The following is a 144179-nucleotide window of genomic DNA, read 5'->3' on the forward strand; positions in this document are numbered from 1 at the left end:
TTCTGTTCATATTTTAGAAATTAAAGTATTTTAATTTAATTATATTTAAAAACTAGTTCATATCTAATGCTTTAGCTGTTTGAAATTGTTGAATTAACTAGGCAGTAATTATTTATTTAAATTTAAAATAGCTAATAGAACTCATTAATTATTAATTAAAACTTTTTGTTCAGAACCTGATTGAAAATGTGGAAGAAGAAAGTGTTCGCCAGGAACACGCCTTGTCTATGGTACAGTGTAAGGTAACGGCTGGCACAGTGAAAATTATATTAGAAAAAGATTGCACTGATTTTCTAAATCATGATTTTCTTCATATTAGTATTATATTTCTTTATATTTCCATTATGGTGAAACTCCTTTGACTTTGGTTTTTCTTAAACAAAAATACTTGTATTCTTAAAACAAAAAAATTAAACATAGGTTGTTTTAATGTTAGATTATTAAATTTTTTTAGTTAAGTATCAATCTCTAAATTAACAGTTAAATGTCAATTTATAAAAAACATAGTCAGGTTTCTGAAGTTGGCTATGCATTGAGAAATTTTTTTTTTGCAGGTACTAAAACATCTAGAACTTTTAGATGGCCGCCAACACCAGGATGAAGATGTGATTGCTGACTTGAAGTATTTGATTGAGAAGTTGAATGAGTCTGTGCGCAACTTGAGGTCAGTTACGTTAGCTTGTACACATTTTCTTTACTGTTTTCATAGTAGACATCCCATAGTTTCAGTTATTTGAATAAAATTCACCATTGAAGCTGCTTTGAATTTTGAATAAAATATATTGCCAGGATTTTTATTGATAAAGGAGAACAATCATAGGCAGGCAGAGAAGACAAGTTTTCTTTTTCCCCATTAAAGAGCATAAGTCGCATGATGCTGGTGGATGCAGAATACATGACAATCTTTAAAAAAAATCTATTTAAGCAAAAGTTATTATAAACTTTTATGCTAGTATAATCTGATTTGAAAATGTATAATAAAAATCCAAATATAAGAAAAGGGCACATTCAGATATAGGCAAATAGAGGCATTGTTTGTTGATAAATTATTAGCCTTGATTTTTATCTTATGTCACCTGCGCTTACAAAATTGTCACTGTTAGAAAACCGTAAGGTATTTAGGAGCTTTATTCAAGAAATATATTTTTTATTCATAGAGTTAAACTTGAAATAATTTTTTTCCCCTAAAAAAGTTTTTTTGCTATGCTTTTATTGTAAAATTTAACCATGAGATTTACATAACTTAACCTTTTTTGTTTTGAATGATTCATTATCATTTGTTTTAAATTGACTATTGAAAAATACAATTCTCAGCTATTAGAACTTATATTGATATGATATTTTCTTCAGCTCTTTGGATGAGTATGTCACAGAAGTCAAATCTGGTAGGCTAGAGTGGAGCCCAGTCCACCGATCAGATCGCTTTTGGCATGAAAATGCAGCACAGCTAAACGAAAACAATTATGAGTTGCTCAAGTAATTATTCAGTCCTTTTTTTTTAATTTCACAGCTTATTTAGATGAAGACAGAAGAGGAGTTCATGAGTGCTCATGCAACTGTTATATGCAAATTATTGTTAAATTATTTCAGGATTCTTGTACGCTTACTAGACACCAGCAAAGATCCTTTAGTGCTGTCAGTGGCGGCACATGATATTGGAGAGTATGTTCGTCATTATCCTCGTGGGAAAAAGTAAGTATTTGTATGAGAAAGCAAGCATTAAAATGAAAAAGGATTTTAAAAAACTTAAAATTATTAGCGAGTAAGATACATTTTATTAATTTATTAAAATTATTTTATTAAAACATCAACCTTAAAGTAATTATTTTGACTTTATTACGAGTGAATCAAAAAATAATTTAGCTGTGTGTACACATTTTTGCATTATATTCAAATATTGTTTTAGATAATATTTTTGTATCACAATAGTCTCACCATCTTTTGACAAAGTGTGATTTTAATTTTAGTTATTTTTAGAGAGAGGCCGGTAAGGCCGAAGGATTTATCTCCTTCTGTTCAGTGAAATTGAAAACACTTTATTTATATTCTGTCAGTGTGGTTGAGCAGCTTGGGGGGAAACAACTGGTTATGCAGTACATGATGCACACAGATCCCAATGTCAAATATGAGGCTTTGATTGCAGTCCAAAAACTTATGGTCCATAATTGGTAAGCTATTTTACAGCTATTATGTTATACAAATTAAAGTGCAATGAACAGTTTTGTATATATATTTAGGTTTATTTTAAACTTAATTTCTCTGAATAATATAGTTCTGAAATATTGTTTCCTGTTTTGATTTCACTCATTTAATTTTAAAAATCAATTAGGCAATGGTAATCATAAGAGTATGAACATGAATAGGGATAAATAGCTGTGTATATAAGATATGCATTAATTCAATAATAGCATATCAATCAAAAAGTAAAAAGAGTGGCCCAAATTTTAAACAAACAGTACAGGTTCTCCTATATTACAATTATATCTTCATGGCACAAAAAGTATTTTGTTTCCTTATTGATATATCTTAAAAATACCTCTGAAGTCTTGAACTAGAAAAATGTGTTCTAATTTTATACCAACATTGTTTACATGTGCTAGGGAAAAAATAAAAATAAGTTTTCTTGAAACATGATATACAATTTAAATTTATAGGCCCTATAACTTTTAATAAAAGCATATTAAAACTTTTATTAAAAGCATATTCATTTAAAAGTAATACTGGCTGCTAAGTGCATACTCTTATCATAATATTATTTTTTATATTAATGTCTATATATTTATATACAGAGGGAAGTATAGAAATGTCACTAAATTATATTACTACTATTTATTATATTACTTATGCTAGTAAATGTAAAGAATAGAATTCACTGTGCCATCATCTGTTTGTGGAATTTTCATTAAAAAATAAAATAAATTTAATGTTACTTATTCTCGCCTCTAAAGGGAATACATTGGAAAGACAGTGGACATGAAACAGCCAGGTTTTGCTGCAGGTCCTCGACGAGCCTAAGCTGTAGGCCCGATGTGATACTCACCACCTGCCGAAGCTGTCAGACTTTGGCCCTGTCACTCTATGATCTTTTCATTCCTATGTGATAGAAACCTAGAATGTAACCATCTGTGTTTGCTGTTTCATCCTGTCTAATTATGCAAGAAACATTAGATTTTAATTAATTATTTATTAAAATTATTTTATTTTTTTGCAATATATTATTTAGATTTATATGTATAATAATATACATCATAAGTCAGATATTCATTACATTTTATTTAATTAGTCGTTTTTCCAGTTAAGCTCAAAACCATTTCTTCCCTAGTTCATTTATATAATTTATAGCAAGCAATTTTAGGCATTTATTTAATTAATTTAAAAAATATAGATATATATGTATAATATATATTAATATAAATTATGGTGTCATTTATGATACATCATTCTCAAAACCCTTGTTCTTTAAGAAAAACCCCCTCAATAGTTTCTAGTTTATGACTTAACAAAAGTATTTAATAAAATTGCTTCTATAAACTGAACTAAAAATTTCATTAAAAAATATGAAGAAACTGTAAATGATTGTTTAAATTTTAAACAGATGTTCACTCGTTTTAAGAACCTATTTAAAAAAAAAATGAAGTTAGTTGGAAATCAAATAACAAAATTGAATTTAAATTTGAATTGCTTTTTAACAAAATTTACTTTGATTTAAAACAAAAACTTATAGAAATATATATTAAAAAACATTCAGCCCTTACGACAGTGAACTAGATACATTGCTATCATATTTCATCTCTTGTGGTGAGATTTGAGGGACCAAAATTTCCAGTGTGCAAACCATGACTATTTCATGTATTGATTCACTTTGGTTTTAACAAACTAATTTTTGTTACACATGTTCTTTTTCTGTGTCTATATAGTAGAAAGAAAATTTCAGAAATTTTAAAATTAAGTACTGTATTAAAAACTTGATTTTGTTGTAGTTCTTGTCGTAGCATATAAGCAAATCTAAATTTATTAAAAATCTGGCATGTTCATTACCAGATAAATGTTTTGATTGTGATGGTGTAAAACCCAACTTTAAATATTTTTTTGGGTATATAATAGTTATATGTAAATAAAAGAATTCTTGTAAAAAATGCTTTTTAAAATATTTTGTTGCATATAATTTATGTCAGTACACTGTAAGCGGAGTATAATATTTTTTGTTTTAGCAAATGATAAATGGAAATGTATTATTGGAGTTTTGTTTGTAGTTTTGACAGAATACATGTTGATAAGACTTAAATAAATGTATTTATTATTCAAACTTTGTTTACCTTATAAAAATACAATGTGGATGAATGTTTAAATGACTGTGTTGTAAAATATAAATTAGCATTTACCACTTATATACTGCAAGATATTTGAGGATTAAAGCCTTGAAAAACTTTTTTTTTTCTTACTTATTTTTTGTTGAGTCTGTATAACAGGTTTGGTGTTGATGCCATCTCACAAACTGTTCTAGATTAATGTAGATTAACATAGGTTATTGTATAGGAGGCTAAAATTTGTATAACTAATGTGATGTTTTCAGGACATCTTACAAACTAGACTGATGTCCTGTACAATAAAAGGAAATAAAACTACTGTAAAATATCATTCATTTGTTTATGTTTATTGGGTTGGAATGACAAATAAGTTTGGTTAGAGTCACTAGATAGAACATAAAGTTACTCTCTTAGTCCTGGGGTCCATGGAGAAAGTGAAGTAAATTTCACATTGGCTTATGAAAGATTAGTGTGACCAGTTTTATTCCCAGTCACCGTTACTTTGCCTAACCTGTGTCAGGTAGGTACCTATCAGAGTCGAGAATCATAACTTTTGACTTTGGTAGCGGTCGTGTGCCCTATGGTTCAACAGAGTTTCTTCTACTTCTAAGCATCTATTTGAAAAAAGCCCCCCCCCCCCCGAAAATTTCAAGTGCCCCACTCTCTCTGCCCCCCCCCCCCCCCGGGGAAAAAAGTCTAGAAGAGACACTGCTGTTCAATTTTACAGCATAGAACATCCCAAAGTATCCAGGGTAGCTGATGGAATGACTAATGCTAGTGCTAATAAATAATAATCCCTTCACATGCTGAGGACAAGGTAAGAGATAAATATAATTATCTGTACCTTCAAATGTGAAACTGGTATTTTACTATTTTTAATCGGAGTTTCTTCCAGGCATCTCTCACAAAGAACGTCTACCGACCCCCCCTCCCCCCTCATTCGAAATAGAATTTATATAGAAACTATACATTTACCAGTGTCCGCCTCCCTCCTCCCCCCGGAAATTTTAGTCCGCCCTTCTCCCCGGAGAAACTTTAGCTTACCCCCACCCCAAAACGCATTTTATTTAATGTTCAAAAATGCGATATCTTTCTAAAATATTAAATCATTAATAAGTATAATCCTCCATTGATCAACCTTTGTACCATTTTACAAACAAATTAGAAATAGCGCTAAGTCAAAATCCCTCGGTTCCTCCCCACACCCCTTGTATTGTAGGCCTACTAGCCGCTAGCTCTAGACCAGTGGTTCTTAAGCTATTGGATGTACCGAACCTCCAAGTTTCAAAGGCGCATTCACCGAACCCTTTTTTATACTTATTACTTTAGTTCTATCATCCGCACTGACAAAATCCAATCAGAAATCAAGTGAGTCGGGTGTATGTCTTGACAGCAGCCGAACCCATGAGATCAACTCTTTGAACCCTTGGGGTTCGACCGAACTCAGGTTAAGAACCTTTGCTCTAGGTTAAGTTAAAAAAAAAAGAAAAAAAAAACACCGCAGGGTATTAAACCGGCAAACAGTGTTTCTTCCAGACTTTTTTCTCCGGGGGGGGGGGGCACTTGAAATCTTCGGGGGGGGGGGGGGCGGTAAACTTTCTTCGGGGGGGGGGCGGACACTGTTAAAAGTATATATTTTCTATATAAATTATATAAATTTCATTTCGTTCGGGGGGGGGGGGGCGGTACAAAATTTTCGGGGGGGGGGGGGGGGCTTCGCCCCCCCGAAGAGATGCCTGGAAGAAACTCTGCCGGCAAATCGTTGTAAAATTAAGCATGCAAGTGTAATTAAAATTAGGTCAAAGGTTTAATTGAAATATTATCCAGACGACAAGATCTAGATCTATATTTCAGCAGAACTTTTCTTTAGTAGATATAGATCTAGATCTATTAATTAATTAACCATCAATGAACAGCGCGGGTATGAGAAAGAAAAACATTGTAAAACGCAACCCCCCTTTCAGCATTTTCAACCAATTAGAAATCAGCAAATACCCAGTGCGGAACTTGACGTTTCAATAACAAGATGCGAGGATAAACTGTGTCTGCATGGAGTGTTGGAAAGTGAAGGAACGTTCCGATTTTTAACAGTGACGTGATAAATTGTTATCAACATTTTTGAACTGTTGGAATTTTTTCAGGAATATGGGAATACTCTTTAACTAGGGTAAGTTAAACATTATTGATAATTGCTTATTTCATACCGTTATTTATTATTTTAGGTTTTTAATAGACTGATGAACCCGCCCATTTATTGATCGTGGCAAGGAGAAAGAAAAAAAAATTGTATGAAGAAATGCGACTGATCTATCGGCATTCAAACAAGAAGATTTATAGTTTTATAATTTGCGCTGTTAATATGTATGAGCAAAAATAATGTGAATACATATTTTCAGCTGAGTAACACTATTCTAGAAAATCTTTTACATAGGCTTAATTTTTATCTTTTTTGCGCAGACGTTCACCTAATTTCATTGTTCTGTTCAGATCTGGGTCAAAAATAACTCGATCAGCTGTTTTCCATCTCCTTTACACAGGTTCTAGAAATCTAGATCTAGGTCTAGACTAGATAAGAAGTAACTATTGTAGTAGACCTACAGTAGTCTATAGTCTATAGGCCTAGAGCCTTTTTGTACCCAATGTGAAATTTCCCTAACTTACTAAAGTTGCATTTAATCTAGATTCTAGATGACAATAAATTATGTGCATAATCAGATTTAGAGCTGATGAATGGAAACTAAATTTGACATCGTTGTGATCTTCTTGGTGAGTAATAATAACTGAGGCATTAATCACTGAATAAGTAATGAGTAGGCCTTTATTTTATTACAGATGGATCTAGGTCTACATGGTAATAGTAAAAAACTATGCATTATTACATTCCTATAATTTAAATTTAAGTGCTGGACAAAAAAGGTACTAGATCTATAACTAATCTACCTACTTTTTAACTAAATACTCACAGGCCTCCTTAATCACTATTAAAATTTGTGTTATTTGCACCTATGATGAGTAAAATATTTATAACAATGGCATTATTAGACTGAACTTGACTTTTGTTTGTTCTTTAGGCTTATGTTTAATTTTTCATGGGCCTAGTTCTAGTATTTGCGGTTTGGTTTTTTTTTTTTACCAATAAGGCCTACAGTTTTCTTTATGTTAAGCAACATTCTTTGCTTTATCTCCATCTTAAGTAAAGATTCCTCTTCAGACCTAGTGATACATTGGGCAGATGAAGTAGAGCTCATATGTTTCTTGACCATGGCATATGAAGGGATACTGTGGTCAGCACTATGCCTAGCTGCCTTTACTTTCTTTAACATGAGTTAGTATACCCATCAGTGCTAGGTGGACTCAGGGATGTTCCACTGACTTGAACCCTGATTAGAACTCGACTTTCAGATTAACTAACATTCTAGTGCTCAACTGTTAGGCCATGCTGTCCCTCTAATCTCCATCTTAAGCAGGTTTATTTATTTCAGTAATATAGACTGTTTAGGTGTGATACACAGTATCTCTTTAGTGTACTATGAAATAAAATGACTTTTGACATTGTTAGCTTTTTGAGAGGACAGTGTGGTTAGAAAGTAGAACATACAACTGCTAACCAAAAAGTTTTGAGTTTGTGTCAACAGAACTTGCCTGAGCCTACCTGAGATGGGTATCTGACTGATGTTCGGTAAAGTAAAGGTGGCTGGGCATAGAGTGTTGACCACTTTTTCTTTCCTATGCATAGACCACTGAAACAGGTGAACTCTACTTCACCTGCACCATGTATGTTCAGGTCCAAAAGGGTCCTTTACTTACTTGGCTTTATTTTACTAACTTGGCTTTATATGTTGACCACTTGGTACCCTTTTCAGATCTGATGGGCAATATGGAATGTGTGTAGTAAACTTGTTTGTGTGACTTAATGGTCATCCAGTGGACTCAGGCTTGTGTTCACAAGCCAATTCTTTCTGGTTGGAAGTCATGACCTTTATTGTTCTACCATGTTTACATTACCTTTACTCCAATTCTTTATATTGTTCAGATTGTATGCAACCTCACAAACCACTAAACCTTACAATGCAGAGTGTATCTCAGCTATAGAGCAGTGCATTGTCTTATAATAGACAACATATTTATTTTCTAGACCTATACACCATTGTGTAGAAGAATACATTTTAAATTCTTTTTATATTATTTCCTCTCAGGGATAACTTTAAAACCTGTTTGTTGTCCTCACAGTTTGTAAGGAATTAAATATCTATATATATAAAGCAAAGTGGTCGGGTGCCCGATAGGGCACTTCCCGGCGCCGCAGGCGCGTCAAATTTGGCACGAAGGTGCCTTATGGCGATAGAACACGAGGGCCGGTGACGGTTCGGCAAAAAGTCTACGGAGCGGGGGTCAAAACTGACCTCGACTGACCGGCGCCTTATATGGGCTATATTACGAAAAAAAAATTCCTCCGACGACCCCCCTTGATATTTTGTGAGGTAGTAGAAGAACACCTTGGGGTGTCACAAAAAACTCGCCATGTCCGGGAAAAATCGGGAAATGGGTCAAAACTGACCAGTTGTATTTCCCTATATAATCTTTGTATTTTATGGCGAAAACAGAGGGTCATTTCAAAACGGATTTTATGGCACTTACGCTCTTTACATCTGGCTCAGTTTTGGCATGCTTATAGGTAAATGGCTTGACCTTTAGGGAAATCTGTCGGTTACACTCAAAGCCCTCGACGAGGGCTAAAAAGTGACCGCGAGTGAAATTCTCTTTATATGAGCTCTATTACGAAAAAAAAATTCCTCCGACGACCCCCCTTGATATTTTGTGAGGTGGTAGGAGAACGCCTTGGGGTGTCACAAAAAACTCGCCATGTCCGGGAAAAATCGGGAAATGGGTCAAAACTGACCAGTCGTATTTCCCTATATAATCTTTGTATTTTATGGGGAAAACAGAGGGTCATTTCAAAACGGATTTTATGGCACTTACTCTCATTACATGTGGCTCAGTTTTGGCATGCTTATAGGTAAATGGCTTGACCTTTAGGGAAATCTGTCGGTTACACTCAAAGCACTCGACGAGGGCTAAAAAGTGACCGCGAGTGAAATTCTCTTTATATGAGCTCTATTACGAAAAAAAATTTCCTCCGACGACCCCCCTTGATATTTTGTGAGGTGGTAGGAGAACACCTTGGGGTGTTACAAAAAACTCGGCATATCTGGGAAAACTTCGTAAAGGGGTCAAAACTGACCAGTTGTATTTCCCTATATAATCTTTGTATTTTATGGGAAAAACAGAGGGTCATTTCAACAAAGACTTTAGGGTACTTAAGCTCAGTATATCTGGCTAATTTTTTGCATGCTCCTAGGTCAATGGCTTGACCTTTAGGGAAAACTGTCGGTTACACTCAAAGCCCTCGACGAGGGCTAAAAAGCGACCGCGAGTGAAATTCTCTTTATATGAGCTCTATTACGAAAAAAAAATTCCTCCGACGACCCCCCTTGATATTTTGTGAGGTGGTAGAAGAACACCTAGGGGTGTCACAAAAAACTCGGCATATCTGGGAAAACTTCGTAAAGCGGTCAAAACTGACCAGTTGTATTTCCCTATATAATCTTTGTATTTTATGGGAAAAACAGAGGGTCATTTCAACGCAGACTTTAGGGTACTTAAGCTCAGTATATCTGGCTAATGTTTTGCATGCTCCTAGGTCAATGGCTTGACCTTTAGGGAAAACTGTCGGTTACACTCAAAGCCCTCGACGAGGGCTAAAATGTGACCGCGAGTGAAATTCTCTTTATATGAGCTCTATTACGAAAAAAAATTTCCTCCGACGACCCCCCATGATATTTTGTGAGGTGGTAGAAGAACACCTAGGGGTGTCACAAAAAACTCGGCATATCTGGGAAAACTTCGTAAAGGGGTCAAAACTGACCAGTTGTATTTCCCTATATAATCTTTGTATTTTATGGGAAAAACAGAGGGTCATTTCAACGCAGACTTTAGGGTACTTAAGCTCAGTATATCTGGCTAATTTTTTGCATGCTCCTAGGTCAATGGGTTGTCCTTTAGGGAAAACTGTCGGTTTCACTCAAAGCCCTCGACGAGGGCTAAAAAGTGACCGCGAGTGAAATTCTCATTATATGAGCTTTATTACGAAAAAAAATTTCCTCCGACGACCCCCCTTGATATTTTGTGAGGTGGTAGAAGAACACCTAGGGGTGTCACAAAAAACTCGGCATATCTGGGAAAACTTCGTAAAGCGGTCAAAACTGACCAGTTGTATTTCCCTATATAATCTTTGTATTTTATGGGAAAAACAGAGGGTCATTTCAACGCAGACTTTAGGGTACTTAAGCTCAGTATATCTGGCTAATTTTTTTGCATGCTCCTAGGTCTATGGGTTGACCTTTAGGGAAAACTGTCGGTTTCACTCAAAGCCCTCGACGAGGGCTAAAAAGTGACCGCGAGTGAAATTCTCATTATATGAGCTCTATTACGAAAAAAAATTTCCTCCGACGACCCCCCTTGATATTTTGTGAGGTGGTAGAAGAACACCTAGGGGTGTCACAAAAAACTCGGCATATCTGGGAAAACTTCGTAAAGCGGTCAAAACTGACCAGTTGTATTTCCCTATATAATCTATGTATTTTATGGGAAAAACAGGGAAATTTTAACACAATTTTTAGGTTACTTAATGTCTGTACATCATGCTACGTTTTTGCATACACTACTAAAGATGACTAGGCCGTATGGAAAAACTGTTGGTCAGACTCAAAGCCCTCGACGAGGGCTAAAAGATGATCTTGAGTGAAATTCTCCTTATACGAGATATATATATATATATATAAATAAATTGACGAACGATCCCCTTAATATTATGTGACGTCGTAGACCGACCATGGAGGGTAACAAAAAAACTTTATTCCCGTCATAAACAGCCATTATAGTCGTTAAATATGTTCATATAACGTAATTTCTTATATAAGCAAACAATATAAGTAAACAATGACATACGTCATACGTTCAGTTTTCAAGGGAGGTAACGTTTTTAAAATTATTTTTTTTCAAATAATTGTATACTATTTTAAACAGAAACAGAAAATGACGAAGTATAGCATTTGTTTTAGTACAAAATTAAGTTGTTAATTTAGTTAAGTAACCTAATTAAATAAATTAATTAATTTCAAAAGGCAGTGTAATATAAACTATGAGATATACTGTTCATGAAACCTGTGTAGTTCTAATTCCATTTTAGTTATACATTGCATACTTTCCAGAAATTCTCCAGGAACGAAGTGTAAATGACGAACAAAAACATTATTTTCTAAAATTAGCATTACTGTTTAAATTAAACTTATTAAAGCACTCCACACCCAATCCATCGCTAAATAATTAAGTATTCAAATTCTCAAATGTTTTTTAAAAACCTAAGCGAAGCTAGGCAGTATGCCTAGTATATCATTAAATATGATTACGTTGGAACCTTTTGATGAATATCTTCAAAATTATATTAAGTATTTTTTCAGCAGTTGTTATATTTTTTCAGTGGAAGATTCTTCAAAAAATTGTTGATTATATAAGGGAAAAACTGTAAAATTTCATATTGATAAAAAAAAATATAACATTTACATTAAACTTTAAATAATAGTAAATGGTTGTTTAAGATGATCTTTTCTAGCAATATTTAAGAGTATATTATGTGTATTTTTCTCATTAAACTATTGCATTATTTTTATGTTAAGAATGTGTTTTGTAATCTAATTACAAACTTTATATAATAATAAAATAAGTTCTAAACTGATCAATAGTGTCCGGCCATTAGAAGATTAAAGCAATTGATCTTTTCCACAATAATCTAAAAGCCAACATATGTTCACATGTTAAAAGACTGATGTAACCGATCTGTTTCCTAATACTACAAATAAAACTAGCATGTGTGACCCATTGATTTCCACCTGTTGTGTTGTGTGCCATGACAGTGAAGCAGCTGTGCATCAGTGTCACAGTGTAGCTACCTTCAGTTATGGTCCACTGACCCTGCACTGTTATCCAGTTGTGGTGGAATATGACTGGTGTATGCTCTGTTGAACATCTAGTCTTGAAGCTGTTCGTTTATTTAGTCCACCAGTCCTGAGAGAAGTTGATTCACCTATCTAGTTATATAAAGTTAGTTCAGCTTGTGGACAATTGGTTGTCTAGCCAGATCTACTTATTCAAATAAAAACTGTATTGCTTTTAATGATGGTGTATAGAAATATAAGGGTTAAAGTATCATAATCTAAGATTTAAATATGTTAGTAGGCTATTTCCCCCACCCCACCCATTCTTTGAGGTGTTATTTATGAACACCCCCCCCCCCCCTCCGCAGCCCACCAATTTGGGTAAGATTTATAATCGTTATTGGCGATATTAACTAAATAAGGCGGGCATTTATTTTATTTGACTTTGTCGTGTTTAATTTTTAAAGCGTATTCTTGGCATAGTAATCGATTTCCGAAAATAGGCGTGACACACTGGCAAGTCATATTTGTATTTAGTTAACTTCCCTTCTAAAGAAGATTCCATTATTCTGGCTTTATCAACTTTGGCATAATCGAGAGGAATAGGTGCGTTAGGTTGTTATTCGTATTGTAATCCCTCATCCCTGGTTTAGTGATATGATTAGAAGTCAGGGTTACGGCTTTTGTAGGACTTTGGATAAGATTAGCCTTGACATTAGCAAGACCTATTCGTATCTAGTTATCTACCCTTGTATAAGAAGTTTTCATTCTTCTGGAATATTCGGTCACTGTTATAACACACACCCATTAAGAACTAAAAAAATAAAATAATAGACCCTTGAATTAGAAGTCAAGGTTACGGCTTTTGTAGGACTTGGAATCGGATTAGTCTTGTCGTTAGCAAGACTTATTGGTATCTAATTATCCACCCTTTTATAAAAGTTTCCATTCTTCTGGAATATTCGGTCACTGTTATAACACACACCCATTAGAAGCTACACAAAAATAAAAAAAAATAAATAAATAAAAATAATAGACCCTTGTTGGGCCTCAAATACCACGAACCAGTACTCTTGTTAGCGAGAGACAACTGTGCAGATGTTGGAGGCGGAAGTTGTGATCACCCGTGTGTGTAGTCGTCACGATTTCTTTGTGTCGCTTCTAACTGACGTAACGTTCGGTCACGTGCCGCTATTTACATTCACATCACGTGTTGCTTAAGTAAGGCACCAGGAATATTAACATTATAGTTAAAGAATTTACGAGGCTTCCCAAACTATAGGCCTGCTGATCCGCAACGTTGGTCAGCATTTCTATAGAGATTCGGGGAAGGGCTTGACTGTAACGATCAAGTTTAAAAAAGGAATTAAAGACAATCTAAGAAAAGAAAATTGTAAGCAGTTTCCAGCCCGATATACTAAGCTGATGTTATTGTAACAGTTTACCATATTGCTATGTTAACCTCTTTGGTATAGTGGTTAAGGGGTTTGAGTATATGGTTATAATGAAATGCTGATTAAAAATATCAAATTATGCTGGTTTAAAGAATATCTGAGCACTGAGAAACCCCCACTAAAGTTAGGGTTTGAATCTTGGGTTTATGTTTGTAGGTTGTCACCGTGGCAACCCAGCTCTTGGAACCTTTACAAGACGGGGGTCACCAACTCACGGGGCCTTGTTTAAGTCAGGGATCACCAATCCCTGGCCTGGTACCTTTGTTGATTCGGGGATCGCTAACTCTTTGGACCTTGTTTGAGTCGGGGACCTCGTGGGACCGTTTTGGAGTCTCACCATGTCTTGGGACCTTGTTTGAGTCAGGGATCACCAACCCCTGGTCGGTACCTTTGTTGATTCGGGGATCGCTAATTCATGGGACTTAGTTTGAGTCGGGGATCACGCGCTCGTGGGACCTTTTTTGAGTCTCACCATATCTTGGGATCTTGTTTGAAATGGGGATCAACAGCTCTTGGGACATTGCTTAAGTCGGGGATCATGAACGAGGCTAGACATATTGCTGGCTTGTACTAGATGAACGGATGTCAGAGATACTAACGAACTATATCCATCTTCACTATTTAAGATTATGCGTAAGTTAGTATTTTACTTTTACCTTGTTCTTTTAGCTTCTTTTTTTTCACTGTTTCAGTTTGAATAGAAAAATGTCGTTCAATCGTTTCATTACTAAATGCTTCGAGTTCCATTTTCTGAAAACAAGAAAGAAAAATGTGACCAACGCGTTGATCACTGTGTTGACAAACTTATTGGAGCCTGTTGTTCCCAGTGGGGCAGGTGACACTTGTTGCTAATTATAGCTCACAGAATTCGCGAGCTACAGATGGCGCCACCTGCTCACACGTGGGAGACGTCGTTGTCAGTTATACACAGGCGCGCCGTGGGCTGTACACCAGTCACGGATCCTGGCGAATGGCATCTGGTTCTGGCAGTGTCGTGTCATCTGGTATTGGCAGTGTCATGTCATTTGATATTGACACCGGTACTGGCACTGTCAAGTCATCTGTTACTGGCAGTGTCATGTCATATGATACAGGCAGTGTCATTTCATTTGATATTAACACTGTCATGTCATATGATATTGACAGTGTCATGGGCATTTGTATACTGGCATTCTCATGTCACTATCATGCCATCTGATACTGTCACGTTATCTAATATTGACTTGTTTTTAGTAAGACACTTTTAAAATCTCATGTCATCTGATACTAAGATTGTCATGCCATTTGCTACTGACTCTAACATGCCATCTCCTGCTGACATTATCATGTCATCTGCTATATACACGTTCTGTCTCACTGTCCAACATAATCTTCTATCGACACCGTCATCTGCTACTTTTAGTCACCGTGTCATCTTATACTTCCACTACATTCTGAAACAGACACTGATTTCCCCATCTTATAATGATTTAACCAGACTAAGCTAGTGATCAGTTTGTCGAGTATTAAAATGCTCCATGTCCTACTTCTGTGGGCGTGGCACGTCTTTAGCTGAACCTACCATGGGGAATCAAAGGAAGGGAAATAACAAACCCACTCACACGATTTTCATTATCAGCCATCACACAACAAGGCGGGATCCCGGAAGTCGACCACATGAGCCGTCGTCACAAAAGGAACGGGATTTGTGGGATAGAAATTAATTAGGGTAAAATGTTATGGTGGGCTGTTACTAATTTATCTTCAGTGGCTGTTGAATGCGGTTATTTTTGGGCGTATTGTGCAAGAGATATCCACCTACTCAAAATGATATCACTGTCGTTAGTTCTGTCATTTAGCTTTCTTGCTAGGTTTTAAATTGATTGAGTTTATTAATGTGTGCAAGAGATGACCACCTACTCAAAATGATCGAGCATCAACTTGAGATGCTCGACTTCACCCACTTCATTGCTTTGGTGGAGGCGTTCGTGTGTGGATTACATCTTTGTGCTACGCCAGTGAGGTGTCACAAGGTCTAGGGGCCACTGATCCCCATTGTGTAGTGTAGACCGTCTCTCAGTTTTAGGACCATTGCCCCCCCCCCCCCCCCCAACCCCCATTGTCCTAGTGTTGAGCGTCGTATGTGGAGGTATCTCCCAATTTTAGGACCACTGATCCTCACTATCCTAGTGTTGAATGTCGTGTAGTTGCGAGGTCTCCCAATTTTAGGACCACTGATCCTCACTATCCTAGTGTTGAATGTCGTGTAGTTGCGAGGTCTCCCAATTTTAGGACCACTGATCCTCACTATCCTAGTGTTGAACTTCATGTGTGGACCGTCTTCCAGTTTTAGGACAATTGACCCCCATTGTCCTAATGTTGAAGGTGTGAGTGGACGCCCCCCCCCCATGTGAGAGCATCTGATCCCCATTGTCTGATTGTTGAAGGTCGTGAACTGTCTCTCCACTATCCGTGACTTTGGTTAGATCTGGCCCTACCTATTTCTTCTGATGTCACATGTCTTATGCTAATTAATTTTCACCTCAGTTTGTTCTTTTACAATACCCTTGAATCTGTTTATTATTGTAGAGCAACTAGGGAAACGGGTCGCAGTAGAGAGAGGGCGAGAGACTGAATACTTAATCTGTACACACTACAGTCTGAATACTTTTCTTATTCACTCATCTCACAAAGCAGTATGGATCTTGTGTATTGACATTTTGGGTTCCTTTTTGTATGAAGACATTTATGAAACGTGCTGTCTATGGAAATTCGATCTGTTTTACTAAGACATTTTTTTAACATCGCATGTCTAATCATGTTTTCACACCTGTTGAACCAGCAGACGGACAAAAAAGACCCCTCCCTCCACACATTTATTCACTAGTACCGCTGCAATCATTAGAGTCTTAATGCACTTCTTTGTCTGGTAGTCACCAACACGAAATCGTCATTTCGTTTAGGGCCTTTATGTGCCTGTGTGGCGAAAAACAATCGCAGCGTCGTGTCAAACCTGTTCTGCCACTTGAAAATGGGGTTATTGCAAGGCCAAAACGTCTTGTTTTAACTGCCTTGTGAACAATACATAACACCTTGTACACACTCATTGCAATGTTTGCCACTATGTAAGGGAATCCATATATATATATATATATATATATATATTCTCCTATAGAATCACAGAGTAATAAATTAATCATGCGGCACAAGCTGGTCATCAAAAACCCTTTTGATGGTGCTAAAAATCGATGCTGACACTTTCCTAGTCATGTACTTCTAACAGTGGTGGCAGAACACTCCCTTTAATTTACCCACTAATTGGTTCTGTAATTACGTGATGACGTTTTAGTGCATCCGTCCCCCCCCCCTCTTTCCCCCGTTCCGTTTACCTGATAGTGCCGCCGCATCGCTGCATTGTCCCGGGGATAGCGTGTCACGCTTGGTTGATCTCACCGTGTCCAGCTTGATTTCCATAAGTTGATTGGGGGACTGATCAGCGGTTGTTGTTGCGTGTCTGCCTGCTGGCGTCGCATCTGCTGTCATGATGATTACACCGCGTCACGGCCAGTTTGTGACGCCCGCGTCACTGCGGGCTTTACCCGAACGCCGGCCTGGTTAAGTTAATGAATACAATGATGAATAATTTGTTCCGGCGTCGTTAAAGGATGATGTATTGGAAGAAATTGATTGACGTTGGAAATAGATTTATTTCAAACAAATTGCTGAATTGCTCTTAGCAAAGTACAAATGAGATAAAATAAAAAAAAATCTTCTACATTTATTACACTGAGTTCCAGATTATATATATATATATATATATATATATATATATATATATATATATATATATATATATATATATATATATATAAAATATATATATATATATAATATATATATATATATATATATATAATATATATATAGGCTATATATATATATATATATATATATATATATATATATATATATATAAAATATATATATATATAATATATATATATATAATATATATATATATATATATATAATATATATATAGGCTATATATATAATATATATATAGGCTATATATAATATATATATATATATATATATATATATATATATATATATATATATATATATATATATATATATAATGTGTGTGTGTGTGTTTGTGCGTGTATGTATATGTATTGGTGGGTAATGCGAGGGAGGAATGAGGCAAATTAGATGCAATGAGTTAAAAACAACAACCTTTGTGCTTAAGTTAAAAAATATTTCAGAAAATTCTGTAGACCTCTATTGACTCCTTTCAATTGCTTGTTGATACTCGCTGACCTTTGAACCCTCAGAGTCTTAGATCCCGTGTAGGGTGAACCCTGTCACTAAAGAAATAAAGGTCATTGCCTGATTGACAGCTTGTTGTTTCCTGTCCAGCATCACGCGCGGTTAGGTAACCTAAGCCTTAAGACATCACTCGGTTCTTCCCAGTCCTGTATCTAACGTTGTGTATGTAGAAATAACAATTCTGTGTTACCCCATACACACTATCTGTTATACCGGATGCTCCTCGAATGTTTTGCTCCCTGTGTTTTGTTTTATTGATTCATTTTAGTCACTAATTTGGCTTAACTAACGTACTTTAAATTTATATAATTTGTATATAATGGATCTAGGACGTCACCCCCCCCCCCCGTCTTTAACTCCGTGGTCAGTCCCTTCACCTTAGAGTACATATTATACCTATCCGTACACATCACTATATCAATCCTCCTAACCCTGTCCTTATCCCTTCTCATTATTCCAGACATCTGTTTTAACCTGTCTGTATCTCTCTCCAAATGATCTAGGGGGTGGAATTGGGGGTCAGAGTTTCTTTCAGGCATATCTTCGGCATGGTGGGGGGGGGGGGGGGGTTGCTGTTCGCCTCATAAACAGAAGCAAGTCCACTGCCTCTCCTCCTCCAAACCACAATGTAATGTATTTAAAAAAATATTTGCTTGTATCAGTCTCCCCCCCCCCCCCCCTGAGAATTTACTTCCCCTCTCGAATGTTTTAAGTGCCCAACCCTCCCCAACCTCCCTAGAGAACAAAATAAAAATGTCCGAAAGAAACATTTGGAGGGGTGAACATCATACTTAGGTGGAGGCGGTGCGATGCATGAAGAACCTGCGCCTTAATGTGTAGGTAGTGCAATAGGTTATATCTGTTGCATACGTCTCACAAAATATGTCACTGTTATTGTCACTGTTATAGTCACTGGTGTTTATGTAGGTAGTGTTTTCACTCAGGTCAAACAGCCTTAGTATGTCTGAACCTGGTGTATACCGCACTTTAGTTAGTCCGTATGATTTTGTGTGTTTGTGCGTGTGTTTATTATTGGAACGACTAGCCGTCACGCACTAGTGGATGTGTGCTGGGGTCATCCTGACTTCGCGTGCAAGCAACTGCCATAATAAATGTTCGATCGTTGCATTAAAGCGGTCAATTATTTAAAGGCTATGCTATACTTAGTGATTTCGTCGGTTGCGTGATCAAAGGGAGGTTACACGTTGTACGCCAAATGTCAATGCTGTCCCCTCGTCTCAACATATCTAGCTGTCACCCCCCACCCTTAAAACTTGAGATTAGTTTTGATTTCTGAAGTGGAAGCACTTACATTTTAACGCGTGGCTTGAACGTGCTTACTAAAATTTTTGTTTTGCAATGGCTACTGTTATTTATTGCTCTGGCTTCGTTGTTTTCACATTGGCCCTACATTTAGGTTTTAATTGAATCCTTCTAATACAATGGCGATTATCTTAATGTTATAGGAGCTAAAACATTTTTGTATGGTTTACAATAAAAAAAAAAAGAATCCTGTATAGACCTAGCGATCCATTGGGCAGATGAAGTAGAGTTCATATGTTCCTTGTCCACGGCATATGAAAGGAAGGTGTGGTGAACACTTTGCCCAGCAGCCTTTACTTTCCCTAACATGAGTTAGGTACCCATTAGAGCTGGGTAGACTCGGGGACGTTCTACTGGCTTCGACCCGGGTTCAAACTCGAGACTTCAGGTTAGCAGCCTAGCCTAAACCTAGACGTCCCACATATAGTTCACCATGCGAGTGTATTATTACTTAAGTCAACTATACTTTGCTGAATTGGTTTAGATAATTTTTAATATAACACAAGCCAGAACAGTGGATCTTTAAAAAAAAATAAAGCTTTTAATATCCAGCCCTAATCCACTGGATTACATTGATCCATACACTCTGTTGATATTCAAAGATCGTTAAAACAGATTGCTGGTTTTATTACACGTAGTGCTAGTACTCTAGTCTCTTATCATAGACTTACAACCTTTAGTGCTGCGGGCGCCCTAGAGGTTCTGTGTTTTTGGTAGGTTGATTGTGTATGTACGCTAGCTGTAAACTTGGGCTATGGGTGAAGTATGGCCGTAATAAACTTTGATGTCTTTCAAGTGGTGGATACTGTCAGTGTTTGTTTTAATCCTGGGCGGAATCATGCCAGGCAGGTTTTGTTTTAGAATCGATTCCTTGTTAGCTTGCTGTCGTTGTAGCAGTACATTCAATGTTTTGACGTAATGTATAGAATTTAATATAAAGTAGATCCGTTATTATTGGTGGCATTAGTTCGGTTGTACCACAATTTTTGTGTGTATTAAAACTTTACCTAGCCTTTAAAACTAAATCCTGCTTTAACCCAAGATTTCATAACATCCACCGTCTACATTACAAGAGTAGATGTTATTGAAGCCAAAAGTACCAAGCCAAATACATAATAAATATTGATAAGTAACAGAAAGAACATGAAAAAGCTGCTTTCAAGACATTTTTGTTCTTACCACAACCATTTATTTTAACCATGTCTTTTCACTGAGAAAATAACACCATGTTCAAAATATTATGTTGTGATATACTGTATCTGTTTCATACAATTGAAAACTCGAATACTTTATGCAATAAAAACTGAACATAATTTAAACACAAAAATCCAACGCTAATTGTGTGCCAAGTTTGTTAAATCGATATCTATATCTGATACACTTGTTTATCTGTACTGTTAATATGTAAACTACGTTCAGTCTGATATGACTATCTTCTTTACGGGAAATACTTTTTACATGTCTATTTGGTGGGCGTTGTGTTAGCCCAGTTCCTGGTTGAATTATTCTTAGTTGATAATACAACACACAGCAGACGATTAATGTATGCCCAGTCCATAAGATTTCAGCGACCACTTGTCATGTTGAAGAGGTTGCATGAAGTACTTTCTTTATGTAACAACCGTATTGGATAGTTGGAAGGTTGTGTTGTCTATTTGAACGCGTCTAATAAAGTACTTTGCACTTACAACGACGTAAACATGAAAGGGGGGGGGTGTTCAGGTCTTTTAATATCAATTTTATGTATTTTCGACTTCATATGTTGGTGATAGTCTGTGTGAGGGGGGGGGGGGGGGAATAGAAATCGATGTAAAGGCTAAGATTTGTGATTTTTAGACAGTTTAAAAAAGTGCTTTCCCCCATGTCATAGTTAAAGATAAATTACTGTAAATTATGATTTTTAACACAAAGCTCGACTCAATTCAAGACATGATGGAATATGATTGGAGCACTTTTGCTGTTTAAAATCCCTAAAGTTGAAGTGCTGTTTAGATCAATGAAGTATGATTGTAGTACTTTTGGTATTTATAATCCCTATAGTTAAAGTGCTGTTTACACAAATGAATTCAGCCACAATGAAGTATGATTGTTGCACTTTTGCTGTTTACAATCCCTAAAGTTGAAGAGCTCTTATTATTTCTCACGCCGTTTATAATTTTAAACGTGAAGTTTACCCCGAGTCAATGCACGGGGAGCTATAAATAGACCTTTGAATTCCGATGCTTCCTGCCGCTGATTTTTGTTGATGTGCACTTTTGCCGCTGGTCGTTATTGGCGTTCTTTGTTTCCCATATGACGATCGATTTCATTAGTCAGCGGAGACAATGGTACAGGATTAGGCTTTACTCTTGGCGTTTCGGGTATTTCCGTTTTATTGGAGAGTTGTGCCGTGTTGTCATTTAGTTTTTGTGTGCTGCGAGTGAGAGCTGAGTTATTTAAATCTGTGCAATGTTAGCTAGTGGTGTACCGGACCCAAGGCTTACTTCATACAGGTAATTATAGGACAGTTTTATGAACGTTGTTTACGTGTTGTGTAGCCATTACTGACATTTTTTTTTCTCATGCGAAAATAGTGTTTGTGAACAAAAAGTGGTAGTTTCATTAAAGAATTACAGTGGTTAACGGATGGTTCATGCGTTTGTGATGTATTCTGTTTCCAACTGTTGTGATACCGTCACATATGGTATTTACTTTTGGTCATAAGTTCTTCAGTGTCTCATATTTCTTGTGACGCTTTCCATTATATATTTTTGTGACACATTCTCTTTTACAATGTTTTTGCGGTAAATTCACTGTTCTCTATGATATAATATATGTGATCTATCATAAAGTGTTTCTTGTATGTTGATAGTTGATAGTTCTGTAATATTATACAAATAACTTACACTTGATAAGGAAAAAAAAACACGCCATATCAAACTAAATGGATACGGAGTTAAAAGATATATAATTTCCTTTTTAGAAAAACAAATGTTTGAATCGAACGTGTTTATTCATCTAATGTAAAACGGACGTTCATAATCAGAACGTTCTTGAACACCCCATCCCCTTGTTCCCGAATTCAAAGAGCTATACAATGTATTTCCGCTAACGTTGCCGACCTAGAGCACGCACCAATGGAAGCACAATATGAAAGGGAGTTAACAATCCTTTATCGTTGTCCAATCTACCCCCAACCTCCTCTCCATATCAGCACCATCTGGTCATTAGTAAAGAACAACGCACATCTTCCTTTAGCCCCCCCCCCCCCCTCCCTGCCAACCATACCGCCGGCTATGTACACAGACTCAGTAGCTTCTGTCGAACCGTTCGCTAAAAGGCTGAAATAGTCAAGTGAAGAATATCTGCGTCGTGTTGTTATGTAGAAAATGGCGTTGTTTACATTAAAATAAATTATAATAGAATTTTTGACGTTTTCGTTTTTAAAGGATTTTCGTAATATATAAGTCTGTACGTTTGGATTTCAGCTCAGTTTGAAGTCCAACTCAATCCTGACGATCTTTCTCCCATGTTATTTTTCTTCAATTATCTGCCTCCTCATCCTCTTAATTAAGTCATACAAAAAAGTATAGAATAGATCTTTGTTCAGCAGTGTTACTTATTACAACTAGATATTATTAGTGATGTCGCGTAGATGTATGTGCATTGCCTACAAGGACATCAGCATGATTTACTGTTTCATAATGTTCTACCTTTAGTAAGCCCTTAAGTAAATTATATCTTTTTTACAGAAAATGTTTCTACCTACATAAAAAAAGCACTAGCCAACACACTTCATCTCCTATGTCACAGGATTACAGCTTCCGAAGTATTTTTGCTATAGACAAAAAGGCCCCTTTAAACAGTCCTCACTATAAACATGACAAAACCGAACAACTTCAAACGTTGAAGGGGAACCCCCTGAGAAAACCTTAAAATTTGTACGGTAAAGCTATGCACACATTTCCCCGACATGGTTAGTTAAACACGGACCCTTGCATACCGAACTCGAGCCCTCGCGTTTTGTAACGTTCGGTTAGTGACCTTGTCTAATCTCACTCCCCCCCCTCTCCAAATCACATAGGTACCTATGTTCCCGTATCGAGTTTCCGATAACCTCGGATATTCACCCTAAACACGTAACCGCCCAATCTGAGCTCGTCTCGTGTTAATTAACTCTATCCTTACAACTCTCGCACGGCTCTCGTGTTCGTGAGGATTCAACCACGTTCCCTTCTCTTTTATCACCCCCGTGTTACTGCCTGACATGAGTGCCGTTTCTACAAGGCGCTAACAAATTCTATCATGTTCTGGACATTCAATTCTGGCAGGTTCTCTCTCTCTTGAGACTTTCCCGTCCTGCAAATTTTGACGTGTGCTTCATCGATTTGGGTGGGAAAATAAAAAACCCAGACCTATTTGACCGCCCGTCAAAACGCGTTTTCAGATAATCAAATGATCTTATCTTACATAGGATTTATTTTTTGTATTCAATTTTTTTCGTTTTACAATGAATTTAAAGGAGTTACTTATAAAATTAAGTAATTAATAATGATGCTTAAAACAATATATAACGGCGTGGTCGAACGGTTGAGCGTATAATTGCTAACCTGAAGTCTCGATTTCGGATCCCGTACTCGAGTCCGTAGGAGGCCACCCAGCCTTGATGGGTACCTGACTCCCTTCATATTCCGAGGTAACAGAATCATGTAAACTCTTCTCCACATACCCAAGAAATTGTCGGTTTCGAAAGAGTAAATTTTTACTTTTCTAGTGGCCGTAATTTCTGAACATGTTAGAATATTTAGTAGCTATTTCATAGTGGCCCAGACAACAACTGTTTCGGCTTGGAGCCACCCACAAAATCGGTGACCTTTAAAGCTGGTTTCCTGCGGCAGGTAGTGAGCCAACAGTCTACACCTCCGCCCTTTCACGGGTGGTAGATGTGGACATCTAAATATAGCACACGCGTGGTATCTAATCCCCGTGACACGAGCTAACGCTGTACTGCATTGTGTACACCTACTTTTCTTGTACGAGAAATGGCGTTTCTTAATCTGTGCTATACGAGTATGTTCATCTCAGTTTCTTTCTGCTGGCATATTACGTTATGTATGACTATGAAATAGATATATGTAGTCGTTGGTAAGAAACAGGTAAAGTTACACCTAATATTCCATTACACGTTTTTGAAATAAATAAATAAAACAGTTAAGGACCATTCTGAATTAATGGTTTTTGTTAAAACTGTATGGTGTTTGTTAGATTACGTTTGTATACTGTTTCGAGGTGTCTTAAAGGCAAAACCTAGATAACGCAGTTGGATACACGATCCCCCTTACTTCAATTTAAACCTCTTACAGCAGGTGGCTATTGTTGAGACTAGGCTCTCCTTCCCTTGCTTTTGAACGCTGTGAAATGAAAAACCTACTTTCTAAATATATTCCACCACTATTTCCTGTTTACATTTTGAGCTAGTGCTTTCTCGAAATATGGAATACTGTGGAAGAAAACAAATGTGTAATGTAACCCACCCAACTTTATAATATCAGTTTTCTTTAATGGAACTTTTAGGTATTCAAAAACAGGTGTATTATTGCCCCCTCTCCTTTTTTTTCCCGAGACAGTTTTCGTGGTATTCATAACCGTCAAAAACAAAATCTTTAGCGTTACTACTTTTCCTCTACTCACTATATCCAACTTTTCGTGGTAGTTGGTGTCTGATTAAAAATAATTACTTGACTCTTATGTATCCTCATATCCTGTCACATGCACCGAACCCAGTGAGTTAACATCCCACACCTGTATTCCAGGTACATCCCCCCCCCACAACCATCATCACGTCACCTGTATCGTGTTGCACCGGCTACAACGGTCTCCGAGACTACCTGTAAATTTGGCATTGTGTAAGCCTCGGTGCATGGGCCTGCACTGTACGAGAAAAATAAGCCAGGGGCGAGCACTATGTGAGCTCGTCCATCATCCGCCTGTCAGACGAGTGCTTTGTTTTTCCATCAGCGGAGGAATGTCTCGTTCTATTTCACAACAGCCCTTCCGGTTTGATCCGTTACTATGGTGATTTCGTTGTTTTGAGATACACGTATGATTGACGTTGTTAGGGAGAAGGGCGCTTTACACACTTCGTTGTCATCTTTTCCCGTTCGTGCCCAAGACGCATGAAGCAGATAAAGTAGAGTTGATGTTTCAATGATCTCGGCATACAAGGGGATAATGTGGTCAACACTATGCCCATCTGTGAGTCAGGAACTCACCAGAGCTGGGTGGATTCAGAGACGTCCTACAGACTCGAGCCCGGGATCCGAGCTCGATATTTTTCGCTTACTAAGATTTAAAATGAAATTACCTTTTGTAATTCAAAGAAAATTACCTTTGTATTTTGAATATAATTACCTTTTATACTTCAAATAAAATTACCCTTTTGATTATAATAAATTCAAATAAGATTACCTTTTGTTGAGCTGTGAAAATATAAATATATGTGTGATTTTTCGAAGTGGGGTTGAATAGTGCACCGAAAACATAATTATAGTTTCTTGAATTGAGTAAGGCTATATATTTGACTTACGCTATTATTTTTCTGAAAGATGAATGCTATGATAGTGAGCCACTTAATGTAGAATAGCGGGTTGAGTGACGTTAAAAAATGATGGAAAGCGTGAAGCCACTTTAGTGTCCACAAGCGGGCAACGCCCTGTATGATCAACACCAGTTGTCCTCCCCTCTCCCTGTGTTGATTCGTTGAATTTTTTTTAAGCCGGATATGGCGTGAATGTGTGAGAATTTAAAACCAAATCTAATCAGAGGAAATGTAATTAGGAGGATCACTGAATTTTTATTTTCTTTTAAGCTGACAGCGGGTGTTAGATCAAAAATTCATAAAAAACGTTTTAATAACAAGCTTTTATGTAATGATGCACTAAAAAGTAGAAAATAAATTATAGACTACTATTTAAATAACTATAAAGAAAAGCGTGGGTCACTTTAGTATCTATTGGATACCTTTACTAATGTTAAGGAAGACACCCACGCTTTTCTTTATAGTTATTTAAATAGTAGTCTATAATTTATTTTCTACTTTTTAGTGCATCATTACATAAAAGCTTGTTATTAAAACGTTTTTTATGAATTTTTTTTTCAGTACTTTACATGTTTTATCTACAATAGAGTTACATGACTAAAAACCATTGCGCGCCTACTGAATATCACGTTCAGTAGGCGCGCAATTGTTTTTGAACGCAGCCATTACGTGGTCGTGATGGCGCAGCTATTGATGACGCGTGTGGTGTGGTTGGCTAGACATGCCTACTAATTCGGTACAAATTTTAATTAATTCATAAAAAATCAATTAGGCATCCAATTAAGTCAAATTTAGTTTCAGATTGCATTGTCTTCATGTCTTGACCCACGTGCCAACTGTGAATCGTGTCGGTCAAGTAGAACTGTCCGAATTTTCACTCCTGCGTTTCCGTCTAGACAGACTGACGACTGACGACTGACGACTGACGAGGAAGTGAGTTAAATAAAAGCTTGTAATAAAATAGCGGGGATTCGGTGAGCTAAACTGGGTGGAGGGGGTGGGGGGGGGGGGGGAAATCAGACATACATTACAAAATCTGAAATGCTATTTATTGTATAACGACAGATATATATTTAGAAAATACTACGTTCTCCGATAGTAATTGTTATTTTTCATGGTTTTGTGTGTCGGTATCGCTGTTAGTTCAAAGCATCTAATTAGGAAAGCGATACCAACTAAAATAACGTCGATACTGCCCTGTTTCAGAGCGCGTACGTACCAAATTTAAACAAAATAATTTAAATATTTGTATTGTATTATATTAGTACTGTATTATTGTTTCCTTTCTGCGTAGAACTTCTTTTCGTCTCCATTAATAACATTTCACAACACATGTGATTGATCTGTCTAACAATCCTAACCACAGAAACTTGAACGGCCTATTAAGGTCTACTTCAGGAATACATACAACTATTTTTCTTCTGTCGAATAGACGGTTTAGTCCGTGCATTTTTAAATTGAAGCCTTTAAAAAAAATCCAGGTGTCGTATAGTTTCTGAGTAGCTGAGGTATTATGTTACACGATCTCAGTTCGTTGTCGGTAGAGCATACTTGTTTAAAAAAAAAAAACATAGTTTTCTTTCTGACTCCATGATTAAAGCAACTGTCATGTTTATGTTTCTAAATATATTCCCGAGATTATATTTCGGAAAGGTTTTAAAAGTTCAGAAAGATCAATCATTTGGTAACACGATAGCTGACTTATTTCGAGTAAAATTCTGTAACAAGGAAATTAGGTACATTTAGAAAAATCCATTAGAAAGAATATACGACTCTAATACCAACCAAATACTACAAAGATAATGAAGACAGATTTTAGTTATCGATATTTAATGTTCAGTAGAGTTTAAAACCCTAAATCTGTGATACTTGTTACATAAATGATACATATGATAAACGTGTTGTTAAACAATTCATACTCAACACTACAAATTAAGTGCGTTACTTTCTAAGCTTTCTAAGATCTATTTCTTTATGGCTGTTTTAATGACGTACATCAATATGACAGTGATTTTCAAATTATGCAATTTTTGTGTGGGTTTAGTTAGCTAAATATAGCTTGATCCACCTATGCAGTAAACAGGTTAATTTCATTGTATAGGATTAGCCTCAAAGCCGTTGTTGAAAGGAATGTTTTTTTTTATGCCGTTAGATATAGTTACACAACTTTCGTATACAACATTCCCCCTTATGTGTATGTTAAAAGCTGTATACGTGTAGCGTTGATTAGGGCACGGCAGTGGCGTAGCAAGGATCGTCTCAAGGGGGGGGTTCCAATTTTTACCCGGGGACAAACTTTCGATTTGCACCCCCGCCCCCCTTATACTTTTTATATATACCGAGGGGTCTATGGGGGGGGGGGGGGGGTTATGACCCCCCCTAACCCCCCCCCCCCTGCCTACGCCACTGGGGCACGGTAACACACCTGAGTTGTCCACAGTCCAGGAATATCACTGGAGGCTGCTAGCCTACACCACTACCAGCACCGTAGGTAGATGATCCCAGATCCCAAACACACTGAGCTGTGCAAATATCTTAGCTCCTAACCTCAATACCTTAGCTCCTAACCTCAAACACACTGAGCTGTGCAAATATCTTAGCTCCTAACCTCAACCACACTGAGCTGTACACATATCTTAGCTCCTAACCTCAATACCTTAGCTCCTAACCTCAATACCTTAGCTCCTAACCTCAAACACACTGAGCTGTGCAAATATCTTAGCTCCTAACCTCAAACACACTGAGCTGTACAAATACCTTAGCTCCTAACCTCAAACACACTGAGCTGTACAAATACCTTAGCTCCTAACCTCAAACACACTGAGCTGTACAAATACCTTAGCTCCTAACCTTTCCCCCTTTTATAAACACCTCAGCTCACAGGTGAATAACGAACTCTATCCCCCTCCCCCCCAAACTTACCGTTCTCGTTTGAACGTTCCCCATCACCCTCTCCACGCTCTTGAACTTTTCAACCCCCCCCATCCCCTTTTGTTTTTCTTCTTGATCTTTCAGCTCCCCCCCCCCTTCCACGTTCTTGATCCGTTCACCCCCCCCCCCCCCCCCCCCTCTTCTTGATCTCTCAGCTGGTCCCCCTGGTCATTCACAGTGTTGTTTATGAACGTGGAGCCATCTTAGCGCCACATAATTAAACACGGGAGTTGACATAAGGCCTTTTTTTTTTATTTGCGCCCTGACAGACGGGCTTCTGGTGTGAATGGCCACGACTGTTGAAGCTAGACTCAAACGAGGCTGCTCAGCTGTTGGTTGGTTTTTTTATACTGCTGGTTAATGTTCTCCGTGGTTTTGTCCCCTTAACCTCCCAGACTCAAGCTCACACTCCTGAGGTTTTTTATGAAACAAAACCTCATTGTGTTAAGCATTGATTAAGTTAAAAAACAAAACAAAACAACCAACAACAGCTCAACAAAAACTAATTTGTATATAGATCTAATCTAATTCTGGTTTGGACAGTTATTGTGTTTTAAGAAAATTTAATTCTATCTTAGATTAGAATATAAAATACTCTTCTTAAAAATTTAATCCTATCTTAGAATAAAAATATTCTTCTTAAAAATATTTTTTTTTCTAGTTCACTATGTGTTTATTGCGTATTATAAAATGAAACAAAAATAAACCGGGAGTGATCTCCCCTAAACTTTCTCGGATATTCTTATATAAAACAACAGGGGTGGGAACTCCATTTCAAATACTTAAAGTTTTTAAAATAGAATAAAATCTCGTAGAAAAAAAGAATTGCACACCAGGTGAACGCCAAATGAAATGTGCATAATAGTGCGCAATATTATTAGTACTTTATAAAAATCTCGATTTTTTTTTTTTGCACGATTCCAAGACTTTCTCTATACTTCGTATATACGAGAAAGTAAAAAGTGCATTAAAAGTTCTTTTATTTTAAACAGATATTCCGTTTCTGGCTAATTTCATATATTGTTTAAATGGGAAAAAATGGCTAGAAACAACCTTGACCTAAATTTGTTTCCAGAAAAGGCTACATTTGTCTGAAACCTTGAAAGGTTAACAAGCTTTGATACAGCGAGCTTTCGGTGTTGAGAAGAGCGGACCAGGAATTTTAAGTCTAAAATTGACATTAATCGATCGAGGCACATCCGTCATCGTTTTAAAGTCCATTTGTCCCTTTCTTCTAGGGGGTTCAGTAAATAGAATTGTCACTTTTAGAGGCGCACTCTTGGAACTACAGGCAATCTTTACAGCATTGGGTTATTTGGTTAAACTCGAGGATAACACATTTAAAGTACAGGAGGGAAGGGTGCGAGTTTCTTCCATGCATCTCTTCGGAATTTATATATGAAATATGTAACAGTTTCCGCCCCCCCCCCCCGAAATTTTAGGCCCCCTTGTCAAATATTTCAAGTGCCCCCCCCCCCTCCGGTGAAAAAAGTCTGGAAGAAACACTGGTGGCTTGAAAGGGTATGTGGGTGTTAGTTGTTCTTTTAAAAAAATTCATTTCTGCGTTAATTATACATGATAAATCACATACTCAACTAATAAACATAGGTCTGGTCTAACTCATGCTATCAGTTCTAATGCTTGTCATTCGGGTATTGTGTTCAGTTCCGGGAGTAATCCCAAGTTTTATTGCAATTATACAGCCTAGTGATAAAGGAAAACACATCATGATTTACACCTAAACCATGTTATGTAAATATTTGTAAACCGCCGTATGCTCAAGTAATGATTCGTTTATTCTCATCACGTGACTTAACCGTGTAGTTTTGCTGTCACTTTATTTTGCACGTTGGCGATATCTATAAATATCTGTATTAAAGTAGTATTAAGACAATCTTCCTCTACGCTATGTCATTATTTGACTGGAGCCAACAGCTGGCTTATTTAGCTGACGTTAGCTTAACGGTTCATGATGTCGACTCTTCCCTCCCCCCCCCCCCCCCCCGTTAACCAGGTGAATTGTTTTTTTTTTCCTTTAAAAATAATGATATCTTTAGGCATTGAAGACACTGAATCCTCTAACATTATAAGACTATTGATTTTGTATTGTACAATACCAGGAAGACAAACCTGTCTGGTAATGCGTAATGACTACTTTTTTTCCCCAGAAAGTTGCAGGGGGGGGGGGGAGGGGGGGGGATGCAAATAAAGGTCATGAACGCGAAAGTAGAGCCAGGTTCGTCATGCACGAATGCTTTAGATTGGAGCAGGTGGGAGAAAATAGGACGAGGTTGGCGCGAAATGTTGACGTCATTGACACAGATACATTGCAGTAGCTTTGCGGGAAAATTATTTGTCGAGTTATTTAAACACACGAAAATACAAAACTAACGTCATTCTCTAGATTGATATGACGAAGGATGAATGTATCGGTAGTGACAAAATGTTACATGCAATAGAGCATCTGTTATAGTTTTGAGGTGAAAACGTGTGAGCGAATTATGTTGCATGACAAAGTTGTTCTTTAATTTTGATGTCGGTTATTGATAAAATCTAGTGTTTTTAGGTTATACTACCAGTGAGGTTTCGTGTAAGATGTTTAGTTTAACTTTTAAAAAAATACAGAGTGCTGTATATTCTGATTGATTGATTTGTTGTGTTGTCAATGGTCTTTTATCCCCTGAACTGTTCTGCTTTTATTGTTAAAATACACTGAGGTGATGGCGGGGGCAGGCGAGACTGACTGAGCAGGAAGTTATTTTTAATGTCGACTTCAAGGGGTTTTTCTCTGGCGCCGAGGTCGAGAGGTAGGCCGTGCTGTTGCTTAACAGAATTACGTAATTTAGCCAGATTTTTTATGTGAATTATTGATGTCAGCTTTTATGGTTGAAAAGTACAAGTCCGGGGAAAGAAAAAGACAACTGTGCTTAGTGTTGATAGAGTTCATTCAAATTTCGAGGTCCCAGAAACTTCATCTAGAATCTAGTTGCTTCTTTAACTTAACTTCTTTATCTTTAAACTCTTCATAAATAATAAACTGGAGCGCGCTTAAGCTAGGCAATTCTAATTTTATGCCTAACAATTTCACTGAACCGCTTATAGTAAAACCCGGTAGTAAAAGGAAAAAAAAAACCCACATCTCCAAATTTTATGAATGCAGTTTGTACTGTTTTTTTTTTCTTTTATAGTTGTTTAGTTCTAAACGTATATACTGTACGTATTTACTTTAAAACATTAATTAACCTGTACTTAAACAATGTTAACAGGGCTGCCGACAATAATTTAAAATTAATCAATACTGAAGTGCTTCTTGAAATTTAAAACGTTAAGTATTTTCTGTGTTATTGTTCAGTCTGAGCAACGCCTAGCCAGAACCGCTTGTAAATTTATGACCCGAGCTTTGTTTAGATTTCTACAGCTAGGCCCTAGCTGGCTTCATACAGGACGTTACACCATTTAAACGAGGGTTGTTCTTTTATTTGTAGCAAGCTACACGAAGACAGACATTTTATATTTGTATAGAAAAAAAACTGCACCATGATTGTTGTTACACACCTAAGTGCTTGTTCTCGTGTACACATATACATATAGTGCTTTAGTTCTTGATCTTACACTACACGCTTCTTGTATCTCTCACCTCCAGTAAAAACTGTTCTTCTTCATGGTACATCGCATCGCTTTTTTATGTATGACATTTCTATTTCCATTTGTTTGTGCTTCACAATTTGTTTTAGTTTTGTAAAAACGCGTGATCTTTTTGGAAGTTAAAATTGTTTTTTTTTCTCTAAACGTTTTAATTGGTTCATTCATGTTCGCCGTGTATAATCAAACATTATTAGCAAACTTAAACGTATTTGGTAATAGTATGCATCATGAATGAAGTTCACTATACGTTTTCATGTTTGGTTTTTCGTTCAAAGTAGAAATCGTTACGAATCCCCTGTCCTCACCCTCCCCCCCCCCCCCTTTGCTCCAACATCGACTCTGTTTTTTCTGTGTGTTTGCCTGTGGCTGAAATGTGGTCACCGCCACAGACAGGTAATCAGTTAAGTAGTGTTCGTGTTATCGATGTCTCTGGCCGAGAGTAAAGTGCGCTGCAGCGGAAAGTAGACAGACGCCCTGACATTTCAGGGCGATCATTAGATCTACAAGTAAGTACAGGGCCAGCATTAGAAATCAAACGAGTGGTTGAAAATGTACCGTTGCTTTCTAAGTCTGTTCATACTAACGCCGAGGGTACGGAAAAAACATAGCTCCACGTCTTTCCTATCGATTGTCAGGTGTGAGAGGGTACTTTGCTCCATAATGTAATTTCGCCGGTTGTAATTAGTAGCTAGCCTGTGGTCACACTGGGTCATAGGTTGACTTTTACACGGTTCTCCCAAGCAACACGATCCGTAGCTAGTTTCCTTAACCCCCCCCCCCCCCCCCCCCACTCCACAGTGTTCTTGGCTCACCTCTTTTTTTTGTTGCTCCGGTGTTGGTAGTACGATGCACAAATCCAACACACGACCATAACACTAGCCTTTTCTCTAAACCCTTAGTTAACCATTTCTTCCGTAGTTAATGCTTATTCCGACGTATACGTAGGCCTACACTACTCACGCACTCTAGCAAACAAGAGAACAAACATTTCTAACAAACGAGATTGATGGGATATTTCCCGTTTGAAAAACAGAACAAAACTTGTATTGAATTATTTTTTGTGTTTCTGCATTAAATAATCATTGAATAAAAATAAATCAGATAATTGACATTTTATTTTTGACACCAATCGAGTGCACAGAATCTAATTGATGTGAATATCAATGATTCAATCAAGTTTTCTGTTTCATTCAATGCTACAACTCATTAATTTATTTGTTTAAAAAAAAAAAAAAAATTTTTTTCCACTGGCCAGGCAGTCGCGTGAGATGACCGTAGATAATGTATCTAGACACTTAGTGAAGTGTATCACATTAGTTCAGTATTGGCTATTGATCGGTAGCTGGCATTGTATGACATCAGTGTTAAAACGGCGTAGTTTTAGACATGGAGTGAGAGAAAAAACTTGTGTAAACGGAAGGAGGTGGTGAGGCAGACCAAAGCATTCGATGAGCTGTGGCGATTTCTGGGGTGGATGACTACTGGTCATATGAGACTACAGTAGATACATTATCTAGACACTTAACAAGGTGAAACACATTGGTTCATTATTGCTGATTGACCGGTAATTGACATCCGTTTTTTTAAACGTCGTAATTCCCAGACATGGAGGAAGAAAAGAGCAAACATGTTTAAGTGAGGTGGCGAAGCTGGCCGAAGATTTCGATGGGCTGTGGAGTCATAGGGATGGAGGGATGGGATGTATGAGTGGATAGATGGATGCGTAGGTTGGTGGATAGATGGGTGGGTGGATGGATGGGTGGGTGGGTGGATGGATGGGAGGGATGGGTGGGTGGTTGGATAGATGGATGGATGGAAGGGTTGGTGGATGGATGGGTGGTTGGATAGATGGATGGGTGAGTGGGTGGATTGAAGAGTGGGTGGATGGATTGGTGTTTGGATGGATGGGTGGTTGGATAGATGGATGGGTGAGTGGGTGGATTGAAGAGTGGGTGGATTGAAGAGTGGGTGGATGGATGGGTGGTTGGATGGATGGGTGGTTGGATGGATGGGTGGTTGGATAGTGGATGGATGGATAGTGGATGGATGGATGGGTGGGTGTATTGATAGATGAGCGGATGGATGGGTGGGTGGATGGATGGATGGTATGAGATGTCTACTAGTCATGCGAGACGGGCGGAAATACTGAATCCCTACACTTGGCCAAATGGTTACAAATTGGTTCATCATTGCCGATTGATCGGTGGCTGTCGTCTGTGTTTAAACGGCGTAATTGTCCTCACACACGGGGGCGATTTAACGGTCGCTCACGGAGGACCTGTTGCACGCATGTCTAAACGTGGTCACGTGCTTTGTCTCACTACCGCTGGCATCTAGAGGTCAATAAACTGCGTTTTTAAACTGATGTCTCCTACTCTACTACCGGCTGTGTGCAGTATCACATAGCTGATGTACAGGGGGCATACGTATCATATTTAAAACGAGATCAGGTGTACAGTGTTTTTTTTCCAATTTTGTATTATAATAGTAAAAAGTCAAATGATTACTTGTAAACAATATTTGCATTCTATTGTTTGGATACTTAACAACTCCCTAAAAGTGTGGAGTTGCCTGTAAAAGAACATACATTTAACACATAATTATGCATACTGCATTTGTTTTTACAGCAAATATCCATTTTCCTAATGTGTGACATGTTGATCACTTAGTACTATTTTAAAAACTTTTGCTGTAATATAAAGGTTTGTGTTAGTTATGCCACTATTGATAATACACTGCTGTTTTCTGTCTCTATTGTGTTATCTTTCTAACAATACATATAAAAACAACTGGCATATATAGAACCAAGAACGTCAACCCTGAATTGGACAGCCATCAATACGATACACATGATGATATAGACATGGACCGTGTCATTGTTTATCTCCCCTTGCACTGGGTGTGTGACAAATAAGACACTCGGAAGATGTCGTTTGGATAATTTTATCTGATAAACAGCGTACATGTATGCTTGCTATCGATTAGCTTGTTCTGTAAAGGTTGCTGTTGGAGGTAGTAGTTCGGCTTTCTTCTCTGACTAATCACAGCGCAACGGATATATATATATATATATATATATATATATATATATATATATATATATATATATATATATATATATATATATATATATATATATATATATATGCAAACATAAATATGCAAACATATATATGCAAACATATATATGCAAACATATATATGCCTATAAATGGGCATATATATGCGTTTACATATATGCCTATATATGGCCCTATATATATATATATATATATATATATATATATATATATATATATATATATATATATATATATATATATATATATATATATATATATATATATATATATATATATATATATACTAGCCGTCCCGGCCAGGCCCTGCTCTGGCTTCTGTGAAAAACCTTTCTGTTAAAGATCATTACCTGTGTGTTTAGTAATCATCATAAACCCGGCATTGCACACCCAAACCAAAACCAAAACAACAAAACGCAAACATAACGCTAACACAATTACAAATACAAACGAAAACAAAAACCTAACAACTAACCCAACCACAACCACAAACACCAATACGAACACAAAGAAAAAAACAAACGAAAAAGCAAACGAAAACAAACCAAATCCAAATGCAAAACCAACCACAAACCCAAAGAAAAAAACACAAACGAAAAAACAAACGAAAACAAATCAAATACAAACGCAAAACCAACCACAAACACAAATACAAACACAAACGCAAAGAAAATAAAACACAAACGAAAACGAAAAAAGAAAGAACAAAAACGCACCATGACGTCACCGCCTGATTGAACTTAGTAAACGACTATAGTACATAACTTATTCATAGTGTTTTGAACTCACGCGAACGTATATACCATAGCGTACACCGGAAGGCCCGGGGCGCCAAATAGCACCCTGTCGGGGTGCCGGAGGACGCCCGGATTTGATTCACTTAAAGACTATAGTAACCTTTCTTACCCATAGTCTATCGCACTGTTAAAAACAAAATTATGCAGCATAGCGCTCACATGATAGCCCAGGGTGCCAAATCGAACCGTGCAAGGGCGCCGGCGGACGCGCCTGTTTCAATTTAGTGAACAAAAATGATAATACTCCAAGCTTATCCGTAAATGGAAAGAAATAAACATATAGGATTTGTAGGACCTGGCTTATTAAATGTTATTGATTTAAAAAAAAATATTGAACAGTATGTTCAGTGTATAGAATAAATAAAAGGCAGTGTTAAAAATACCTAACGACATTGCACTTAATCAATCCCCGCTAATTATGTAATTTTTTTTTTTCTTAACACCAAAAACAAAGTAATAAAATGTAAATTCTTTCTTCTTAAGAATTTTTTTTTTATTAAAGGGAAGTAACTGTGCAGTCAATACATTTCCGACACAATTTTAGAAATTTTATAAACGTCGATACACTTTTTAAAAATTTTATGTCGCGTTCATAATTGAAAATTATTCTTCTAAGTAAATAGAATGAAAATTGTTTTTAAAGACTTTCAATGGTAATTTTTTGACTCGTAAATTTAGACTATGAGCACAATAAAAAATCTAACACTTAAATCCATAGAAGTGTCAACGACAAACTTTTTTGCCACACGTTACAGAACTGAGCTTTATATATTAGATATATATATATACTAGCCGTCCCGGCCAGGCCCTGCTCTGGCTTCTGTGAAAAAACTTTCTGTTAAAGACCATTACCTGTGTGTTTAGTAATCATCATAAACCCGGCATTGCACACCCAAACCAAAACCAAAACAACAAAACGCAAACATAACGCTAACACAATTACAAATACAAACGAAAACAAAAACCTAACAACTAACCCAACCACAACCACAAACACCAATACGAACACAAAGAAAAAAACAAACGAAAAAGCAAACGAAAACAAACCAAATCCAAATGCAAAACCAACCACAAACCCAAAGAAAAAAACACAAACGAAAAAACAAACGAAAACAAACCAAATACAAACGCAAAACCAACCACAAACACAAATACAAACACAAACGCAAAGAAAATAAAACACAAACGAAAACGAAAAAAGAACGAACAAAAACGAACCAAATCAAAACGCAACCACTAACGCAAACCCAACCTAAACACAAAGAAAACACTAACGCGAACATGAACGCACAGTGCTCAGAGTCTAGCCCGGGGCGGAATCGCCTGTTTCAGCTTAATAAACGACTATAGTACCCCAACTTATTCATAGTCTTTTGCACTCACTTTAATGAACGTAGGCGCGAAACCGAACACGGGAGGCCCGGGACCCCAAATAGCACCCTGTCTGGGCGCCAGAGGACGCACCATGACGTCACCGCCTGATTGAACTTAGTAAATGACTATAGTACATAACTTATTCATAGTCTTTTGAACTCACGCGAACGTAGATACCATAGCGTACACCGGAAGGCCCGGGGCGCCAAATAGCACCCTGTCGGGGTGCCGGAGGACGCCCGGATTTGATTCACTTAAAGACTATAGTAACCTTTCGTACCCATAGTCTATCGCACTGTTAAAAACAAAACTATGCAGCATAGCGCTCACATGATAGCCCAGGGTGCCAAATCGAACCGTGCAAGGGCGCCGGCGGACGCGCCTGTTTCAATTTAGTGAACAAAAACGATAATACTCCAAGCTTATCCGTAAATGGAAAGAAATAAACATATAGGATTTGTAGGACCTGGCTTATTAAATGTTATTGATTTAAAAAAAAATATTGAACAGTATGTTCAGTGTATAGAATAAATAAAAGGCAGTGTTAAAAATACCTAACGACATTGCACTTAATCAATCCCCGCTAATTATGTAATTATTTTTTTTTCTTAAGGGGTCATCCATAAATGACGTCACGCTTTTTTTGACGATTTTTACCTCCCCCCTCCCCTCCGTCACACGTCGTCACAAAAAGCCAGACCCCCCCCCTAAAATGACGTCACACCTCAACCTACAACCCCCCTCAAAATTGCAGTTGAATTTTTTTTTAAACATCGATATTTTTCCAAAATCTTGTCTAAACTTTTACAATTTATTAAAACAGTTATCTAAATCGCGAAATAACGTCTAAAATTCGTTTTCTAACATTGCTTTTTTATAATGCAAAAATGTGACGTCGCAACATCTGACCCCCCCTCCCCCTCATCACACATCGTCACAAAATTACGGACCCCCCCTCCCCCCTACGAGTGTGACGTCATTTATGGATGACCCCTAACACCAAAAACAAAGTAATAAAATGTAAATTCTTTCTTCTTAAGAATTTTTTTTATTAAATGGAAGTAACTGTGCAGTCAATACATTTCCGACACAATTTTAGAAATTTTATAAACGTCGATACACTTTTTAAAAATTTTATGTCGCGTTGATAATTGAAAATTATTCTTCTAAGTAAATAGAATGAAAATTGTTTTTAAAGACTTTCAATGGTAATTTTTTGACTCGTAAATTTAGACTGTGAGCACGATAAAAAATCTAACACTTAAATCCATAGAACTGTCAACGACAAACTTTTTTGCGACACGTTACAGAACTGAGCTTTATATATTAGATATATATATATATATATATATATATATATATATATATATATATATATATATATATATATATATATATATATATATATATATATATATGCTACCTTCATTACCATCATCTTCGCCGATCTCATCATTAAAACTGTAACGTTTTATGAACATCGCAGGCTGTACTTAAAAACTACGCCATATTTTCCCCATTATTATGCTATATTGTACCACGCCGTTGTCATTTTCTGAACACTACCTCTAATCCTGTTGCTTGATGCATTAGGTCAGCTGTACTACTTGACTCCCGCCGTCATTGATGTTATACTGTAGTTTATCATAATACTATACCATTCTATGTATAGATAAAGGGTACAGAAACCCGGCTAATTCAACACCTAGTGTCATAACGATTCATGTAAACAAAACCCAAACACAACGAGCTGACATTCACGATAGACCGTTTTTAATATACGATTTTATTTTTAACTTTTCTGCACCATGTTAACCCTTGTCACTTTTTGCTCTCTTCATCAACTTCAAAACATAATTAGCTTCATTTAAAAACTTCAGGTCGCGTGCTATAGGCGTGTTAACAAAATGCTTCGTTGATCCCAGATTAAGAACCCTTGTCTCGTAATGCTAGTCTTTTGTTAACGAGGTATACGGCTCGTGTTATTAATCCTACGAACTGGATATGGCAGCGGGATAGAAATAGGTGGACATTGTTGTCTAGTGTTTTGGTGCAGTGGGGGATAAAGGGGAGGGCGGTGCTACGTGGCTTGTTTCGTTCGTCGTCATTACTCTCTGTTGAACTGGGTTCTTATTTGTTTCATTCTTTCTGTTTCTACAGGTCAACTCGAGGCACGTGCATTGGATATAAACTCCAGGCAGTTCAAGTTGACAACAGGTGAGTGTCCACTCTTTGGAGTTCAATTTATAAACTGATTTCTTTCTTTGACGTTAATCCATTGCTCGATTTGGAGTTCAATTTATAAACTGATTTCTTTCTTAGACTTTAATCCATTGTCCGAAAGCTAAGTTTAATCTCGGTGTGGATATTATATATACGTATGCATTTATATGATGTATGCATATATATGATGTATGTAAATGTATATTTATATATACAATATATAGATTCTATGCTGTATATATGTATGATGTATATATATATATATATATATATATATATATGTGTGTGTGTGTGTGTGTGTATTTCTGTGTATTTTTATTCTAATTCAATCTATTTATATTCTTGACATCTGTCTGTGTTAAAAGTCCCAAGAGAAACTAATCTTTTCAAAGCTAGAGATGGATTGTTGGAGATTTTCTTTAGCCTCTGCATTCATTCAAATCCTCTTCATTTAAATTCCCTATCCTTTAGACGTGGGTGTTGCCACGTGTATGCCTGGCGAATCTGCTATTGTTGTAGCATTAATTTCAGCTTAGGTTGCACGACAGACTAAAATTGAGCACATATGTTTCGAAAATAGCATTATTTACTTCAATGTTTTAGCGATATAACATGTGGCATTTGTACTAACGCGTGTTTTGATTCGTACTCTTGGCATGTTCTTTGTTTCATAGACTGTGTTCTTACGGATTATCTAAGGCGCTGGTATTTCTTGTAGACTAATCATTCTCAATTTTTGTCTGTTTCATTATCGTTTTCCCCCACTCGCGCCCTAGCTACATTGATCAGATCAAGTAGAGTTCATCTGTTTCAATGACCTCGATTTTGTGGTCAGCATTATGTCCCGCCACCGAGGTCACCTTAACGTGAATCAGGTACCCATCAGCTAGGTGATGTACTTAGGGACGTCCTACAGACTATAGCTCCTGTTAGCAAACATGAGCTCTATCATCCGACCAAATTGTTTATGTATGGGTTTTGAGTATATTTTCGTAATTATGGCAACTTCAGGTAATCTCATCTATATACTACTAAAAGTCAAGTTTGTTTACATGTTTGAATATTTATTTGTTTGTTTTTTTGTTTGTTTTTTTGTTTGCCTGATTGACTATTGCTCATGGTTGCACTCATCGTGGAAAGCTGTAAAATAGTATGTAGGTAGAGAAAAATTTTTGTTTTAAGACAGACTGTTAATCACAAATTTATTTAAAGACGTTAATTAATTTATTGATTTATTCATACGCAGAGTAACCCATTTTTTTTAAAAAGATTAAAACGACCACTACACTTGGCGGGACCGTGACGTCACAGGTTTTTGTTTACTCTTTAGTAGAATAAAATGGCGGCGTCTATCGAAGAAAATTGTGTTCCCATTCACAAGTTTAACGCGTTCTAAATCTAATTTTCTGTCGGTCATAACTTTAACAATACGTCCGTTTGCTGTATTTATTACGTTCCAACACTTATATCAATTTTCAACTGTCTTTTTCATTTAGTTTTACAATAAATTTCTCTAGATCTAAAGATCAGCTGTCGAAGGAAAGTTATTAAGTTATGAATCTAGAATCTAGCCTAGGGCCTAGATCTAGATCTAGGTCACTAGACTCAATGTAAATTCTAGATCTAGACTTAATGTAAATTCTACATCTAGAATCTATTTCGGGCCTTAATTATTTTATATAAATCTTTGTTTAGCTTCAATGATCATCTAATTCGAGAATACATGGGATTTTTTTGTTATCTAGGTTCTATATCTAGATATAGTAGGATTACTCACTAACTTGGAGGCGTGGTCGGCTGCTAACAACAATATGGCGTACGGACCGGACGCATGTCTGCCGACCATTTTTAGGCCATGTTTACCACGAGCAAAATGGCGGGTGTTCACATTATTTAAACATGGTATAGGTGGCCAGGGCTAGATATGCCAGAAAAGCATTTTAAAATTTGCTTTGGAGAATGAAGGCTAAATTTTAAAGTCAGTGTCATAAACATTAATAGAACTTTTTTTTTTTTTACGTTTTCAATTATTTTTTCTTAAGCCCTATATGTGAATGATAAGGTTGACTATCAGGACCTCGCGGGGCACAGGGCAGGTGAAGTAGGGTTCATCTGTTTCTTTGTCCTAAGCAAATGAAGGGATAGTGTGGTCAGAGACATGCTCGGCTGGAATCGTTTTTGTTGTCTGAGACTTGGCGGGACACTGGGCAGGTGAAGTAGAGTTTAGTAGGTCACCTGTGACGTCAGTATATGAAGGGATAGTCCGAAATCGTTGTTTTCGGTGTTTTTAAAAGATAAAAAAACATATTTTTGAATGTGGGGTCTGTTTTTTGTGACGATAAGTGACACTGCAGTAGCGTAGCGAGGAGGGGGGGGGGGCGGGAGGGGAGGGGAGTCGGGGGGGGGGGGGAAGGGGGGCGGGGGGGGGGGGGACATGTTGGGGCGGCAAAATGGTTTGGAAAAATAAATTGAAAGGTTGAGGGGGGTTCAAATGGAAAGTTTGAGTGGGGGGGGGGGGGGGGTTGAAAATCGAAATCTTGGGGGGGGGGGGGGGGGTTCAAATCGAAAAGTTTGTCCCCGGGCGCCGGGAAGGGTCGCTATGCCTCTGAGTGACAGACGTGATGTTTTTTGATGGATGACCCCCGAAGCCCACAGTTATCCAACGGATGACGGGTAGTCTAGTTTGTACTGAAAGTCGCCAGTGCTCGCCACGATTCCTGCGCTGAATAGTTTCTTGTATTACTATAAGAGTTTGGCAAACTTGAGGTTGTATTGATTTATACCATGGGCTGTGGTTTTTATGCTTTGTCGTATATTTTTTATTAGTGTCCCTTTCCTGGGTTTTATAGGCAAGAAAGTGGGTGCGTTACTATCAGTGTGTCTGTTTATTTGAGGAAGAGTATTCCCCAAGGTGGTAGAGCACTCGAATGCTAACCTGAAAGTTTCGTGTTGGGGTCCCGGGTACGAGTCCATAAGACTTCTCAGAGTCCACCCAGCTGTGATGGGTACCTGACTTACATAAAGGCAAGTAAAGACGACTGGGCACGGTGTTGAACATACTATGCTTTTATGCCAAAGTCAGTAAACACATGACCTCTGCTTAACCTGCCCCTGTCAGATCCAAAATGGTACTTTGCTGTATTGGTTGTTGACACGCTGCATGTCTTCATAGAAACTACCATAGGGTTTTCACTGTTACACATTAAGGAAAGCATGTTCCCATTTAAACTTAACCATCCATTTGGTAGGTAAGTAGGGTTCATGTTTCTTGACCTCGGCATATGAAGGGATGGTGTTGTCAGCTCTATGCCTAGCCGTCTTTATGCTAACAAAATATTAATTAGCAATATATATATGCTAGCAATATATTAATATAATATATTTTCAAAACTGATGCCACTACTTTTAAAGATATCCTCTGTTCTAGCACCAAAGGCTTTGATCTTTACACTACTTTAATATACTCTAGCTCCAAATATAACAAACATGACCTCTTTTACTCGACTATCTTCTTTAGATTTTTCAATCACGGGAAGCTTTTAAGTAAAAAGAACCACATCTCGCTGTAATTTGCCGTGTTTCTTTTCCCCCAAGTTTTGATGTTAATTTACTTTTTTAATAAAAACGCCTCGATAATTGAATGTTTATTTTTAGATCCATCCCAGATTATCTAGAAATAGGCGTCTGTTGATGGAGGCCGATAACAGACTAAACTGTTTACAGCTTGTTAGCTTGTTTATGAATATATTTTACTTAAGGTTGCTTTAATGGCAACTCCAGGACAGGAAGACAGACATTTGTTGTTTTGTTTCTGTGATTGACTTCATCATCGTCTAGCGTTTAGATCTTGAGTGATTCTCCAGAGCTTGATATCAGTACTATTATTATTCATAAATAGAACGACCGTTTTTTTTTTAAATTTATGATTTTCATTGATTTAAAGCTGTCATTAACTCGCCTCACAGCTTCCCTAGTTAGCTCATCTTTCTGTCTGTTAAATATCGATCTCATTTAGTGACTTCTTAATACTACTGTTTCATTTCATCAAAGTAACCGATCTCCATGTCTTCCATAGTACTTCATCTCTCTGTCTTATAGCAGTCTATCAAATACCCATAACCGTCTACCAAATACCCCAAACGGTCTACCAAATATCCCTAACAGTTTTCTCAATACCATTAGTAGTCTGGAAAATACCCCTGACCATCTACCCTTTAGCCATCGCGGTCTACCCAGTACCCCAATGAAAATCTACCCAGTACCCCAATGAAAATCTACCCAGTACCCCGCTGAAACTCTACCAGTACCCCACTGTAAATCTACCCAGTACCCCAATGAAAATCTACCCAGTACCCCGCTGAAACTTTACCAGTACCCCACTGTAAATCTACCCAGTATAGTCGTCCCATAACCCCAATATTCCAAGATGTTTCCATGTTGCACACCCACCCACCTCCACCACTATCGACATAAAATTGTAAGGCTCACATTACTTTTAACCGGCTAGAATTTTCGCGTTTCCTGCGATTTTTGTTTCCACGCTTGTCGATTTTTATCTCCGCGTCAACCCCTACCACCAGGGTCCTCATTCACCCAACAATAACGTGGGGCAGGGAAATGTAAAAATGTGGCGTGAAGCGTGAGACCGTTATGTGTGTGAGTGTGGGGGGGGGGGGGGGGGGGGGGCGTGTGAACCAATTTGAGATCGCTGCGAGGGGAGGAATTATTGAACAAGGCCGGGAGAGAATCCTTCCACTTGGGATGTAACGGGGAGATAATCGATGATGTGATTTCTGGCGTTTATTGTCTTTATCAAAGGGGGTGTGTTTTTACGGCTGGGCACCCCCTGATCAATCTGAGCCCCGTACGCTGTGGTTTTAGAAAAGACAATTTGAGTGTTGGATACTAGGGACAAGTTCATTGCTTTTTTGTACCCACATTCGTGCATTGAACATTTTATTTTTTTCAATTATAGACACATCTTCCACTTCTCTTTGTACGTGCTGTCTTCAAGGTTTGCTCTCGTGGAACCTGATCTACAAGGGCACGATATTTGGACGTTTCCTGCAGACACTCACCCAGGCTCTCGGCGAGCACTTGTGAATCTCAGACACTCATGTTAGTCGTTAAGCATACCCGCTTTATCAGATCAATACTTGCTGAACTCATCGCTTCCTGAGCTCAATACTTGCTGAGTTTAACGCTTTCTTCTCAATACTTGCTCAAGTTAACGCTTCCTGAGCTCAATACTTGCTCAAGTTAACGCTTTCTTCTCAATACTTGCTCAAGTTAACGCTTCCTTCTCAATACTTGCTCAGGTTAACGCTTCCTGAGCTCAATACTTGCTCAAGTTAACGCTTCCTTCTCAATACTTGCGTAAGTTAACGCTTCCTTCTCAATACTTGCTCAAGTTAACGCTTCCTGAGCTCAATACTTGCTCAAGTTAACGCTTTCTTCTCAATACTTGCTCAAGTTAACGCTTCCTGAGCTCAATACTTGCTCAAGTTAACGCTTCCTGAGCTCAATACTTGCTCAAGTTAACGCTTCCTGAGCTCAATACTTGCTCAAGTTAACGCTTCCTGATCTCAATACTTGCTCAAGTTAACGCTTCCTGAGCTCAATACTTGCTCAAGTTAACGCTTCCTGAGCTCAATACTTGCTCAAGTTAACGCTTCCTTCTCAATACTTGCTCAAGTTAACGCTTCCTGAGCTCAATACTTGCTCAAGTTAACGCTTCCTGAGCTCAATACTTGCTCAAGTTAACGCTTCCTTCTCAATACTTGCTCACGTTAACGCTTCCTTCTCAATACTTGCTCAAGTTAACGCTTCCTTCTCAATACTTGCTGAGCTTAACGCTTCCTTCTCGCATTCATTGCTAAGCTTAAAGCTTCCTTCTATCAATGCTTGCTTTGCTTAATGCTTCCTTCTATCAATACTTGCTTAGCTTAACGCCTACTCTCAATACACGGTGAGCTTAATGCTTCCTTCTATTAATACCTGCTTAACTTAAAGCTTCCTTCTATTAATACTTGCTTAACTTAACACTTACGGAGCTCAATACTTTCTGTGCTCAAAACATTTTGAATTCGAAATTTGACAAGCTTACAATTTCTAACTCCTATCACTAATTACCACGATCACTGTGTTACATGAGATGTGTGTGTTAAAGCCCCACTCTTCTCACAATAACACATTGTTCTATTCGATAGTAACCTCAGTACTGAACCAGATCTGAGTGTTTGTTTTGTTCATTCTGTGAATACATTTCTACATTACATTTGTTTTAGCTTACGATGTGGCCATCAGACCTGTAACAATAGTAATAATTACCGTCCTGATTAGTGTCTACATGTAGATACACGAGCAGTCAGGCGCAGACCTCGTTATTTACATAGATTGAATAACCGTCTGGTAAAATGAGAAGATCCTAATTCAAAGAAATAAAATAAAAAAATGAAAACCGCCCTGTTTAGTCCAATCGATACACTGATAGAAATTAAAATACAATTCTAGTTAATTTAAACAAAAAAAAAATGAAAAATAAAAAAAACCCACCTTTTCATTTCACTAGTGCACTTGAAATGTTGTATGGTAATTGATTTTTAAATTTAAAAAAATATTATTGCGTTGGTTTTATCTTAATGATATAATTAACGCAAATGTCACAACAGTTGGAACGCCGTCTTTATGATCGATTTTTACTTCGTTTTTTTTTCCATCTTTATATAATTCTCCTCTCGTTATATCACGTTTGTTTCCCGCTACCCTTTTTTGTATGCTTTTTAAATATATTTTGGATAAGTCAAAGGTTTAACCTTATTGTTCAATTCAGTGTTAGGCTAAAGGATATATCTTGAGTTTTGGAAAGAGCAGGATAACTGTTTGTTTCTGTGGTTAGCAAAGTTTATAGAGCTGAAGTACATCTAGAGATATCTAGCAAGTAGCTTAGTTTTGGTATGACTGAGACACGTTAGACTATTAATCCCTTCAGTCTAGAGTTCAGATCATATACTCGCATCCTAGGACGTCCCTGAGTCCACTCAGTTCTAATGGGTACCTGATGCTCGTTAGGGAAGGTAAAGACGGTGGACCATAGAGCACTATCCCGTCATCTACTTCCTTTGCCCAGCTAACTTTTGAGGTCAGAAATGGTAGCTTTAGTTTTACGACCAAGACAAAAGTTCAAAGTTTCGCTTAAAGTCACAACTTTATATTTACGCCCAAGACAAAAGTTCAAAGGTTAGCTTTAAGTCACAACTTTATATTTACGTCCAAAACAAAAGTTCAAGGTTTCGCTTTACGAATAGAACTTTGAGCTTTACAGAAGCGGCGATATTGTTTCTTAAATCGGAAGCCATTTCATAAATTATTTCTGCTGGGGAACTTTAATGAAACTGAGATTGAAGCTATTTTATGCTTTTAAAATAACTGCCCGAGCTATAGATTAAAACAGTTAATTAACGTACTTTAAAATCCACATTTCGAGTGACTCTTTTTTATAGCCAATAAACGTGTCGTGGGCAAGTCCCTAGTGTAACGACCCAATCGCCCCCCCCCTACCCCCAGGCCAGTTTGATCCTGCAATTTGCTGGAATGTTCCAACTTTTACGCAGCTGTGACCTAACTGGCAAGATAGCATTGTGCACGGTGAGGGGAATGTTTATTTATCAGAGCAGTTTCAATTTTCTTTTAAAAGGTTTTGTCATGCATTGAGGCCTGAAGCCCCTTGCTCCTGGAGGTATTCGGGGATTGTAAACACAAAAAAATAAATAAATTAGCAGATGGTTTGTGTCAAGCCGGAGAATGGCGAAAAGCTGTTTACAAAAAATAAAAAAATAAAAAAAGCAAAACCCATTTTCGTGTGTGTGTATTTTGGTTTAAATCCAATTTGTAATTTTCACAAAGTTTATTTAACGTTAAAAAAACAACAACACAAGCCATAGACTCGCATAGACTGATCATTTTTCTTAAACAAATCTCCAAAATTTCACTTCGCAATGTATAAATTATCATAATATCGAACGTACAGCTTTATCAAGATTTAAAGCTGTTAGATTATTTTTTTGCTAGAAATTGCCTTGAAATCTTCAAGCGATGTTTAATTCCAAAGGGATATTTTTTTGTGTCTTTGTTTTTGTGTTAATGCGTTTCTTTTTATTCTATTTAAATAATATTGCTCCTACAAACTAAATTTAAAAAAAAAAATTAACGTAGCAGCTTAAAAAATATTTGCCATTAAAGTATTTAAAAAATTGATTCTTTAATGAATAATGTAATATTTTTAACCAAATGACATTGTACTGATGAAAATTGTATTTGATGTGGCTTTGCTTAGAGAAGGGTTTGCTCAGCGAGAACTATGGGTAAATACAACTTGTCTGAATTGTAGAATAATAGAACTTAGGGTTATTTTGTACAAGTTAAAGTTTCATTTTTAAGTATACATATATAAAGTCAATAAGCTACCCTTGTTTATGTGGAATGGATTCAGTAATGCATTTTAGTTGAGAAATTCACAATTTATAAAATCGCGCGCTTAGGATGTTAACAACGTAGATTAGCAACTGCTGATTGTTATAATTAAGCTGATTAAGCATTTTTCTATAGGGATCTTTACCCATATGTCGTCAGTTGTAGAAAGAGCTGTAAGTGTGTCATCATCATGATTCCTGTGGACCACACCTTTCCATAAAACTCGGTTTTGGGCAATTCCTTCAAATTGGGTCCACGACATTCCGGCTGCTTCTGCTTCACTGACACCTGATTTTTTTCCACGTTTGTTTTGTCCTGCCTGCCTTGGGGATTCCAATCTAGTGCCTGTCTGGTGATGTTGGTTATGTAAGTTAGCAAGGATCGTATATAAATGCATTATTACTTTACCGTAGCACTTTCGTATCCAAAGAGTCATTTGTCTTCACCCACACGTTAAAGACATCCACAGAAGGCTTCCTACAGTTAAAACATTTGCAGCACTACTCATCATAGTCGGATCTCGTTCTAGGTCAGGGGCTGTACTCTGAATCAGGCACCATAACAATGGTTTAAACAAGAGATAAGTCTGCGTCACCAATGTGATACACATTCTATAACATTGGGACGTGGCACTGAATTTTTAGACTGTCGCGCGTACATCGATTTAGTTTTTTTATCAACTCTGAAGGCTAGAGAACGCTTTCCTCAGGATGTTTTTCCCAGTTTCTTTATCGGCGTTTTCTGCTATGTTTATGCTTCGCCGTGTTTGATATTTACTCGTCAATAAATAATTCAGTTTTTAGATTATTTAACGTTTCATCTCTTTAAATTCTGTTATTTGCTGTGTTTACGTTTTATCTCTGTAAATTTTATTTGCTATGTTTACGTTTTATTTGTGTAAATTCTGTTATTTTCTATGTTTGTTATATCTTGTGTAAATTCTGTTATTTACTATGTTTGTCTAGTTCAATGTTGGGTTAACCTTAGCACATCAAAGCGGGTTTCGTTATTTATTTCTGCATCAATCCGTGTAGAATGATTGAAGTGAAAATGTGTGCTCTCTAAACGATTCAAACAATTTTTAAAAATATGCTAATGATGCAATATTTTATGTTCTGTAAACCTATACTTCAATTTTTTTTATTTTTTACTTCAAATTTTTGGTCATTTTTTCTTTTCTTTTTCGAATGTCTTTACTTTAAACATTAACTTTAGTTTTTTTCGTGCGCTAGAATATATTGTGATACAATCGAATCCCAAAGCTTTCTCGCCCTGTACAATTCAATCTATCGTTTGGTACCAATCTCCTTCAAGTCTGCCTTATAAAACTCTGGAACATTTCGTGCCGTTTACTCGCGGCCTCACAGCTATTAAATCAACCGTCTTGGCGTGCCGAGACCAACCCGAGTGCAATATGTCGCATCGGATCTGGGCATGGGTGAGCATACATTTTGGATGGCATGGGCTAAAAATAGAACGGCAATCAGGACTTTAAGCCTAAGTTAAGATTTGGATGACGTCATCGGGTTCGGGCCTGAATCGACAGGGTGATAGGTAATTCATTAACTTTGTGAGTTTTAGTATGGCAGAGTTGGGGTTTTATTACTAATTAACGGTCATGGATTACCTTTAGTTTATTACTAATTAACGGCCATAGATTACCTTAAATCTTACCTTAGCCTCTGAATAAAATAGAATCGTATTTCATTAACAGTTCACAATGGTTAATTCAATGGATATTATTTTGCAGTAAATGTTTTTGTTACCGATGTCCAGTATCATTTTGTTTTATTACCTGTATTTTGTGTCCATTTAATAAGGTAGTTTTAGGACATTATTCCACTATTGCAGCTACTAATTGCACCAAGATCTTCCCAGTGTTATGTAACATGTATAAATTACATGATAATGCTTATATAACATAGTCGGATCAAATAGCCTGATCACCTGTAGCGCTACAACAAGGCGGGGGCGTGGAGTAAATCCAGACTGAAATCTGAGTTAACGGTCTTAATGGCGCATAACATTTTGACACGTAAAACTTCATTGTGTTAGAGGAAATCCCGTTCAACCATACAACTAAGAACAAAGAAGAAAAATCAGCTCCAATAGGGTAACTTCCCCCTCCCCCTTCCATAAGTCACCTGTGATAGTAAAACCTATTATATAGACCACTTCTCCGCAGGAGTACATTGACCCAGCCTCAGGTAAAGAAACCCACTCTACCCTGTTTACATGAGCACCACAAACATTCGTTCTGCATCCTATCTGACGTTATCTAACTAGTTCACTCTATCGCTTACACTCTGCTAGATTTTACAGCGCTAACCCTAATATGGTTGTTGTTATGTAGTTGAGTACTTTCAGTGAATATTTGTGTTCCCTCAGTATAGTTTAGACCGTACCAGATTTGAAAGCGTTATCTGAATATAATTTGTTTTTGTGTACTTGAGTACTTTCATTGAATATTAGTGTTGTGTAGTTGGGTACTTTCAGTGAACATTAGTGTTGTGTAGTTGAGTACATCTTAGTGAACATTAGTGTTGTGTAGTTGGGTACATCCTATGGAACATTTGTGTTGTGTAGTTGAGCACTTTCAGTGAATATTTGTGTTGTGTAGTTGAGTACTTTCAGTGAACATTAGTGTTGTGTAGTTGAGTACATCTTAGTGAACATTTGTGTTGTGTAGTTGAGCACTTTCAGTGAATATTTGTGTTGTGTAGTTGAGTACATCTTAGTGAACATTAGTGTTGTGTAGTTGGGTACATCCTATGGAACATTTGTGTTGTGTAGTTGAGTACCTTTAGTGAATATTTGTGTCGCCTCCGTATAATTTACAACCAGACTTCAAGGCACTATCCTAATGTGGTTGTAGTTGTGTAGTTGAGTACAATATGAGATAACACACTGTAGTGTTTACTATATCGCTTACACCGAGCTAGACTTAATAAATCTATTGGTTGTTGTTGTGTAATTGAGCACTTGAGTTTACACACTGTAAGGTTGACGGTATCACCTACGCCCCATATGACTTTTTAGCGCCAACTTAATATATCTATTAGTTGTTGTTGTTGTGTAGTTGAGTACTTTCGTAGTTAATCCACAGTCAGGTCCACTGTATCCCACCTGCCTTACACGTGTATTGCTATATTGTTCAGTACCTTCCTTACTATGACACTGAGTAACACACACTGTGTCGACACGCCCATTCAGTGAGTATATGTGTACTTTACTTTTGATCTAATAATACACCAAGCGCACTCTCCCTGCCTTGTGTGTTGTAGTAACTCATCCCATTTGCTATGAATGTAAATGTTGGCCGAGGTAATGGGAAGAAAGCGATGAACTTGGCCTAATTTGGACACTTGACCCAACCTGGTCTTAGAATGTCAACTATATTTAGACCAGCATATAAACATTTACTGATTGTTTGCTATTCCAGTTATTTATTCATAATATATATATATATATATATATATATATATATATATATATATATATATATATATATATATATGGTTAAGTGTGCAATTTGTAGCTGCGAAATGTTATAATGTGATCATCTGTCTCCACGAACACTTGTTTAAAAAAAATGTCCCGTTGATGGCACGCCTTAATTACTCACCGTCGACTCAGAGCGTAGATCGATTCGAGTGCTGAACTGGAGAACGACGCTGAACCTGAATCTATTTTTACGTTGACACTACGGCGGTAGTCATGTTAATTCTGGGTGTATGAATTACTACCAAATGATGTGTAGATTATGGACCAGGTGTATGTAAAGTATGAATTGGTAAGATAGGTTTCGTTTAAGCTTTTAAAGATGATGTGAATAGTCGAGTTGGTTTCCAGAAGACAGTTACTTACTTAATCCTCGTCACTCCCTGTGGACTATAGGACAGCCACAAATCTTCGCCATTCCACTCTGTCTTGGGCGAGCCACTTTAATTCATGCCAGGTCTTGCCAGTAGCCTGCACGTCTTCTTCCATCTCCCCCCTCCATGTTCCAGAAGACAAAGCCACCTTTATTTTAACCATATGATATGATGCTCATCACAGTCAAGTAACCAACTAGTTACTCTTTTTAAATGCTTATCCTGGGTCTTTATAAAAGAAAATGTTATAAAAGAATACCATTGTTTTCGTAAACGCTGGGAAAGTAATCTCAATAGTTATTTATGTATTAAAGTTTGCTTTATATATTTAATTTGTGTCAAAGCAATTATTAGACAAACAATATAAAAAATAACGGGCAATTTTTTTTTTATTTTAATGTATTTTCTTTTGTTACGCACACCGTTAGCTGTTAAGAAGAACGGAAACAAGGGGACATAATTCATAATGAATTGCTAACTATAAATAATCAGCGTCACTATAAAGAAGGCGGTATCGTATTTCGAGATGATGCGTGTAGGCTAGGTTTTTGCGTGATACACCTTTACACTATCTACGTTGCCTGGAGGTGGGAATGGGGAGTCATGTCTCGTTGGATTGGCTAGTTTACACAGTGTCTAAACAAGCCTTGACATTGTCCTAAATTCAGTCCTCGTTTAACGACTTTACTTGTTTATTTAAAATGCCGCGCATTATGTAAGGTTGTAAACCTATCCCGTGTTGGATAATGATTTGTTGATGTTGTAGCATGCCGGGATAAGGTAGACAGAGTAAACAGATGGAGGTTTTGGGGTGATGTGGTCATGTTATATCTGGGCGGCTGTTGTAAATCTACCGCAGTTTGCGTCCACGTTTTGGGTCGCTTTAAATATTGGTCTTAATGTAAAGTAAATTACAATTTCGCTTTGACGATAAGTAGTTGACATGGGGTTTATATTTCCTTTAGAGAACGGAGATTGTAAAGTACTATATCGGCCGCTGACACTTGTTACAGAAATCCGATAGAACAAGAGGTCGGCGGTTGCTAAACCGAAAAGTCTCGAGTTCGAACCCTCGGGCAGATGAGGCTCGAAAGCTGGGGAGACAACTCTTCTAGGAGAGACAACTCCAAAATCAAACAACTGCTGGCTTGTAGTTTGTTCTTTGTTGGCCAAAGGCTATGGAAGCAAATACAAAAAGAAAAGCAGGCTGAAATCGGAGTCAATGGCCTATATGGCGCATAACAAGTTGACACGTAATACTTAATTGTGTTGGAGGGAATCTCTTCCAACACTAAAATTAAGAACCAAAAGCACCAAAAACAGGACAGATGGATCTAGTGGTAGAGCGTGCTTTTACTCGCTCACGATTTGCTGGCTGCGGTCAGTAAACTCGCCTAGAACTAACCACCTTAAGTGGACGAGTAGAATACACTGTCACGAATTCCCTTGTTGTACTTATTTGCTCTCTTAACATTCCAGACTTTATAAAAAGAAACAGTTAAATATAATGTAACTCATCATAGCAATACTAGTGTTGATACCAACATACAACTCACTAAAGAATGACCAGTGTTCAAACTACTTTGTATGGTAGAATTTATGTTTGTTCTTTTTCACGAAGGATACACTGAATGACGTGCCATTTAACCCATTTAAAGGCCCCACGGGCTAGCGATGTTTGGACGATGTTCTAATTACGGGAACATCCGATTAAACCACGGACGTTTGTCCGGCACATGCGCAGTTCCATGCACGATCATGGCAACACAATGAGTAAACAAATTAGACACGTTGATGCGATTTCCGGGAGTAACATAGCGCTCATGCATTTTTGTCTGTGGTATCTGTTACATGATTCTTGACTTTTGTGTCAGCCATATCTGGTATCTGTTACATGATTCTTGACTTTTGTGTCAGTCAAAATGTCTGGTATCTGTTACATGATTCTTGACTTTTGTGTCAGCCATATCTGGTATCTGTTACATGATTCTTGACTTTTGTGTCAGCCATATCTGGTATCTGTTACATGATTCTTGACTTTTGTGTCAGCCATATCTGGTATCTGTTACATGATTCTTGACTTTTGTGTCAGCCATATCTGGTATCTGTTACATGATTCTTGACTTTTGTGTCAGTCAAAATGTCTGGTATCTGTTACATGATTCTTGACTTTTGTGTCAGTCAAAATGTCTGGTATCTGTTACATGATTCTTGACTTTTGTGTCAGTCAAAATGTCTGGTATCTGTTACATGATTCCTGACTTTTGTGTCAGCCTTCATGTCTGTATCTGTTACATGATTCCTGACTTTTGTGTCGGCCTTCATGACTGGTATCTGTTACATGATTCTTGACTTATTTGTCAGTCCACATGTCTGACATCGGTTACATGATAGGCTGACTGAAATTTTTTTTTCTCTAATTTCGATGGAATAAACTCTACCAAATCTCGTTGTAATATCTGTGGATTATTATCACAATAAATCTATTGACACTTGTAATTTATCCATACGGAATACCTGTAAGCATATTAGACCGGCTGGTTTATGTATACATTTTCTATAAAAGTTATATATTTTTCCACTCTATGTAATGCATGAAACTTTTCACACTGCTAGAAATGCTCATGCTTTCTTGCGGTCAATTACTAACAAGATGTCTGGATCCAGTACCATTGAATACACATTATGGGACTTAAAACAACATTTATTTACATATAGAGTAAAACAGTTCTTCTGTATAGAACAGAGACATCGAGAAACTTTTTTTTTAGCAAATCAAGTACACATACGGGGACTTTTAACACATGCATTAGCAGTTTGCCTCGCATCTCATTTCCTCAACGCCATTACCAACGAAGAAGTATTGCAGCGAATATATTCGATCCTGCAGAAGACAATAGCTTCTAAAAAGAACGGTGACTGATTGGCTACACATTACGGAAGCAGGAGACGAGCATATCGAGACGAGCCCACAGCCTGGATCTCCAGTACAGATCATGAAAAATGTGTCTTGATAACACAAGAAAGATTGGTTACAACTGGGGGTAGTTTGGAAAACAAGCCGATGGTCTAGTGGTCTGGGGATCTCTTAAAAGTTGTGTGGAAAATATTGTTCGCGGCTATGTCGCGTATAAGAACAATACAATCCTTTCTCACGTTTATTTCTTTCCTAGTTCACTAGACTTAGAACACGTACACTAATTATATACTACAGTCAAGCAATCTCCCGTTTATTCAAGTCTTGGTATCCTAGTTGGGTACACATACACTCAGAGGAGTAGCGAGGGGGGACTGGGGGGGGGGGGGCGACGACATATGTCCCCGGGCGCCGACCTTATGGGGCGCCAAAATGGGTTGGAAAAAAAATTGAAAGTTTAAGGGGGGTGCAAATCGAAAATATGAGGGGGGGGGGGGTGGGGTGTGGGTACAAATCGAAAGTTTTAAGGGGGGTGCAAATCGAAAGTTTGTCCCCGGGGCCAGGTAGGGTCGCTACGCCTCTTCGTACACTAATACTACATTCAAGCAATCTTCCGTTTATTTCAGCCTTGTTTTACTAGACTGGGTACACGTATACTTATACTAGTCTAGTAATCTCCCGTTTATTCCAGCCTTGGTTCTCTGTACTGGGTATGGGTACATTTATTTATACGATAGTCGAGTTATCTTCCCGCATCCAATCACGTAACAAATATCGTATATTTTCTTCCTTTGATATGATATTTAAAAAAAAACTCCCCATACCCATAATGGGATTTTATTGAAGGTCTTCCTTCGCAATACAAAGCTTAATCCCTTTCTTGACACTTTAAGGTATCCCTTCAGATTCTTTGAACATTATCATAAGAGGATTGTATTATAAAATATCTCCACGGATACTCATCTTCAAACTATCATCTGTAGGCTCCTTTCTTGTAACAGTTAAAAAGAAAAATCAATAACTTTAACTGGTTAGATATTCCAGTTCTGCCATATGTTCAGCACAATTACTGTCATCCAATGGCGTAGGCAGGGGGGGGGGTGTTAGGGGGGGTCATAACCCCCCATAGACCCCTCGGTATATATATATATAAAGTATGAGGGGGTGTGCAAATCGAAAGTTTGAGGGGGGGGGTGCAAATCGAAAGTTTGTCCCCGGGTAAAAATTGGAAACCCCCCCCCCCCCCTCTTGAGACGATCCTGGCTACGCCACTGCTGTCATCTCCTTGTTCAAAAAATAAATAAATAACCCGTATTTTATATTTGATTTGTCTGGTTTGTTTGAAATGATACGTCTGGAAGAAAAGAGATGATGTGGTGTTTTTGTGTGTGTGTGTTGAGCTTTGAAATCGAGATCTTCAGTCACGACACTTGTGAAATCCAGTCATGCAAAAAGTCGTGTGTTAGGTGAGTCATCTCCCTTTATGTGCCGGTCGGATGGTACTTTCACCGGAAGTTCTTTCGTGACGGGGTCGTTTAGCACAGAAGATGGTGTATTGTGTGATGGCGGGTATGAAGGGAGTGGGGGCGGCTGGTGGGATGTTGGTTGAGACTGTTTTATTATGAATTTTAACAGGCTATTGATGCGTGTGGTAATAGTAAAGAGCTAAGTAGCCAGCTCGCACAAGAGTTGCTAAAAAGCCATTATCAAAAGGGTTGCTAAGTAGCCTATTGCCAATGGTTGCTAAGTAGCAGGTTGCACAAGGGTTGCTAAGTAGCCATTATAAGAAGGGTTGCTAAGTAGCCGATTGCACAAAGGCTGCTAAGTAGCCGTCATAAGAGCGGTTGCTAAGTAGCCATTATACCAAGGGTTGCTGAGTAGCCATTGCTAAGTGACCTATCGCTCAATGGCTGCTAAGTATCCAATAGCACAAGGGTTGTTAAATATGCATTACAACAAAAGGCTGCAACAAGGGCTGCTTACTAGCTTTATAAGACGGATTGCTAAGAGCCCACCAATATTGCTATTGTGCCCAAAATGCCCGTATAATCATGTACTATCTAACAAAAGAACGCCTCATGTAGTCATCAGCTCCGATTCTCTCGTACAACGCCCCCAAATCTTGGGTAGGACATTATCTGTATATTAGCAATCCTTGCGTATCTGAAGAGTCCTTTTGTCAGATTCCTCGCAGACACGCTTCCATCGGACATCACCATCACGCCCATTACCCCGAGCTTACAAGTGAACACGGACTGAATAAGTAAGCACTCGTCCCCCCTCCCCCTCACGTCATCAGTATATTTAGCATGGCCGAGGCAGATGAGCAATCGATGCCGGAGCGCTGGCCGTGCGGAAGATAATCAGCTGGCACGACGAGTCTAAGGGCGCACTTAGTGGGACTTGCTGATTTCCGCGGCTGCCAGATAAATGCGAGGAAGACTAGCTCGGGAAATTATTTTGTCAGTCTTGACTTGCCGGCTAAGAATATTTTTTTTTTATTCGGCTAAAGATTATGCAGTGAACTTAAGCTGAATTTCGACCCCCAGGCTTATATAATTAGTAATTTATTACCATTTGTAATAAACTCAGTAGCAATGTAAACGATGTTTGAATAGAATAAACATAATAAGGTTTGCAAATTTCTAATTTTGATTTTAAAATACCATAAATACCATTGTGTCACATACTCACTGTGTAAATAGCAAACTTTTTATAAAACAAGGTTGTGGTCTTGTGATTTGTCTAACTTAATTTAACGTTGGTTAGGTTAATTAATTGTTTCATTATTGGCTTTTGTATCGGCTGGAAACTAAAGCGCTATCACACGATTACAACCTTCATTAGGGGACCGCGCGACTCCAAAGTGTGGGGTGTGTGTAGTGTGAGAGGGCAGGGGGGGGGTACCACTCCTTACAGCCTGGTCAAACACCTCTTGACCTTTATTGTCTGTTTGTTGTGACAGCTTTCTTGTGCTAATGAAGGCATAATATTTGTATAGATTTATTTTTTTCTGGCATATTTCATGCTATGCCGGCGATTTTTTATTTACTAAAATGAATATTGATTGTCAAAATACTCAATGGGTTTATAGAAAGAATTGAAATTCTATTTTACTGTTTTCTATATTTCAGGTTCGCAAAAATGGTCTCTTAAAAGTCAGTATTCTACTCAAACAATTCTTTGAATCTGACAGATAACCATTTTTCTAGTTTCCCCAAAAAGAAGATGGTAGCTGACATGTTGATACCAAGGAAGATGTTTGTCAGAAGAACGTGTGTATTACAGCTAGCATTTTCTCTCTAGTCATGTGGATTTCTGTGATTGTAAACCTTAAGGTCAATTGATTACTAGCAGCATTGCTGGACGATTCAGTTTACGTCATCAAATCAAGATGGAGCATCAAAATAACACGGAGTTCGTCTCCATGTTGCCCTCGCCTGCTTATAGCGACACACCCGAAAGATACGCCTCATCCAAGGATACACGAAACCGGGTTATCCCGAACAGCTCCGGGGATTCCCGAGACGACGCGGAATACTTCGAGAGTCCGTCCGACCTTGAATCTCCGGGGAACATCAGCCAGGGTCAAGTCTCTTTAGGCGTGGTCAGCACCATCAGCGGTCAGTCCGACCACAGCCGGACCGCGCTGCTGAAGAAGGATCAGAAGGAGGTGGTGGTGGAGCAGCGGATGGGCATGTTCGAGGACGATGAGGAGGCGAACCAGTGCCGGTTGGGCAGCTTCAGTCCGCAGTGCTTTCAGGCCTGCGCCAACGTCAAGATGTTCGTCTTCTTCATGTGCGTGCTGCTCATTGTCGCCTCCGCCCTGACCACTGGCTATTTGAACAGTGTTATAACGACTATAGAGAAAAGGTAAACAGTTTTTTTTCTCATAAAAATCTATTTAAGTACCTGACAGTCATAGTGAAAAGGTACAAGTCTTTTGTCATTTAGTTTAATTCTCACAAAAATCTAGTTAAGTAGGCTTTCATAACAAGCATAGAAAAAAAGGTAAGCATTTTTTTTTATTCCAATAATAATATTATTCATTTCATAAAAACCATAAAGAAAAAGTTATCATTTTTTGTCTTTTAGTTTTATTCTCTAATTTTATTCTCAACAAAAATGGAGACAAGTTTAACATCTTCGTCTTTTTGTTTTATCTTGAAAATATGGTTCAAAAGTATTTTCATTACCGAGCAATTTCTAGAAACTTAAGAATTAATTGGAATAGTATAAAAAAATCAGGCTTCTTTTTAATGCTTAATACTCATAAAACAAGAAATGGAAACTGTGAGGGTGGGGGTGTTTTGATGATGGAATCACCCATCAGTTGTGATGGTACGAATGTTTTACGATGAATGAATGATGATGACAGAAATATCCAACACAGGTTCCAAGTTGAAAATCAAAATGTTCTTTATTCAAATGTATATAATCAATTTTCTACCTAACTAATCTACACTGTACTACTTCTATCTGACTGTCCATACCACATGCTACCTACTACTACGCACTCCCATGACCAATCCTAACACTAACTGTTCTCTACATTCTACGTCAGCTCCATTCTACAACCTAACACCTTCTGTCCTCTTCGCTAGCTACCTATCAACTGCCCTCCTATCTCTCTACTACTGACCCACGCCTCAGTGGTCAGCTGACCGTCCCACGTGACCGGTCAGTCCTGTGCGCCCATTGGCCTCTCTAACCAACCAACTAGGCCTATAGTCTGTTTCTGCTAACCTATATCTGCTAAACATGTCTGACGTAATCTTGCGTCATCACAGAAACCTTGACCATGGTTTGCTAAGAAAGTCATTTTACTTGTTAGTAAACTAACACGGTGTTTGAATCAGTTAATTTAATACAGGCAGTTCAGTATTTTGTGGTCACGTAACTACACAAAGTGGTTCCACTATGATAGTATTTTGGTTAAAGCCCCATATATCTTTGAATGAATTAGATTAAAATGGTTAAAATACATTATCAAATTTAGTAAGGTTTGTTATCTTTATGTTGATATTGAGATTTTACTCTGTCTGATTACCGATGTTATTTAAGAGTTAGTGTTCCTATTTAAATATTAGGCTGTCGGCATCATTATCAACATCTTTCCCGTTTGGCGCTCAAGACACATGGGGAAGATGAAGTAGAGTTCTCTTGTTTCTGCGACCTCGGCACGTAAGGGGATAGTGTAGTCAGCACTATGCCCAGCCGCATTTATTTCCCTAACTCGAGTCAGGTACCCATCAGAGCTTAAGTCCTATATACTCGAGTCCGAGATCCGAACTCGAGACTTTCAGTATATCAGTCGTGAACTTTATCATTCGACCACTTTGTCTCACAGACTGTTGCATACCGCTTAAATATTTCAATAATTATATTAAAAATTGCCAGGTGTTTGACCAATGTTAGGTTGGCCTCATAGTACATTGCCAAGTTGAATGAGTATAGCTTGTATGTTCATATTCATGATTAGTTTATATAAAAAGCTTTGATGTAAAAATTGTGTTAAATATAGTCTACATGTATTTAAACTTTTATTTAAAGCAATGTTTCTGAACTCTCTTTTCAGGTTTGAAATCGGCAGCTCTATATCCGGACTGATCGCCGCAGCGTACGAGTTCGGCAACTTGGTCGCGGTGATATTTGTGTCGTACCTAGGGGCGTCCCGGCACATTCCAAAGTGGATCGGGTTCGGGGTGCTCATCATGGGCACCGGCTCCCTTCTGTTCTCCCTGCCGCACATCCTCGCACCAAAGTACACCGTGAATTCGGGAATGTCCGAAAACCAAACAGAGGACGCCAATATTTGCCGCGCGCCCGGCGTGCAGGCGTACGACTCTGGGCTGTGTATACGGGAGAACTCTGGGAACTGGGGGTACGTCCTGGTGCTGGTGGCCGCACAGATCATGATCGGCACCGGGGGGACGCCCATCATGACGCTGGGGGTCACCTACGTGGACAACCATGTGGCGAAAGAAAAGTCTCCGGCGTATTTAGGTAGGGGCTGATTAATTCTTCATTTACATGTAATTTTATTTTTACGTTTTATGTCGTCATTGTTAAAAATAACTTTGTATTACTTTGTCTTTATCGGATGTCTTATACTGCTTTTAAAATAACCTTTTTGTTAATCGTAAAATGTTTCGGTTGGAGTTATATTAAAAATAATTATGTTCCCGTAATGGTTGATTGTTTTGAAGAAATTTTTAAATATTATAATTCCCCCCCCCCCCCCCCCCCACTCCCCCGCATTCTTTCAATAGTTATTTTTAATAGTTTCTTTCACTATCGATTTGCTGAATTTTATTGCTTGTAATAAACTAACTTATTATTTCCTTTTAATTCATCGCCTATCGATTATTTTGTGTGAGCACAGGCTTATAACCCTTAAACTATTTAGCTAAAGATGTTATTGGTAGCTTTGTTTTGTTTCAAAACCCTTTTAAAAATTTTACTTGCCCTGTGCAATTACTGTTAAATTTCGTAAAAAAAGAAAAAAAAACAAGAGCGAAAATGCGTAGCAACACGATAGTTAAGGTAATAAATTTTAGCAAACACATTAGTTCACAGTACGAGCAAAGATGTTTTACGGAACCTCCAATTACAAACTAGTTTTAATTTCATTCAGTTTTGTCGATGTCGGTAAACAAGCTGGTGCAATACAGCACGAAACCGCGACACCGCACCAAACCACGACACCGCACCAAACGACGACACATCACCAAACCACGACACATCACCAAACCACGACACATCACCAAACCACGACACATCACCAAACCACGATACACTATCACACCATGATACGCCATGATACACCATCACACCACGATACACCATGATACACCATCACACCATGATACACCATCACACCATGATACACCATTACACCATGAAACACCACTTCACAATACACCATCACACCATGATACACCATCACACCATGATACACAATCACACCATGATACACCATCACACCATGATACACCATTACACCACGATACACCATCACACCACAATACACCATCACACCATGAAACACCATCACACCTTGAAAGACCACTTCACAATACACCATCACACGATAATACACCATCACACCAAGATACACCATCACACCCTAATACACCATCACACCACGATACACCATCACACCAAGATACACCATCACACCCTAATACACCATCTTACCATAATGCACCATCACACCATGAAACCCCAGCGTATAATACACCAAAACTTAACTACATTGTATCACACATTTCCCCCACAACTTTCCCCCACTAGTCTGTATGTGTTACACATTGCTACACATGTGCTAGTTTTCTGCCAGCGGGTGTTTCTTTCTAGAACAGCTGACGTAAAGATCACGTGATGAAATACGTTGAAAATAAGGAAACAATACACGCTGGTTTTAGCTTACTAATGTAAATAAAACAGAAACATTTTTAACTCGGCAGAGGAAAATGTATAGTAATGCTACCTGAACATGTTTTAACGTTTGAGTGTTGCTGTGTGTAGAATATTGGAAGAACATAACGTGTTCGAGCTATTAAGTTTAAACATCTGTTTTTAGTACATTTACATTCTATTGTTATTTTAAGGGTTTGTTTTTGTTTATAATGGAAATTAATTAGAAGTTCAGAATTTGCCACCCACAAACCATTTTACACCATTTAATTTATTTGTCCCTTGCTATTTCAACTTGCATCCATTCCTCTAATTACATCATTTAATTTGTCCCTGACTATTTCAGCTTGTAATCACGCCCCTGTTTACGCTGTTTAACGCTGTTTAATTTATCTCTATTTCAGCATGTATCTACGCCCCTGTTTACACCATTTAATTTATCTCTATTTCAGCTAGTATCCACGCCCCTGTTTACTCTAATTTATCTCTCTTTCAGCATGTATCCACGACTCTGTTTACGCCGTGTATTTATCTCTACTTCAGCTTGTATTCACGCCCCTGTTTACACCATTTAATTTATCTCTATTTCAGCATGTATCCACGCCTCTGGAGCCCTGGGTCCCGTCCTGGGCTACGCCCTGGGCGCCCTGCTCCTGCAGTACTACGTGGACACGTTCTCCCACGACGTGCTCATCACCACCTCCAGCCCGCGGTGGATAGGGGCGTGGTGGGGCGGCTTCATCATTTGCGGCGTCCTGCTGCTCCTGCTGTCCCTGCCCTTCCTGGCCTACCCCCGGGTCCTGGTCAGGGAGAGGAGGAAGGTTCTGGAGACGAAGACCAAAGAGGCGCTGTTACAGAAGGCGGATGATGACGATATCAAAGCTAGCCAGTACGGCCGCTCTATCAAAGGTAGTAGCCCTATCCTTTTTATTTGAGAGTTTCCCTATTCGGACCTGGCTTTACATGGTTCAAAGGTAGTTGCCCTATCCTTTTTTTTGACGAGTTTCCCTATTTGGACCTGGCTTTACATCGTTCAAAGGTAGTAGCCCTAACCTTTCTTGATTCCTTTTTTATTTGACGAGTTTCCCTATTCGGACCTGGCTTTACATGGTTCAAAGGTAGTTGCCCTAACCTTTCTTGATTCCCGTTTTATTTGACGAGTTTCCCTTTTTGGACCTGGCTTCACATGGTGAAGTAGTGTTCACCTGGTTCTGTCACCTTGTCATGTGCCAAGCTGCCTTTAATTTCCTAACGAGAGTCAGGTACCCGTGAGGGCTGGATGGACTCAGAGACTTTTATTCCTACATCACATATAGCAGTAGCTTGTAATCTCTGTACAGCACAGGACCCCACACCTTGTGTTTACTGTGTTACACACATACAAGAAAGAGGATCACACTCGTGTATTGCAATAATCTGTGGTTCTCACACGTTTTACAGCACAGGACCTCTTACCTTGTGTTTACTGTATTACACACATAAAAGAAAGAGTTTTGCTCTCATTGTATTGCAACAACAGTGGTTCTCAAACTTTGTACAGCACAGGACCTCATACCTTGTGTTAAGTGTATTACATACATGAACTAATGAGGATCACACTCAGTGTATTGCAACAATCAGAGGTTCCCACACTTTGTACAGCACAGAACCTCATTCTTTGTGTTTTCGGGTGGTTCATAAATAACAGAAAGAGGACACCCTATATTGCTTCTACCAACGGTTATCACCCTTTGTACAGTAAATAACCTTATTTTTTAACCAGTGGTTTGGACCCTTATTCCGTATTAAACCAGTGGTTTACATCAAAACTCCCCATGTCTAGAATCCATCAACCAATGTCTGGTAAACATAACAAGAAATAAAATCCTTTAATTAGCTCAAATGCTGCTCAAAATTATTACTGAAATAAAAAGCTCTATTTCCGGCTACTTGTAAGATTCAGAATACTCATATTTGCTTGAAAAGAAAATATCTCTTGTTATTTTTTCATTTACCCTTCCTGTCTCAGGGTTAAACCACTGTCAAGTTAAAAGCAACACAAAATATTCGATTATTGGCGCCTTACAAGGATTGTAGAGATTGGTTCTGTAACGATTATTCGAATATCGTTTTGTTAAATAACAAAAAGTCCTATACCTCGCAGCTTGTATTCCATTAAAAACAGCCAAGTTTTTCTCTGTTTGAATGGCCGGTGGAGTTAACCCTTGGAGAGATCGATGTCAACAATCTTAAGTCGTCTTCAGACAAGAGAAAAAACCCTCATCTTTACATACTTTCATCCTGCCGTCTCGTCTTCATTTTTTTTTTTTCCTTTCCTCCTCTGGCATTTTTTTCTCTTACATGCAGCCTCTGGTCGTCTATTCCTGATTATCTCTATTCTCATCTTCCTCTTTGTTTTAACCGTCTAAAGCTTACATCTCTTATTTCTTCTGCCTTCTCTTCAAGTTTCTCCTTCCCCCCTTTTGATGCCTCATCCTCCCTCTTCTCCGGGGCCTTCTCTTCCTCACATCTCCTCCCTTCCCCAGGATACCTCCCTCCTCGCCTCTCTTTTCTTTTTCCCGACCGACTCATCCTTACATCTCTCCTCCTCTCCCAGGATGTCTCCCTCCTACTAACCCCTCCCTCCTTTCTCCCGGGCGTCTCATCCTTTCATTCCTCTTACCACCTTCCCTCCCCTGGTTATCTCAGTCATCTTCCTACTTTATTCATGCCGTCTCATCCTCTTATTCGTTTCTCCTTACCACCTTTACTCCTCCCTCCTTTCTCCGGGCGTCTTCCTCTCATCCTGATTCCTCTCTCCTTCCCTCCTCTACTGCCTCCCTCCTCACTCCCCGCCCTCCGTCGTCCGTCTGAAAAGATAAGTTTGATTAGTTTGGTACCACTCCAATTTCTCCATCTCCAAAAGGCCGCTAGCTTGTTTGTACTCCCCCCCTCCCCTCCCCTAAAGTTATTTTTTCCCCTCGCTGCTGGGCAAGGTTTGTTTACATGAAAGAACTACTTGAGACCGGTCTCACGTGCCGTCTTTAATTCTGGTCTAATGAAGAAAAGACATTCCTCAAGAGTCGGGCCTCAAGAAGATGTCATTTAAGTGGAAATGGGGATTTACATTTATTTTTAGTCCGCTGTTTTCGGGTGATTTCGAGAAGTTTAATGTGGAGATGTCTTGGTAGCTGTTGTAAAAAAACAACTTTGAAATTAGATTGTTTTTAAACTGTTTTATTTGTTTGTTTTTCTTGTACGTGATGATTGAGCATTGATTGTTTCGGTAGTTTTTTTTTTTTAAATTGTTGTTAAACGAAAATAAAGTGTTGTCTAATATATATTTAAAAAATCTTTTTCTAGTAAGTGTGCGAGATCAAAAGAGGTTTCCTAAAAGAAATAATTTTCGTGCGTATGAACAATTAAAAACAAACAAACATCACAAAACAAAAAAACCAACATCAAATGAGTTTCGATGGCAATAAACATAAAAAGCCGAACCTTCTTATATTATGTTCTATGAAAGTTTTGTTTGATACTTACACTGGCCATGTATTTTTTTTTTAATTTTACTTCAAAGCATTTTCCGACGTGTTCTTATTGATTACAGTAGCAAAATAAATTGGTTGTGTCATTGGCTGATGTGCTGGCTGGATTAGGCCAGTGTGTGAGGTCGATGGGTTGGAAAGGGTTGAAAAGGATTGGGTTGTTGGTTTATGGAGGAGCGTTAGATGGTTTCTCGAGGCATGGGTTGGATAGGGTTGGGTTGTGGTTGCAAGTATGGACTGGATATGATTAAATAGGTGGTTCATGTCGGGGGGTTGGGAGGTTGTTTTAGACGTGTGTTGTACAGGGTTGGGTGTTTGTTGCGTTTATGGGTTGGATAGGGTTGGGTTGATATTGTATGTATGGGTTGGATAAGATATGGTGGATGTTGCATGTATGGATTAGATTGGGTTCGATGGTTGTTTCATGTATGCATCTAATGAGGATAGACGGCGACTTAATGTGTTTTTTTCTTTTCGTGAAACATACAACACCGTCTTTGTTATAAGGCAACATATTTTATGAGTTGTCTTAGGTTCTTGCCTAAGCCACAAGAGTTTAACTAGGACTAACCACTTACCTGAACAACATTTCCCTAGCTGCCGTTTTCAAGGTGATGCTGACATTTGTAACTTCTAGAAAGACAGGTAAAAAAAAAAGGAAGGAAAGCATTTCTTGAATGGGAGGAGAGAAAAAATATATTCTTATCTGCCACATGCGATAGGGAAAACCCGGTTAAATCTAAACAAGTTTTTGTGAAGTTTTTTTTTTTCTGTTAGCCAGACATGAATAGCCTATAGCCGCGTCATCCCGTCCCTAACATGTTCATTTCCTCTGATGGCCAATAAATGCCGGTCTGATCTTCGTCTCCCGAGCTGCCTTTAATTAATCCCAGCTCAGTAAAATTAAACGATCTTTTGCATGTCCGTGTTGATGTTAATCCAGGGCTGATCCTCACGTTGCCTCACCCCCCCCCCTTCAGCTTCACACGCCGTTAATGAGCGGCTGGGTCGTGAGACCCCCCCCCCCCCCCAGCACAGCCGCACCCAGCAGCGAGATACACATTGATCCCCGGGGACACGTTAGGTCTAGGGCGGTTCCAGTTCAATTTCAAGTGATGGACGACACAAGACGACCGAGGTATCGGTGGACGCTCGGCCGTCAGTCCCTCGTTACTCGTTAGCGGTATAGGGGTTGTCGAGTTCCACGCATTAGAGGTCTCGGGCCGAGGGCTTCTCCAGTTCCATTCGTTTAGAACTTTAGGTCACGGGCTTTAGGCTAACTCGATTCGAGCCATGGGCTCCTGAAGTTCAAATCGTTAGCGGATTTGATACATGGGTAGCTAGAGATCCAATCTTGGCCATGGGTTGCCAAAGTTCTAACCGTTAGCGGTCTTGGGCCATGGGCTTTTATACTATAATTCTAATCGTTAGAGGTCTTGGGCCATGGATTGCTAGAGATCCAATCTTTAGCGGTCTTAGGCCATGGGCTTTTATACTATAATTCTAATCGTTAGAGGTCTTGGGTCATGGGCTCCTTCTCACTTAACACGGTCTTGTGCCACGGGCATCATGTTTCACATGATAGCTATCTCGGAATTCACACGTCATTTTACACAAACATGTCTGGATTTCAAAAATAGTTTTATTCCTTATTCAATTTAACACAGAAGTATTTTATTCAACTAACTGCGTATTGGGGTTTTACAGATGTAAATTATGATGACAGCTCGCCCGATGCTGTGCATATAAAGGTGCGGTGTGTTTTGAAACGTCAACAGTTTGTGTGTAGAATTCTTCTAGAGAATTCGATAATTCCAATGTGTTGAATAAATAAACAGCTCGGGTCATTGAGATGTATGCGTGACTGGCAAGCCGGAGAATTAATTACCACTTGGTGTGGTCAAGATGATTAGCATTAGAGATTTGATTTAAGAGATTTGTGTGGGTTGATAGGTGTGTAATGTATTTGTGTGGCTAGATCGATGAGTGGTGTAGATGTGTGTCTAGATAGTGTGTAATATATATGTGTTGGTAATCAGATTTGTGATATATTTGTGTGATTTGTGTGCGTAAATATGTTTGGGTTTTATTTGTGTGAGTAAATAGATTGGTGAGATGTTTTGTGTGGGAAGATTCAAATCGTATCCCCATTTAACCCTAACCATTCCATTAACGTGCCGACCTAGCCATCTTATTGATGTTTCTGCACGAACAAGTACTCGCTGATCAAGACACCCCCACCCCCTCTCCATCATCCACACCACCCCCTGCCACCTCACCCCTACCTATAATGTCAGCAGAAATCTTCATCATCCCGCCCATTCATCCTGTCGGCCAATAATTATTGGTCCATTATCGACCTCTAGTCCTCTCTCAACGTTTCATGACACCCAGCAACTTAATCACCACTTATCCTACTAATGTTGTCAAGAATGATCAACCACGTTCAACTAAGGAACAGTTATAACATACAGTAATCAACGTCATTTGTCTATAGAAGCAATAATCAACATTATTCAACTACAGAACAACCTTGACCAACTATTTTCAATATGAGTGATCTATCGAACCGTTCTAACATAATAAACACCATTGATCAATAGGTACCAATCAACATCATTGATCGATGGATACTACAATCATCATTCATCGATAGATACTACCTTCAACATCATTGATCAATAGATACTTCAATCATCATTCATCAATACTACAATCAACATCATACATCAGTAGATACTGCAAACAACATCATTGATCAATAGATACTATAATCATCATTCATCAATACTACAATCAACATCATACATCAATGGATACTACAATCAACATCATTCAACAACTAAAGAACTGTTCTAGCAACAATCATTATCATTGATCTATCGAACTGTCCTAACATACAATTTTCGTTATCATTCAACTACAGAACCGTCCTCAGCTACAGTTTGTAACACCATCTACAACAACGATATCTCATACAGTTGTACACATCCTACTACTTACACTTACTCCTCAACCTAGCAACTATGTTGGTCACTCTACAACCAACAATCTCATGTCACTGTAAGGGATGTGTTTAGTCGTAACCCAAGCCACGAGAGAGAGGAACACTCCCTAATTGTCTAGCACCCCACCCCCATAGATCGAGAGAAAACCTGATTGAAAATCGATGGGGTTGTTCCAATGTAGTGGAGGGTTCTCTAAGCTAAGATAAACAGCAATCGCTTCGTCATCGTGTCTCCTTTCACTCATCTTTATCAGCTGAGAGGATTAGAGAGGATGTTCTGATGATGTCTGCATATAGGGGGCCTTTTTATCTGGGGCCCTGATATCTGTATTACCCGGATATCATGACTAGTTATAACATTTTTTTAAATTCCTGAATAAACTTGGGTTTACATATGTGTTATAGTTATAGACAAATTTGATTTTTTTAAATTGAAAAATTGTTTTCTGTTTATTTTTAAATCCCTCTAATGATAGATTGCTTGTCCTGATTATCCATTGTAATAAAAAAACAAAAACAATTACATTGCTACATTGAACCTACACAGTTTGAGAGCCATTGATTTATACGATGTTTTTTTTTTCCTCTCACGAAGAACAATGTCATCATGTGTTATTGGATATCAGCAGCTTAGTAAAAGTGCACTCCGCTCACTTGGCAACAGTGAGTCGAGTAACTGGGACGTCTTTAAGCTTGCTGTGTTTGCTGTCTGTGTGTGTGTGACCTATATTCTCCTAATTTGACAGTTGCCATAACCTGGCATTAGCGGGTCATCATATGCCGTTAATTAGGTCACCGCCAAAAGCGCGGGTTCAGCGTATTCAAGAGCTGGTTTTTTTTTAAAGCGTTTAGTCAATGCTAATCCGCTTAGTGCGTTGTTTGTTGAAAATAGATACTGGGAGGGGGGTGAGGGGGGGGGGGGGGGTTCTAGGGCTGATGTGGTGGACACGAGATTTAAATTTAGAGTGTTACGTTTGTTGGTTAGCATTAAGACAAATGAGATGGCATATCCGTAGAATGTCAAATACAGATGTCTGACGAGTTTACGGGTTAAGTCGTCTGCTGAGTGTGGTCTGATCGTCTGCTGAGTGTGGGATGGTCGTCTGCTGAGTGTGGGATGGTCTGATCGTCTGCTGAATGTGGTCTGATCGTCTGCTGAATGTGGTCTGATCGTCTGCTGAATGTGGTCTGATCGTCTGCTGAATGTGGGATGGTCGTCTGCTGAGTGTGGGATGGTCGTCTGCTGAGTGTGGGATGGTCTGATCGTCTGCTGAGTGTGGGATGGTCTGATCGTCTGCTGAGTGTGGGATGGTCTGATCGTCTGCTGAGTGTGGTCTGATCATCTGCTGAGTGTGGGATGGTCTGATCGTCTGCTGAGTGTGGTCTGATCATCTGCTGAGTGTGGGATGGTCGTCTGCTGAGTGTGGGATGATCGTCTGCTGAGTGTGGGATGGTCTGATCGTCTGATCGTCTGCTGAGTGTGGGATGGTCTGATCGTCTACTGAGTGTAAAATGATCATCTGCTTAGCGTGAGATGATCGTCTGCTGTCTATAGAACGCCCATGTGTTCATCTAGCCCCAATGACCAGCTCCCATAATCTCTCTTCTGTACATGTAGCTTCTAATAGATTCTTAATGGACCACGTCCTTACACCAGCTATTACGTGCGGTGTCAGCTCTCTTCTCTACATGTAGCTTCTAATAGATCCTTAATGGACCCCGTCCTTACACCAGCTATTACGTGCGGTGTCAGCTCTCTTCTGTACATGTAGCTTCTAATAGATTCTTAATGGACCACGTCCTTACACCAGATATTACGTGCGGTGTCAGCTAACTTCTTTACATGTAGCTTCATCTCTCTTCTGTACATGTAGCTTCTAATAGATCCTTAATGGACCACGTCCTTACACCAGCTATTACGTGCGGTGTCAGCTCTCTTCTCTACATGTAGCTTCTAATAGATCCTTAATGGACCACGTCCTTACACCAGCTATTACGTGCGGTGTCAGCTCTCTTCTGTACATGTAGCTTCTAATAGATCCTTAATGGACCACGTCCTTACACCAGATATTACGTGCGGTGTCAGCTAACTTCTTTACATGTAGCTTCATCTCTCTTCTGTACATGTAGCTTCTAATAGATTCTTAATGGACCACGTCCTTACACCAGCTATTACGTGCGGTGTCAGCTCTCTTCTGTACATGTAGCTTCTAATAGATCCTTAATGGACCACGTCCTTACACCAGATATTACGTGCGGTGTCAGCTAACTTCTTTACATGTAGCTTCATCTCTCTTCTGTACATGTAGCTTCTAATAGATTCTTAATGGACCACGTCCTTACACCAGCTATTACGTGCGGTGTCAGCTCTCTTCTGTACATGTAGCTTCTAATAGATCCTTAATGGACCACGTCCTTACACCAGATATTACGTGCGGTGTCAGCTAACTTCTTTACATGTAGCTTCATCTCTCTTCTGTACATGTAGCTTCTAATAGATTCTTAATGGACCACGTCCTTACACCAGCTATTACGTGCGGTGTCAGCTCTCTTCTGTACATGTAGCTTCTAATAGATTCTTAATGAACCACGTCCTTACACCAGCTATTACGTGCGGTGTCAGCTCTCTTCTGTACATGTAGCTTCTAATAGATTCTTAATGGACCGCGTCCTTACACCAGCTATTACGTGCGGTGTCAGACCCCTAACACGAGCAAGCATGTCGTCTCACCCAACGTGTCATTGATTGATGAGCGATGATCGTCTCTTCGTTTCCTGAGCAGACCTTGTTGCTCGCTCGCCATCGGCAGTCGAGAAACTCCGCTGAAATCTGATAAATATTTTTTAGCGCTTCATCTGACACGTACACATTCATGCTTCTCCTTTAGAGTCAGCTTTTTTTGTACTCTTGGTGTACCTCGCTACTGAAAGAGCACACATAGCAGAATACTACTTGACTTGAACCTGTTATTGTCTTGAAATTGCGAGGATACTCACTGTTTTATTAGTATTTACTTGACTTGCAATTTTTCTGTTTAGGTTATTTAAAAGAACCAACCATTGAGATTTCAATATCTGAGTAATCATCTCTGCCCTTCATTAAAAACAAAGGCCTAGCTGTGTTTCCTAATAAAAAAAAATAAATAATTTGTGATGAGTTAAAAATAGATTAGTGTACTCCAACAGCCATTAGGGATCGTCCGTAAATGACGTCACGTTTTTTTTCCCCTAAGATTTTTGCCGGCTTCCTTACCATCAATACACATTATCCGTCACATTTCAGCTTACCCCCCCCCCCCCCCCCCCCCCTTCAATTGTTTTAAACATGTTTCCATCTAAAGTATTTACTGAGCTATGTCCATGACAGGTGTATTTATCTATTTCTGTTACAAGTTACAAAATTAAATCTTTAAAAAAAATTGAAACTATTGCTAAAAAAAGTTAAAATAATAATTTTTTTACTGTTAAATGCCGCAATGAAAATTGGCTCTTACCCTGGTTATACTTTCTCCCCCACCCCCCCCCCCCCCCCCCCCATGGGGTAGTGACATAATTTATGAGCGACCCTTGAACTAGGGTATTGTTGCGAGCACTCTTACATAGATGGAAAGTAAATGTAGGCGAGCTTTAATTAACTTCTCCTTTTTGTTCCTATCAGCTGTTGTTCGCATGTAAACACATTCCCCATCTCGTTTAGTTTCAAGTGGATCCCTCTCTCATACATCACGGCATAAACAGATCACTTCCGCCAGCCCGTTATTTACCTTCGTAAAGTGGAGAGCTACCTTTTGTTTTGTTCAGTAGACATACTACTATACCCTACCTACCCTGCCTACAGTTAGACCCGGTGGTTTCTTGTTGATTTTTTTTTCTCTTTGCTGCAGATTTGAAAATAAACAGAGCTGTTTGTTTTTAAAGTTTATCTATTCCACCCCAAACCCTCCTGCAAAATGTGATAGAAAGAAGAAGGCTGGTTTTATTTCATTTTATCTGCAGATAGCTAGCTTAACGTGAGTAGCTAGTCTCGACTGAAAGTTTCTACTGACTCTCTACCTTTTATGCCACCTTTATATACACTGAATACACACTTTTATGTGGAGCAGTTTTAGACCAAGTTACTCATTACATGTACTATTGTATGTTATCAACACCGACTTTTGTGTCTAAGTTGTGTCTTTAAACACTGACCCATGTGACTATGTGATGTGTTTAAAGTTTAAACACTGATCCATGTATCTATGTAATGAGTAATGTGTTTAATTAAACACTGACACAGGTGTCTATGTAGTGTCTTTAAACACCGACCCATGCCATATATCCATTTTGAGCTTTCATACACCGACTCAACCCAACCTCTCTTATGTTCCCACCCCATTTCCCAGCCTCGCCTATGTTCCCACCCCATTTCCCAACCTCTCCTATGTCCCCACCTCCATCTCCCAACCTCTCTTATGTTCCCACCCCATTTCCCAACCTCTCTTATGTTCCCACCCCATTTCCCAACCTCTCCTATGTTCCCACCCTATCTTCCAACCTCTCCTGTATGTTCCCACCCCATTTCCCAACCTCGCATATGTTCCCACCCCATCTTCCAACCTCTCCTGTATGTTCCCACCCCATTTCCCAACATCTCTTATGTTCCCACCACCATCTCCCAACCTCTCCTGTATGTTCCCACCCCATCTTCCAACCTCTCCTATGTTCCCACCCCCATCTCCCCATCTATTTTCTATGTTCCAACTTCCTCTTCCAATACCTTCCACAAACCCACCCCCACTTCCATTATCATTTCCCGCTCTGTAAATCAGTGCCTCCCAGTGGGATTGATTAACCCCCATTAATCATACATGACCAAACAGAAAGAAAACAATCCACCCACTCAATGAACCCATCGGCTTCCCTCAAGCCCTGTCATCCCAGCACTACAGCCCACATTAACCCTTTTCTCACCAGTCAAACCAGGCTGCTGGCCAAACTTTGCTGTATTTACCAGGACCACACTAAAGGGTTAATGGTTATTGCATTGTTCCACAGCATCACTAGTTCTCTGTACCCAGCTATGAGTCCACTATGTCTCACAATTTATTGTATTAGGTGCTGGACTAAATCGTATCTAATTTACTGCAGTAATCACTTCAGCTGTTAATTTCATCTCTAAAACAAAAACCCATAGCAGCTTGCTTATCTCATCAAAAGCTCTATCCAAATGTGATTCATTAATTGGATTTAATTACTTCCATTTATATTTTTAAGTAGCGTAAAAAGAATAAAATAATGGCGAGGGTATTAGCAGATGATGGATCTCTATTTCTTTGATTGTTAAGCTCTGGGTGTGTGCCAGGCTGTTAGTAAATAAACCAATGTTTACCATTATCACCAGATGTGTTCAAAGATACATTTCCACAACAGTACTATAAACCAATGTTTACCATTATCACCAGATGTATTCATAGATACATTTCCACAACAGTACTATAAACCAATGTTTACCATTATCACCAGATGTATTCAAAGATACATTTCCACAACAGTACTATAAACCAATGTTTACCATTATCACCAGATGTATTCAAAGATACATTTCCACAACAGTACTATAAACCAATGTTTACCATTATCACCAGATGTATTCAAAGATACATTTCCACAACAGTACTATAAACCAATGTTTACCATTATCACCAGATGTATTCAAAGATACATTTCCACATCAGTACTTAACAAGCTGCACACCTAATGGACTCACACAAATAAATAAATTAGTTTTTGTTTTCCCCTCTGTACATTTGGTACTGACCTGATTAAGTGTCACATATTCTGATCCGCTTAGTTGAAGATTCTGACCCACTAAGTGGAAGATTCTGGCCCACTAGGTTGAAGATTCTGACCCATTTAAGTTGAAGATTCTGACCCATTTAAGTTGAAGATTCAGACCCACAAAGTTGAAGATTCTGACCCATTTATGTTGAAGATTCTGACCCATTTATGTTGAAGATTCTGACCTATTTATGTTGAAGATTCTGACCCACTTACGTAAAGATTCTGACCCACAATTTTTTTTTTATACTAGTTAATGAATTATTTAGACCCACACAACAATTATACTGACCCCCACGTTCAATTTGTCAATCCTACTTAAAAACATCTTAGCCTCACCTACATTTAGTCAAGGTAAAAAAATGTTCTTCATATCACCTTACTGTAAACAAATCTCACATTATTCCTGATTAGCATACTCACTTAATTCACACAATCTGGTTTTAGATGGCAGTAAACCAGAGAAATGAAGAATTAATGAGATGATAAATTATGCATGAGCTGACAGATGTCCTGTTTTGGTGGTCTTGTTATTCCCAGTCATGTTGTGGACTGTTTTAAGTGGGAGGGGAAAACTAGGTTCAACTTAACTATTGCATCAAAGTAATGGGTAGATTTCTGAAGTGCATTATAAAATAAACCATATACAGTACTTGTGTGTATGCTGACATACATATATATAAATATACATATATATATAAATACACACACACACACACACACACATATATATATATATATATATATATATATATATATATATATATATATATATATATATAAAATATACAAATACTTATTTATATACACATACTTACACATTTATATACATACAGACTTATATACATGCACACATACTTATATACATACACACATACATATATACATACACACTTAAATACATACACTCATACATAAATGGATTCACACATACAAGATGCTTTCACCCACATACATCTATACATAAACACATACATATATACATTCACACATACACACATACACACATACATACTTGTATACCTGCACACACACACACATATACACATACATACTTGTATACCTGCACACACACACATATACACATTCATACATGCACAAAGGGCAGCATCATGGTTTTTTGAGTATGATGCAAGTCTTCAAAATGCCACCCTTTTTTTTTCTTCTTCTCCTTCTTTAAAAGAATCCTTGTTGTTATTTTGCTGGTTCCCCCAGCCCCTCCACTATGTGTGATAGTTACTGTGACTGTTGAGTGTAATATCAAGAAGTAAAACTTACAGAGTGTTGTAGCTGATAAGTTTAGTAAATAAAACCCCTGACCTTATCTCCTGTATACATTAGCCTTGTTTCATGGTGTTGACACATAGCCCTTGTCTCTGTCCTTACATTATGCCTGGTTTCCTCTGTGAAAGAATCCCATTAAATTTGTATGGTGTCCTTGTGAAGCTCAAGTGTCCTTGACACCCTTTCAACTGCTGTGGTTACGTCTTTACCTCATTTTATCACCTGAAGGTCACATGTTTTATTGCTATTGTATTTTGTTGTGACATAAAAACTTGTCATAAAATTTTTTTTAAAATTGATTTTATAAAAAATATCTGCTGATTGGGTCTTGTCTTAGAGTAGAGACTTGTTAAATGGATTTTGGAGTTGAGTTAAGATCTTGTCAAAAGAATCTTTTCTTATAGATCATGTCATATAAAGCTTGTCTTATATCTGTAAAAAAAGTAAGTAAAAGTTCCCTTTCAAACGTGACGGTATACGGGGCAAGTGAAGAAGAATTCACTTGTTTCTGTGACGTCGGCATATGAAGGGGTAATGTGATATCTGTAGAAAGAGTTAAATGTTTTAATAAGATTAATTGAAAAACACAATGAGTTTTGTTTAAACTAAGAAATGCATTTATTCTATTTTTTTTTTATACAAACAATAAAGCAAATACTATATCAAACTCAATTACCTAGGGAATTAATTGTGTGAACAGATACTGACCAGCTTCATTTACTTCCCCATTAATTTTTTGCCTGGAACCAAACTGGATATTCTAAGGCCAGAAGGTACCTGCTCTACCACTTAACCCACTTTGACCAATAAATATATTTTGTGTAAAGATGTTCTGGCAGCTCAAATATTTATCTCTCTGAAAGTTAACCAGACAACTATCTTGTTTTGACAATAGTTTTTGTCTGTAATTTGAAAGAAAATCAATTGCTATTGTTTAAAAATGGTCTTAGAAAAAGTGTGCTGAAGCATCTTCACTAGTCTGCAATTGAAATTGAATATATGACAAACTCAATGGTTTAAGTGATGTGTCTATTCATGAAGTACATTCATAAGCTCTTAATTAATTATGTATGACTGAAGTTGTCAGTAAATGTTAGGGGTTAATGTAATTGAAACTGTTCATTGTCCACTTCTTGTTCTTTGTTCTTAATTGTAATGTTGGACAAATTTTCAACACCACAATTAGGTATCACATGTTATGTGCTATATAGGCCATTGAGTCCAATTTCAACCTGTTTTTCTTTTAAAGGATTTGCTTTTATAGCCTTTATCTATCCAAGAACAAACTACAAAGCAGCAGTTGTTCAATTTTGTAAATGTCTCTCCTAGATGGGCTGCTGTCCCCATCTATCTAGCCTCATCTGAATGGGGTTTTGAGCTTGGGACTTCTTAGTTTAGTAACCATGAGCTTTACACATTAGACTATGTAAACCTTTGATGGTCCACAGAAACGGTGTTGTTGTTGACAGATGTGACTGAGACCTTTGATTGTAATCTAATTATGACCTTTGATTGTAATATGATTGAGACCTTTATATTATTGAGACCTTTTAATGTTCCCAGAAATCCCCAAGGCTATGTAACATATAAACTGTGTTGTTATTGACAGATATGATTGAGACCTTTGATTGTAATATAATTGTGACCTTTGATTGTAATATGATTGAGACCTTTATATTATTGAGACCTTTTAATGTTCCCAGAAATCCCCAAGGCTATGTAACATATAAACTGTGTTGTTATTGACAGATATGATTGAGACCTTTGATTGTAATATAATTGTGACCTTTGATTGTAATATGATTTAAACCTTTTAATGTCCCCAGAAATCCCCAAAGCTGTGCTGCATCTGTTGAAGAACCCAGTGTATGCCGTCATGTTGCCAGCCATTTGCTGTGAGATCTGTATAGTCAGTGGGTTTGTGGTCTTTCTACCCAAGTATCTGGAATCTCAGTTTGGTACTTCAACATCACTGGCTAATCTTTTCACAGGTAAGTTTTATTAACTCTAATACTGTACTTACTTAAACAGGAAAAAATGTGTTTTGTAAATCGGAATACTGGTTTATACAGAGATGTAACTTCCCCTTTTTGTAAGGAAATCATATTTTTCTCTTTGTAAATAATTTAAAAGAAATATACAGCTGTGACATTAAAAAAAATTGCATTTAGGCCTAAATTTTATTTACAATAATAATTTTTAAATTAATCATTTTACCCTGGAGAAACCGAAATTGTTGTTAGAAAAAGGGGTCGGCTTGGTCAAGTCTGTAAAGCTCAAGGTTGCTAAACCGAAAAGTCTCGAGTTCGATTCCTCACGTAGATGAGGTTCGTTAACTGGGGGCAGCCACTCTTCTAGAAGAGGCAACTCCAAAATCAAACAACTGCTGCCTTGTAGTATGTTCTTGGTTGGATAAAGGCTATGGAAGCAAACCCAAAAAGAAAAGCAGGCTGAAATTGGAGTCTATGGCCTCAATGGCGCATAACCAGTTGACGCGTATCCTTAATTGTGTTGGAGGGGGATCCTTTCCAACACTAAAATTAAGAACGAAGAAGAAAAAGAAGTTGTTAGAAACATTGTTTTGTATCCTGTTTCCGGCATGCGAATTTTTTGTTTTTAAATTAGATTTTATTTTGCTGTTGGTAACATTGTATCTTATACACATAGACACGTACATAAACTTCCTTTAAAAAAAAACACGAATACAGAACTATCACATACACAGAAAGAAAAGCATCATTTGTTGTTGATCTGTTCACTATCTAATAAACTGATCTGATTTTATTTTGTTGTTCCAATGTTTGTCTGAGCTATTCTGTTTGTATTGATCCTGCACAGCGCCTAATCTTTTGCCTGTCTGTCTTGTCACTTGAATTCTTTTTCTCACAGCAGGATGGGAACCTCCCAAAGGTCAGACAACTCCAGCAATAAAGCAGACATTTGTTGTTTTTATTTTGCTTTGGTAAACATCGAATAGCTCATTATTATCTTCCCTTGGATCATTCAGATTTTTTTTTCTTCTGTGTAAATGTCATGTTGGTTATTGTTAAGGGATTGTTTTAAATTATCCTTTTGTTGAGTGTCTAGTATTACCGAACAAAAACATATCTGTCTTTGATTGTTTCTGTTATATAGTTTGACTTACCAAAGGATCTAAGTGAAAAATCTTCAAAGACTTACCAACATATATGAAATGTAGGTCTAGAAATCCTGAATTAATCTTGTTTAGTTTTCTTTTGCGTTAGAGAGCTAGACTGCTAACTCAAAACGTCTCGAGTTCAAATCAGGGTTAAAGTCATTATATGTTCCTGAGTCTACCCAGCTCTGATAGGTACCTAACTCAGGTTGGTGAAAAAAAGGCATAGTGCAGACCACACTATCTCTTCATATGCCGAGGTCACAAAACAGTTGAACTCTACATCACTTGCCCCATAGACTACCATGCTTGAAAAAGAAGCTTAACTTTATTTACTAGTTTTCTTTTAGTGTTCATGAAATTGTCTATGTAAAAATAGGGGTGTGTTATAGCCAGAGTGGATTCAAATCCACTATTCCATATAGCAAAACTACATCGTCTACTTGGGACATTGAAATAACATTAAATAACTTTTATGACATTTACTAAAGGAGAAAAGAATTGGGCTATCTAAAAGCAACAACAATATTAATTAAAACCAAAGGAGTTAAGGTTTTATTTGGTTAATCTTGCAATAATTTTGTTTGTTTATTATCATCTTATGGAAAATGTGTTTTTTTTACAACAAAATTTTTGGCTGTTAGGATATTTTTTCCCTTCTCACCTGTATCAATCATGTCTCAGGTGGCATTGGCATTCCTGGTGCAGTCATTGGCATCCTCATAGGTGGTTATATTCTAAAGAGATTGGCACTGTCCCCAAAAGGTATTTTTTTTGTCCTTGTAATGTAATGTAGTGGTTTTTGTTTTGTTTTCCATGTTTTTTGTGTGTTGTGATGGATCAGCTGTTCCATTGTTGAATAGGAAGGTACACAGGTTTGTTTCATGAACACGTGTTGACATAACAAGTTGTGGTTAAAGTTTTTTACTTACCAGTGTTGAAACAGAATGCTCATGTAGTGCGTAATTTACACTATCCGTTGTTTTAATGAATGCAATAAGATATATTCATTAGCCACAGATGGTCGAGACATTATTGATTAGAATATATTTATTAGACTTCTGTTAGTTGTTGTTAAGTTACATATAATTAATATTTATAAGCACCTGATACCCCTAATGTCATCTTTTAGGGCTGATATATCCCAAAATATATTTTAATTAGAAAATTAAGCCTTTTATTTGGTGGGAAATACAAAAAATTATAATTGACACTTGAAATGGTGTTAAGCAGATTAAAGCTGTTTGTTAATAGCAACGCTATTTCAACACATGATCTTAAATGTGACCTTAACCTTGGCCATATCAATGATTCTGTTTAAAAAAAAACCTTGATAAAATAATGTATTTCTTTACCCGTGTTTATGCGAGATTCTAAACATTAAATTAATTGGTTTACTTTCCTCTTTTGATGTTTGTATTTTCTTATCAACAGTTGATTAAAAATAATTTTGTAAATAAAACATTTTTTTTGGTACAACTACTGATTGAAAACTGTTTTCTTTGGTAAAATATTTTTCAACATTAATTAAAAACTTGTTTGTGTAATTTAAACATTTTTTCAACTTTGATTAAAAGAAATTTTGCGTAGTAAAATATTTTTGGATTGTTGATTGAAAGTTGTTTTGTTTAGTAAAACACTTTTTCAACTGTTGACTAAAAATTCTTTGTGTTTTACTTCACCATTACATAACAAATTGTATTGATTTCGTCAGGTGCCATCCAGTTTGTACTTCTCCTCAACACACTAGCCCTATGTGGCTTCTCTTTCTTCTTCTTCATGGGCTGTGACAACCCTAAAATAGCTGGGGCTAACTTTCCATATTTTAACAGGTTTGTTCAGGCAAATACCATCCTTATTGCTTTCAGTTTAATTATCAGCTTGTCATAAATGACCTCATTTTATTATGTAAATTAAATAACTTAAAAATGTAGTAAACAATTTTAGCAGTTTAATTATTAAAAAATAATTTTAATCAGCATTACAGAAATTCTTTGCTGTATATTTATAGCCATTTTATTTAGTTTGGTTTTACTTTTCCCAGTCTGTGGTTAGGTTTTAAGTTAAAATAGTTTTTCTAGTCTAATTTTGTTTTTATTTTACAAATGTTTTGTTGTACATGTTGATGATGTTGTTTTTTAAATAAAATATTTGTTTGGATAACAAAATGTCTACCCTCCCACCAGTTCTGGCCATAAAATATTCGAGGCCAACCTGACGTCCACGTGCAACCAGAACTGCGACTGCTCGCCCAACCATATCCAGCCCATCTGCGGCATCAACGGCATCACCTACTTCTCTCCGTGTCACGCAGGCTGCACAGGGTCAAACCACTTCTACGACCCAGGCAGGGAGGAGAAATCTTATGTAGGTTTCAACAAGAGTTACCTCTAGTTGTTTACTTGTTACCAATAGTGACCACTAGTGACCACTAGTAAATGATGTGTCCAACACTGACTGTTATTAAATGACCTGCCTAACCACTATTAAAGTGCTTCTGTCCAACACTGACCACTATTAAAGTGCTTCTGTCCAACACTGACCACTATTAAAGTGCTTCTGTCCAACACTGACCACTATTAAAATACCTCTGTCCAACACTGGCCACTATGAAATGACCTGTGGGTAATGCTAAACACCATGAAATGACCTGTGGGTAATGCTAATCACCATTAAATAACCTCTGTTGAACTATCTCCGTCCAACACTGACCACTATGACCTGTGTCTCTCAAAGGCACTTAATGGTGCCTGCAAGAACACACACGAGAGGCTGCTATTACATTACATGTGTCCAACACTGACCGCTACTAAATGACCTGTGTATAAAACTGACCACTATTTTCTAATACATTTTGAAACAGTAATTTTAGTAATAGAAAAAAGTAAATTTTTGTTTGTTAAATTTTAATTCTAATTTAAATAAATATTTAGCTATTCAGTACAGTTATTCTTGCAATTGTCTTGGTAAGCAAATCATAGCCAATTATAAATAAATTAAAATTAGTGTTACACAATTAGTCACATTTTTTCTATGTTAAACTACTTAACTTTTGTTAGCGCTATAGCACATACGTTCATTTTATACAGTGTGATAGGCTACAGATAGACTATGAATAAGAAGGGTTACTAAATTAATTTATTAATAACCCACACATTTTGTTTTTATATTTTGCACATGATTAAGCCAACTGTTTATTTATAGACAATTATTTTCATCTGTCAGAACTACAGTGGCTGTTCATGTATAAGCTTAGGACCAGCTGACCACTCCAACCACGAGGTCATCATATCACCCATGGCAACCAGCGGCGCCTGCAAGAACACGTGTGAGAGGTTGTTGCCCTTTCTCATACTGCTGGTGGGGATGACGTTCTGCGTGGCTGGTACTCAAATGCCACTTCTCATGGTGACGTTGAGGTGAGTTTATGTGGGGATGACATTCTGTGTAACTGGCACTCATATAGCACTGAGTTTATGAAGTGAACAACATTTTAATGTTACTGGCCTCTTCTGATGGTGATGCTTTGGCCACTTGGTTTGATTCTTATCAAATGACCATACCTTTATTTTTTAAGTAGATATCACCAACATCAAACCTTCAAACCTGGTAATTAACTTTAATTTTGGAGTAAATGATAGGATTGTTTATTTAATATCTTTATGTATATAAGATTAATTTGACTAAACAAAAAAAATTCATTATTTAACAGATCTGTGGCGACAATGGAAAGATCATTTGCTCTCGGATTGCAGTTTGTGATGATGAGGTTGTTTGGTAAGATTTTTTTTCTTTTTAACAGATAACTTCACACACAATAATTTTGGCTGTGGATATAAAAAAAGAAAAAACTACAGGCGCTTTATAGTCATATAACAGTTTAACTTCATCAGTTTCGTCATGGATTAAAACTTGTAAAAACAGTGCCAATGTATAACATTGAACATAGTAATTAAACAGTGTCTTCTAAACTTGGATTGGCCAGGTGCAAGCTTTATTAAAATATTTTCATAAAATATTTGATTTAGTTTGTATATGTATGAACTGTATCAGCTCCTTGCCTACATCCAGATTTTTATTTTCTCTCCTTCAGCTTACATTCCTAGTCCAATTTTCTTCGGCAATGCCATTGATACATCCTGTCTTCTGTGGAGCGTGAAGTGTGAGCGGAACGGTTCCTGTCTACTGTATGACATCGTCAGGTTCCGTTATAATTATGTTGGTGAGTAGAAGCTACTGGCTACCTGTCACTGTGTAGGGGTTACTTTATGTTGTGAACTGTGATTTCAAATGTATAGAGATTATTGTTAAATGAAGAGAATAATGTTATAAGCTTAATATTATTTTAATGTCCAGACTTTACAAATGTATAGAGATGGTTGTTGTAATTATAGAATAATGTTGTAATTATTATTATAGAATAATGATGTTGTAATGATAGAATAATGTTGTAAACTTAATATTATTTTAATGTCCAGACTTTACAAATTTATAGTGATAATTGTTAAACAAATAGAATAACCTTGTAAAAATATTATTTTAATGTGCAGACTTTACAAATGTATAGAGATAGTTGTAATGACAAAACAGTTGTATCAAACATAAATATGATGCAGGGTCAGAGGTCACCTTATCTAAGTCCCTGTTACAGTTTGATAGACTGCAAATAGAAATGTTATAGAGAGAATTACCTTAAGATTTAACCTCACCTTCCTCACATTTATGGGTAAAGACTTAGTGAGGCAGTAGGTTATCTATGCTCATGTGTCTTTCATAGCGCTGTATAATCATCATTGTGTTGAAATAACTATTTTAGTGATCTCTACTTTATAGCCCCTCTCTCCAGCATTTGCTTATGTTGTTGTAGTGAGATTACAACCATTTCAAAAGTTGCCTTATGATTTAAAGTGTTTTAAATTTTCAGGAATAGCGGCTGGCCTGAAAGTGATATCAATGTGTTTCTTTGTGGGGGTTTGGTACTTCATAAGGAAAAGAACCATAGCTGAAAATGCTGCCACAATGGTAAAAACAAATGTTTGTTTTGAAAAATTTGTGTTTGTCCAAGTTTAATTTGGTAATGTTTTTGCCTGCCTTTCTTATAAATAATTTTATAGTTGACTTACTAAAACATTTTTAGTTGGTTATTACAGTAAGCTAGTTTGTTTTAACATCTTGTAGAATAATTATTTAAGTTTACTACAGTGATGATTTAAGTTAGTAGAAAACCCCTTTAAAGCCATATGGGTAGATGAAGTAGAGTTCACCCTTTTCTCTGACCTCATTATATTATGTGTTCAGCAATGTTCACCACTTTACTTTTTCTTGAGTGTACCGGAGCTTGGAGATCCAGGAGGTCCAGTAGACATTTTATAAGTAGACAGCAAGTCATTGCCAAAGCAATTTTTATGTTCTAATTCTCAATATAAAGTAGACCTTTCAAAGTTTGCAATCAGTGATCACGACTTTTAATTAGTTGTGCTTTACTTCCTTGTACATGCTAGATACCTATTAAAGCTGCCTAGAATATGAAGATCATTGAATCTTTAAATTACAGACAGTTACAACCAATACAGTTTTTGTACTAAAACTTAGCTACTTGTCATGTAAAAATTAAAAAAAAAACACAGCCAGAACTCAAAGAGTCTGTGTTTTACTAATAACTTTACCTTCACCTTAACAGTATTACTCAAAATATAAATAAATCAATACAAAGCTATATTGTATGGTTTAACCAGCATACTTATAAGAACCAATTAAATTTTTTTAGCTGTGGATAGAAAGAAAAAATTGCACAAGTGTTTTTAAGTCATATAACAGTATAACAGTTCTATCATAATTTTAAACTTGTAAAAATAGAGTCAATGTATAACATTCTTATAATCATTGTTCTGTTTAAGTTGAGTATGTAGGATGTAATTTTATTATCCGCCACAGGTTTTCTTCTTATAATGTTTGTTCTGTATAAGTTGAGTATTTAGGATGTAATTTTATTATCATTGTTCTGTATAAGTTGAGTATATAGGATGTAATTTCATTATCATTGTTTTGTATAAGTTGAGTATATAGGATGTAATTTCATTATCATTGTTCTGTATAAGTTGAGTATATTCAATATAATTTTATTATCCGCCACAGGTCAATACCCACACCAGCTCCCACATCTCAGTGGACAAAACTGACCACAAAAACGGGACGCTGGACGAGGCAGGGAAATTAACTCCCCGACCATCCATCCTCAAGATCAAATCACCAGCCTCACCCTCACGACAGGGCGCCAACAAGCCCCACGGCCAGCCCCACCAGAACAGGTCCCCGTCAGACAACGGCGCCGTCGCCACAGTCGACGCTGGGAACCTGACCGACATCAGAGTCTCTGACTCAGTTAACCCAAACATTCCACTGAAAGAATCTATTTTGTGATCGCAGTTGGCGTTGTATGTCCATCTTCTTTAACAATAGGCAAGGCTTGTTGATATAACTTTGTTGCAGTAAGGCAAGATGAGCTATGAATTTTTGCCGAATGGCAAGATTCTTGAATTTGTTGATGTAACGCAAGATTCTTGAATTTGTTGACGTAAGGCAAGATTCTTGAATTTGTTGATGTAGCGCAAGATTCTTGAATTTGTTGATGTAACGCAAGATTCTTGAATTTGTTGACTAAGGCAAGATTCTTGAATTTGTTGATGTAGCGCAAGATTCTTGAATTTGTTGATGTAGCGCAAGATTCTCGAATTTGTTGATGTAACACAAGATTTTTTAGCTCTGAATTTGTTGACGTAAGGCAAGACTCAGCTAATTTGAGATGTTCATTGAAGCATATCTGTAATGTGCATTTAACTTGTGCTATGCTTTTCACTGGCCTATGATTGGTATGTGAACATTTTTTTTTAAACATTGTACATCAAAACAAGTGATATTTTGTTAAAATGTGATTATTAATTTAATTCAAGATCAGGTGGTGAGTTATCTCTCTTGTTAGAACTTAAGTTGTGAGTTATCTCCCTGCAAGAAGCTGATTTTTCTGGTATTTGATTTGATAAGCTGTGTTATTTGCATAAGACTTATTTTGTCTTATATAAAAGAAATCTAGAAATGGGAAAGCAAAAGAAGAGGGTATTGATTTGTGAATTAGTATGTAAATAATTGTTTTTTTAGGCATATCTTGATCGAGCCTTATAGTTTAATTCTCAGAACCCAATCGAGTTAGTTCCCTTGTTGGTGGCATGAAATATAGCACAAATGGTCATCCATGCATGTTTTTTTTTTGTTTGGATATAAATACTCTCGATTCAGCTTTGTAAAGCTGTATTGCTTTGGTAATATTTTTGTTTTTATGTGTGGCTGGTGGTGTATCATTGATGTCTGATGATGGTGATGATGTGTTTTAGTGTGGCTGTTGGTAACTTATGCAGTTGGTGATGTATTGCAATATGCTAGTTGGTGATGCTGTATTGCTATATCAGATGGTGATGCTGTATTGCTATATCAGCTGGTGTTGCTGTATTGCTATATCAGCTGTTGATGCTGTATTGCTATATCAGCTGGTGATGTTGTATTGCTATATCAAGCGGTATATGTATTGCTATATCAAGCGGTATCAGGGGTGATGCTGTATTGCTATATCAGGTGGTGATGCTGTATTGCTATATCAGGTCGTGATGCTGTATTTCTATATCAGGTGGTGATGCTGTATTGCTATATCAAGCGGTATATGTATTGCTAAATCAGGTGGTGATGCTGTATGTCTATCATTAAGACTGCATGCTAGTTGGTAATGTTGTGTCACAGTATGCTATTTAGTGATTGCATTATGGTGTGCCTATTTACCTGTGAAAACTGTTTACCTGTGAAAACTGTTTACCTGTGAAAACTAGCCTCATTACTATGATAGCCATAATGATAAAGAGCTGTTGTTAATGTATAACAAGCAATATTTATCACTTAAGAAAAATACCAACCTAGTAGTAGTACTTTTTCGCAAATTTTAATTGAATCCTATTTCTATCAGTCAATGAATAAGTTGTTTAAAATATTTAATTATTGATTTAACTTCAACACATTGGTATTTGAATAACTAACACAAATCAATAACTAAAAAACAATGTTATTTTGTTACAAGAATTGTTACAACATAACTAAAACAAATCAATAACTCAAAAATGATGTTACTTTGTTATAAGAATTGTTACAACAAAGTTTAGATGAGGGATTTAATACAACTCAAACTGTTACATTTGCCTAGAAATTGATCTGAAAATCAAACTTGTACATTGCACATATCAAAAAATGCATCTGAATCAATCCATTGTCTTTTCCCATAAGTTTTCTGAAAAATATTTTACATCATTTGGAACATTTTTCTCTTACTAACAGAGAAAGCCTTTTGCATTTTCTCTCATGAAATGGGATATATTTTTGTAAATTGTAATGCAGACATATACATTAACTACTGCAGTTTTGTAGACATGTTTTAAAATGCTTCTGTAAGTTTTAAAAGTAATTTTTCAAAATCTAAAAATACTCATGTTGTTTACCTGTTTCAGGTTGTTTTAGTGTCAGTTAGTTGGTTGCATACACCTTTTAAATAGTGAGCTTGATATCATAATCTGATTGTGGGTTTTATTTTATACGTAAAAATTTTAATACCTGTTTTACACTTGAAAATACGACAAAAGTTGATTTTTAAAAGATTTTTTTTCACTTTTTCTTAAAATAGATATTAGTTGATTAATGAAATAATCTTGTTTGATAGTTGTATACTGGTAACAAAAACCAACACTGTTGTGTTAAAGTAAAAACAAATGCATGATTACTGTAATGTTATACTTGGAATACATTGACCAGTACATACATGTACCCTCAACATGACCCTCAACCCTTGTAAGAGCTTCCATTCTCTGTTGAAAATTGCCATCATTTAAATGGATAAGAAAGATCTTGTTTTATATGGGACAGAAAAGAAAGATAATTTTATATGTAACTTTTAAAAACATACTAGTTTGCTATGAACCTAATTAGAAAATTCTAGTTTTCTATAAAAAAACTAATAAGATACTAGATCTAGTTAGCTGAGAAACAGATAAAAGTTCTAGTTTTCTATAGGACTATTAAGAAAGTTCTAATTTTCAATGCCACATGAAAGATCTTGTTTTCTATTGTATGGAGCTGTAAAACATACAACAGCTAGTGCGCAGTCTTTGTCTTTTTCCCATCTCTGTTTTTGTTTGACTCTTTCACCTTGACCTTGCCTTTCTTTTAAAAACAATCAGTATTATGGAAGGAAGAAAACAAAAGATATTGTGAATCAAAATTTGCTTTTTTTACATGTGACTTTGTGTAGTAGTTCTATGTTGGTAGATTGTGTTTATTTTTGTTTTACAACTCATCGTAAGTGTTAATTTTACTTACAGCTATTAGATTGTTGTCTTAGTGTTGTTTCTGGAATCACTCATCTAGGTTGTGTTGTATCTTTGAACAATTTAAAGCTAGTGAAGAGTAAATTACCTTTCTAACTTGAGAGTTGTAGAGTTGATGTGTTGTGTTACACACACTTTTAATTCCCCCAATTTATGTCAGGTACCTTTTTGTGCTGGACAGATTGCACCATGAATAGAGTTCATGCTAACTTATAACTAGTTTAAATTGATAGTAGCTAAAGAACTCATATTGGGGGAAATGTAGTTCCTAACTGAAGTTTCGCTGGATAAAAAAATAATAATTGAATGTTATTATTTATTAGAAATTCTGTTCATCCTTTTAATTTAAATTTCCTGTGTGATCAGCTATAAAGAATTTTTAATCTAGTATTTTCTTTATTGTTGCTCTTCTTATTAAAGATGCAAGGGAATTAATTTTTCAAATTTAGCATGTAAAAGAAATTGTAATAATCTCACAAGGGAGATAATAAGGCATTATGATTGGCTCTTTTAAAACAACAAATTATAGTTACCTTCTAAATAAAATTTTAGTAATAGAATTCACCTTATCACTTTGAATACATTTATTAAATAGAAAATCACAGTGATACAAGCGATGTAAATAATTCTCATACTTAAAGATATTTTGTAAACAAAGTTGATAATTGCAGTGCAGTATGTTTAGCAAATCCCATCATTAAATTGTATTTGATGCAATATTCAGCTTGGCAGAACAAATCTTGTTTTGAATACTCTCATCTTTCAGGTAAATTTAAACAAAATAAAATACTCTTTTTCTTTTTGCTTTTAACATTTTAGTGTAATACTCTAATTTTAGTGTAAAACTGGACAAATAATGAAATATTGTATTGAGCTGCTGTATGTCATCAAATATTGTTTAAAATAATAGTACACTACAGAACATTTTATTCCATGTAATTAGGGGACCAATGTGTATAGTTCCTTACATGGTAAGATATGTAATCATTATTGTATATGCCAGACAGTTTGTCACAAGGAGCATTTGTGTAATGTTTTCATGTACACATTTTAAAGAACACTTTGGTTGTTTTCATTCATCAACAGAATAGCTCATTCAGACTTGAAAATGATAAAAAAAATAATAAAACATATCACATTAAATCATGTTTATTTTAATTTCTGATGATAATTCTATTAATTTTTTTTTTTGTTTTGCGGGCATACTTGTCACATTAATTAATGTACTTTATTTCATTATCAGGATAATTTTGAAACATAATTGTCAAACTCCTTACACCTGCTCTTGATTACAAACATAAAACAGTTACAATATATGTATGGTTAAACACATCTCAGCACAACTGTAAAACTTTGAACACAAAAAAAAATGGATTTAAAGATATTTCTATTGAGTTTTTGTCTTTCAAAATACACTTCAAATTGTATAAATACTTTACAACTGTGTGATGTAAAAGTTGTACTTTACCCCTACAATTTCAGAAGTGAAACTTTTATTTATTTTATTGTGCAGTAGGGTCTGGTGTTATCAGGAAGTTATTTGTTTTATTATTTAGATGATGTTGGTGGTGTTTTTATACTTGTGGGTAAGTCTGTGACGGGCAGGTCCAATCACTGATAGGTATATGGTAGCTGGCTGAGATATGTGGGTACAATATAGTGTGGTAGGGCTGGGTGGGTGGGTCGAACAAGAAGTGTCTATTACATATTATGTGTGCAGTAATTACCTGCTCCAAATATCCACTCTACTTCACCTACCCCATAGAGCAACTGTTCCTCAGGCAGTTACCCACCCTGGAGTATGTTCCCTGCTTTGATGTGTATTTGGGTCTAGCACTACACCCCTCAGTGATGTTGTATTGTCACCATGTTATAACCTCTAGCACTACACCCCTCAGTGCTGTTGTATTGTCACCATGTTATAACCTCTAGCACTACACCCCTCAGTGCTGTTGTATTGTCACCATGTTATAACCAGATGTTTGCGTTAAATCATTTAACCAGAGCCCTCTCATTCCTGGACCTGCAAGCATTCCTAGACTTGACACAAAGTCTAGTTCAGTCTCTATGTGTGACATAGACTTGACACAAAGTCTAGTTCAGTCTCGATGTGTGACATAGACTTGTTGCACAAAGGGCTAGTTCAGTCTCTATGTGTGACATAGACTTGACACAATGTCTAGTTCAGTCTCTATGTGTGACATAGTCTTGACAAAAAGTCTAGTTCAGTCTCTATGTGTGACATAGACTTGACACAATGTCTAGTTCAGTCTCTATGTGTGACACAAACTTGACAAAAAGTCTAGTTCAGTCTCTATGTGTGACACAAACTTGACAAAAAGTCTAGTTCAGTCTCTATGTGTGACATAGACTTGACACAAAGTCTAGTTCAGTCTCTATGTGTGACACAAACTTGACAAAAAGTCTAGTTCAGTCTCTATGTGTGACACAAACTTGACAAAAAGTCTAGTTCAGTCTCTATGTGGCATAGTCTTGTCAGAGAGTATAGTTCAGTCTGTGGGAGTCCTAGACTGTGTGACAGACTTGTTTTTTGCAAAAGTCTAGTTCAGCCTGTCTTTGATGTAGACGTCAAAAAGTCTAGTTCTGCTTGTGTGGGCCCTAGACTTAACAAAAAGTCTAGTTCAGAATTTGTCTAATACAGCATGCTGGCATGCTTTTGTTGTTGTTGAATCAGCTGTATAAACATGTGCATACACCAGCTTGATTCATTCATTTTTTTAATTCACATTTTTATTGTACAATTTAAAAAAAAATGTTTTAATTGAAAAACCCAGTCTCCTTCAGTTACTAAACAAAGCATTTACTCTTTCAATATTTGTTAGGCTTCCTTCTCCATTATTCAGAATTAATTTTCTAGAGTATTGCATTTTGCAAAAAAAAAAAAAACTGTTGATCAAAGATTTCTCAAAAACTAAGATAATCAAAAAATTGTAATTAATTTTTTTACAGGATTGATTATAAATACTAAACAGCCATCTAGATCTAATTGTTTAAATAATGTTTTAAAATGTTAAAATATGGCAAACTTCTTTGTTAATGTTAATTTAAAAAATAAAATTTTGTTTAGATTATGTTTTGTGTATTTGTTTTTAGTTTGCAATCTTGTGCATTTCATTGTGAAAAATATTATATGGACATGAAAATGTAATGACAATTGTTTTATATATTGTAAATATCTCAATGAAAAGAAATGTTGATTATAGAACATTGGAAAACTTTGATATTTGATGTTGAATATATGTTTTGGCTAACTAAAGTGAAACTTTAGTTAGTAATAGCTTTTGACTAACTAAAAGTGATTCTTTAATCGCTTTAGTTAGGGTTTAGCTTTTATAAATGCATTACTTGAGTGTATGCTATCATTGTAGCAACTGTGTTAGATATCCTTGTGTATGTTAGCCAATACTATATGTAACAATGACTATGTGTAGCTATTATTTTGTGCAGATATTGCTGTGCTATCCATTAGTGTTTGTGTCAGGTACACACTAGTGTTTATAGCTACTGTTGTGTAGGTCTCTCTGTGTGCAGGTTAGACTTAAGTGTGTAGCTATCAATGTGTTGTCACCTTGTTGCTACACTGTGGTACCACTTAGTGTAACTGTAAGTGTGTAATCACTGTGTGTAGCTGTGTGTTGTTACCTAGTGTGGCTACACTGTGCTACCATTAAGTGTAACTGTAAGTGTGTAATCACTGTGTGTAGCTACCAGCGTGTTGCCACCTAGTGTGGCTACACTGTGCTACCATGTTTAACTACTTCATGTTTAATCACTATGTATAGCAACCACTATGTTTAACCTACTACTTTGCTAATCATGTTTGTATACCAGTGTGAGTGGCTAAAGGACAAAACTGTACCTGGCCCAGATTGTACCAGGTCCACATTGTATATGGTTTACACTGTACCTAGTTCATATTGTACCTGGTCCACGCTGTACCCAGTCCAGATTGTACCAGGCTGTACCTAGTCCCCGCTGTACCTGGCCCAGACTTCACGTTTTCCAGACTGTACATATTATGTGTATATACATGCTTGTAACATGTGAAAGTTTTGTAGCTACTCAAATGTAAATAGCGGAATTAAAGAACAATGTTCACACACTCACTAACACTTTGTTACATTGTATTTATCGTTTTGTATGATTTGTCATGTGATCAGTTGATTATGTCACAACAAATAAAAAGGTGTATTAATTTTCTGAAACAAAAAAAAAATCTAGCAAAACATGTTGGTAATAAAGAAATACTATCAATAACTAACAAGAGCGTTAGGCCATAGCCCGATGTCTCGAGTTCGGATCTAGATCAAGTCTAGATCTAGTTACTGCAGGAAGTCCCTAAGACCACCCAGCTCTGATTTAACTTGACTGACTTGTAAAGCCGGCTCGGTATCGTGCTGACTACAAGAAAAGAATATCCAAACACAACTTTCATACATGAGGTGCAGGCCTATAAGCGCATGATTAACTGTCTACACTCCTGACAATCTACTGATAATATGTTGTTTTTTTTTAAAGGATACCTATATAACGATTTGGTTCAGATAACAAAACTTGAACAAGTCTCTCCTCACTTTGTAAACATGTGAGTTATATTGATGTTTGGTTGGATCCAATTCTTCTTCTTCTTCGTTCTTAATTTTTAGTGTTGGGAGGGATCGAGCCTTATCTGCCAGAGGGTTTGAACTCGAGACTTTTTTGCTCGAATGTATCAACCATGAGCTTTGCCGACTCGACCATGCTTCCATCGCATTTAAGGATTACGTGTCAACTGGTTATGCGCCATTCATTGACTCCGATTGAAAACGCAAGATTATAATAGATATGTAGCCTAACTTTGGTATTATATTTATATGTCCATCAGTCCACATAGGCTAACATATGCAGATCTGACAAATAGGGCCTAAGCTAATCTGATGTAACTTACTCTTTTGTCGTGTTTTTTTAAGCGCCGTCAATCAAAAACAGACGTGTTTAAATACATAGCAAAACACGTTTTATTATTTTATCACTTTAAATCAGGGGTCTCCAAACTTTTCAGCCCGAGGGCCGCATTGACTATTAAAGTTCAGTTCGGGGGCCAGTTTCTTCCTGGCATGTCTTTGATTTTTCTGGGTAAAGTTCCTCAGCTATCACCAACAAACGATTTTTTCTTGGACAAAAAGGTCTCCGCGGGCCGGATGAGAGGACCTCGCGGGCCGCATCCGGCCCGCGGGCCGTAGTTTGGAGACCCCTGCTTTAAATCAACACTGCCTGGCATGAAGCGATGACGGCTACAGATCGCATCTTAAAGCTTATGCGTTTGTGTCAGGGTTTATTTTTTGATGGTTGAAAAATCTCATATTTTTGTGTTTATAAATTATAGAAAGAAAAAAGTTTTGATTTCAACGTTAAAAACATTCAGATTTAAAAAAATATAGAAAAAAAAAAAAAAAAAAAAAGAACCAAACATAAACTCGATAAGAAAATTATTTTTACATTCATTGAAAAGAGAAAACTTGCCCCAAACGATGATGTCACAAATACATCTATCTACAGTCAAAACGATGATAGTTAAAGTACGCCATTTAGTCCCAACGATAATGACGCAAATGCAATATTCAACACTCAACAGTCCTAACGCTGATTATACAAATTCACCTGCCAGAACTCCCAACTATAATGACATAAATAAACCTGTCAATCTTCAAACGACACTTTATAAAGCTGGATCAAGCTGTTCGTTCTCCGACTCACCTCTCTAGTAGTCACGTGTCTCCCGATTTTATTCTACTGTCATCAGTTATGAATTTTATTAGTTTTGTTTGAACCATATAGGCCTACACATCCCGTGTCTCTTGATTTTGTTCTGCTGTCATCAGTTATGAATTTAATTAGTTTTGACTGAGCCATACACATTTGGTGAGTGAAGGCACAAGGGGGGGGGGGGGGGTCGGATGGGAGGTGTGGGGGGGGGGGGGGGATAATGAGATAAGCAGTGAGAGTTAGTGGCCAACACAGTACGCTTTAAAGATGTCAAAAACTTCGCAGTAATTTTTTTTTTTTTGCGTTTCAGTGTGTTGTTCATCATAATATGTGAGTAGTTTCATATTTGTTAACATTTTATTTATTTAAATCATATCAGCTAACTGTTTAATTTTATAAACATTCATCGATCGTATGGTTATTTACATTTATGTTGGTTAATATTTTTTTATATAAACCTTTGGTTTATTTCCGCCAATTAACTATGTTAATGTTTTCTTAAATCACTTTATTTATTTTTCTTTTGTTGCTCTAAAATCAGATCACGTGTTAATTATTAAAATAACTAGCCGTTTTCGCCCACTAAGGAAAAACTGCAACGTGTGTAGACTGATACAAGTTTCATATCGCTTATTCAACCTATTAGCAGGCCTAATCAAATATGGTTTACAGCTAAGTGATGCATAAAATCATAAGTTATTTTTAAAATGAAGAATGTTGTTTTACAGTTATACAGTTTTTACCTACATGAAGTTAGGTATCCACATTTGTATAGGTCTAGATTAGATAGAAGCATTACGCGCTTAATTTTGGACTTATGTCAGGGGGTACATTTTATTTTATTATATCAAAATCGCTGGACGTTACGTTTATATAAATAAATGTCTGTCGCATCGCTCGCTGGACGTATAGTTACTTTAAATCATTGTCTGTCTATCGATAGATGTATAGTTACATAAATTCAGTGTTTGTCTTGTAATGGAGTTTCAAATACTCCAAACGCGAGAAACCTTTTTTATTCTACTAAAATCAATAATCATCAAGTTCCATAAATAGTTGATTTACATTTCTTCCCTTCTACATTTAACTCTTTTTAAACCTTTTTTTTTAACCTTTCGAACTTTACGGTCTATGAGTTAGATGAAGTAGCATCAGTAGAGTTCACTTGTTTGTTTGACTGTAGCATACGAAGTGATAGTGTTTTCAGCAATACGCATAGTCGCCTGTACTTTCCCTAACGTGAGTCAAGTACTTATCAGAGCTGGATGGACTCAACGACGATTCCCACAATTGTATGATGTAGCAAATATGCTACAAACGTTTATCATTAAGGTTTTTTCTGCTCAAATACCTTTCAAAAAATTAATTCAAAAATTAATTCAATGGAATAAAGGGATAAGGCATATTGAAAGGTGTTGTATAATGAGCACATCCATTTGTATAACGTGATGAATCTTCATTAATTTGTCATTTATATTAGAGTATAACTTATCTACCACTAACGGCAATTTTTTGTGCATACTATTTAACTTTTTTTAAATATTTTTTTTTTGTAGCCATCGACAAAAAGATAATAATTTTCAACACAGAGGATATAGATACAGTGGTACTTTAAATCTTATCTTAGTTTGTTAGCAACATTTCAAGGACTATGTCAGTTTCTACGTGTGATAATGATAAACAATTGGAGCAGACAACCCAACTCACTAATGGACAAACAATCCTGGGAGGGAATGAAGAGGAGAAGGAAGAAAAAAAGTTGAATTTTCTAAAGATGTCAGGAAACAACAAGAGATTGTTTATTATGTTAGCTTTGTCGGTTTTTTCGTGTGGGTCAGGGTATTCCTTGTTGGCACCGTTTTATCCATTGGAGGTGAGTGAGGGAAGGTAGTGTGGAGTGTATGTGTGTGTAGTATAGTCAATGTATAGTAAAGTTGTGTGTGTGTGTGTGTGTGTAGTGTAGTCAATGTATAGTAACGTTGTGTGTGTGTAGTATATTCAATGTATAGTAAAGTTGTGTGCGTAGTAATGTAGTCTGTGTAGTAGTATGTCTAGTAATGTAATCTGTGTAGTAATGTAGTCTGTGTAGTAATGTAGTAGATGTAGTAATGTTTTATGTGTAGTAATGTAGTCTGTGTAGTAATGTAGTCTGTCTAGTAATGTAGTCTATGTAGTAATGTAGTCTGTGTAGTAATGTAGTCTATCTAGTAATGTAGTCTATCTAGTAATGTAGTCTATGTAGTAATGCAGTCTGTGTAGTAATGTAGTCTGTGTAGTAATGTAGTCTGTGTAGTAATGTCTGTGTAGTAATGTAGTCTGTGTAGTAATGTAGTCTGTGTAGTAATGTAGTCTGTGTAGTAATGTAGTCTGTGTAGTAATGTCTGTGTAGTAATGTCTGTGTAGTAATGTAGTCTGTGTAGTAATGTCTGTGTAGTAATGTAGTCTGTGTAGTAATGTAGTCTGTGTAGTAATGTAGTCTGTGTAGTAATGTCTGTGTAGTAATGTCTGTGTAGTAATGTCTGTGTAGTAATGTAGTCTGTGTAGTAATGTCTGTGTAGTAATGTAGTCTGTGTAGTAATGTCTGTGTAGTAATGTATTCTGTGTAGTAATGTCTGTGTAGTAATGTAGTCTGTGTAGTAATGTCTGTGTAGTAATGTAGTCTGTGTAGTAATTTAGTCAATGTATAGCAAATTTTTCTGTGTGTAGTAATGTAATTTGTGTAGTAATGTAGTCTTCACTGTGTCTTCCATGTAGGCTGAGAAGAAAGGCGTGTCACAGACCATCATAGGACTTGTGTTCTCTGTGTTCTCTATTGTTAGTTTCTGCGCCAGTCCTATCATAGGTGGCATGGTAAGTATGACACTTTCTTATTAAGTAAGTAGTTTCAAGTTCAAACCACAACATAGACATGCTTGGTTTTTACATTATAGAATATATATGTATATATATATATATATATATATATACATATATATATATATATATATATATATATATATATAATATATATATATATATATATATGAACATATTTAAGGCGTAGATGATACAGGTTTTGGCGAGGTGGGGGTCGACCGTGGGGTGGGGGAGGGGTGCCAGCATTTCTAATCACTGTGAGTAAAGTTGTATTGCATTCCACAGTTGACAATTTTAGGTGCTAAGTTTGTGTGTGTGGCGGGGCTTGGTTTGGCTGGTTGCAGCTCTCTGTTATTCGGGTAAGTCTTTTTTGTTATGTAGATTTAGAGGTAAGTTTGTATCTACTTTCTTTTTTATCCCCTAAATATTATATATATATATATATATATATATATATATATATATATATATATATATATATATATATCTATATACTACTAAAAGTCAAGTTTGTTTACATGTTTGAATATTTATTTTTTTGTTTGCCTGATTGACTATTGTGATATGTTCCACTCTATCTGGAAAGCTGTAAAATAGTATGCAGGTAGAGAATAATTTTTTAATGCAGACAAACTGTTGATCACAAATTTATTTAAAGACGTTAATTAATTTATTGATTTATTCATAGTTAAATTAACCGTATTTTTTTAAAAATGTTAATACTTTGAATAAACTTTGTGGGGATAGTGACGTCCCTTGATGTGTTTACATTTTTGGTACAATAAAAATGGCGGACCCCATCATAGACTTTGTGGCCCATTCAAAAGTTTAACGCGTTACAAAGCTAATTTTCTGCCGGCTATAACTTAAACAATACGTCCTTTTGCTGTATTTATTACGTTCCAACACTTATATCAATTTTCAACTGTCTTTTTCATTTAGTTTTACGATAAATTTCTCTAGATCTAAAGATCAGCTATCGAAGGAAATTTATGAATCTAGCCTAGATCTAGATCTAGATCTAGCCTAGATGTAGGTCACTAGATTCAATGTAAATTCTACATCTAGAATCTATTTCAGGCCTTAATTATTTTATATAAATCTTTGTTTGGCTTATTTAAGATAAAATTTAATTTGAAAGTTAGTACTACTAGACTTATTTTTAGATCTAGATCTAGAATCTATACGCGTAAATCAAGTTGCATAAGGAGACACATAGTATAGTATAAAAATTCACTTGTGACGTCACGAGTAAATAGCTAAAATGGTAGCGTAGTCAGCTCTCATGCAGGAGGCACGGGTTCTAGACCAATATGTCAATGAAATTTTTTTTTTCAATTTTTTTTTTAGATGTGAATGATAACGTTGCCTATCTGAACTTGGCAAGATACAGGGCAGGTGAAGTAGAGTTCATCTGTTTCTTTGTCCTAAGCATATGAAAGGATAGTGTGGTCAGATACATGCTCGGCTGGAATTGTTTTTTAAACGATAAAAACATGTTGTCTGAGACTTGGCAGGACACTGGGCAGGTGAAGTAGAGTTGAGTAGGTCACCTGTGACGTCAGTTTATGAAGGGATAGTCCGAAATCGGTGTTTTCGGTGTTTTTAAAAGATAAAAAACATATATTTGAATGTGGGGTCTGTTTTTTGTGACGATAAGTGACACTGCAGTAGCGTACCGAGGAGGGGGGGGGGGGACGGTAGGGGAGGGGAGGCGGGGGGTGGGGAGGGGAGGCGGGGGGGAAGGGGAGGCGGGGGTGGGGAGGTGGAGGGGGGAAGGGGGGGGGACATATGTTGGGGCGCCAAAATGGTTTGGAAAAATAAATTGATAGGTTGAGGGGGGTTCAAATCGAAAGTTTGAGTGGGGGGGGGGGGGGGGAATTGCACATCAAAAGTTTGAGGGGGGGGTTCAAATCGAAAACTTTGTCCCCGGGCGCCGGGAAGGGTCGCTATGCCTCTGAGTGACAGAAATGATGTTTTTTGATGGATGACCCCCGAAACCCACAGTTATCCAACGGATGACGGGTATTCTAGTATATATATAAATCGGAGGTGCTTTAATAATAGTAAAGAGCAGTGTCAAATAAACGCTCTCTGCTTATCTGCTCTTTTGTTATGGGAGTTAAAGTTTTATAAATGACAAGGCTATAACAAATTTGTCACTAACACACACATTTCTCTCACACACACATTTCTCACACACACATTTCTAACGACGTGTCACTGACACTCACACATATTTCTGTCACAAACATCTCTCACACCAGGGTGCTGGACAAATGCCCGTCTGGCACTCCCTTCATCGTCCTCTCCTTCATTGTTCGCGTGGTCGAGGCTCTGGGTGCCCTAGGGGTCGTCATATCCAGCAGCTCTATAGCGTCATGCCAGTTTCCTGATAACGTCAGCACTGTTGTGGTGAGTTCAGCTTTATTTCTGACACAGATTCTATGATGGTTAATTTGTAAGTAAATTTTTGTGTTAGTTAATTTGAAACTTAATTTATTTTATTGTTTTGGTCAAAATTGTAACTCAATTTATGTTTTGGTCCATTTTGAAAAAAACAACAACTTTTGTTTTGATACATTTTTAACTCTAATTATATTTTGATTATTTTTCTACTCAACTTATGTTTTTGAAATTAGTAACTTAATTAATTTTTTTGTAATTTACAACTGAATTTAAGTTTGGTCATACTCAAGCTGAAGTTACTTTTTAATTTTTAAAGTCGACTTTTATGAAGAAATCACCCTTTACACAATAGAATGCATATATATATATATATATATATATATATATATATATATATATATATATATATATATATATATATATATATATATATATATATATAAACGTATGCATGTATGTATATATATATATATATATATATATATATATATATATATATATATAAATATATATATATATATATATATATATATATATATATATATATATATATATATATATATATATATATATATATGTGTGTGTGTAACATTTTGCAGGCCATATTGGCCGCATTTTACTGCATTGGACTGATGATTGGTCCAACCATCGGAGGTCTGCTCTATGAGGTGAGGCCTTAGTTAAATGTATTTAAATACAATGGTGATTTTTATAAACATTTCTGTGGATCCAGGATGTAAGAAAATGATGGAAGTAAGGATATGTGCTGCTATTGTTAGAAGTCGTTAATGAAGACATTGCATACCTACCAATACTTTGTGAAGGTGAGGTGGGGGGGTCGCCTTTTGTGACGATTTGCAGCTTAGGGAAAAGTATATATTTCCTATATAAATTCAATTTCGATGGCGGGGATGGGGGGGGGGGGGGGTAAGGGCGGTAGACTTTCTTCGAAGAGATGCCTGGAAGAATCTCTGGATACTTTACTTTTACTTTACTTTTACAAAAGGTTTTTATTAAATACATAAGTTATCTATTTGTTTTAAAAAGGTTCCAATTTTATTTTCAGCTTGGAGGTTTTGGCTTACCCTTCTGGGCCGTTGGTGCCGCTATTTTATTGGCGGGGGTCATCATATTTATCACACTACCTCCACAACATGGTAAGTACTGACGTCATGATTCACCTTTCTTTAGCCTGTTAAACGTTGACGTCTTCATTAATAATCTGCTCACACAGCTTGAAATCTTGATCATTCTTTCTCTGACATGTTGACGTCACGATTAATAATTGTCATGCTGACGTTATGATAAACTTTTCTCGGATACTCTGACGTCTTGATCCATCTTTTACTTTAACAATTTGAATGTTGACTTCATGATGCATCTTTTACTTTAACAATTTGAATGTTGACTTCATGATGCATCTTTTACTTTAACAATTTGAATTTTGACTTCATGATGCATCTTTGACTTTAACACATTGAATGTTTACTTCATGATCCATCTTTTTCTTTAACACATTGAATGTTGACTTCATGATCCATCTTTTTCTTTAACACATTGAATGTTGACTTCATGATCCATCTTTTTCTTTAACACATTGAATGTTGACTTCATGATCCATCTTTTTCTTTAACACATTGAATGTTGACGTCATAATCCATCTTTTACTTTAACACATTGAATGTTGACGTCATAATCCATCTTTTACTTTAACACATTGAATGTTGACGTCATAATCCATCTTTTACTTTAACACATTGAATGTTGACTTCATGATGCATCTTTTTCTTTAACACATTGAATGTTGACTTCATCATGCATCTTTTACTTTAACAATTTGAATGTTGACTTCATGATCCATCTTTTTCTTTAACACATTGAATGTTGACGTCATAATCCATCTTTTACTTTAACACATTGAATGTTGACGTCATAATCCATCTTTTACTTTAACACATTGAATGTTGACTTCATGATTCATCTTTTTCTTTAACACATTGAATGTTGACTTCATGATCCATCTTTTACTTTAACACATTGAATGTTGACGACATAATCCATCTTTCTTTGATAAGTTGACTTCATGATCTATTACACATTGATTGTTGGCATCATGATCAAGGATTCTCTAACGTCTTTATTTTCGACGTCATGATCAATCTTTCTCTAACATCTTGAATGTTGACGTCATAGTTCATCTTTCTCTGACACGTTGACGTCATGATCCATCTTTCTAAAAAAACGTTGAATATTGATATCATTATCCATGAACTTTTAGCTAGATAAAATTACATTAAGATACGACGAATATTACCAAACTAAAAAAAACATTTAAGTAAATGTTGCTTTAAGGCAGGGGTTCCCAACCTTTTTTTACTCTAGAGCACATTTTAAAATATCGGTAGGGTGGCGGGCACCACCTATTTTAAATCGACAAACTCCTTCCAGAGGCGTAGCGACCCTTCCCGTCACCCGGGGATTTGCACCCCCCCCCTCAAATTTTCGATTTGCACCCCCCCCCCCTCAAATTTTCGATTTGCACCCCCCCCCCCCTCAAATTTTCGATTTGCACCCCCCTCCTCAAACGTTTGATTTCCATCCCCTTCAACCTTTCAATAATGTTTATGAAAAAAAATTCTGTCTCTGTCGAATAGTGAGAGGCGGGCACATACGAATCGTTCGGCGGGCGCCATGGCGCCCGCGGGCACGGGGTTGGGAACCCCTGCTCTAAGGTATTGTGACAGTTACCAACAAACTTAAGATGATTCTCGGCGAATTACAAACTAGTTTCACGGACCGTATTTGGATCATGGGCGTCCAAATATCGAAACAAATATATATCTGATTATATACAGTATAGGCCTACATGTCGTAAGTGCAAAGGTGGTGTTGGGTTAGGGGTAAAAGTTTGACACTTGGTTTTAGTTTTTTGCAGATTTGTGATTTATGTGAATGTATTAACTTACGATGGACGACTTGATAAAGAGTTATGACGAATTTTGATTTGACTTAATTAAAGTTGGTGATTTGATAAAGAGTAATGACGAACTTTGGTTTAACTTAATTAAAGTTGGTGATATAATAAAGAGTAATGACGAATTTTGGTTTAACTTAATTAAAGTTGGTGATTTGATAAAGAGTAATGACGAATTTTGGTTTAACTTAATTAAAGTTGGTGATTTGATAAAGAGTAATGACGAATTTTGGTTTAACTTAATTAAAGTTGGTGATATAATAAAGAGTAATGACGAATTTTGGTTAAACTTAATTAAAGTTGGTGATTTGATAAAGAGTTATGACGAATTTAAATTTAATGTAATTAAGTAAGTTAGTGATTTGATTTGATGGAGCTATTTATAGCCTGATCATAGCACAGAAGGTACGACTTTTTGGCTAACTTAAATAACTATATATCTATATACATCAACCTGTCAATTTAGTTATTAAGCTCGTGTAGTAATTAAAACTTCTAAAAATAAATGTGGAGCGAGCAGGCCCCACGTGATAATGACACGTGCGTTCACCGATCAATGTCACCCACAGATGCACGCAATTATTCACAAATTAATTATACGCCGTTTAAGTCAATGGCATTATCAATAACCTGAGGATTAAAGGGATTTGTAACATGTTTTGAATATAGTTATGGAGATTATAAAAAGTAATGAAATGCTTTATTAATTTATTTGCTGGGTAACCTTTTGTATGCCTCTAATTGTTACCCAAAGTTCGCATATACATATCTACGTAGTCAAGTTGTATCAAGCAGCTGTTTTTAACGTATGCCTTGTCGGTTTCATAGTATCTAGATGACCAATATTTAAATGATAAAACAGGGGAACTGGAAAAATGTGTATTTTTACTTCGATCATGACCATAGTTTTAAAGTTTTCATACTTTCTATCATGGCCATCGTTTAAAGATTTTTTCTTTGCACTGATGATAATGCCATGGCCATATTTTTTAAAGATTATTTTGTTCATCTTTCGTCATTGCCATTGTAAAAGTTAGACACCACAGATAAAAAAAAGGTCTGTATTTAACGTCTCATAATGTTTAATAAATCCAAATGTTGGTAGTTTTTGTACCATCGACAAAATTTGAATAAAATCGCCTCTAGCAGTTCAGGTTGCCATGGAAACCACGAAAAGGTGTAAAAATTAACACATTTTCGAAACTCTATAACTTTGCTCGCATTGAAGATAGATCAAATTTAATTATAGATTTAGACTCTAATTTATTTCTGTTGATAATTAGTATGCATTTTTAATACAATTTTTTTTTCGTAAAACAATGTGCGCAGCGACGCCGCTGGTTCTTTATAGACCATATTGTAAAGGTCTACGTTTACTTTATGTTCTAAAATTGTGTACATTGTGTACAAATCTATGTTTGAGGGAATCCCCATCAATATTGCAATTATATTAAGAATTTAAAGAAGAAATAGAAGAAAGGGATATGTTGTAAAGATGTATGTAGAAATGTCATAGTAGAGCCAATGATTGAAAGTTTATAATTATATTTGCAAACAACGCCATAGTTTAAGTATATATATATATATATATATATATATATATATATATATATATATATATATATATATATATATATATATATATATATAAGATGAAATACATACATTGTTTTAATGATCCATGTTTTATCTATCTATATATTATTCTCTTCTGGGAGCCGTTAGAAAACAAGCTGCAAGCGCCTCCTTGCAGTCCCCTCTCTTTCTCTCTATCACTATCACTACCACCCCCACCCCACCCCACCCCACATGGTCTGGTGAGCTGTGGTCACACTAAATGTTTACAAAGCTAAATGTTTACAAATCGTAGAGCCGTAGAGCCGGGTTTCTATTAGGGGCAGATAATTTAGTTCGATTTTAAACGTACAGGAGGTAACTAAGAAATAACTAAGAGGAGGCTGCTTTCACGGGGGGGGGGGGGGGTGTAGTGTCGGGGTTAGGGGAAAGGGGGGGTAGTGTTTTAAAGCAAATATTTTCAGTGGCAGCATTGGTACTGTCGAATTCACAAATTATGAATTACTGAAAAGTAGATCATAAAACAACTAAATAGCGGCGTATGATACGCTGCGGGTCGGCTCGTTTACAATATTGTTAAGATGTATGCTTACATGTTCGAACGTATAACGAATGTTTAAAAGATCTATGACTGAATATTCTAACAGAGGTCAAGGTCGAGGAACACAAGTCCGTGCTTGCCCTCCTAAGGAGCAGCCTGGTGTGGCTGGGTGCATTGACCGTGATGGCGTCATCTATTGGCTTCACGTTCATCGACCCTGTACTCACCAAACACGTGCAACAGGTGGCTCACGCAACCACGTGCTAGAAGTGTTTGTAGCACGATATAGAAAACACTGTATCTCCCCTTCCCCTTTTATTTTATGCCACTTGTGATGTACCTCTTTGTTTCGTTTCTTTGTAAACATTTGTTTTATTTTAATTTCTACAAAATATCTAGTTCGGAGTATCTATGTTTTATTTGTACAAAATCTATTTAGCAGTATCTTTTTTGTTTACAAAATCTAGTTTGGAGTATCTGTTTTTATTTCTTTGTTCTATATCTAGTTTGGAGTATCTATTTTTTTGTTTAATACCTAGTTTGGAGTATCTATTTTTATTTATTCAATATCTAGTTTGGAGTATCTATTTTTATGTATTCAATATCTAGTTTGGAGTATCTATTTTAATTTGTTCAATATCTAGTTTGGAGTGTCTATTTATATTTTTGCAATATCTAGTTTGGAGTGTCTATTTTTATTTTTGCAATATCTAGTTTGGAGTATCTATTTTTATTTATTCAATATCTAGTTTGGAGTATCTATTTTTATTTTTTCAATATCTAGTTTAGAGTGTCTATTTTTATTTTTGCAATATCTAGTTTGGAGTGTCTATTTTTATTTTTGCAATATCTAGTTTGGAGTGTCTATTTTTATTTTTGCAATATCTAGTTTGGAGTATCTATTTTTTTTAATTCAATATCTAGTTTGGAGTATCTATTTTTATTTATTCAATGTCTAGTTTGGAGTATCTATTTTTATTTATTCTATATCTAGTTTGGAGTATCTATTTTTATTTATTCAATATCTAGTTTGGAGTATATATTTTTATTTATTTAATATCTAGTTTGGAGTATATATTTTTATTTATTTAATATCAAGTTTGGAGTATCTATTTTTATTTATTCAATATCTAGTTTGGAGTATCTATTTTTATTTATTCAATATCTAGTTTGGAGTATCTATTTTTATTTATTCAATATCTAGTTTGGAGTATCTATTTTTATTTATTCAATATCTAGTTTGGAGTATCTATTTTTATTTATTCAATATCTAGTTTGGAGTATCTATTTTTATTTATTCAATATCTAGTTTGGAGTATCTATTTTTATGTATTCAATATCTAGTTTGGAGTGTCTATTTTTATTTTTGCAATATCTAGTTTGGAGTATCTATTTTTATGTATTCAATATCTAGTTTGGAGTATCTATTTTTATTTATTCAATATCTAGTTTGGAGTATCTATTTTTATTTATTCAATATCTAGTTTGGAGTATCTATTTTTATTTATTCAATATCTAGTTTGGAGTATCTCCACTAATCTCCAGTCTCTTGTTTGCTGTCGTCCCCGGAATCTACGCCCTCACCTCCCCCCTCTGGGGTTGGGTCAGTGACCGATATGTAGGTACTTTTTTTCAATATAACTCAAGGTTAGGGGTAGGCTATTTATATAACTCAAGGTTAGGGGTAGGCTATTTATATAACTCAAGGTTAGGGGTAGGCTATTTATATAACTAAAGGTTAGGGGTAGGCTATTTATATAACTAAAGGTTAGGGGTAGGCTATTTATATAACTCAAGGTTAGGGGTTGGCTATTTATATAACTCAAGGTTAGGGGTTGGCTATTTATAAACTAAAGGTTAGGGGTAGGCTATTTATATAACTCAATGTTAGGGGTAGGCTATTTATATAACTAAAGGTTAGGGGTAGGCTATTTATATAACTAAAGGTTAGGGGTAGGCTATTTATATAACTAAAGGTTAGGGGTAGGCTATTTATATAACTAAAGGTTAGGGGTAGGCTATTTATAAAACTGAAGGTTAGGGGTAGGCTATTCATATAACTCAAGGTTAGGGGTAGGCTATTTATAAAACTGAAGGTTAGGGGTAGGCTATTTATAAAACTGAAGGTTAGGGGTAAGCTATTTATATAACTAAAGGTTAGGGTTAGGCTATTCATATCACTCAAGGTTAGGGGTAGGCTATTCATAAAACTGAAGGTCTGGGACTTTTAAAGAAGAGAAGAACCATGTTATTATTCTCGAGCATGGCCTGAGCCGTATTATTCTCATTGTTGTAAAGCCTCCCTCCAGCAGAACTCTGTCTCGGGGATATTCTTCTCAGATATAGTACTTCCGCCACTCCCCCTCCTACCTCCCTGGACAAAAAAAGACGTTCGAGTCAACCCAGCTCTGAAGCGTACCTGACTCCTGTTAATGAAAGTAAAGACGGCTGTGTATGGTGTAGACAATGCTAACCATTTATATGTGCCGAGTTCACAGAAACAGATGAGATCTACTTCATCGCCCTCATAGACAGCCTGGTTATCTAAAAATAAATTCTAAAAAAAAAATCTTATAATCGCTCCTTTCCTTCGGAAATCCCCCCCCCCCCTCTTCATAGGCAAAATGTCCTTTAAAAAAGCATGTAGGCGGCAATAGTATGCATATACACAATTCAACGACTTCATAAAGTCCGATTTTGTTTGTTTCAAACATATCTAAACAGCCGAGTTAAAACTGATGTCTGTGCCAACTTCACTTAATCATTCAAAATATAATCTGTTTTTAGTTTCAGCAAAGAAGTGTCTTACTCCTCATAATTGGCAACTTTTTAAACGCCGTGGCATATTTATTAATTGGGCCAACGGATCTAGGGCATTTTCTTCCAAAGTAGGTCATTGCTCAAAATAGTTTTTATAAATCACACGTAGCCTACCTTTCTTACATGATTGCATCACCATGCAGCTGTTACAAATGTGTATATAACAATATATATATATATATATATATATATATATATATATATATATATATATATATATATATATTTAATATATTATATATATATATATATATTGTTATATAAATTTAACAATATATATATATATATATATATATTTATATATATATATATATATATATATATATATATATATATATATATATATATATATATATATATAGCCTATGTTTGTTTTTAGCGAGCTATGGCTGGTTGTGACGGGCCTAGTTATGTACGGCCTAGTTGTGAGTGTGGCCTATGTTCCAGCTGTCAAGTGTTCTATCCAAGGGGCCAGGTAATGTATCGTCTGGTGATAGTACATTGAAATAAAATGAAAATTTTAATAAAGATGTTGAAAACCAATTTAACTTGAACTAAAATATCCGTAAACTTTAAGTGTTATTAAAAAACAAAATTCATATAAAGAAGCAAAACCTTCAATAAGTTTTAAAAACTAATTTTGTTTTCAGTTGTTTTATGATGGGAAAGTATGTAAATTGAAGTATAAATCTAGCTTTCCTATTTAAAATATAAATTTTCAACATTTGTAAAAAAAAAGAATTTTTATTTTTCAAAATTCGAATTGTAAGAAATACAAAAGGTCAACTTTAAAACCAATAGTTTGCATATGTAATTTTCTCTCGATATTTTTATCGCTTACACTTTCATTGTTAACATTATTTTACGTTTTTTTTAAACAGAGAATTGGGATTTCCTGAAAGCCTTAGTACTTACGGCTATGTAAATGGCCTTCAACAAACAAGTTTTCACTTAGGGTGAGAAATACAATATTTAGCCCTGTATACAAACTTCTTATTTATATTTAAATTCATTCCATATTAGCAATGCAAAATAATTTTTAGATCCAAATGTAAATTTGGTTGTAATAAAAATTATTATTTGTTGGAATATCTAAGCAACGAATTCCAATGTTAACTGAATTTTTCCGCAGTGGGTTCATTGGTCCAACCATAGGCGGCGCTCTGGCGGATAGTGTAGGGTTCAACACCGGATCCACCATCGTCGCTGGGATATTTCTTCTGATGGTATGTGGGGCCAGATGAATCCGGGCTTTTTGTAGTTATTACAATGTACCCGCATGTATTTAAAAAAAAAAACAAGTTTTCAATAGAAAGATGGTGGATAAAGAAAGCCACACGCAATTTATAAATAGGTGCATGATGTTTATGTCTAAAAGAAAAAAAAAACAAAAGAAAAAAAACATCCGTGTAGCTGAAGCAGAGTACACCCACTTTTTTTTGGATAGTGAGGTCAGTACTCGTCGTCTCAGGGATGTGCTACGATTTTATCCAAGGACCCGAACTCGAGTTTTTTGGGTAAGAAGACTAACTTCTTCCTATCAGATAAAACGTAAAGAATGTAAAACTTTTGACAGACTCTAGATTTTTACTGTGTCTGCTCAGCTGTTATGGGTACCTGTCTAGAGACGGAGGAGATAAAGACTGCTGATCATAATGTTAGCTACATTATTAATCCACATACCTGTTTGACTTCGGGCGAATTTTCGGACGATCTGTCATGGTATTGAGTTTTTAAAATAAAGTTCGATTCCTGGACTCAAGTTCGTTGTAAATCAATGAGTCTCTCGTCGGCGTGGTCGGGTCGGTTGAGCTCATGGTTCCTGAACCATTAAGTCCGGAGTTTAAACCCCCGGGCAGATGAGGCTCGACATCCGAGGTCAGCCATTCATCTAGAAGAGACAACTCCAAAATCAAACAACTGCTGCCTTGTGGTTTGTTCGTGGCTGGACAAAGGCTGTGGAAGAAAATCCAAACAGAAAAGCAGACTGAAATCGGAGTCAATGGCCTAAATGGCGCAAAGCCATTTTACAATAATTAAAACTAAGAACGAAGAAGAAGAACAATGAAGAAGACGAAGAAGAAGAAGAAGTCTCTTCAGCTCTTATCTGCATTTCCTCGATAGTGTAATTACTTTTTCTCTATTCGCCAGTCTATCATTTGCACCATCCAAGCAACCATCCGCTACATTCTACAACTACGGAAATCACCGAAGATTAACCACGAAGACCCAGCCAATCAAACGTCGCTGAGCTCTTTACCTCCAGAAAAATTGGAAAAGACACGATTACTTGGTTACTATTAACTATTAACTAATTTTAAAAAAAAATATTTCCAAACCAATTTAACTGTGTTGATTTTTGTTTATCACAAAAGTACCTGTGAAGCGACAAAATATAAAAGACAAAATATTATGTAAACTGTTAAAAGTATTGGAACGAAATATTGTTAGCTACGCAATAATGTTGTTTAACTTCAAATGTCATTAAGATTCATAATGGGTGACAATTAAATTAGGGTTGAGGCATGAGGTAAATGTAATGTACCTGGATTTGTTATTGACAGTTGGCACAAATCGATTTTACACATCTCAAGTTGTTCAGTTATTGTCCAAATGTAAAGTGCTCATTGTTAAATAACACTGAATATGCCTTGTAGGGTCGCTACTTGAATAATGCTTGACTGTATGAATGAGTTTGTTCCCTTATATAGTACTTAAACTGCAAAGGGAGACAAGCGAACATCTCAATGCGAAGTTAACATAGCGATCATGGTTAGCTCACTCTCTAATTTTATTTTGTCTCACTGTGGACATGCAGACCAATTCCTACCTGATCGTATGTAAACGGTGTTCATGCTACGTCACAGAGCAAGAGGGAGAGCGAGAAAATTGCAAAATTAAAGTGTTTTCGACTCACGACTCAGAGAGTTGTTAAAGGTAGAGATTTTGTGAAAATCTCGATTTCGAGTTTTTGCTTAATATACTTCCTGTATGCTTCCTTTACGAGAAAGTAAAAACACGTATAATATACAAATGGAACGTATTAATGGTTTTTCAACTAAATTCAATGAAGAAAAAATTGCTTTGATATACCAGCGATTCGACTTACGAGCAATGTTACGTAACAAATTAAACCAGTATTTCGAGTTACCACTGTAGTTTTAGAAGTTTATTTCTTGTTTTAAAAAAAAAAATTCTCAACACAAAAATAAGTTTCTTTATATCCGCGGCTTTATGAGCTGAACATAAAATTCTTCTTATCGTATGGAAAAAGATATTTTTAAAGTGTATTCCGGGTTTAAACACGTCACTAATTTACAGTGCTCAAACCCCAAGCAGAGAAGTGCTTTATGTAGAATCTTTTACACCAGTCATTTATTTTTATTAAACGATGTAAACAGGTTTGAAGTTTGTATGATGATATCTCTATATTAATCTAAAGTGGTTTTCCCACTTTCTTTTAATAGATTTGAATATCCGTCTTCCGGTTTCACACTCGCCATTTTCACCGCCTTTAATTTTATTATCTCCTTTATTATTTATATATCGCCGAGAGCTGTTTTGCCGGATTAGTTTCACAACATAGTGTTTTCTTTTTCAATTTCAAAGCAATTTTAAATTGCTAGATAAAGTGAAAAACTCATGTCTGCGATAAACTTATCAAATTGTTTCAGTATTCGACTCTTTGAAGCCTATAAAATTTGTAACAGAAATCCAGTATTTCTTCAAGACTTTTTTCTTCGAGAGGGGGGGGGGGGGCGCTTGAAATTTTAGGGGGGGGGGGGGCGAACTAAAATTTCGGACACTGTTAAAAGTGTATATTTTCTATTTAAATTCCATTTCTTTCCCGGGGTGTGTGTGTGTGGGGGGGGGGGGGGGGTAGATTTTCCTCCACACCCCAAACAGATACCTGTAAGAAACACTGCAGAAATCTCAATTTTTAATAAAATTCGATTTACCACCTCATAGATTAATGACGTCAGTGGGGTAAGGGTGCCAAACAAAGAATCCAAGACAACCCTGTATAAAACAGCCCGCATTTCTGTTTCGTTAGTTTAGATCCTTGCCGTGAAGTGAAGTTTAGATTTTGGTGATTGTTTTTTATTTTTTAATAGAATAAACCATTACTATCAAAATGATGCTCTCTGTGTTATTCACGTTCATCGTTGTCAATATTATTTCTAGCACAGGTAAGTTTTTGACGTTGTTATTTAACAAAATTCAAATTTATACAAATTAATGAAAATATTTATTAATTGTGTAACTACTGAATATATAAAAAGTATACCTTTTTAGTTTTTATTTCAAATAATTTTAAAAAGTACATTAATTTAAGTATATCTCAAGATCATGTGATCGCAAGTTTTTATTTGTTAACGTTTAGTATACAACCTGCCTACACTTATTTCAAACTCTACGTTGTTTTAATGAAACAGTGTTATGTGTTAGAGGCAGAGGCGTAGCGATCCCATTCTATGGCGAAATATCGATTTTGCATCCCCGCCCATTTGTATATTTATTTACATTTGACGAAAGGTGAAGGCCGCTCTTTACTAGTCACTGAACCGTGACAGTTTTTATTTTGGTGTCCCGTAACAGTTTTTATCTTGGAGGCACACAATAGATGTAGAAAACATTTTAATAAGTCTAGAAAGCCAAGCAGTAGTTTGGTTCCTGATTTTTAATAGAGCATTATTCATTAATGCAGTTCATAATAAACTCTTTATTTATTTCTTCTAACTCGTTTGGCGCCAAGTTAGGGTCGGCGCCCCCTTAGGGTCGGCAACCGGGGCTTTCGCCCCACCTGCCCTCCTCTAGCTACGCCTCTGGTTACATAACATATCGAATTAAATTCAAAGATTAAATAAAAAGCAAGAACATTCGTATCCACATAAAACAGTCACAGAATTATTTTGATGTTGATGCTGACGTTGTGGACAGTCTTTCGCCATCTTTTCATATGCCATTCTAGATTTTAATCAGCTTGCTGGTTCATCCGCTATTCTAGATCTTTACTGAAGATGGTATATGGCAAATGTATTCCCACTATCTTCTTCTTTTCTACCAGCTTACATTTAGGAATGTCTGGAACTTAAGTGTACTTTCTGTGGTAGTTCTCCTTGTCAATGCTCCAGACATTAGTATCAGCTGTAATAGAAATTCTAGTCTTGACAGCAATTTTTGAGTTATAAAAATCTGCTCTGGTCAGCATCAATATTTAGAATACATTTTACTTTTAAGAATTTCATTTAATGATTACTTACCTGTAAAGACACCGACATTTCTTATTAATATCGCGCCTTTAGTCTTCTTGCAACTTATAAGCGCAACGATAAGCCAACGTCCTTTTTGATGTATTGCAATAATTACTGCTGTTTTTGAAACCGCGAGGTTTATTTTGAAAATTCTTAATTGCCAAAATGATATAACGTGTAACTGAAATATTCAATTCTAGTCCAAAGAACCAAGGACTTCACAATCCAGCTGAGTTGTTACCAGACACTGAATTATTTTGAACATTTGGCACTCAAATATGGACACATTTTTTGTTTTTTTTCAGGACTAAAATTTGACATGAACAGAGAATATTTTTACCACGGCAAGAATTTTGTGTGTGCACAACTCCAGTGTACAGAAAACATAAGAGAAGACACTCAAATATCAGCTCTTGTCAACATGTCAGTCTATAGGATCACTGAACCAGAGGGGAAGATTTTGGTGGCGTCTATTTCAGAATCAGATTCAAAGCTTCAAGATTACAAAAGGGCTGGAACAAGAGTAGATGGGAAAATATCGAAAACATTTTCTGAATTGGAAATCTTTTTCTCAAATAATTCAGACTGCAATGATGGCATTTTTCTATGTGAAATACATTATGTGAATACAACAGGATCTATTAATAGAATTGGGAAACAGACGGAGAATTTACCCAGAAAATCACGTGACACATTTCTAATGATGAATTTGAAAGCTAAAACATCTGACTATGTTAAATCTGTTGACACAATGGCCGATTTTCTCAAATCGTTTGAAGACCCAGACAGACTGAAAGGTGCAGACATGACAATGTCATTACAGATGTCACATTCTGGTGGCGATAAATTCAGCACAGGCAGAAGTTTTGGTCCAACAGATACAGAGTTAAATAACAGTTATAAACAGATCAGTTCTTCAACATTCGAGGACATGGTGGATGATAAGTTAAAGAATTTAACTCTTGATGTAAACAAAACATTACAGATCATGGAAAACAAGCTGAATTTAAAGACCGAGTTAAATAAAAATAATTCGGCTGTTTTGAACGAATCAATCCAAACAATGTTAGCCAACACAAAGAACCAAACAGAACAACTCAGTATCAGATTACACAAGGTGGAATTTCTTTTAAAGAAAACTGTCTCAGAAGAGAGTATGAACACAACGATACACGAAGAAGATGGTTTCAATAAAACTGTACAAGAATTGCCAGATAAAAACAACGATCAACCATTGATTTTAAAATCTATGAAACAGGTAATTAATTTTACAGGAAATTATAAGTGTTCGGATTCTGTGTTTATCAAACTTGGTGGTTTAATCAATTTTTTTTAAATTAAAACAAACTATGATGTTAATTTTCATAAATGTTTTATAAATTATTAACTACATAAGTATTTTTTTGTCGACAATTCTCACTGAAACAACATATTATTTTGTTACTGTATAAAATAGAAATAACGCATTTTAAATTTCTTTTATACCTATTGACATTTTCAATTTTTGTTTCATCTAGTGTGTCAGGAACAATAACTCAAGTCTCCCAGGACATATTATTGTTAAATTATATGAAGGCCAAATGGCGTTGTGTGACACCAAAACAGATGGTGGAGGATGGATTGTAGTACAGGTACTGTATCTATTTTAAAAGTTAATCTATGTAAGGTTGTAGCAATCAATACGAATATTTGTACAGTTATGAGCAATTGTAGTATATACTATATGCTACTTTACCAGGCCCACAATGTATTTGCTATAATTATTACATTAAAGTATCTTTGAAAGTCTCCCAATTCTTGTACGATTTGTCAACGTCAAATTCGTAAATTGTACACGAAAACAAAAAGGTTTTCGTTTGTTTTAGAGAATCATGAATTGTGTGTTTTCATACAGCTGATATTAGATATACTTCTGTATAGTTAGTTATTCGATTGGCTTAAATCAAAATGTCTTTATTATTTTTTAGATACTTCTATCGTAATGACTTTCATATTACTGTACTGTTATCAATATGTATTATAATTATATTTGTCTGCTTTTACAATTTTTTTTGGTAATAATTTTAATGTTTTAGTGATTGTGTCCCTTTAGTATCTTATTTCGAATATGTTGATCTTTGTTTTTAAATTCACACAACGCCGGTAAAAGTTCCCAAGTGGTTAAGGGATTTAACAATATGAATAACTAAAAAACGGAAGCATTTTTTAATAATTAAAAGTTGATGTTGCAAATTTCAAGTGTAAATAGTAGGTTTTCTTAAGGGTTCATTCGTCCAACATAATGAGATAATGTCTATCGTGTTTCATGTTTGTTTCAGAGGCGTATTTCGGGTGACTTAAATTTCACCAGAATCTGGAGCGACTACAAACATGGTTTTGGATCTTTGGCTGGAGATTATTGGCTGGGAAATGACATAATCTCAAACCTCACTCAAAACGTACGTGACAATTTCAGTTTAAATTTGTAGCAATGTTTCCACAATTAGTATACGACGATCTTGCGACTGCTGTTCGGTTCTCTTGTCGTATCTAGGGACAGAGGCGTATACAGGTTTTTGGGTTACGCCATATATATATATATATATATATATATATATATATATATATATATATATATATATATATATATATATACATATATATAAATATATATATATATATATACATATATATATATATATATATATAATTTATATATATATATATATATATATATATATATATATATATATATATATATATATATATATATATATATATATATATATATATACATATATATATATATATATATATATATATATATATATATATATATATATATATATATATATATATATATATGTGTGTATATATATATGTATATGTTTTGTAACTAGACAAACAATCTATAAAAAATCATTTTCGGTTATATGAATGATAATTGAAGATTAAAAAAAATTAAAATTAACAGTTTATACATGGGGCATTTTCAAATAAACGGCCATTTGAGCATTTGTTGCATATGGAAAAATATTTCTTCGGACAAAAGTCTTTCGTAAAAAAGTCCGGCTCCCCCCCGCCCCCCCCCCCCCCCCCCCCCCCCCCCCCCTCAACAAAAGAAAACAAATTTGCTTTCAAAATAAATACACACGTTTCTTATCCACCTTATAATATTATAGTGTGGTTACTCATTTAAGCTTTATATTTGTGAAGTCAAAGATTGTCATATATATTATATTTTATTTTAATTTACAGGGCTACAGTGAACTGAGGTTTGACATGAAATATAAAGTTAAATCCTACTACATGGTGTACAGTAATGTGACGGTGGGAAATGAAGCAGATTTGTATAGGATAAAGTTTACATTCAAGACAGGCAACTCTACAGACAACTTTAGTGCTCACAACGAAATGGCTTTTTCTACTCTAGATAAAGACAACGATAGGTGGTCTAGTAACTGTGCTGAGGTATATAAAGGCGGCTGGTGGTATAACGCATGTCATAGTGTGAACGTAAACGGTGTGTGGGCTAATAAAGTGTATGGTGAAGGTATCAACTGGTACAGTATATCAACGCACGGCGATTCTCTGGAGCAAGTTGAGATGAAACTTCGACGACCGTGAATATACATAATAAACTTGTCAAATAAGCTGAATTTACAATTACTTTCATAGAAGTAATTATTTTGCTGAATTTACAAACATTACAAGAATGTTCAAATGTATAGTTTATATTACCAATAATTTGCTATTATGTAAATATTAAACTTATTGTACAATGATAGCTTTATATTAATGTGGACTTCCGTTATATTAAATAACTAAAACTATTTGAAAGTACTAATTTTAATAAAAATAAATATCGAAAAAGATTTCTCTAACGACGTGCTGTTCACTGATGAAGGCAAATCTATATCAACAAGATTTTTTTCTCCTTTCTCTATTAGTCCATGTATTTGAACCTGCTTACTACCAATAATTACATCAATACATTTCATCAATTGTTGCATACAATTGCAATGTAAATTATTTTTAAAGGGGCAACACTAAAAATTCATTATAAAGTTTTCTATGTCTAACGATACTTAATCCTTAATAAGTTGTTCATTATATATAAGCATACATTCATGTGGTCCTGGTTGTACTTTTATTATGCATGTTATGCATATTTAAGAGATAGTGTTTTCCATATCGATTTAGCTTTGTAGGGGACATAACTCATTTTAAATTATGTTTTTTTCATTTAATTTATTGTCCCCTTGTGTTTTACTACTGTGTTTTTTTGAGAAAGAAATTAAAGAAAACATAACAATAAGATACATGCATTTTACAAGTTTGATATTACACAGTGTATAAAAATGAAAACCTGTCTTTTCATTAATAAATTAACCAATCCTTCTCTGAATTTGTTTTATTACTTTATTAATAATACGTCTTTTACTAATATATTATAGTCGATTTACTATTCCACCAACCAAGCCCCAACTCATATACCCTAATACCATCATATTCGACTAGAATCAAACAGGGCAAAACACTACACACAACCATCTATAATAATAGTTTCGCTGTCTGTGTATCTATCTATCTATCTGTCTGACAAGAACGCTCTAGAGAAAACACAAGGAAATTAAAAACCTGCATAGTAATTCGAAAAACGAAGTATGACGTCGACACATTTAGCATAGAGTTGAAAATAATCTCAAGGCGGAAAGTGCACACAGTAATATAATGACGTCATTGATTCTGGCGTAAACATTGAATAAAGAGGAAATGTTGTCTAATCTAAGTGGTTTGCGTGAAGAGTTTCTTGCATAAAATTACCGCCTAATTAATGTGTCTAATCTAAAAAGTGGTTTTCTTGCAATGGGACGGTAGACATGTTTTTTTTTTGGGGGGTGGGGGGGTGGAGGGGTGGGGGGGGGGGTGTGGGGGGGTGGTGTGTGGGGGTGGGGGGGTGGGGGAAGGTGTGTGGGGGGGTGGGTTGGTTTCAGTGTTTCTTTCAGACTTTTTCCTCCCCGGAGAGGGGTGGGGGTACTTGAAATTTTCGGGGGCGGGGGTAGAATTTTCTGGGAGGGGGCGGACACTGGAAAAAGTATATAATTATATTTCGTTGAATGGGACGGTAGACATGTTTTTTTTCGGGGTGGGGGGGGGGTGGAGGGGGGGGTGTGGGGGGGGGGGGGTGGAGGGGTGGGGGTGGGTGGGTGGGGGATGGGGGGGCGGTGTGTGGAGGGTGTGGTGTGTGTGGGGGGTAGGGGGTGGTGTGGGGGGTGGGGGGGTGGGGGTGGGGGTGGTGTGTGATGGGGGGTGGGGGTGGGGGGTGGGGGGTGGGGGTGGGGGGTGGGGGGTGGGGGGTGGGTTGGTGTCAGTGTTTCTTTCAGACTTTTTCCTCCCCGGAGAGGGGTGGGGGTACTTGAAATTTTCGGGGGCGGGGGTAGAATTTTCTGGGAGGGGGCGGACACTGGAAAAAGTATATAATTATATTTCGTTGAATGGGACGGTAGACATGTTTTTTGGGGGGGTGGGGGGGGGTGGGGGGTGGTGTGGGGCGGTGGGTTGGTTTTAGTTTAGAGAAAAGAGACAGCACTATCAGCCTAGCGCCCGTTGTACCCTTCCTCAACGGGCCATTTTTCTCGTATTAATACTAATAGTTTCGCTGTCTGTCTATCTGACAAGAACGCTCTGTCTGACAAGAACGCTCTAGAGAAAACACAAGCAAATTAAAAACCTGCATAGTAATTCGAAAAACGAAGTATGACGTCGACACATTTAGCACAGAGTAGAAAATAATCTCAAACCGGAGATTTTGTCTTATCTAAGTGGTTTGCGTGAAGAGTTTCTTTCATACAATTCTTCGGGTAGGGGCGAAGCCCCACCCCCGCGTAAGAACGTCTGAGCCCCCCCCTCCCTAACTCAAAAGAAATTTCTTCATCGATACTCTATAATAAAATTACCGCCTAATTAATGTGTCTAATCTAAAAAGTGGTTTTCTTGCAATTTCTTTAATGCAATTCTTCGGGTAGTGGCTAAGCGCGACACCAGTGTTTCTTTCAGACTTTTTCCTCCCCGGAGAGGGGTGGGGGTACTTGAAATTTTCGGGGGCGGGGGTAGAATTTTCTGGGAGGGGGCGGACACTGGAAAAAGTATATAATTATATTTCGTTGAATGGGACGGTAGACATGTTTTTGGGGGGTGGGGGGGGGGGGTGGGGGTTGGGGTGGGGTGGTTTTAGTTTAGAGAAAAGAGACAGCACTATCAGCCTAGCGCCCGTTGTACCCTTCCTCAACGGGCCATTTTTCTCGTTACTGAATAAGTATGTAAACACAATACAATACTTATCAGTGGTTTTTAATTGTATTGATTTAATTAACAGACTCATTATCACCCATTTAAGAAAGCATGAATAAAGAGAGCAGTGGTAGTGTATTATTTTCTTAAAGTGGTATATAATGTTGGTTGTAAAGATTTTTATTTAAAATAGATGTTAAGGATTCGATGGTTTATCGTAAATGAATAGTTATTCATATTGGGATGATTTCGCCATTAAAATAACAATAACCTTGCGACAAATACTAGAACAAAACAATGAATGGAACAGTCCCTTCTATGCTTTATTCATTGATTTTGAAAAGGGTTTTTGATACTCTGGACAGAAACAACCTATTGAAATCTTACTATGGCATGGTTTTCCAGAAAGAATTATAAATGACATCAGAATCATATAGGAAGGGTTCCAATGTAAAGTTATATGTCATAACAATATCAATGACCCATATATGTTTCAGATTGGTTCAAACAAGAATGTGTTTGGTCCCCGCTGCTTTTTAATCTAGTAATTGATTGGCTAATGACACAAAATATTAACAAGAGGCATCACATGAGCACTAACAACTGGCCTAGTACACAGAACTCTACTAGACAGCAGATAAAAAGATCAGCAAAGAAAAACTAAATAGACTTATTTATTTTGCAGATGGAGCTCAGCTGAAACTAAACACTAACAAAACCAAAATTATGAAGCAAAATACATAGAGTTTATTTTTCTATCTGTTGTTATAGATCGAAACGGGCAAGCAAAATTGTGAATACTTCTAACTGACAGATTTGTTTCAAAGTTGGCACTAGGTCAAGACTTGAAGATAATTCAATATCAATTAAAATAACTGAAATAGTAGGCAGATTTATACTACTCTTTCCGCACTACTATAAGCACATTATTATGTTCATTTGGTGCTTAATAGTGTTTAGTCATGCAAATCATAAATTAAAAAATTAAAAGTTCTCAAATTTGTTTTTCATAAAAACGTTTTAATATTAAGCGTTCATGTAATAATACACTAAGGAAGAGAAAATAAATAATTTTCTTTAAATAAGCAATAATATTCTACCATTTAAATAACTATAAAGAAAATAGTGGGTCTCTTCGTAAATATTAGTAAAGGTATCAAGTAGATAATATAGTGACCCATGTTTTTCTTTTTTTTCAAACTTTAATATTTCTTAATTATCAAGCTTAAACACGGATTGTTTTCAATGTTCAAAGATCGGCCAAGAACAGGAGTGTTTGTGTGTCGGAACTTGTTGGTCGTGTTAAACAAAGTTTGCCAGCTGGTGGGGATTAATAATATTGCTCACCCCACGGGCCCGTTTTTTCGCCACGCGAGCTACGTGCCACGCACTTTCAGTGTAAAACGTGTTTACTTCACGAACTGCACGATAGATGCCTGTAAAGTAGCTATTGTGATGTTTTTACACCCTGGCTATAAAATTTGATTATACACCAATTTAAGTATTTTAAAATTAAAAAAAAACACTCCTAAAATTAAATAGGAATACCTTACGAGAAAGTTTAGGTGAGATCACTCTTGCTTCATTTTCCTCAATATTTTAGTAAAATAGAATAGCATAACCAAAAACAATTTGCATACCAAATAAAAACAAATAACGTGCGTATAATATGCTCGGAAAATAGTACTTTATATTAGAAACAAAAATTAACCTTTTAAAAGTTAAATAAACATCACATTAAGTGCAATTTTATATCATGTTGTATTGTCATTGAGTCTTGAACCTGTGCTAAGTTTCCAACAAATTGGCCAGGTGGAAAGGTTTACATTTAGCTCGCCAGTTTTGATACACGATGGTCGAAGAACTTAACACTACGCAAGAGGAGCAGGTTAAATAAAAACTTGCAAAATATGTTTTATTTACAAGCGCAGGTCTTAAAAGATAAAGATAACATTTCATAACTCGAAAAAGGAAAGTGTTTTTAAAAATGCAACCCAGGTTTAATCATGGGATGCGCTTTGTTTATGTTTTCAGCAGTCTCACGCTTAGATATGCATGTCAGTTATTTCATGAAACGTATACAGTTTCAAAGATTGTTTTATGATAACTGTTAAGTTTCACCCTCTGATTGTAGTTTTGTCCCACTTTCGTCTTAATAATATCCACATCTGTCATCCGATTTTGATGCCACTTTATCACGGTTGTTAATTTCTCCGTCATATGTGTCAGTTTTATCTCCTCTAGAGCAGGTTTGCTGTATTACTTTCACATGCAATCTTCAACTCTTAAGCTAAAATTTATAATTTATCTAGCAACAGAAATATTTAAGTGTTTGCAGTAAACAAAAGCGTAGCAAACTGTAAGTGTCAATGTCGTGGTATATTTTTCCCCCACATTAATCTTGACAGCATTGAAATTGTGTATGCAATAACTCAAGTTTTTATGACGTCAACGGGAAAGGGCGTAAAGAAAGATACTGGACGACCCTATTTAAACCAGCCCGCAATTCTGTTTTGATAGTTAAGATTTGTGTCGCTACCGTTTGCTGTTTTGTGTTTGTTCATAATTTTTTAAAGCAAAACTACCTTTCGACCACAATGATTTTCATAGTGTTGTACACGTTCGTCGTTGTAAATATTATTTCCAGTACAGGTAAGTTTCTGTAGCTAAAATTTAAAATACCAACTTTAAATTAAACAATGCGTAATTAAGACACACATTTGTTTCAAATTAATAGAAAGGTTAAATAAATAATGTATTATGTACATTTGTAAAACAAACACATTTATAAAACAAATATAAATTTTCTATTCTAAAATGTATAAGGTTGTATTTAAAAAAAAATAAAATCCTCATAAGTAATTATTTAAAAAGATTCCACTCAACAACAAAATGCAATGAGAAAAACATACATACTCGTCCAATCTTTGATGTCATCCATCATTGAAGCCTTTGTCTTCCCACGCTTTTCACGTCTGGCACAGTGTCATGTATTATTGTTTTGGATAAGCAGTTAGTTTGACATGACCATACAATTTTTGATTTGAGCACATAAAACGTAAATATTAGTTATTTTCAACAATAGACTCAATATCGTATTAGATATATTCTTTGTTCTTTGCATCTTCAGGTTTAAAAATTGACATAAATAGAGAATATTTTTATCACGACAAAGATTTATTTTGTGCACAACTCCAGTGTACAGAAAACATAAGAGAAGACACTCAGATATCAGCTCTTGTCAACATGTCAGTCTATAGGACCAGTGAACCAGAGGGGAAGATTTTGGTGGCGTCTATTTCAGAATCAGATTCAAAGCTTCAAGATCATAAAAAGACTGGACCAAGAGTAGAGGGGAAATTATCGAAAACATTTTCTGAATTGAATATTTATTTATCGAATAGTTCAGACTGCAATGATGGCATTTTCCTATGTGAAATACATTATATGAATACAACAGGATCTATGGATAGAATTGGGAAAAAGTCGGAGAATTTGCCTAGAAAATCACGTGACACATTTCTAATGATGAACTTGAAAGCTAAAACACCAGACTATGTAAAATCTGTTGATACAATGGCCGATTTTCTCAAATCGTTTGAAGACCCAGACAGACTGAAAGGTGCAGACATGACAATGTCATTACAGATGTCACATTCTGGTGGCGATAAGTTCAACACAGATAAAAGTTTTGGTCCAACAGATACAGAGTTAAGTAACAGTTATAAACAGATCAGTTCCTCTTCACTTGATGATAAAATGTTGGATGATAAGATAAAGAATTTAACTCTTGACGTAAACAAAACATTACAGATGATGGACAATAAACTCAGTTCAAAAATAGAGTTAAACAAATATAGTTTTGCTTTTTTAAACGAATCAATGCAAACAATGTTAGCCAACACCCAGAACCAGACAGAACAACTCAGTATCAGATTAAATGAGATGGAAAAGAAAATAGAGAAAACTATCACACAAGAGCATATCAATACAACATTAAATTTGGTAGCCGGTCTCAACAAAACTGTACAAGAATTTAAAGACAAGTACAACCGTCATGCATTGATTTTAAAATCAACAAAACAGGTAAATTATTCTACAGGAAAATTTTCCTTTTTCATTCTTTTATAGTTTAAACAGTTTTTATTGAAAGAAACAAATATGCCAATTTGTATTAAATTTTAATGAGCCCTACAAACAATTCAAAGTTTTTCAAAATAAAATAATGTTAAAATAAATTATGTTCATAAATATATATGAGCAGGGTTTGTATACAAGATATTGCTTTATATTTCTGGCGAGATGAAGTACATGTGTACTTTCTCGTATACAGAGTATAGTGGAAGTATTGTAATCGTGCACAAAAATCAAAAGAAATTTTGACAGTTTTACACCACAGTACTTCCTCATATACGGAGTATAGGGGAGTTATTTTAATCGGGCAAAGTTAATAAATGCAGATTTATCAAAATGTCGGTGTTATATGCGTAATCGAGTCAGAAAAACTTTGCTTTGCAATTCTGTCCGTATGCCTGTGTGTGTTTATATGTCTGTGTATGTCTTTGAACACGACATCTTAAATACCGTTAAAGCTAGTTTGATGAAATTTCATATACAAGTATTATGTCAAATTTGAAGTTTTGTTACAACTTTTCAGCGATTTCTAAGAAAACGGAAGTGGAACTTATTTTACTTTTTGTTTTTCAAAAGCCTATAAGTTGATTACAGGTTCACATGTAAGTAAACGATATAATTTTTTGCCGTCTGTCAATATTTGAGTAATTTCCGTTACCAAACGTATTAATTTACGCTATTTCCAATTTAAAAAAAAACGGATGTGAATTTATAAAGTATTAATAATATTCCGCACTATTAAAATCGGATTGTTTGGCGTTCACTCTTTTTCTACGAGCTTCTATTCTATTTTAAAAAGTTTGAGTAATTAAATATGGATTAAAGATCATGTTTATATCCCGAGGTGTCATCCCCCGAGAAAGTTTAGGGAAGATCACACCGGTTTATTTTTTCTCCAAAGAAAAAGAAGAAATTCAAATTTATTTTTATATCTACGAACCTTTTTAAAGCTAAATATTAATGCCTATATATCTAGTGTGTTAGGAATGAAAACTCAAGTCTACCAGAACAAATGATACTCCAACTAAATGAAAGCAAACTCGCCTTGTGTGATACCAAAACAGACGGTGGAGGATGGATTGTTATACAGGTACTTTATGATTATGAATTTACGTTTACACTCCATATGAGGTCACCGATAGGTGTCCATATTACTATTACGAAGGTTCGCTCAGAATGTAATTCAGCACGAAATGGGCGTTTGGATAACAGTGTGGACTAACCTGTGCCTTAACAACTCAGATCGAAGAATAAAAGCGAAGGGCAAACAATAAAGAATTACTAATATTTCTGAACGTCTGGTTTCGTCCATTGTAAAAGAAAATACAATGTTGAGATAATAATAACCAATGTATGTTTTCACTTTGCAGTTATTAAATTATTCTTGTGTAAGGTCAATTGTTAATGTGGCGTATAGAAGCAAGTGTTGTTGTTATTTATTAATTACTTCCATTATAATTACTTTCAAATTTCTTTATTATATTCAGTATGTATTATAAATAAATTTGTCTGATTTAACTAAACAATTGTTTTATTTATACATTCTAGTATTTATCACTTTTTGTTAGTTCTTTTTTTTGTATGTTGACTAAAATGTCAACACTTACGAATCAATAGAACATTTGAATAGTAGGGATAAGTAGAAACATAAGTGTATTTTATTTTTTTTAAAATGTAGGTTGCAATTTTCAAACGTACTTAGATTATTGTAAATCATTTGCGTGCTATACTTTGTTTCAGAGACGTGTGGCAGGTGACGTAAATTTCACCAGAAACTGGAGCGACTACAAAAATGGTTTTGGATCTTTGGCTGGAGATTATTGGCTGGGAAATGACTGGATCTCAAACCTCACACAAAACGTAAGTTACAATTTTGAGTTAATATTTGAAGCGATGTTTCAATACTTTGTAAAGTTCCTCTTTAGACCTAGCGATTCGTTTGGCAGATGAAGTAGAGTTCATGTTTTTTACCTCTGCTTATGAAGCGAAGGTGTGGCCAGCACTTTGTCCAGCCGCATTTACTTTACCTATCACGAGTTAGGTACCCATCAGGGACGTTCTAATGACTTGAACCCGGATTCGATCTCGAGACTTATGGATTATCAGCCTAGCGCTTTTAGACCACGTCGTCTCACGTTTCTACAATTAGTGTTCGACAATCTTGCGACTGCTGTTCGTTGCAAAATCCTTGTAGCTTGGCAGCTTATGTACATTGTTGAAGCACAAAGCTATACTTACAGGGGTGTAAACTCCTGGCATGACCCCACCCCCAGAGCTATAACAGCGGGAGTGTAAACTCCTTGCAGGTTCACCTTAGCTGGAAATATGAAGATCGTCTTCGTGGGTAGGGGTCAGACAAAATCTAGCACATTGGTGCTCCAGGTTGGAGATAGAAACATAAGGCCAGCAACCTTATCTTGCAAAAAGAAAATACAGCAAATAGAACACGCTACAGAAAACATAGCGGAAAGTAATTCCAATCAAAACCTGTGAAAAGGGAACAGTTCTTCAAAGTATAACGAATGCAATCACAAAGCTACTGACACAAAGTAGGACTATCGTAGGGGAGGATCAAGAAAAGCGCCAGTGTTACGAAGTCATCTGTGTACTTTGTTTATGATGGTCTTGTCTAACTAGGAAATAAACTTCAACATCAATAGTGACCAGCCTTAGGGGCCAGCCCTATCACAAATTACAAAACACAAAAACACGACTACATGCTAACCAGCCTAACGTTGAACTCTCCTATCTTTCTGGCCCAAGCTTGACCCTTTGGGTTCTTTAACCCCTGCATGACCCCGGCATTCCAGCGAGGGGGAGGGACGGGCGCCTGCAAATGCTAGGTGGGACTGATGCATTGTGTTCCAGTTCAGGTGTGGGACGGGAGGGGTGGGAAGGGGCAGTACACGCTGTCCCAGTTCAGGTGTGGGACAGGAGGGGGTGGGGTAGATACTCACTAGCGGTGGGACGAGGGGGGTTGGACATAACATCTCCCCTCTCCTTCGACAAGCTGGCAAAGCCAGCGAGGCTTACACTCTACATACATGATCTATCACATGCAACAAACTAATACACTAAGAGCAGTAATAACATAGGTAGGGAAGCAACGCTTCAAACATCTTAGTACGATAAAAAGTAATAAAGCTTCCTCAATAGGTGACACTACTGTTTCTAAACTCTAAACAATCAACAGCTAACAAAGTTCAATAATAAATGCTACTGGGTAATGTTAAATCTAAAGTAGTTTGTACAACATTATATAGTTTGTGTCTAGAATTTGTCGCTATAGCATATACAAATGAACTCTTCCATATCATCAGTAGTATTTTTTTTCTAAACTGTACGACTATATGTAACTAATGGGGAAAAAAAATTGAATATAGATCTATAAATTTCAGCATAATACGGTTAAGTAATCCTCAATATACAACAAGCAACACTTCATTATTTCGTTTTAGATAAAACTTTTCAAGTTGGTAAAACTAAGTAATATGGCCACAATTATAATTAGTTTATCTACAACATACATAACATCTTAGAGGAATATTTTCCAACAAAACCCAAAAAATTAATAGACAAGGTATACTCGGCAACACATCATCGAGATACCATCATAAAAACCCATTAAAAAGCATAGACTGCATCATCAGTCTCTAAACATCATCTCATCATCGTCCTATCTAGCTATCTAGCGGTAACTCAACCGTCGCAAACTTACCGTTATGTAAGTGGATCGATTGACCGCTTCAAAATTTCACAACATAAAAAAAAAACAATGACTCTAAGCTACAGGGTTCAATCATCACACAATTAAGAAAATAAATCCTCCAAGGATAGTGTATATTATAGGCATCTCGTTATTTAAACAGTTTGTCAACCGGTTAATAATAGTACATTTTTGAAAAAAATAAGGTTATAAAAGTTATGATTGTTATATAAGCTTTAACAGGCCCATCGAGTAAATGAAGACAGAAATGGTTATAAGTGCGCTGGTTAAACGTAAACAAACTATCTCTAGCACAAAATTCAACATATAAAAAAAATTCAACAAACAATCCTTAATGCAAACTTCTAACAAATGCATCTACTAGACCAGATACCGGCAAAAGTGAAAAGAGTCCAGTTCAACAAATGTAAAGATATTTATCTAATATATATAAAGATGAAATGTGCTTCCATATGTATGTATTTAGCAGGAGAACGCGTAGAACACATGTATCTATCTTATATACTACTAAAACTCAAGTTTGTTTACAAGATTGTATATCTATTTTTCGATTTTTGTTGTTGTTGTTGTTAGTCTGTTTGGTTACAGGACAGATTCTGCACTACATGTAGAGCGGTAAAATACGTATTTAGGTAGAGAATAATGTTCTTTTTTACCAAACTGTTAATCACAAAGTCATTTAAAGACTTAAGAAACACCACTTTAATTATTAGAGTTGAGGACTATGACTTTACTTATAGTGACGTCACATGATTTATTTTTATTTTACAAAAAAAACATGGCGTTTTCCATGTGAGTTCTTGTTGCCCATTTAAAAGTTTAACGCATTATAAAGCTAAATGTTTTTCAGCTATTATTTTGATACGTCTGTTTGCTATTTTTATTAGGTTCCAATACTATTATAATTTTTCAATAGTTCTTCTAAGTATACAATAAATTTCTCTAGATCTACAGATAAGCAGTCGGACTAAGGGAAAGTCAATCGTAGATCTAAAATCTAGAATCTAGGTCAAACCAAAATTAATTAGTTAAAAATAAACATAATTATAAAAACACAATAAATTATTGAGTTTCCTTATTAAACTATGTTAGTCCTTAAATATTTGATATAAATCTTTGCTTTTTAGCTTTGAGGATCATCTTATTTGAGAATACATGGAATTTATCTATCTAGGTTCTAGATCTAGAGCTACGGAAAAACTAGACTTAAGCCAGCCGTAGATTCTAGATAATAGTAGATATAGATCTAGATCTCTAGCTCTATCTAGATCTAGATTCTATGGCAATAATAAGTTTCTATACTAAACTATATCAGGCCTTAATTATTTTATATAAATCTTTTTTCGTTTAGCTATGGAATTGGCTAATTTGGGATAAAATTTAATTTGAAATAAGACTAGGGTCTATTCGCGTAAATCAAGTTTCTTAAGCAGACACTAAGTAAACTATATCACTAATTTTGCACCTAACCGAAAGAGCCCACATAGCTAAGATGATAGTGTAGTAGTTACCATGAGGGTGGTACGGGTTTGAGACACATCACGACAATGTAAAATTTTATTTTATCCATTTTTTTTATATGTGAATGATAAAGTTGCCTATCGAGACTTGGCGGGACACGGGGCAGGTGAAGTAGATTTCACCTGTTTTTTTGTGTCCTCGGCATATGAAGGGATAGTTTAATCCAGTAGCGTAGCGAGGGGGGGGGGGGGGCGGGGGGACATATGTCCCCGGGCGCCGACGTTAGGGGGCGCCAAAATGGGTTGGAAAAATAAATTGAAAGGTTGAGGGGGGTGCAAATCAAAAGTGTGAGGGGGTGGGGGTGCAAATCGAAATCTTGAGGGGGTTGCAAATCGAAATCTTGAGGGAGGGGGGGGGGGGGTGCAAATCGAAAAGTTTGTCCCCGGGCGCGGGAATGGTCGCTACGCCTCTGGTTTAATCAGATCCATGCTCGGCCGAAATCAGTGTTTTAAAACGATAAAAATATTGCCTGAGAATTGGCTGGACAATGGGCAGGTAAAGTAGAGTCGGGTAGGTGTATAATTTAACTGTGACCTCAACATATAAATGGATAGTGTGGTCAGACCCAAGCTCAGCTGACATCACTGTCTTTAGAAGACAAAAACGTCTGAGGTGTGACGTCTTTTTGAATGTGGGGTCTGGTTTTTTTGTGATGATAGGTGGCGTTAGTTATTTCATTTATGTATTTTTTTTTTCTTATCGCCTCAGACACGTAATTTATAGTGTCAGTTGTGTGTTTGCTTTAGTATTACAGTTTTCATCATCGGCTTGTGAGGACTGATACAGATTTACAATAGTAATATTTTTTCTTACTTGCAGCCTGCTTTCATTCATTTAAGATGGTTTACTTATAAATAGATCTAAGACAAAACGTCTAAATGTAAAGAAAAAATAAATAAAAAAAAAACAAAAAAACCTGAAAATGCAAATGTGTAATTAAATGATGATACAAGGGATTTTTTTTTCTCGGCGTGGTGGGCTGAGGGGAGGGGGGAGGGTGGAATTTGGGTTTTTAAGTAGAGCTGAAAAAAAATGGGAATACCGAGAATTGAAATGATACTAGTTTTAAGCAGTCGGAAAAGTTATGTTATTACAATGAGACACGTCAAAGCAAGCATTCTTCCCTATCAAACATCTATATCTATACAGTCCTCAAACAGCTTTTTTTTTTTTTTTTTTATTAAAATAAAAAATAAAAATTCATTTATGTATGACCCCCGAAACCCACAGTTATCCAACAATAACGGTTAGTCTAGTATAGTAAAAAAATCGAATCGATCGCCATTGTATAATATTGTTAAAGTATTGACTTTTGAACTAAAATAGAAATAGATGTCTCTAAAATTAATATTGATAGTTTCGTAAAAACAATTTCACTTTTAAATCTTATCATTTTATGGACATAACGTGTAAAGAACTAAAATCAAATATATGTATCAACATTCACAACATTTTTAATTGTGTCTGAAAAAAAGTGTACAAATTACTTCCCTTAGTCCCTTAGTGTCAATTACTTTTCTTGATAGATCACACACACAAAATTATTTTTTAAAAAAAAACATTACATTGGGGAAAAATATTTTTTAATAGTTTGTTTTGACGTTAGAAAAAAAATGCAATATGATAGGTAAAAAGGGGTATTTGTAATACTACATTTTATTTATTCTATACTGTACTGTTTATTATTTCTAAAGTTTAATTTAATCAATAAGAGTTTAGAAGCCGTTCCTAATTGTCCTCTATAATAAATTGTATCTTTTCGTTTGCGGTTAAATTTAAACAGACGCGTCAGCTGGCGCCCGGCAGTGAGCAATTTGCGCCCCGGGCTATTCTGTGAGAGCTATGGTGCATGCATTTGTTTTAAAGATCGCGATAGGCTTTGAATAAATATAATTACTATATTCGTTTACTAAATCAAATCCAGGGTGCCCTCTGGAGCCCCTACAGGGTGCTATTTGGCGTCCCGGGATTTACCGTGAGCGTCATGGCGCCTACATTAATTTTAGTGAGTCCAAAAGACTATGGATAAGATGGGGTATTTAAGACGTTTACTAAGTTAATTGAGGCGGTTCCGTCTGCGTCCCGGTGTGGTGCGATTTGGCGCCCCGGGCAATACTGTGAGCACTAAGCGTTTGTGTTTGCATTTCAGTTTGTGTTTATATTCTGTGTGATTGTTAGTCTTTAGGTTTGCGTTTGTATTTTTGTTTGTATTTGGGTTTGTGATTGTGTTTATATATGCGTTTGTGTTATACTTTGAGTATGTATTTGCTATTGTGTTTGTGTTTGCGTTACGTTTTCCGATAGGTTTTTACAGAAGCAAGTGCAGGGCCTCACCTGGACTGCTAGCATATATATATATATATAAATTATATATATATATATATATATATATATATATATATATATATATATATATATATATATGTGTGTGTGTGTGTGTGTGTGTGTGTGTGTGTATGTTCGTGATTTTGTTAGTTTTTAGTTTGTCTATCTTTAATTACATTACTTAACCATTATTCCGATTGCTGTAAAACCTTGTTTGATTGCTGTATGCACTACTGGGCAGATTCTGTTTTAAACTTTAAGAAAATTTAATATAGGACGGAATTAACGTATATCATTTGATTATCGAGGAACAAAAAAATTAAACAAAAATAACAAACTATAGCTGGCGAATTTCTTGCATTGGGGCTAATTTCCATTTGTGCATTTGTCACATTTTGAAATGTGTCGTTTCGTAAAAATGCCTTTTGAAAAACGGCTTTTGGACAAATGGCTTACGTAAGAAAGTCAGTCTCTTCCCCCAAATAAAAATAACTTTTTCGCATCACGTTCGAGACATTCATTTACTCTCAAAACACATACAACTGTGTCTTAACAACCTTATATCATTTATAGTGGTAACCAATTTAAGCTTCATACTTGTCAAGTTAAATTATCATTTATTAGTTTTTTTTCTATTTACAGGGCTACAATGAACTGAGGTTTGACATGAAATATAAAGGTAAATCCTACTACGTCGTGTACAAGTATGTGACTGTGGGAACTGAAGCAGATTTGTATTGGATAAAAATTGTATTCCAGACAGGCAACGCTACAGACAACTTTTATTATCACAATGGAATGGCTTTTTCTACTTTAGATAGAGACAATGATAGAAATTCTAGTAACTGTGCTGAGCTGTATAAAGGTGGTTGGTGGTATAACGATTGTCATACTGTGAACGTAAACGGTGTGTGGGCTAATAAAGTTTTTGGTGAAGGCATCAACTGGTACGGTATAACAACACATGATGATTCTCTGGAGCAAGTTGAGATGAAACTTCGACGACCGTGAATATACAAACTAAACGAGGCATCTATACTGCCTCAAAAATAATAAGTTGATTTTATAATTACTGTTATAGAAATAATTATTTTGCTGACTTAACAAACATTTTAACTGTACATGTTTAAAGCTCATACTACCAATAATTAGCCATTATGTAAATATTAAACTTATTGTATAATGATGGCTTTATATTAATGTGGACGTTTTATTAAGCTGTTAATCTATTTACGAGAAATAGTGTTAATAAAAACAAAAATCGTACATGGTTTCTCTAACGACGTTCTGTTTACTGATAGAGGCTCATCTCTTTGAATTAGATTTTCCCCCCTTTCTGAATTAATTATATCTATTTGAACCTGCTTAATACAAATAACTGCAACAATATGTTACTTAAATTGTTTCATAAGATTGTAATGTAAATTATGTTTAACGTGTCAGCACTATCTAAGATTTCACTATAAGGTTACAAATTGTTTTCTCTAAATTAATTATAATATATTAGCATACATTTATTTAATACTAATAAAAATGTCTAGAGTTTGGTTCGCAGGATAGAGGCCTGAGTTAACTCAGCCATTTTGAAAACCTGACTAAGACCGTGAACAAAAAAGGCATATATTGTTTAGTATTGATAACATAATTACTTTTTATGCTGAAATATAAGACACACAATTTATAACTAAAGACTGTTACATATGAAATAGAATAGGATTTTAAATTCTTGTTTACAATTTTACCACTTGATTTGTAAAGTTCCCTATTTGGACCTGGCGGTTCATGAGACAAGTGAAGTAGAGTTCATCTGTTTCTGTGATCTTGGCGTATAAAAGTATAGCGTGGTCAGCACCATGACAAGCTACCTTTACTTTAGGAACCTATCAAATGCATTAACACTGACTGATAATTGATACGTGGAATTTACAAAAAAGTATATTGCCTAATGTTTACGTTGAAATCAAACAACACAACCGCTTTCCACTAACCAATGTCGCTTTGTCCATTGCTGAATCCAGTACTTTGTTGACTAGACGTTTGTTTCTGTACAGATCTGTTCTGTATCACATTAATGCCTGTTAGGCAAATTTGTAATTACATTTCGAAATGTAAATATATATTGAGTTATTCTACTGTATTTGTAAACTGTTTTGAATGAATAATTTTACGTAAATACTTAGGAACGGATAGAAGCTAAATATACAAAAGGAATAAAAGTATGTTATCATGTACACATATTGACAATAACGTTAAGAGTAAAAGTAATTACATTACTATTTGATTGCTCATTAGACCACAGAGGATCAATTATTTATACCTCAGGTGCCCAAACGTTTTCATGGCGATCCTCCTTTCTAAAAATCAAATGAACGGCGACGCAGAAGCAATTACAATAAACATTTTAAATTATCTTACAGAACATCAGGGGCTGAGATGGCAAAGTGAAATCGGGCTACAGAAATATAGAAGCTTGTAACAAAACCTTCAGGTTTTAGAGAAAAATATACAGGCGGAAAGTTCTTAAAATATGCTGCCTTTTGTTAAGATAATATACTATTATTAAATTCTGAAGGTTTTTGAGAAATCGAAAATGGAGAAAAATACCGCAAGTCATTCAATAATTAAGTTTTCTACGTATAAAATATTGTACTCTATATATGTTGCGTCTATGCACCTCTAACGGAACTCAATTTTATTGGCTTCGCAAAAAAATAAAGTTAAGTAGGACTTCCGGTTACCCAAAATCGTTCAAATGTTAACAATAACCTATATGTAATATCCAACACTTATTATTGAAGTTTCTACTACAAAAGTGAAACAATATTCAAGAAAATGGAAAAATTTTCTCTTTTTGAATAACAGATATCGCTCAAAAGTTGAAAGAGACTTATTTATCGGATCTAATACGTATATATGTAACTTCTTTTACCTAACTCATATTGTAGTTAGATTATCGGATTCACAAGCGCGTGCTCACACACACACAGGCACACACATACGCACTCACGCACTTATACACATACGCATACGCATACACACGCGCACACGCACGCACACAGAGAGAGAGAGAGAGAGAGAGAGAGAGAGAGAGAGAGAGACATAGAGAACGACAAAATATGAGATTACACATTTTTTTCAACTAGGGAAATTGTAAAATTTGATTCCCATTTTTTTGAACGATTACAATACATTTCACTATATTCTGTACAAGAACGGAAAATGTTATTTTTAATAAGGCGATTTAAAGAAGGTGTCATTTATTTTAAATTAAAGTGAATAATCGGCGTAACGTAATGACTGAGTAGCCTGTTCTGTTTAAATACCAACCCTAAATTTTGTGGGTGAATTTTTGTTAAAGCCAACCTCTGATGATTCTCAAAAGATAATTCATTTTTTATTACTATTACAAATTAATATTAGAACTGCAAGACACCAATAAAAGAAAACTTGTATTCTACTTTCAGCAGGTTCTGGAATATGTAAATTCTTGTAAATATTTTCAGATAAACTGTATAATTTGGCGTACCCTGAAAGATACACTTTGCGAAAAGGGATCAGGGATCGCGTTGTTTATACAGTGAAAGTTGTCTTGAGTAGGGTAAGAAAGGAAACTTCGCGTTTGTGTTTATGCTTGCGTTTTCTTTCTATGTTTTCTTTTGTGTTTGGGTTTGTGTTTGCGTTTTTGTTTGCATTCGTGTCTATGTTTGTGTTTAAACGTTCGTTTAAGTGAGTTCAAAAGAATATGGACAAGCTGGGGCTATTATAGACGTTCACTTAATTGATTCAGGCACGTCCGCTGTCGCCTCGGCAGGGTGCGATTTGGGGTCCGGGCTAGACTGAGGGCACGATGCTTTTATGTTTGCACTTAAGTTTGTGTTTATGTTTGCGCTTACTTTTGCATTATTTTGAGTTAGTGTTTGCTTTTAGCTTAGCGTTTGTGTTTCTTTTTGTATTTGTATGTGTTATTGTATTTGCATTTGCGTTTATGTGTGTGTTTACGTCTGTGTATTTGTTTGTGGCTTCGTTTTCGTTTGTGTTTACGTTTGTGTTTGCATTTTCTTCTTTTGTTTGTGTTTTGTTTATGTTTGTGTTTGCGTTTGTGGTTGGGTTTATGTGTGTGTTTGCGTTTACGTTTGCGTTAGTGTTGTGTTTGTGTTACGTTTTTTTTGTGTGCGTTTATGTTTGCGTTTGTGTTTGCGTTTATGTTTGCGTTTGTGTTTTCTATTTGTTTGTTTTTGTGTTTTCTTTGTGTTTGTGTTTGTTTTTTTGTTTTTGTGTTTGCGTTTGTTTTGTGTTTGCGTTATGTTTGTGTTTTTTTGTGTGCTTTGGTTTTGTTTGGTTCTGAGCAAAGCAGAGTATATGCTGCTTTTTCACAGAGGCCCGGGACCCCTAGCATATATATATATATATATATATATATATATATATATATATATATATATATATATATATATATATATATATATATATGTATATATATATTTATATATATATATATGTATGTATATATATGTATATGTATATATATGAAGAGTTGATTTTCAAAATGCAATATATCCAAAACTTGGGTTTCGAGAAAATCGCACTTTTCTCCTACACGAAGCCTTTGAACAATTTGCTAAAACTGTTTATCAATTTAGGTTCATAACCCTCATATAAATAGGACTAGAATGGTTTTTGAAATGTACCTGCATAAAAAGATGCTTTTTTTTGGTCCCAAAATTTTCGTTTAGTTGCAAAATGAGGTATATCCAGCTTTTGTTAAGCTACAAAACGCAGTATATCCATTTTTTTTCTGATAATACATCTAATGTCCAATATTTTAGTTTATTATTTTATTAAAACCCATTTATATTCCCAGTGTTACCATCTTACTACAATTGTACCATGTTTTTCTGTTACTGTAAAGTGTTTTTATTGAGTAATTTCAGTTATTTGAACCATTTTCAAAATGATGCAAGTCTCTAACGAGAGACTTTAATTTGAAGAGTACAGCTTGTCTTTTCTACTGTTGAACTGTGTTAACAAAGTCTAAAGAACTAAAAAAGTCAACATAAAATAGTTTTAAAAGAAGATAAAAGTTTATTAGTTTATACTAAAATCATAAAATGTAAAAGAAATAGTATGAAATGAAAAAAAAAAGTTGAAAACAAAAATGAGTGAAGCAAGAAAAAATAAATAATTCAGACAAACTAGGCACTATCTACATCAGAGTTAGAATGAGCAACATCCTCAGTAGCATCACATAGCAGTGCCTCATAAGAAATCTTTATTCTCTCCTCCACTCCTACGGCTTCGAGAACTCAAAGAACATCTGTCTTTTTAGCCACCTTTACACAGTTCTTTTTTCCAGGCTCCTTTGTGTTGATTGAATCCCAGTTTTTCCCTAAAAAAGTGGATATATTAACCATGTATTATTAAGATAATTCCACTGTAACATTGAAAAAAGAGAATTTCCATAATCGGATAAACCTCTGGACAATAGTCAGTTTTTTATTGACAGTAACTGCAGTACGAGCAAATCCAATATAGCAAACTGAAGGTAAAGCTATTTACGTACGCAATGCTGAACAAAAGAAGACTGGCAAACTTGCAGCTTGTTTCCATCACTACAAAGAAAAGATTTGATCGTCATGTGTCTTGTTTTTTTTCCTCTGATCATTCACTCTTTTCGTGGTGTCCGCATCAAGCAAAGCTACTATAGCAGCATCTTGTGACACTTTGTTCAATTTGCTGTAAAACTCTGCATGGCATTTCACCAGGTCATCAGGTGTTATATCTTGAGCCTGAAATAAATAATACAAATGTATGTTTTGCTACAATGGAAGATTTAATTTTATATTAAAAATTATACTACTAGTTAGATCTAGTAGCTAAGGCTAGTGTTATGATGCATGTTTGACAGGGGAAATCGGTTGAGTCTAAGCTAGATCGTCGGGATGAAAGGATGTGTACTGGTCCGTATGCCTCAAGTTGGGAGATAGATAGATGTAGAATATATGTATGAATAAAGTATTAGATTAGGAATATTGAGTTGCCTTATCTCTGAGCGCCATATGCTAGACTAAACGTGAGATAGCCTTATTGGTTCCAAGGTCAGAACTTCTCTCCCTGATGTTAGGGATGAACTAAATGGTAGTTGGCCGAGTCGGGTGACTTAAACCCTCTCACTGAAGTAACATACCGTAACATGTTATACCTGCTTCCCCATGCTATACTGGGTTCACCATCATGTTACGGTTACGTTGCAGTGCAGTGAGAGGGTTTACTTTACTTGATCCAGCCAACTACCTTTTCACTCGTCTCCAATACCAGGGAGAGAGTATTACACCTTGAGAACAATAAGTTATGTCACATTCAAATGAATCCACGACGCTCAGAGATAAGAATAAGATGAACCAAGTAACTCGTATATAAATCTTTTAATCTCGTATCCATAACAACACACGTCCTATCCCACCGACGATAAGGATTCAACTTGCCTTACTTAAAGTTATTGCTAGACTAGACAAACGAGGACATACAACCTAGATGATAAATCGAAGTTTAGATATAATATTGACTAGAATTGTTAAAACTTTTGTCTAGCTAGAAAAAATAGTAGGCCTAGATAGTAGATACTAGATCTAGAATATGTAGTAGAGTAGATAATCTAGACTAGAATTAGATCTAGAATCTCTCCCTACTTTTGGAATGTTAAGCTAGAGCTGACAGTAGCCTAGACCTACTGGTATTCATACATTTACATTCAAAACTTCACTCAACAAATAAAAGAACAAGCTAGATATCTAAATTCTAGTAATAGTACTATCGTGTTTTAAAAAAAGTAAACTCAGGCCTGCCTAGCCTTGTGTTAGATAAGTTAGTTTTATCTACAACTTACCTTGCAGAATCCTTTAATATGATTACACGAAATGGACGGGATCATTCCTCCTCCTGAATGACGAAAGATCTTTTCTTTTTCTCTTTCTGTGCATGACCTCTTCTTTTTTCTGGACTTAAATGTCAGTACAACACTTTCGTCGTGACCATCAAAGTCCGCCATTTTAACAATTGTTTCACTTAGAGATGCTTAATGCGCATGCAGATAAATACTAATATTTACACGGATTGGTCCGAATCGATACCGCATTTTGACGCTAAATAAAATCGACAATGCCGCGTTTTGAAACCAAACGTTTTTTTCAAAAATAGAAATAAAATGAAAATTTTGCGCCGTGAAGATTAAAATTAAGTTTTCCTAATAGTAACTGAGTAGCTTTACAATATGGGCACCTTATCTCATTTTTTTCAAAAATGGCGCTTATCGCGTTTTGAAAATCAACTCTTCATATGTATATATATATATATATATATATATATAAATATATATATATATATATATATAATTATATATCCCTCACGTTTAGTAATGTTGTAATGTTGATGTAAAAAAAATGCTTTTGTTTGATTTAATCCCCTCTAACCATGTACTTTTAAACGAAGAAAAACAACATTTAATTGTTGAAATGATTTGGTATTGCTAATATAAGGCATCTGTGAGGTATAATCACTTTGGGATAAAGTAATAGAACACCCGATGTTAGCACCATGTACCATGATGTCGACAAGGTTAAGTTCCTACTTGTTTTGACTGATCGATGGACGTTGGTAATTGGAATAGTTAATTTATTAGCGATATTGAAGTAACTAATCAGTTTAAGTGTATAGCCACTGATGAAACAAATAGATGTTTGATACGTTACATATTTCTTTTATTCTTATACCGTAAGCAACATAGCTAATGCAAATATTAAGAGTTAACTCCTTTTCGTGAAACCACCTATGGTCAAAGGCCGCGTATGCCAAGCCCTTATTATCAAAGCCCCTATTGTCATAACACCGTGGTCGAAACATCTGTAGTCAATGCAACTCGAACCTTGTCTACCTAACCGCCAATTTTATTGTCCTCAATCGATCTCACGACATATTAAGTTAGTACTCACAATAGTCTTCTACATTTAATAAACATAGACAATAAAAATACAATATAAAGATTTGTCTTATAGTATATAATGACTAACTAGCCTTGAGAAGCTGCTTATTATTAACCAGCTTAAATAGATGTGTTGGTGAGTGTGTTTGTCAGGTTCTGCGGATTTTTTCTAGGATAACTGTTGTCAATATCCTCTCGATTCGACGAGTTAAGTGGGCGTAACACATTAAAATTATTATTTTTTTTTTGCTATTTATTTGTTGTCTCCCTGCATTTTAAAAAAATCATACCGGCATTTAATAGAAAATAATAAAAGTAACTTTACTTAGAATTAAATTATAAATCAAAACTAAAAACTTTCCTATTGATCAATTAATTTATAAATACAACAGAATTTTAAAAATTTTAGACAACTGTTTTATACGTAGACCTTATAACTTCCATTAACATTCGATCTTTCCTTTGAGACATCATTGAGTGTAAAAGTTGTTCCATCTAAATAATCCGTGTATTCTTTTATTATCTTATAATAAGTAGAATAGAAGAAAATAAGTAGCAAGCGATAAAGGATAAATACAAATAGACTGTAATGGATCGGATACGTCTTCTACTTAAAGTAATTTATATCAGATAGTAGGTGGTATACATCATTATTTAATTTTGTTAAGGTTTTGTTAACATAGTGCTTAAAGTTATAAAGGGTGCTATTTTAATTTTAACTTCGTCCACTTTTACGTGTCTTTTGTTTTGATAAATGTCTAGTAAAATTCTACTATTAGGATAAATAAATAGATTAAAAAACCTGGATTCTTTTGATACTTTCTTGCGTCTTAAAAAAGATAGAATTCCCAATTTCTAAACAAAATATGTTTTATTTTATACACGAAACGTCAAAGGTAAATAGTAAAATGCGTTTTACGTTAATTGATAATAAACAATAAGTTTAGTAAGTAATGTGTATCATAATAGTGTAGTACTAGCAGGAATCATATAATTCAACCGGTAGGAGGGTCTGCGCCACTTCACTATTGAGATTGTCAAATAATAAGAATAAGTAAGTTATTTACTGCCACGTGAACTTAGTCACGGGCAGGATGAGAACATAATAAAAATACTGTAGCTAGTAACAGTAACAATGCTAATAGCCACGTCTGTTATTTGCTTGGCTTGTACGGGTTTTCAGCCGTCAAGTAACTTAATGACCCTACTGGTCAACTCAATTCCCGCAATTTACTGTAATAAAATTATGTTACTAAAAAAGCTAAGTGAACTACAAGAGTAGGCTAAATGGGCTTTATTAGATTTAACATACACTTCGTAAAAATAGTTTATGAATTACATGATTTATAAAACTGTTAAGTAAATAAATGTAAATAAAATAAAATACAAATCCAAGAGCACGTAGGAGTAGGTCAAATGTAAGAACAGGCTATATGTGCCTTTATTAGATGTAACAAATACTTGGCAATATTGACATATAAATTAAATGGGTTACAAAATAATTGCAGTTAAAGTAACCAAAAATAAAGTGAGTAAAATACGCAACCAAGAGCACGAGGGAGTAGGAGCGACGGCCCTCAACTCCACGTGCGGAAGCCAATAAGAAGAGAGAATATTTTGGTTGCATCCCCTTTCGTGTATTAATATTGCTGTGTGTCACGTGGACAATCGATCAAACTAGAGAATAACTTGGTTGGGGAGGGTGGAGAGGATACGAACGTATGTAGCTAGATGGTAAACAAGATGGCGGTACTTTTTTTAAGAATGGCACGCAGTTTTATAAGAAAAAAAAATATCCACATGGTAAGGATGTTTTTAAAATACATCCCAGATTTAAAATAGAAAAAAAATTAGTTGCAATCAGCAAGCCCATGCTGAGATATGCTTAAAATAGAATGTCTATCCCAGTCAGTTATTTTATCAACGATGTAAACAGGTTTGAAGTTTACACGATGATATTCTCTCAGCATTGGCTTGCTGATTACAACTAAATTTTTTTCTTACTATTTTAAATGGTATGACCCCACATTCCATAAAAATTGTTTCCCCGTATTCGTTTGATTGAGTGAATATCTGTTTTTCAATTTACCTGCTCTATCTTCGTGGCCCTTGATATCTGTTCTTTTTAGTTTACCTGCTATATTTTCGTGGCCGTTAATTCTGTAATCAAATTTATCACTTTTTATCTAGTCTAAATTATTTTTGCTGCAACGTTTTTGCATGTAATTTCAAACTCAATTTACTAGCAGATGTTAGTTTGTAGCCAAAATGTTTGAGTTATGTCTAATAACGGAGCGCTTATAGAATATTAAACGTCACGGCAAAAGATAGACATATCAAAGTGCACCAGTTTAAATTTTAATATTTTGGAAAGGAAATCCTAAGTTAAAAACAAATTTGATTAACCCTCTCATGACGTCAGTTAGAAAAAAATGCGAAAAAGAATTCCTGGATACCATTATTTAAACCAGCCCGCATTTCGGTTTTGTTAGTTGAGATTCCATTCGTTATAGTAAAGTTTTGTGTTTTCGTGATTTCTAAATTTTTTTAATCAATAAAACATCACTGCCACAATGATGTTCCTTGTGCTGTACATGTTCCTCTCAATAAATATTATTTCAAGTACAGGTAAGACTATTTTACTGATATAACCGTTAGAATTTCAAAAGCTTTAATATATTAGTAATATTGTTTAATTATAATACTTTTATCAGTTGTTGGTGTTATTTTCCCAATAATTTCAGAACAGTAGGCCTATGTATCAGAAAAGGTTATCAGAACTTTAATGCAAATTTAAAAAAGATGCTTATTTTGTTAATTAAATTATATGGATTTCTTTGTGTTTATTTCATATAAGATGTAACGACAAAAGTTTTTATTTCAACCGTAGTTTTTAGAGAACATATAATAAAAACAACCCACTTACATACAAACCAGTGACAAATGATTTTTATTATTTTCTTTTTGAGTGTTGACAATTTTACGTTTTTAAATTTTAAATACCAATAATACTTTCAGATACCAATAATTCTCCCAGATACCAATAATCCTTTAAGATTTCAATAATCCTTCCAGATACCATGTTTTTGAATATCCGACTTCGCAACCGTCATTACAAATAATTGAAGCTACGTAGGGGGCATAAAGCTTCACTAGAGACATCGATCCAGTGGCTTTATTTCTAACTGTACCATGCTGCAGCCCTATTTAATTCTGACTCTCTTTTTCTGATCCTGATATTTTTGAAAAACTATTTGCTCTGTGGGTTCTATATGAGAATCTTTCGACTGAGATTGAATGCTGGTTCCATATAAAAATCTATAGGCTGATGATAGATGCCATACTCCATAAAGTGCTGACAGTATATCGCGCTTTTAAAAATCTGTTTAATTTAAACAGCCTGCTGGTCAAACCGCCCGTAGAGGTCTTAATTAAAGATGGTAAATTGCAAGTATATTATAACTATCTACTTCTGATCTAAAATCTGGCAATTTCTGAAATGTCCGTGTGCTTCCCGCAATAGATCTTCCGGTCAACGTTCTAAAAATATATTTTAGTATTATAATTTGGAATTCTTCTGTTCTTGGAAGCCAGAATTTAATGACGAAAAGTTGTTCTATTCTAGCCTCTAGACTAAAATTCACTTTAAATAGTTTTTTTATTTCAATCCTTAGTTACCAGCCGTCGAATTATATTGTTTTTTCTAGCAGCGCCAAGCGATAGCTAGAGATATATTTTAGCTAAGACGACACATAAGCAAATTCGAATTATTTTTAATAATTGACTCTAGGAAACTGGCATGTGTTTTGTTTATTTTCAGATATAAAGTTTGACATGAACAGAGAATATTTTTACCACGGCAAGGATTTATTTTGTGCACGACTCCAGTGTACAGAAAACACAAGAGAAGACACTCAGATATCAGCTCTTGTCAACATGTCAGTCTATAGGATCAGTGAACCAGAGGGGAAGATTTTGGTGGCGTCTATTGCAGAATCAGATTCAAAGCTTCAAGATTATAAAAGGACTGGAACAAGAGTAGAAGGAATAATATCGAAAACATTTTCTGAATTGGAAATCTTTTTTTCAAATAACTCAGACTGCAATGATGACATTTTCCTATGTGAAATACATTATGTGAATACAACTGGATCTATTGACAGAATTGGGAAACAGACGGAGAGTTTTCCAAGAAAATCACGTGACACATTCCTAATGATGAACTTAAAAGCTAAAACTTCTGACTATGTTAAATCTGTTGACACAATGGCCGATTTTCTCAAATCGTTTGAAGACTCAGACAGACTGAAAGGTGCAGACATGACAATGTCATTACAGATGTCACATTCAGGTGCCGATAAATTCATCACAGACCGAAATTTTGATTCATCAGATAACAATTATAAACAGATAAATTCCTCTGTATTTGATGATAAAATGTTGAATGATAAGATAAAGAATTTAACTCTTGATGTAAACAAAACTTTACAGATGATGGAAAATAAACTCAGTTCAAAAATAACGTTAAATAAAAATAGTTTAGCCGTTTTAAATGAATCAATGCAAACAATGTTGGACAACAAACAGAAACAAATAGAGCAGCTCAGTATCGGATTAAATGAGATAGAAACAAATATAAAGAAAAGTGGTGGCGATAAGTTCAGCACAGACAAAAGTTTTCGTCCAACACATACAGAGTTAATTAACATTTTTGAGCAGATAAGTTTTGTTATATTTGATGATCTGTTGAAAGAATATATGAAGAATTTAACTCTTGATGTAAACAAAGCATTACAGATAATGGAAAACAAAGTTAATTCAAAATTACAATTAAACATAAATAGTTTGGTTGTTTTACAAGACTCAATTCAAAGAAAGCTAGCTAACTCACATAACCAAACAGAACAACTCGGGATCAGATTAAATGAGATGGAAAACAAATCTAAAAAAATCATCACACAAGAAAATATTAATTCAACTTTCCAACTGGTAGCCGGTTTCAGCAAAACGCTACAAGGTTTTATAGAAGAGTACTACGTTAACCCCATGCACTTAAAATTAACAAAACAGGTAAATACATTTTTTTTGTATGTTTATTGTTTTTGACAATATTTGACGTCTATCTTTTTACGCTTATAAATT

General features: G+C 36.0%; 7 protein-coding genes across 10 annotated transcripts in view; all 7 read left to right on the forward strand.

Moving 5' to 3' along the window:
• LOC131955240 (V-type proton ATPase subunit H-like) overlaps positions 1-4638 on the forward strand; it is a 9863-nt gene extending 5225 nt beyond the window's left edge. The window contains exons 10-15 of the mRNA XM_059319264.1: positions 174-242; positions 555-664; positions 1351-1476; positions 1591-1692; positions 2055-2168; positions 2949-4638. Coding sequence (XP_059175247.1) covers positions 174-242; positions 555-664; positions 1351-1476; positions 1591-1692; positions 2055-2168; positions 2949-3015 — 588 coding nt within the window. The 3' untranslated portion in view covers positions 3016-4638. The remainder of the gene's footprint in view (positions 1-173; positions 243-554; positions 665-1350; positions 1477-1590; positions 1693-2054; positions 2169-2948) is intronic.
• A 1688-nt stretch (positions 4639-6326) lies between these two features.
• LOC131955186 (solute carrier organic anion transporter family member 5A1) lies at positions 6327-85895 on the forward strand. 4 transcript variants are annotated; one of them, XM_059319202.1, is made up of 14 exons: positions 6327-6474; positions 39954-40010; positions 58415-59153; positions 60859-61286; positions 63291-63608; positions 78161-78325; positions 80155-80235; positions 81185-81302; positions 81657-81837; positions 82696-82889; positions 83183-83247; positions 83564-83692; positions 84395-84492; positions 85606-85895. In XM_059319202.1, exons 3-14 carry the CDS (start codon positions 58675-58677, stop codon positions 85888-85890), a joined length of 2541 nt encoding a protein of 846 aa, XP_059175185.1. In that variant the 5' UTR covers positions 6327-6474; positions 39954-40010; positions 58415-58674; the 3' UTR covers positions 85891-85895. The 4 variants fall into 4 exon arrangements, with proteins under 4 accessions (XP_059175185.1, XP_059175188.1, XP_059175186.1 ...); XM_059319205.1 differs by lacking the exon at positions 6327-6474 and adding an exon at positions 7013-7073; XM_059319203.1 differs by lacking the exon at positions 6327-6474 and adding an exon at positions 21858-21881.
• Positions 85896-96214: 10319 nt separating this feature from the next.
• On the forward strand, positions 96215-101085 carry LOC131955188 (MFS-type transporter SLC18B1-like). The gene is made up of 6 exons (XM_059319207.1): positions 96215-96525; positions 97407-97502; positions 97794-97867; positions 99776-99923; positions 100517-100585; positions 100984-101085. The coding sequence occupies exons 1-6, from the start codon at positions 96304-96306 to the stop codon at positions 101083-101085; spliced, it is 711 nt and encodes a 236-aa protein (XP_059175190.1). The 5' UTR covers positions 96215-96303.
• A 4033-nt stretch (positions 101086-105118) lies between these two features.
• On the forward strand, positions 105119-110132 carry LOC131955183 (MFS-type transporter SLC18B1-like). The gene is made up of 7 exons (XM_059319195.1): positions 105119-105250; positions 106527-106625; positions 107795-107895; positions 108207-108302; positions 108709-108783; positions 108960-109053; positions 109979-110132. Exons 1-7 carry the CDS (start codon positions 105191-105193, stop codon positions 110129-110131), a joined length of 678 nt encoding a protein of 225 aa, XP_059175178.1. The 5' UTR covers positions 105119-105190; the 3' UTR covers position 110132.
• Positions 110133-111885: 1753 nt separating this feature from the next.
• LOC131955189 (uncharacterized) lies at positions 111886-114865 on the forward strand. The gene is made up of 4 exons (XM_059319208.1): positions 111886-112017; positions 113388-114340; positions 114600-114713; positions 114821-114865. The coding sequence occupies exons 1-4, from the start codon at positions 111963-111965 to the stop codon at positions 114863-114865; spliced, it is 1167 nt and encodes a 388-aa protein (XP_059175191.1). The 5' UTR covers positions 111886-111962.
• Positions 114866-121952: 7087 nt separating this feature from the next.
• Positions 121953-132073, forward strand: LOC131955190 (fibrinogen beta chain-like). Its single transcript, XM_059319210.1, has 4 exons — positions 121953-122007; positions 122486-123409; positions 125168-125349; positions 131705-132073. Exons 1-4 carry the CDS (start codon positions 121953-121955, stop codon positions 132071-132073), a joined length of 1530 nt encoding a protein of 509 aa, XP_059175193.1.
• Positions 132074-141330: 9257 nt separating this feature from the next.
• Positions 141331-144179, forward strand: part of LOC131955173 (angiopoietin-4-like) — a 5167-nt gene continuing 2318 nt past the window's right edge. Inside the window, exons 1-2 of the mRNA XM_059319178.1 lie at positions 141331-141665; positions 142858-144107. Of these exons, the coding sequence (XP_059175161.1) occupies positions 141611-141665; positions 142858-144107 (1305 nt within the window). The 5' untranslated portion in view covers positions 141331-141610. The remainder of the gene's footprint in view (positions 141666-142857; positions 144108-144179) is intronic.

The sequence above is a fragment of the Physella acuta genome, unplaced genomic scaffold, assembly GCF_028476545.2.
Source record: "Physella acuta isolate Inbredline_101_S28 unplaced genomic scaffold, ASM2847654v3 ptg001058l, whole genome shotgun sequence".
Classification (NCBI taxonomy): domain Eukaryota; kingdom Metazoa; phylum Mollusca; class Gastropoda; family Physidae; genus Physella; species Physella acuta.

Excerpts from the sequence above, each read along its gene's own strand:
- LOC131955190 (XM_059319210.1), top strand. The coding sequence starts at position 121,953 with ATGATTTTCATAGTGTTGTACACGTTCGTCGTTGTAAATATTATTTCC. Across the intron at positions 122,008-122,485 it reads AAATATTATTTCCAGTACAG|GTTTAAAAATTGACATAAAT; the intron begins GTAAGTTTCTGT and ends TTGCATCTTCAG. Across the intron at positions 125,350-131,704 it reads TCTCAAACCTCACACAAAAC|GGCTACAATGAACTGAGGTT; the intron begins GTAAGTTACAAT and ends TTCTATTTACAG.
- LOC131955188 (XM_059319207.1), top strand. The coding sequence starts at position 96,304 with ATGTCAGTTTCTACGTGTGATAATGATAAACAATTGGAGCAGACAACC. Across the intron at positions 96,526-97,406 it reads CACCGTTTTATCCATTGGAG|GCTGAGAAGAAAGGCGTGTC; the intron begins GTGAGTGAGGGA and ends TCTTCCATGTAG. Across the intron at positions 100,586-100,983 it reads TCGGAGGTCTGCTCTATGAG|CTTGGAGGTTTTGGCTTACC; the intron begins GTGAGGCCTTAG and ends TTTTATTTTCAG.
- LOC131955183 (XM_059319195.1), top strand. The coding sequence starts at position 105,191 with ATGGCGTCATCTATTGGCTTCACGTTCATCGACCCTGTACTCACCAAA. Across the intron at positions 107,896-108,206 it reads CTAGGGCATTTTCTTCCAAA|CGAGCTATGGCTGGTTGTGA; the intron begins GTAGGTCATTGC and ends GTTTGTTTTTAG. Across the intron at positions 108,784-108,959 it reads CAAACAAGTTTTCACTTAGG|TGGGTTCATTGGTCCAACCA; the intron begins GTGAGAAATACA and ends ATTTTTCCGCAG.
- LOC131955186 (XM_059319202.1), top strand. The coding sequence starts at position 58,675 with ATGGAGCATCAAAATAACACGGAGTTCGTCTCCATGTTGCCCTCGCCT. Across the intron at positions 83,248-83,563 it reads TGTGATGATGAGGTTGTTTG|CTTACATTCCTAGTCCAATT; the intron begins GTAAGATTTTTT and ends TCTCTCCTTCAG. Across the intron at positions 83,693-84,394 it reads GTTCCGTTATAATTATGTTG|GAATAGCGGCTGGCCTGAAA; the intron begins GTGAGTAGAAGC and ends TTAAATTTTCAG.
- LOC131955189 (XM_059319208.1), top strand. The coding sequence starts at position 111,963 with ATGATGCTCTCTGTGTTATTCACGTTCATCGTTGTCAATATTATTTCT. Across the intron at positions 112,018-113,387 it reads CAATATTATTTCTAGCACAG|GACTAAAATTTGACATGAAC; the intron begins GTAAGTTTTTGA and ends GTTTTTTTTCAG. Across the intron at positions 114,714-114,820 it reads GAGGATGGATTGTAGTACAG|GCCCACAATGTATTTGCTAT; the intron begins GTACTGTATCTA and ends CTACTTTACCAG.